The 144,179-nt window shown below is 43.4% G+C and overlaps 1 protein-coding gene across 2 annotated transcripts; it reads right to left on the bottom strand.

Annotated features, from left to right (window-relative positions):
• Positions 1-33,812: 33,812 nt before the first annotated feature.
• ZBTB38 (zinc finger and BTB domain containing 38) lies at positions 33,813-95,151 on the bottom strand. Of its 2 annotated transcripts, XM_044915370.1 has the most exons (4): positions 94,989-95,151; positions 79,531-79,633; positions 37,116-40,738; positions 33,813-35,633 (listed from the first exon to the last, which is right to left on the bottom strand). In XM_044915370.1, the coding sequence occupies exon 3, from the start codon at positions 40,736-40,738 to the stop codon at positions 37,154-37,156; it is 3,585 nt and encodes a 1,194-aa protein (XP_044771305.1). In that variant the 5' UTR covers positions 79,531-79,633; positions 94,989-95,151; the 3' UTR covers positions 33,813-35,633; positions 37,116-37,153. The 2 variants fall into 2 exon arrangements, with proteins under 2 accessions (XP_044771305.1, XP_021534412.1); XM_021678737.1 differs by lacking the exon at positions 33,813-35,633 and having other exon boundaries at positions 36,844-40,738.
• Between the last annotated feature and the right edge of the window lie 49,028 nt (positions 95,152-144,179).

A 144,179-nucleotide genomic window follows, 5' to 3' on the forward strand; every position in this document is an offset into this window, starting at 1 on the left:
CTGCAGGGGGTCTGATCTCTCATATTAGGGTGTGAGGAGGCACCTACAATACTGTCCTGTCACACCAGGGAAGTAAGAAGGGAGAGGCTAATGCTGCATGAGAAAGAAATGGGCCTTAAAGGGGACTGGCTCGGGAAGGCCTTCAGCTCTTGGAAAGGAGTGGTCCAGAGACCCTCTCTGACTTCCTGAAGGGAGGATAGTCTAGGACCATGAGGCACAAGGGATGATAAGTTGATGAGGTTGGAACCCCAAGAGTGGAACAGAAGGGCATCATAACTGCAGACAGCAAGGGAAGGATTCTCCCTCCAGGAAGGCCCTAGGTCCAGGGGACTCTCATCCCCAGGGCTCATGAAGCCTCAGAAGCTGAATGATGGGCTGTTCCTGGGGAAAGCAGAGTGATGGCCTGCCTAGTGTATGCCTCCCGGGGAGGTGGGGTGGGCAGGTGAGGCCTACAAAGGCACCAGGGAGGGAGAGTGAAGGTTAGATGGCCTGAAGGTGAAAGAGGTAAATTGGCCAAGCGCTCACTCTCTAGGAATGGAGGAGGAATGCTAACCCTATTCAATAAAAAAATACACTGAATCCCAATAACCACAAGTACCTACATGTAATTCGTCAAGCCCAAAAATGTATTTCTTTTTTTTTTTTTAAGATTTTATTTATTTATTTGTTAGAGAGAGAGAAAGAGCACAAGCAGAGGGAACAGCAGGCAGGGAGAGGGAGAAGCAGGCTTCCCGCTGAGCAAGGAGCCTGACGTCGGACTCGATACCAGGACACTGGGATCATGACCTGAGCCAAAGGCAGACACTTAACTGAGCCACTCAGGTGTCCCTAAAAATGTATTCTTTTAAAAAACTTTTTCTTTAAATATAATTTTAGGCTATATATACCCTTTTCCCAAGTCTCCAAATGTTAACATTTAAAAATATTTGCTCTTTTGCTTTGCCATCCCCCCCGCCATAGAGAATACATGGCCCCTCTACCCCTAAATACTTCAGTGTGTATTTCCCCAAAACAAGAGTTCTTTACAAGAACTAGCGCAGTTATCAAGCTTAGGAAATTAACACTGATACAATATGTTAGCTCATCTATATCCTTTATTCGAATTTCACCAGTTGTCCCAGTAATGATCTTTATTGCATTCAGTGGTTGTGTGCATTTATTTTCCTTTAATCTGGGACCCTTCTTCAGTTTTTCCTTGTCTTGCACAAGCTTGATATTTTTGAGCAGTGCAGGCCAGTTATATTGCAGAATGTCCCTCAATTTGTATCCTGCATTTTGGGCAGGAATAACTACATAAGCAAAGCTCAGGTTCTTCTCAGTACATCCTATTCCATTACTGGAGATAATTAACTTTGATCCCGTGGTTAGCATGGACAAATCTGTCAGATTTGTCCCCTGTAAAGTCACTGTGTTCCCATATCATTAACGAGCAGGGAGCCCGATGTGGGACTCAATCCCAGGACCCTGGGATCATGACCTGAGCTGAAGGCAGACGCTTAACCAGCTGAGCCAGCCAGGTGAACTTATTTTCCTCCCCACATCTGCTCCTCCTTCCACATTTCACCTGGATGGGTTGTACCGTCACTCGTGCTACCTGTCCGAGCCAACAACTGGCCAGTCATTACTCTTTCCTCTTCTTCCTTGTCTTTCATGTTCAATAACTAAATCCTGTAGATTCTGCACATTGAATGTCTTTCAAATTGATCTTCCTCCCCGTCTCCACTGCCACTCTCAGCTTCTCATCCTCTTTCCCTTGAGTTACTGAGATACACCTAAGTGGGCTGTCTACTTCCTGTCTATTCCTCTCCCCAGCACTCCCCACTTTGCCACCGGAGTTGTCTTTCAAGAATGCAAATCAGCATTTTCTTACCTAAAAAACCTTTAATGAAGAAGTTGCAGAATAGAAGTTTTCTGGCATTGATGGGGACCACATGAGATGTGTGCTATGATTCTGTGGGCAGCTTGACCTGCCATAACAAAATACCACAGGCTGGGTGGCTTAAACAACAGACACAGATTTTCTCACAGTTCTAGAGGCTACAAGTCCGAGATCAAGGTTCTGGTTGATTCAGTTTCTGGTAAGAGCTCTTTTCCTGGCTTTCAGATGGTTCTTCTCCCTATGTCCTCACATGGCCTCTCTTTGATGTGTTCATGTGGAGAGATGAACTCTCTGGTATTTCTTCTTATAAGGACACTATAATGATCAGGGCCCCATTCTTATGATCTCATTTAACCTTAATTATTTCCTTTAAGGCCCTGTCTCCATGTATAGCCACAATGGGGTGTGAGGGCTTCAACAAAAGAACTGGGGGTGGGAGGCACAGACATTCAGTCCATGACAAGCTCCCAGATCTCCCTTTCCCATCCCCATGGCACATGCTGCCAATCAACCACAGTGCTCTTTCCTACTGAATTTGAACAAGCCTCAGAACAATGTGTCTTTTGTGTGTGTGTGTGTGTGTGTGTGTGTGTCCAGCTTTCTCAAGGTCAAAGTCTCTCTGGAAACTGGGATGCATGCATGTGACACAGTTTCCCCCAGGGATTTACAGCCACGAGAGACTTAAATTCAGAGGAGAGAAAAAGGAAGAAGAAAAAGACATTGGCTGGTGAAGATGGCAAGGCACCGCAGAAAGACCTCAGGCAGTAGAGGTAAAGGTCCGGGCCACCATATCCTGTGTAAACTGCGGTGCCTGTGTGTTTTGACCAGATGTGCAACTTGGGTATTGTTCTTGGATGAAAAATGTTCCAACTTGAGTCTTTGAGCCTCCAAGAGATTCTAACTTACTCAGTACCTTTAATGCATTTCTTTCCTGCTTAAACTAGCTGGGATTCATTCTGTCATTTCAACAACAGATGCAGTGGATACATTCTTTCACTTTATGTGCTGATGTGCTGAGCTCTTTGTGGTTCCCTAAATGTGCCAGGTGGTTCTCTGCAGATCTGCAGTACTCCAACTTCTCCCTTTGTCTAAGGTTCCCTCTCCACCCTATACCCCATCAAACCAGTTAGGAGGCTTTGGGCTGCAAGTAACAGAAAAACTGTCAGAAAATGACTTAAACCATTACAGTTTATTTTGTCTATAAAAAAGAAGTTCTTATGGGTTTTAAAAAAATCAAACATAGAATTACTCTATGATCCAGCAATTCTGCTTCTAGATATGTACCCCAAAAGAACTGAAAGCAGGGTCTTGAAGAGATTTGTACACCCATGGTCATAGTAGCATTATTCACAATAGTTAAAATGTGGAAGAAATCCAAGTGTCTGTTACAGATGAATGGATAAGCAAAATGTGGTATATACATATAATGGAATATTATTCAGCCTTAAAAAGGAAGGTAATTCTTTTTTTTTATTTTTTAATTTTTACTTATTTTTATTTTTAAATTTTTTAAAAGATTTTATTTATTTATTTATTTTTTTATATTTTTTTAAAAGATTTTATTTATTTATTTGACAGAGAGAGACACAGCGAGAGAGGGAACACAGGCAGGGGGAGTGGGAGAGGGAGAAGCAGGCTTCCCGCCGAGCAGGGAGCCCAATGCGGGGCTCGATCCCAGGACCCTGGGATCATGACCTGAGCCGAAGGCAGACGCTTAACGAATGAGCCACCCAGGCGCCCCAAGATTTTATTTATTTATTTGACAGAGAGAGACACAGCAAGAGAGGGAACACAAGCAGGGAGAGTGGGAGAGGGAGAAGCAGGCTTCCCGCCAAGCAGGGAGCCCGATGCGGGGCTCAATCCCAGGACCCTGGGATCATGACCTGAGCCGAAGGCAGATGCTTAACGACTGAGCCACCCAGGTGCCCCTAATTCTCTTTTTTTTTAAAGATTTTATTTATTTATTTATTTATTTGAGAGACCGAGCGCATGAATAGGGGGAGGGGCAGGGGGATAGGGAGAGAGAGAGTATCTCAAGCTGTCTCCCTGCTGAGCATGGAGCCCAATGCAGGGCTCAATCTCATGACCCTGAGATCAGGACCTGAGCCAAAATCAAGAGTTGGACATTAACTGAGCCGTCCAGGCGCCCCACCCCCCCAAAAGGCAATCCTTTTTTTTTTTTTTAAAGATTTTATTTATTTATTTGAGAGAGAGAATGAGAGAGAGAGAGCATGAGAGGGGGGAGGGTCAGAGGGAGAAGCAGACTCCCTGCAGAGCAGGGACCCCGATGCGGGACTCGATCCTGGGACTCCAGGATCATGACCTGAGCCGAAGGCAGTCGCTTAACCAACTGAGCCACCCAGGCGCCCCCCAAAAGGCAATCCTGACACACGGTACACCATGGCTGAACCTTGAGGGTATTACACTATGTGAAATAAGCCAGTCACAAAATGATAAATACCATATGATTCTACTTTTATGAGGTGCCTAGAGAGTCTAAGATTCTCAGAGACTGGACAATATTTTATTTGTCTTCGGCTCTGTAGAGCACATAAAACACAGAACACAGAAGGCACTTACTGAATGTTTGATGAATGATGAATGAATGAATGAGCAAATGAATGAGATGGCCTATTCAGAGAAGTTGCTAATAAATGAGCTCAGAATTCTGAATCTAAAAGCCACAAGGGAAACCAGAGTAGACCACATAACCATACTGGGCTGAGCCTGGGCTTTGCAGAAAACTTAGGTGCAGAGAAAAGGCACCATCTCAGAAGTCAGATGAGGAAGGAGAAAGGGAAGGAGGCAGGGCCTGGGGTTTGCAATCCTCCCCCTGGGCTGGGGCTGTGTATGTCACAAACAGCTCATTTTTGGCAGAGATAGCCGGGAGAGCAGAAGTTCATGGGTCAGGAACTGTTGTCCAGTAGCGGGCTAGACTAAAACATCTTCATTTTTTTGTGGGTTATTGTAGAAGCAACAAAACTTTGATTTCAAAGTCACAAGTTGTTTTCATTTTTGCTATTACGATCTGATCTCCAGGCAGCCATATCAGCTTGTGGCTACACATAAAGTCCTATTAACGTCATTAACTCAAAGTTCTTGATCTTGCCTCCACCTTCCACTTGCCCAAGTAATTCCACTTCTCCCAAGTTATTTATTTCCAAGAGTACCCAAGGGGTCGGTTAGACTCACCATGGGTAGAGTGGAGGTTGCTGGGTTTGTTATGTTTTCCTTTCCTGCTCTATCTTCCCTCTGTCACTGTGTCTACCCAGGAAGTAGCTTGAGGGCCTTTCGCCACTTTACGGTGCCTGCTGTGCAATGTTAAGGCCCAAGCCAAGGACGTTGTCCTTCAGATCTCACGAAACGCTTCTGGTGTCAGCAAAGCAGGTAAGAACGGCCATCTCCCCAGCTAGGCCCCAAAGTAGCACCGCTTGGGCTCAGAATCTTTCATAAAATCAGTTCTTAGCTCTGGTTCTTATCACTTTCCGTTGGGCCTCCAGCTAGTCTAAGATGCCAGGTTGGAAACTGGAAGAGAGTTTTATATTATGGTTAACTCGACGGATACTCCCCAACTCCTTCTTCTTTGCTGCCCCCACTATGCCTTTCTGACCACCCTGGCAGCTAGGGTTGGTGACGGGATCCAAGGAGACATGAAAGGGTGTCCTCTTTGTGTTCCACAAGACTTTTGCTTTTCTTGGTAGAAGGATAAATGAGCCTGTTGCCACACCTTCTCCCTGTGGCTCTCTGCCTTCTTTTTCATTGAAAATGGATACAATGCCCGGAAATGCAACAGCTGTCTTGTGACTATGACAAAAAGACCAAGAGAATTCTTATCCCTGAAATCTTTGAGCCTCTGCACCAGCTTTGAACTGCATTCCTCCAGGCTTCTTGTGAAAGGAAAAAAAAAAAAAGAAGATGCCTATTTGTTGAAGGTACCATTTGTCAGTTAGTGAAGCCAAAAGCATGATCTTAGCTGTTACAAGTTTGACTTTTGCACATTATGTGCTGATAATATGAAACCATCTCTTATAGTCCAACTTATTCATTCATAAATCACCTGATGGACACTGCTCATCACTTGTTAGCCCTGTGTGCCATTTGCTGCTACTGGAGGAAGGGGTCAGGTCTCCACCAAAGTGGTGGGGGTATCTAAAGGCAGTTACTTTAGGTGGCATTTCTGCTAGGACCAGGCCTGGTGGCATTCTCCCTTTGGCACTGTGTCCTATCTCTGAGTTCTTTTTCTTTTTCCTTTTTTAAAAGACTTTATTTAGTTATTTAACAGAAAGAGGAGAGAGAGAACACAAGCAGGTGGAGTGGCAGGCAAAGGGAGAGGGAGAAGCAGGCCCCCGCAGAGCAGGGAGCCCGATGTGGGGCTCGATCCCAGGACCCTGGGATCATGACCTGAGCCGAAGGCAGACACTTAACCAACTGAGCCACCCAGGCACCCCTAATTTTATGTATTTTATATTGAGAATAAAAATATGTATTAAGGCTTTTCATGAATTTTCTAGAAACCTCCAAATATTCAACTTGATTTTTCCATAGGGTCTGGAATTCTTCAATAGGAATTCTCTTAACTTAAAGGTTTTTAGGAACCCAGAATCTATGATTTGGCTAATATTGCTGTATGTATTTAGTGCTGTTGAAGAATTAATATCATAAGCTTGAAAAAAAGTGTTTAAAATGAAAAAACAGAATTCGTATTTGGGAAGAGAGGATGTAGGTAAACAACTGCCCCTTCCTCCATTTTTCCATGTCAGGTTTTCTCACCTGCAGTACTATTGACATTTTGGCTGGGATCATTCTTTGCTGTTGGGAACTGTCCTATGCATCGTAGGATGTCTGGCATCATGTCTGGCCAACAGCATCCCCCAGTTGTGATCATCAAAACTGTCTCCAGACTTTGCTGAATGGTCTCTGAGAGGCATCATCAGCCCCAGTTGAGAACCCCTGCTCTACATGAATACACTGCCTGTAAAATGGCAGGCTCATGTATTTGTAAACCTGTCAAAACTGCCAGCCCTGGGGCGCCTGGGTGGCTCAGTCGTTAAGTGTCTGCCTTCAGCTTAGGTCATGATCCCAGGGTCCTGGGATCGAGCCCCACATCGGGCTCCCTGCTCAGCGGGAGACTGCTTCTCCCTCTCCCACTCCCCCTGCTTGGGTTCCTGCTCTCGCTATCTCTCTCTCTGTCAAATAAATAAATAAAATCTTTAAAAACAAAATGAAACAAAAAAACTGCCAGCCATGTGGATCAGACCCTGAGGGGGTGGGGTTCAAAAAAGCAAAGTCCTGAGACAAGTTCTACCTTTAATTTCAAGGAATATGAAGGAGATCCAAGGATGCAATCCAGAGCAGCTCTTGCCAAAATCCCTTTCCTCTTCTCTAATATCCAACCATTCCATTCCTCACCTTTTTTCTACCGAATAGTGAACTCTCCCATCCGCCCATCCTCTCCCTCATCTCCCTGTCCTACACGATGCCTCTGAACACATCCACGCTCCCTGCTCTCCATGGCCTCTTGCAAGAGGAGTTTGCTTTTTATTCTTTCTCCTTGTGATCTACCCATGTGGCTTATACCATTTCTATTCCCCCCTTCATCCCCCTGATTCTGCAGTGAAAGTCCCAAAGATCTGGTCTGGACCCTCCAAGCTCTTCTCCACAGTTGGGTGTGGGTGGATGGGAGGAACTGAGCAGCTAAGCAGCACCAAATTTAGCAACGGGAGGAGGCCGGGAAAAGCTGGCAACACTCATATGTGTGAAGGGTTGCAGATTTTTTTCACCCTCCTCACAAATGTGCAAAGAAGATGCAGCATTTTCATTTCTCTAAAATAGTTCTTGTCTTCCTTGTGAGCCTCCAACCACTGAAGAGAGAGGAAAATATTCTGGCACACAATTTAAATAGACATTTTAGGTAAATGGTCCTTCTCTTGAGGTAAAAACATGCTTAGTCTCTTAGGTATCTGCATCCTTCCTTTTTGTCTTTTCAAGATGGTGTCTGGATTTTTGGTGGAGCTGTGGCTAAAAGACCCTGCAGGGACAGAGAAAAGATAGGATCCTCAGGTCCATGAAGAATCTTCTACATCTTTGCTGATTTCTGCTGTGGGTGGGTGGTCTGGACACTCCCTGGGTTGTATCCAGCCCATTCCTGGAAGTTCTGTGAGCACCACTGAGGTTGTAACTACAGTCCCTATGGTCTGGTCTCTCCTGCCTTGGAAGGCCTGCTTGTGCTCCTGATGACTCAGCCTCTGCTCTGGCTGCTGCTGCAGACCCCACATCCTCCATCTGGCTCCTGCCTAGGGTGTCCACCCCCAGTCTTACTGCTGATTCACCTTTTCCTTGGCCTCTCTGTGGATGCCAGTTGGCTCTCAACTCAGTGACTTTCCAGGCCTCTTCGCTGGAGCAGATGGGAACTCGTTGGTCCCCTTTCTTCCATGCTGGTCCTGGAGACAGCCCGGGAAATTCTATTCTACTTCTCTCCCAGCCGGATCATGCTATGCTGTTGAGTTAAAACTTGAGGTAGCCACTCCCAGCGCGCCGCCAGCCAACCTGCGAAGCCAGGCCCTCCCAGAGTTCCAAAGATGAAGTCTTCAGAAACTCTCCACCTTTCCTCCACCTACTTCACAAACCTTGCTTTGGCTGGAATCAAGAGAAGGGAGATTAGGCTCACCTCTGAGGCCTCCGCTACCTCTGTCTCCCTTTTTTTCCTAGATAGTCCACTAGAACTGATAGGGTGGGCGTTCCTCTTTCTCTTCCTGTTTACTCCAGGACTTCCCTATGTAAAACTCTACGATCAAGTTGGCTTTTGATACATTAACAAGAGAGAGAAAAGAATCTAGAACATCTTTTCTCTTTACAAAGTCTAGCTTTTAAGATCATGAAAATTTCAAAAATCTTTTTTGGAAGCTGATACTTAACTTTCCCTTTCTTTTCCTTTCCATTCCTCCTGGAACAATCCTAAGCCTCCCTGAGGCAACTGGAAACCTCGGGAAGTATGGGGGCCGAGGGAGGTCTGCATAAGGAAATATAAGAGGAAGCGGCATATTTGGGTACTTCAAAAATCTGTTATCACCATTATATACATTGATAATTCTTCCTACCACGTCATGTTCTAATGTGGTCGTTCCACTGAGGCCTGCAAGGCTGAGACCGCAGCCCTGTGCATAGACGGCGTTTGTCCAGTGAATGGCCAGAAGAAGACGTAGGTCCTCAGACAGGAAACCAGAATTCTGAGGGCAAATCTTAACAGAGAGGAGAAAGGGCTCTTTGCTATCCTCGGTGTCTCTTGGCCTGAACTCACAGAGCCCTCAGGCCTAGGACAGTCCTCCCATTTTCTCTCAAATGGAGTCAGGCCAGGCCTTGCAAAGGGAGACTTCTTTGTAGGGCTGTGTTTCTCTGACTCTACAAGTCAAAAGATCCATGTAATAGAATGTTTTTAATGTGAGGACCAATGTAGGGTTATCGACTTTTTATTTTGCCAAGCAAAATGTTAGAAACAAGCCACTATTTATATCATCAATGTTTTGGTTTTTTTTTAAAAAAAGGACTTTTAACACCTAAAAAGTTGGTGATTTTGTTTTAAGGAAGGCATCATTTATTGACAAGAGAGAAAGCCACTTCAGTGGCCAGGAATGACATGAGGGAAAGGCATGGAACAGAGGCAGGAAAGAGAGATAGGCAACGTCTATTCCAGGGGTGGTGGTTATACTTCTTTGCCCACTGGATTTGCACGGGGGCCAGCGGGGAGCGGGACTGAAAGGAATTTAGAGCATGTCATGGAGATCCTTGAGTAATAGGGTGAGAAACTAGAATGTCAGCTTTGAGAGAGTTCGAGTTTCTGGCTGCTTCATGAGAAGAGAACTGCCATGAAGAAAAACCATATTTGGGAAATTGAAGTTATAGGTTATGGGCAGCCTCTGATGCAATTACTGCACTTTGAGGGAGAGGGGCTAGAGGAAGGAAAGGGATTTTGGAGAGAAAGGATGGAGGCCATCCATACTTTGGCTTCAGTGTAACATTTCATGGGAGCTGAATGGGGCACTTTTTCTCTGTTTGTTGGTTATTGTGTCTGTTGGTTACCATGGCAGGGGTGATTTTTAAGAGAGTCACAGATACCCCCAATAACTTAATAGATATGCACAGGGTAGGTTTTAACATTTTAGACAATTCCTGTCTTATTCTGTACAGAGCTTAGTTCCTATTGACGCACTCTTTCTGTCTTAATTCACCTTGTCCTAATGTCTGTATCTTTATATGGTTTGTATGTTTCCTTTGGCTCACTTACTATAGTAAGTAATTATTTCATTAATGTCAGCATTTCAGTAATGTTTGCTTCCTCCGCTAGACCGTAAGGTCCAAAAGAGAAGTGTCCTTCACTATTATATCTCCAGTACCAAGCCTGGGGCCCGATCTATGATAGGTACTCAGTAAATATTTACTGACGGAGTAAATGAATGAATGCGTAAATGAATTTACCTCTAGGAAGAATGATTAGAATCATCCTCATCAAGTACACTTTGCTAAGTGTCTCTTTGTGTGGGCTCCTGGGTTATGTTTTGTGACAGAGTGAGGTTCTCGAAGGCCACAAGCAAACACAGCCGAATACTGGATCCCGTGATCACTGCTCCAGGAAGTGGTCTCGGTGGTTGGGGCAGCCTCTCTCCCCAGCTCGCGGTCCTGAGCCAGGGTGCTAGCGCAGTGCCATCCGTTGGGTAAAACACAACATCCGGCTTTTTACCCAATGACATAGCTCTTTACAAGTGAACGTATGGTCGTCCTGGCTAACGTTTGCTGATCCGGGATCTTTTCCGGCCTTTTACAATGTTGCGCATTTTTAAATCTGGCGGCATTTCCAAGGCCAAACGTACTGTTTTCTTACCTTTTCTCTCTTAAATAGTAGCTGTGTTTAATGCCACTGTCTACACTTCAGATAAAGGAATCTTCTGTAATAAACTGTAGTCAGGGAATGGAACAATTAATAAAATTACCTTGTGTGCTACGCATGAGTCACTCGCAGACACAAATATTTGTGATAGAAAGTACATTCGACAGTGATGGTGTGGCAACGCTTTCATTGATAGAAGATTATTGGACAGAAACTTCAACAACATGCAGTTCGTCAGTCATTATTGTAAACATCTGCTATTATGCTGGAAAAGCATGAACATAATGGTTAACAGAATCTTGGCCAAAGATGTTACTAATTATGCTTCATAGGGACACATACTTTTAAACACTATATGTCAAATGTGTATGCACACCTTGGCCTATTTGTCCATTTTAGGAGAAAGGCTTATTGACTCAAATGATGTTGAGTACCTGTGGTCTCTTCTCAGTGGGTTATTATGCCAGTGTTAAAGTGGAATTGTTGGCTTGTGTAGCTCTACTTGTGGACAGATTCCCAAACTCTTTTTTAAAGTTCTGTGTTTTGGTATTTGATATTTTGTCTTTTCTTTCCTTTTCTGTCTCCTGGTTCCATAACAGAAATGGAACCTCTGTATGATCCTTTTATTTGAGAGATGGGAAAGGGAGCATGTTTTCTTCTTGTGTCTATATATGATGTACTGATATTTCTACTTTGTATGTGTGTGTGTGTGGCCTTGTTTGTAGTCTTTTCATCACATAGAAATTGTCCATATTTATGGATCCATCCTCAATCTTATCCTTTGTGATAATTGTTGTCATCATTTTGGGGCTGAAAATATCTTTTCTGTTTAAAGATCAGATACAGATGCACTTAGTTTTTATTTTGTTTGTCTAATTTTATTTTTTCCATTGTACTCTTTAATTCATTTGAAATTTACTTTAGCATATTGTTGGAACCAAACGTCACATTTCCCCCAGATAGGCAATAATCTCAACACCATTTGTTTTATAGACCATTTACTGTTCATTGGTTCGTGTTCCTTCTTTTGTTGTAAACTACATAATCTTATATGTAATTACCAATTTTATGACTTTCATTTCTGTTCCCTTTTTTACTTAAAAAATTTTTTTCTTAGAGAGAGAGCGCATACGCACAAACAGTCGGGAGGGGCAGAGAGAGAGGGAGAGAGAATGTTAAGCAGGCTCCACATTCAGGGCAGAGCCCAATGCAGGGCTTGATTTCACCATCCTGAAATCATGACCTGAGCGGAAACCAAGAGTGGGATGCTCAACCCACTGAGCCATCCAGGCACCCCACATTTCTGTTCCCTTAAGCAGCCTGTCAATTACTGTGCCAATACCACATATATTTGACCACAATAACTATTTAATAACTTTTAATATCTAAGTCTTCCTCATTACTATTCCCTTTGAAACTTTTCTTACCTATTCCTGTTTGTTTTTTCTTCCAGATGAACTGTTAGAATCATCTAGCCATTTCTCAAAATACAATGAATAGAATTTTGATTTACCTCCTTACATCTTTTTTTTTAAAAGATTTTATTTATTTATTTGACAGAGAGAGACACGGCGAGAGAGGGAACACAAGCAGGGGGAGAGGGAGAGGGAGAAGCAGGCTTCTCACTGAGCAGGGAGCCTGATGCGGGGCTCGATCCCAGGACCCTGGGATCATGACCTAAGCCGAAGGCAGCTGCTTAACTACTGAGCCACCCAGGCTCCCCTACCTCCTTACATCTTATTCAAGTCAGTATTTATTAAGAATTGATATAGAGGAGCTAATCAACGTTGACCAAATAATAATGGCAGTAACATTTAGAAGTCTCTATTTCCTTATATTGCAAAGCTTTTAAATGTTCTAAAGGGTATCTCCTATAATATTGTTCATCAAGAAGTTTCAAAATACTTGAAAACAAAACAATTAAGGCACATACTAGAGAAGGGAAAAAAATCTCTTCACTGTAAACCAGGATTGTTTACCAACAGGTTGGCTGATTATAAATAGGATTCAGTATCTCTAATTCAAATCAGAAAATTGAAAGTTACATAAGAGATTAAGGTAAAAATTGGGGAAAGGAACACATGGGCTTAGACAGTCGCATACTCTAAAAGGAGACTCAGAATATTAACGGTGCTGAGTTAGCATCTCAGTGGAGGGCATCCTGGGTCCTGGGTTCATCTTCTCACTTGAGATTGCAGCTCTGCAACTGGTTTGGATAAACTACCTTTGCAGGAAGATAGAGAAAAAAGTTTGGGCATGATAAAGTAAATCATTCCCACCAACAGTTCATACTATTAGACACTAGAGTTAAATATAAGTGGTTATATGGGGCACCTGGGTGGCTCAGTTGGTTAAGTGTCTGCCTTCAGCTAAGGTCATGATCTCGGGATCCTGGGATCAAGTCCTGCATCGGGCTCCCTGCTCAGCAAGGAGTCTGCTTCTCCCTCTCCCTCTGTGCTTGCCCTCTCTCTCTCAAATAAATAAATAAAATCTTAAAGAAAATATAAGTTGTATAATCGTTATAATCTGTTTGTTATTTATTCTATTGGATAATTAAGAGATTTTAATTAGAAACTAAGATAATACAATTAAGTTTGTAAACAGAATTTGAATGTTAAGTAAATTTAATTTACTACATCAATAAGTTTTATTTAATGTATTATTACTTTTTGGTGGATTTAGCAAGATTTTTTTCTAGCAAATATTTTTTATTTTTTAACTAACTTTTTATTTTTAACTAATTCTAATTCGTTAACAGTGTTACATTAGTTTCAGGTGAACAATATAGTGATTCAACACTTCCATACCTCATCCGTTGATCACAAGTGCACTGCCTAATCCCTATCACCTGTTTCACCCCTCCCCCACCCACCTCTCTCTGGTAACTATCAGTTTGTTCTCCATAATTAAGAGTCTGTTTCTTGATTTTTCTTTTTTCTCCCTTTGCTCATTTGTTTTGTTTCTTAAATTCCACACGTGAATGAAGTCATATGGTATTCGTCTTTCTCGGACTTATTTCACTTAGCATAATACTCTCTAGCTCCACCCATGTCATCGCAAATGGCAAGATTTCATTCTTTTTATGGCTGAATAATATTCCACTGTATATACCTAAAACATCATCTTTATCCAGTCATTAATTGATGGACACTTGGAATGCTTCCATATCTTGCTATTGTCAACCATGCTGCTATAAACAGGGCATTTGAATTAGTGTTTTTGTATTTTTTGGGTGAATGCCCAATAGTGCAATTGCATAAGGTAGTTCTATTTCTAACTTTTTAAGGAACCTCCCTTCTGTTGTCCAGAGTGGCTGTACCAGTTTGCATTCCCACCAACAGTTCATGAGAGTTCCTTTTTCTCCACAACCTCACCAACACCTGCCGTTTCTTGTGTTGTTGATGTTAGCCATTCTGATAGGTGTGAGGTGGTACCTCATTGTAGTTTTGATTTGCATTTCCCTGATGGTACGTGATGATGAACATCTCTTCATGTATCTGTTAGCCATCTGTATGTCTTCTTCAGAGAAATATCTGTTCATGTCTTCTGCCCATTTTTTTAATTGGATTATTTGTTTGGGGGTTATTGAGTTGTATAAGTTCTCTGTATTTTTTGGATACTAATCCTTTGTCTGATATGTCATTTGCAAATATCTTTTCCCATTCTGTAGGTTGCCTTTTAGTTTTGATGATTGTTTGGATTTAGCAAGATTTTGGTTGTTGAATTTTTTAAAAAGATTTATTTATTTATCTGAGAGAGAAGGAGTGTGCAGAGGGGAGGGGAAGAGGGAGAGGGAGAGAGAGAATCTTAAGCAGACGACGAGCTAGGCACAGAGCCTGATGTGGGGCTCCATCTCACAATCCTGAGATCAAGACCTGAGTCAAAACCAAGAGTCAGATTCTTAACCGACTGAGCCACCCAGGCGCCCCTTGTTTGTTAATTTATAACAGTTATATGGGATAATTGAAATGTCTGAGAGGATCTGACATGAAATTTGTAAATGTTTTAAATGTTTATGGGTATTTAGTTAAGTCAATTTATATAAATAGTTACTTGACAGAGGAACATAATCTTTTAAATTTATGTTAATGAACATTAGTTCAAAGATGGGAGAAAATAATTATTATTTTTATACTTTTGAACATATATATTTATGAATAAAACAACTGTGTTTATAGGTGACTTTATGCTTACATTTTTCTAACTTAAATGAACTGAATATTGATTTAGACACCTGTTAACATGTGTATTTCTTTCCGTGCTCCAAAATCTAGTTTGGACGTTAATATTCAATTGGTAGTGAGATACCCAACTCATCTAGGTTTTCTGGGGACTACGTTGGTTTCAAAACTGGGAAACTTGGCAAACTGGGGCAGTAAGTCACCGTTATTGGCAGACAATCCTCTGACCTTTGCAACAGCCCTGTGGTAACCTGGTGTGAAATCCGTGTGCAGGGTGATCATTCCCATTAACAGAGGCAGCAGCTGGGCTCAGAGAAGTTAACATGGCTTGGCCAAGGCCATAGTGTGGTTTCTCATTTCTTCACCTTTCTCACGTCCTTTTTCTACTTAATGTGATTGGTTGATTTATTTCTGAGGTCTTTCCTCCCTCCGAAGTAGAGAACTTGGTTTCTTCTTTCTAGAATAAATGAGATTTTCACCTGAAGGAGCCACAGTCTAGGATTAACTTCAGCAGTAATCCCTACAAATTCCTTTGTAGAGACATTCAGGGAGGTTGCCTTAGCCTTTGCAAGACGGGTAGAAATAAAGGTTACAAAGATTTTCAGGGTATGGGTTACTGTGCATTTTAAAAATAATTTTGCTGATTATTTAAAAACATATTACTACTTCTAATTAACTTCTTTATAACAGTTTTATTGAGATACAATTTGTACACCATACAATTCACTCAATGTGTGTCATTCAATGCTTTTTAGTATCACAGTTCTACAACCACCATGACCATCAATTTTATAACATTTTCCTTACTCCAAAAGGAAACCCCATACCTCTTAGGAGTCACTCTCCATTTCCCCCCAAGCAGCCCTAACCAATCGCTAATTTACTTTCTATCATTAAAGATTTGCCTACTCTGGACACTTTATATAAATGGCATCATGCATTATGTAATCTGTGTCTGGCTTCTTTCACCTGGCATGTTTTCAAGGTTCATCCATGTTGTAGCATGCATCATTACTTCATTCGTATGGCTGAATAATATTCTGCAGTGTGGTTACACCACATTTTATTTATCCTTTCATCAGTTGATGGTCGTTTGGGTTGTTTATACTTTTTGGCCATTATGAATTATGCAGCCATGAACACTGGTGTACAAGTCTGTGTGCAAGCACATACTTTCATTTCTCTTGAGTATATACCTAGGAGTGGAATTGCTGGGTCCTATAGTAATTGTATGTTTAATATTTTTTTAAAAGATTTTTTATTTTTTATTTGACAGAGAGAGAGCACAAGCAGGGGGAGCGGCAGGCAGAGGGAGAAAGAGAAGCAGGCTCCCTACATGGAGCTGGATGTGGGGCTCGATCCCAGGACCCTGGGATCATGACCCGAGCTAAAGGCAGACGCTTAACTGTCTGAGCCACCCAGGCGTCCCTCTATGTTTAATATTTTGAGGAACTGCCAGATTTTTTCCAAAAAAGTTGCACCATTTTACATTCCCACCAGCGGTGCATATTTCTGCACTGCTGAAATTGACTCCAATTTCTCTACATGCTCCCTAACCTTGTTATTATCTGTTTTTTGGATTTATAGCAATTCTAGTGGATGTGAAGCAGTATCTCATTGTGGTTTTGATTTGCATTTCCCTGATGACTAGTGGTGTTGAGCATGTTTTCATGGGCTTGTCAGCCATTTGTATCTTTTCTTTGGAAAAATGTCCGCATAGATCATTTGCCCATTTAAAAATTGGATTATATGTCTTTTTATTATTGAGTTGTAATTGCACTTTATATATTCTAGATATGTCGTATATCAGATGTATGATTTTTAAATATTTTGCACCCATTCTGAGGGTTTTCTTTTCATCTTCTTGGTAATGTCCTTTGAAGCACAGAAGTTTTTAATTTTGATGATGTCCAATCTATCTATTTTCTGTTGTTGCTTTTGCTTTTGGTGTCATATTTAAGATATATTTCACTTAAAGTTACCATATATAGTATGATATCATATATAGATCATATATAGTATGAAAATATTATTCATTATGTGATAAAATGAATATGTTATTTGCATATATATTTATATATTATGTATTTTATATTATAAAAATATTTTATGATTTTATAGTTCATAAGACATGTTATATTTTATATAATACATATATTTTGTATAGGTACACAATAATTGAAATATCTTGTTTATATGTACATACTTAGTGACTAGAAATCCAGAAACAAGGCATGACCTTAGACTCAAATGCCACTGAAGAAGAGAGACATTTTCTTTTCACTTAACTAGATTACTGTTTATTTTTTAAAAAGATTTTATTGATTTATTTGAGAGAGAGAGAATGAGAGAGAGGGGGGAGGGTCAGAGGGAGAAACAGACTCCCTGCCGAGCAGGGAGCCCGATGCGGGACTCGATCCAGGGACTCCAGGATCATGACCTGAGCCGAAGGCAGTCGCTTAACCAACTGAGCCACCCAGGTGCCCCTAGATTACTATTTATTATAAAAGGGTACAGTTAAGGAACAGCCAAATGGAAGAGATACTTAGGGCAAGGTTCAGAAAAAAGGGCATGAAGCTTGCATGTCCTCGTTGGGCACGCACCACTCTCCCTGCACGGCTACGTTTGCCAACCTGGAAGCCCTCCAAGTTCTGTGCTTTTGGGTATTTGTTTGTTTGTTAAAGAGGCAATTTCTATCTGGGCCAACTGCTTTAAAAGTCGGAGGAGGAGGGATGGGATTCAAGGGATGGATTTTATCCATGTGAATGGCAACACTGTTGTAACAAGAACATTCAATTTGGGAAACCTCTTGTGAGCATCTGTGATATGAAAATAATTTTCACCTGGAAGAGGGTTAGGCCCAGAAAGCACCATGAAGAAGTTTTCTGAAATTAAGGGGGGGGGGGGGAGAAATTCATAGCTTTACTCACAATTACCATAAAACAGATTTGGTGAATTCTTTAAAATCACAATCAGTAGAAATTTGTTTTTCTTAGGACTGGACACTAGATGTCTCAGTTACATTGGGTCTGCAATGAGAAAAGAGGAATTTATAAAAAAGATTGGCACAGAAATGTGAGCTATGTAATCTTGTATATGATGGAGCTTTTTATTGGGGACATTGGGATTTAATTTCAATTCAACTTTCTTTGAAACCAGGCTACAGATAGCTATTACCTTTGAGATTCTTAACTAAAGACTCATTAAAATATCGGTAATGTCCTGTAATTTCCTGGATGAGGAAATTAAAAGAAAGATATTTAGAGATTTGTTAAGAGACTTAGACGAAAGTGGAATGAGAATTCAGGGAAAAACCAGAAATTACCAGCTCCCTACATCGTCCTTAAGAAAGCAGTTATTTCTACTGAGTAATTTACAAGAAGATTTTTGTTAATAGGAAAAAAGAAAGTGTTCTAGATGAGCCAGATACATTTAATGGAAGTATAATATGGAGAGAGAAGCACTGGATTAGGAGACCAAAGATACGATTTTTTAATAGTGAAATCACTGGATTTTAGGTTCCAAGATGCCATTTCAATTCCTTCCATCGGGGCCTTGTTTTCCTCTAGCCTCTAGGGGGAGTTCAACACTCTTTTCCTGGAGGAAGAACTCAAGAACCAATGGAATTCTCAGGGCCAATATACAACAATTGTTTTTTGTAATGACGAGTAAAATAACCGTATATCCATTAAACTATAAAAATGTGGGGCGCCTGGGTGGCTCAGTCGGTTAAGCGGCTGCCTTCAGCTCAGTTCATGATCCCAGGGTCCTGGGAGGGAGCCCGGCATTGGGCTCCCTGCTCTGCGGGGAGTCTGCTTCTCCCTCTCCCTCTGCCTCCCTGCCGCTCCCCCTGCTTGTGCTCTCTCCCTCTATCTCTCTCTGTGTCAAATAAATAAATAAGATCTTTATAAAAAACCACTATGAAAATGTTTGTCTATGTGTCCCTGAAATGATCTTAAGTGCCTCTAGTAGAACACATATCATGTTCTCGGGGAAAGTATTGCAGGCAAACGTGGACAGAAGGAGAAAGGGTGAGGGAGACAGCAGAACACCAAAGAAGGTAGAAAAGAGGCCAAGAGAGCCCATGACAGTGATAATGATCCAGCATACACCAATGGGTCCCATGGGTTCCTCCCAAACCTGGGAGGGAGGGAAAAGAGGGGCACTGTGTGGACTCAGGGGGATCCCTGGGGGTGAATTAATCACAACAGGTACAACTCACTCTCTGGCCCTCTGGCCCTGCCACTTCCCTCCTACTCATGCACACACACCAATCCTGATCTCTCTCTCTCTCTCTCTCTCACACACACACACACACACACACACACACACACACACACACACACAGTACGTCCCAGGGTAGCCTTGGTCCTACCCGCATAACTGAAGAGAAAGGGTGGGAATAAAAGGCTAATTGTTAGTACATGAGCCTCTTAGGTGACATTTTTGGGACTTCCTGGGAAATCACCCCTTGCCCTCAACCTCTGGCCCTCCCAGGGTCATTGCCCACCCCCACATGCCTCCCTCACAGGGCCATTTATCCAGGCTCATGTGGGTGTGCTCTTGAGGTGGAGCTGGCAAGGGAAGTTGAAGGGTACTCAGTTCTGGTCCCAGACTGCTGAGTTTTACTAAGAAAAAACAAGTGATGTCTGTTCTGCTAGGCCACACAATGAGCTGCTTTCTCCGAGAGTCGTGACCTTTACCCAGGAAGAGGCCGACACACTTATCAAGTCTCTACATTTGCTGGAGAGAATCTGTGGTAAACAGAGCAAGAAGGCCTTCATTGTCACCAACGGCCTCTAGAAGCCACTAGGGCTTTTTATGCAGAGCCCTTGGTTGCCTGGTCAATGGCTATCATCCAATTTTACTGTGGAGGTAGATTATTTAAAGTTAAAAAATAATTTATTTCCTTGAATTTGGATTGGCCTGGATGATCGCCAATGACGGCCAATGGGGCCATGCTATAGAGAACGCGCTGGTTGCTCACTCGTAATTCATGTCTTCTCCTTCCATGATCAAAGAGCCCTGATTTTGGACAGTTAATTGGTGACCATGACTCAATCCCAGAGGATAACTGTTACTGCAACCATGCCTTTCCTGCTTGCCAGGGATTGGTCTGACTACCTGTGGATTTGGGCTGCTGAAAGGTAGGGAGAAAGTGCTACCCTGCTGCCCTTTCTTCTTGCTTTTGGACGTGTGAGGGCCTGCTGCTCTGGCCATCTTCTGTGAGCGTGGGTATTATAAACAGTTGACAGATGTGAATAAAGGCACAGGTCCTTGTTGATACAACTGAGCTTTGGAACTGCCTACTTTGGTCCAAAGCATCTTAACTGATACACATGCTTTTTCCCCAGCCGATCTAACACTATCAGGCATAAAACAAACCCTTCGGCAAACAATTTATAAATGCTCTGGTTTCCTTACGGCTTAAAGCAAGATGCTGACTCCAGAGGATTTCCAAGCAGTCTGATTGCGCGGTTACACTACAGTGAAACTGGAGATTGATTTGAACAATATGCATCAGGCTGGGTGGCCAGGGAATCCTCTTTCCTGTCAAGACAACAACCTGATTACCTGAGAACCAGCTTTCTTCTTTGTTCAGTTCTTTTTGTCTCCCTGAAGGATTTGGAATTGAGATCCATCCACTCGTCCACCCATCCAGCAAATATCTACTAACCCTCCGTCATGTGCTCACTTACCGCTGTGGTGGGAATGGCTTCCCTGATTCGCCTGAGCCAGGCGCCGTGCTCACCATGATGACTGCGGCCGTGCTGTGGGCCGTGGGCTCTTTGGTCAACAGCCTCCTGCTCCCAAAGCTGGGCGCTTCTGGAGGTAGTGTCAGAGGCAGTCCTGGGAAACAAAGATTTATCTGGGGCCAACCATGCAGAGCCACGGCATCAGGTGTGTGGAAAAAGACACGCCGCAACAGGAGGGATAGAGGCGCTATTCCATGACAACATCCAGAACGGGGTCATTGGCTTGGAAGAAATCTCTGAGAATTGCTGCCTCACTAACAGTCACCTAACAGATGAGGACACAGACACAAAGAGAACAGATCACTTGTTTTCCATATGCTAAATCCATCAAGGTGTACACTTAAGATTTGTGCACTGTACTGTGGGTATGTTTAACTTCAGTTAAAAAAAAAAAAATCCAAAAAGGAACAAAAGCAGAAATGACCCTGGAAAATTCTTTTTAAAGTTTATTTATTTAAGTAATCTCTGCACCGAAAGTGGGGCTCAAACTCATGACCCAGAGCAGCAACCTCTTCGGACGAAGCCAGTCAGCACCCGCACCCGCCCCGCCCCTAGATATTTTTACCATCACTTAAAGAAAGGAATAAAGGCAGAACTTTGAATGAAAGGAAAACCAGTGATACTTTACACATTTAAATTAGTAATTATGGGAACGATTCAATTAGTTTCTCATCTCTCTCCTACTAGAAGCTCTTCTAAATCTAGAGTTGAAGTTTTAACTTCAGTGTCAATGAGATCTTCTGAAAGTGTGTTGCTTTCTGTAGGTGATACACAGTAGGAATGCTGGTATCTCTGTGTTGATCTTAGAGTTCAGATTCATGCCTTGAAGTTGTTGGCTCCCACTCTGGGGTCAGGAATGGTCACAAAGATTCAGAATGGTCTGGATGTTTGTAAAGAACAAGCTTCAGAGGACTTTCTAAAACGTGTTATTTTAATTCAATTAATTAACATAATGTATTACTGGTTTCAGAGTTTTAGGCCTGTGATTCATCGGTCTTATATAACACCCAATGCTCATTACATCACATGCCCTCCTTAATGTCCATCACCCAGTTACCCCATCCCCTCGCCCCTCTCCCGCCCCCAGCAACCCTCAGTTTGTTTCTTAGGATTAAGAGTCTCTTACGGTTTGCCTCCGTCTCTGGTTTCGTCTTGTTGTTTTTTTCCTCTCTTCCCCTATGATCCTGTTTTGTTTCTTAAATTCCACCTATCAATGATATCATGATAATTGTCTTTCTCTGACTGACTTATTTCGCTTAGCATAATACCCTCTAGTTCCATCCATGTCACTGCAAATGGCAAGATTTCTTTCTCTCTCTTTTTTTGATGGCTTCATAGTATTTTGGGGGGACCTTTTGAGCTGGAACAGCTTGCCTTGGCCACTTGGGTTTATCTCAACCTCAATAGAAGGTCAAACTCAATACAAAGAATCCTAGAAGTATCAGATGTCAGCAGTGGCTCAGAGAACACTTACCTCATCTCTCCCACCCCAGGATGCACAGAAGCGCAGTTCCAATGAGCACAGGGGGAATTTGTTGGCTCCCGGAAAACCCAGGAGTAAAATTAACTTCAGGTATGGCTGGATTTGGGGCTCAAACAGTGCCATCAGCACTCAATTTCCCTCCACCTACCTCAAGGTTCTTCCACTGTATCAGTTATCAACTCAGGAGCTCCAAGATGGCTCCACAAAGCTCAGGTCTTCCCTCCTGCTAACAAGAAGGCAGTACAGGGATGCCTACGTGGCTCAGTCAGTTGAGTGTCTGCCTTTGGCCTGGGCCCTGGGATGGAGCCCTAGGTCAGGCTCCCTGCTTGGCGGAGAGTCCGCTTCTCTCTTCTTCTCCCTCTGCCCCTCCCCACCGCTCATTCTCTCTCTCTCTCTCAAATAAATAAATAAAATCTTAAAAAAAAAAAAAAAGGCAGTACTTCCCGCACTATCTTTTCAGCCCCAAGTCGAGCGGGCAGAACAAACCTCTCTTAGAGCATGCCCAGGAATCTTAAGTCTCATTGGCTCTGAGTGGGTCCCATGCACATTGCTGAGCCAATCACGGTGACTGCGGAAATGCAACTGATTGGCTTAGGCCTAGGTCACATGCTTCTTCCTCCGCGCTCTTCCCAGACCGGCGGTCAGCTTCCTTACCTTCGCGTGGGGTTCCCTGCTGCCACCGTGCCCCTGTACCTCCTTCCGGTTTTCCAGGACCGTCGCGTATCTGCTGCCCAGTGCTGTGAGGTGCAATCCCCTGGCTGCCTGGGTGGAGAACGGGCTACGCATCCCAGTGGCCTGAGAAGTTGGTATTCTCACTTGGCCTCTGAGTTTGGCAGCATCTTCGTATATGAGGTGGGCACTGTCATACGGCAATTCGATGGTTTTTAGGTGCCCTACTACTCTCTCCCCCATCCCACAGATGCAGTTTCTTCCCCTCCACCCTTAGTGGACAGATGCGCCCTCGTAGCATCTCTTGCCACTGCAGAACGCTGGCAAGTCGGTCCGAGGTATGCCGCTGTGGTCCACGGCAAGCTCTGGGCCCATAGGTGGCTCCTAAATGCCTCTCATTCTTTGCGGGCAGTCCACAGGCACCTTCTCCCCCCGCCTCCCCCCAACTGGCTTGCACTACTCCATGCCAGACCACAGCACCTGTCCCTACATTATAGGCGACTTTCCACGTGTGGTGGGGTCACCTCCCAGTAATCCAGGCAAGAAGCAGATATAACTAGTTTATGGAATGGGCTACACCTGGTCAGGTACAATCCAGGGTTGAAGCAGCACCTGATGTTCTGTGTCTCAGATTATTGCCTGTCTTATCCCGAGAATTCCCTTAATGTCAAACTAAAGACTCACAGGTTGGGGATGTGAGAGGGTAGGTACTACTGAGAAAAACTGTTGCTAGCATGCACACACTTTGTTACTGCAACACTGACGGTTATTTCCTTCAATAGGCTAAGCAGGGAGCAAATTAATGGACAGGAGCAAGAAGCGGGGTGGGCACAACATTATTGGGACAGCCTTCCTGCCTTGGCGGCTGCTAAATCCTAAGCTGGAGCGTCAGTGACCTCTGCTGGCAAGACTTTCCCTCCGGTCTGCACAAAGGTGGGAGTCCCTCCATGGTGGGGGTGCGAGTCTGGTTCAGTGTTCTTGAGAGAGAAGCCGGGAGATTGATGCTTATCGAGCAGAGGGAAGACTGGGTTTTCATGCTAAAACTTCTACTAGGGGGTTGGAGGTTACAGCAGGCGGCAATGTAGGCAGAGATCTTACCCTAGCCTCCAGCCGCTTGCTCTCAAACGCTGACAGCTTGTTTACATTACTCGCCTTCCACATATAAACAGGTTTTCTTTTTTTTTACACATATTTTTTCAAAAAGAATGCATTCAAAAACAAGTTTTGCATAAACAAGTTTATAATGTTTCTGAAGAACATGTTTGCAAATTGGCAGGGTGAGGGGAAAACACTGTCAAAGCAAGTTCACTTTTTAATGTGTAGTGTGTGTGTGTGTGTGTGTGTGTGTGTGGAGGGGGGTGAGACATCCTTTACAAATACCTACCCAAATCACACCCTTTACACTGCCACATGCCATGTCACCCACAAATCCATGTGAAATGTTGGTGTGGGACAAGGCCTAAGTCCTCCTCAAAGCCAGGCAGACCCTTTTACAACAGGTATATCTGTCATGGGAGATTTGGGACAGCAAGGTTGGAAGCCATCATGACAGGTCTCGAGGCTCCTGCTGGTGTGGTTACTGATGAAGCAGCTCTAGTCCCTGCAGGACCACATGGTGGGCACTTGAGGACCTCTCCCAGCCCACCCTGCCTCCTCTGAATGCCGGCTTTGCTCCCAGGGTGAAGCTTCTGCAGCCATCTCCTAACAGGGCTCGGTCCCTTAATCAGAGCTAATTAAATCCAGACTAAACTGACCAAGGGAACTGATGTCTTCAATGGGGGGTGGGGGGGGGGAAGGCAGGAATCAGATATCCTTTTCCAGAAATTGGCAATTAGCACCCAGGGATGGCAGGCAGTCGGCATCTGAGGGCCACTGCCCGTGAGGTCCTGTCGGGCGGGCCAGCATCGTGCACGGCAGCCAGGGAGAGGCAGAGAAGGCTGGGAGCACAGAGAGAACGAATAAAGGAGCAAGAAGGAGCATGAAGGGGACCTAGAGATGAGGTGAGGGGCTTCCTGGTTCCAACTGTCATCCACCCATTTTAGGTTCTTGTTTCCTTCCCACATCCCATTTTTGTCTAAGCGACAAAAGACCCTGAAGACAGAAGCACTTCTGCTTAGTTTTCATTTAATACAGAGCACAATGATTCTCATGACTTTTGCTTGAGAAAGCTCAGAATTTGAATTATGTTAGTCCAGACTACCAGGAACCTCAGAACGGAGCCCTGACATCCAGCTTTGCTTAAGGCCAACTGTTCTCTCCATGGCAGTCGAGAAGGTCCTGGCTCAGTTTCCTTGTTCTTGTGCTGAGATGTAGAAATACAGTAACTAGCACCAGGTCCCGTGTTTCCCACCCACCAGCCACCCCTAACCTGATCCGTCAGGTCTGAAGGTGGGGCTGAAGAAAGAGGGAGTGAGAGGAGATTTCTAAAAGAAATTCAAGTGCTTTCACCATCAAAATAGAAAAGGACTCAGCAGGAAACCCAGAGCTGTCCATCACACTTAGCAGGACAGATGGGGGTTGGTGGGGAAGCCTGGGACAGACCATCACTTATTCTCAAAGTGGACTCTATGAACGCTTCCGAGGGGGGAAGCTGGAAGCTCCCCAGGAGGTTCTTCAGAGAAATGAGAGTAGAGGGAGTTTCTGTGAAATAATTAAAGCCTTTTAGTAGGACTCTGGAGATTGGGCCCCATGGTTGTCCCCTCCATTCTCTCAACCCAGACTTGCACATCCTGGCCAGCTTCCTGTGTGGCCTAGATGTTTCCTCACTTCTCAGGCAGAGGCAGTAGAAAGCTGACAATCCCATTAGTTGTTTCAAACTAAAACTGGCCACTTAGTTCTACTTCTATTGTGGCTGCTGATGCCCCTTCCCGTCCTGGAGAACCTCTTCCCCATCAGGGTGACCAGTCATCCCGGTTTCCCCAAGACTGACCTGGTTTAAGCACTGAAAGTCGCACATCTTGGGAAAACCCTCCTTCCCAGATGCACTGTGATGGTTCGTGACCCTGGAATGGAGAATTACTACTCTCAGAAGATGACTCATGTTTGGGACTGCAGTGCTGATGCTGGAAGTGTAGCTAAATAAGAGGAGGAGCTTGCTGTCCGAGAGCAGACGTGGGATTGAAAAAGGGTGTTGCCAGAGAGCTGTGGGGGCACTGAGGCAAAGGCAAGCCGACGTCTGAGGGTCTGTCTCACAAAACACCTCCGGGAAGAAGCTTTAGAAGAGGCTTTGGAACCGCACATTGAGACCTGCTCATGACTGGATAGGGGTGGAGTTGGGGGTGGGGGGGAAGGGATGGACATTTCAATACTGCCAGGAACTGGAACTCAGACATAGTGTGATGAAAAGCCAGACACTCTGGGGAGTGGTGCCAGCCCCCCAAACTTTTACAGGGTTGAAGGCCAAGTGATGGAGGCTTATGCAGTTGACCCTTGAACAATGCAGGGATCGGGGTGCTGATTGCCCTGCAGGGTCAAAAATCTGTGTATAACTTTTGACTCCCCAGAAACTTAGCCCCTAATAGCCTACAGTTGACCAGAAGCCTGACTGACAACAGAAACAGCCAGTTAACATGTATGGTGTGTACGTATTATATACTGTATTCTTATAATAAAGTAAATGAGAAAAATGTTAAAACCATAAGAAAGAGAAAATATGTTCACAGTACTGTACTGTATTTATTTTTAAAAATCTGCGTATAAGTGGATCCACACAGTTCAAACTTATGCTGTTCAAGGGTCAACAGTAGTAGATCATATGTCTAAGCATTTAAAAGTTAGAAATCAGGTGAATAGCTCTTAAATTGAATATGCTCTCTTCTCTTTCTTTGGTAAACACACCTTCATAACCATCTGGGAAGCCAGGTTTGGATTTAGAATTCCCAGGCTCGGGTGTTCCAGATCGGAGGGAGAAGCACAAGAAGAGCTGGGCCCAGGTCCTCCCTTTGTGCCTTTTTACTCTCCACCCTGCTCCCTCCCCTATGCTGGGGGCCTCAGGCTCAGCACACACGGATCACAGACTCCGTCCCCATCGCCTGCAAACACCTGCCCCTTGCCCATCCCTGGGACCAAGGGGAGTGACACTGGCAGGGAAGAGGACTGAGCAGACCCTGCAAGTGGGGAGAGAATTCTCTGGGTGGTCCTGAGTATTCAGAGTGGCTCAGACTCTGGGTGGGCACCTTACTGTTGGCCCTGCAGACTCTGACCCCTGGGGCCGGAGCGGGGGAACCTCTGCAGGAGGGCCAGGGTGGGGCCTTCTTGCTTAGGTGTGGGGATGCTACTGGATGGTGAGGAGTTCCCGGTGGCTGGAATGTTGCCACAGTCAACATGAGCAATAGCGGAGGAGGCGGGTTCCCATCATGATGACGAAAATAGCGGCCCTGAATTTCTCTTTAGGAAGAGAAATGTCAGAAATGATGGGGTCTGACCTGGGAAATGGCCTGCTGCTCTTTCCACTAACCACATTTACCCACATAGTGAGCATGTTCCAGTCAATGGGTGGGACCTGGCCTTTTAGCCCAGTAAAACCAAGAAGCTAGAAATTAACAGTGCCTAAGCTTACAGTGTCTCTGGTCGTCAGATTTTGGGAGAGAAAAGGGCCACTTGGAGGTGAGTCAGCTTCTCTGTGGCCATACCCCATTGCTTCTGTGAAGTGAGTAAACTTTTTGAATTAGAGATGTCATTTCCTTTAGATGTCCTTCCTAATGGAAGATGTTCTTCCATTAGCGGGGCCATGATGTGTCAAAGTAAGCGATGACCCGGACTTTCAGGGCTATGGCATGATACAAGGGGCACAGAAGGAGCCTGAAGATCCTGTCTGAGGCCAGTCTATACCTCAGATTCTAACTCCCTGGTCCCAGTCATAGGCTCCCCCCCACATTTGACCATTTGGAGCAGCTGACTAGAAGTTTCAGATTTTGATTACTTACAAGGAAAAAAACCAATGCAACCCTTGCCTTGCCCTCCCCACCACCCCCCCGCCCCAACACTTACATTTCTATTCTTTCCTGATTGGGTAAAGGCAAGCAAAAGTATAAAGTCTTCCATTTGTCTCAGGCCACACAAGACCCTATTTTCACCCCCAACATAAAAAAAGCCTTGTTTAGATAGTTCTTGAAATTTGACTCAATATTTACCCTCCCCATTTATTTTCATTTAAAATATTTTTATTGACTTGTTTTTAAAGATCTTATTTATTTATTTGAGAGAGAGAGAAACAGCATGAGAGGGGAGAGGGTCAGAGGGAGAAGCGGGCCCCCCCTGAGCCAGGAGCCTGATGCAGGACTCGATCCCAGGACTCCAGGATCATGACCTGAGCCAAAGGCAGTCACTTAACCAAATGAGCCACCCAGGCGTCCTTCCATTTAAAATATTTTTAGAATTTCTTCCTCTCTCCCAGCTCCTTCACAGCTCGCTCCAGGAATGCTCTGGTTCTACCACGAATAATGCTGTGCTCCTAACCACCATGGCTTTGCAATGAGAGGGTGTGCTGTGCGACTGGGCTTCAGTCCCTTCTGCCTGTCTCAGCAGACTCGAACTCAGCTGCCTGGGATGAACTCTGCTTCTCCACATCCCAGCTGTCTGACCTTGGGTAAGTCATCTAGCTCCTCTGTGCCTGGGGTTTCTCATTGGGGATTATCTCTTGTAGAATAGCTTGTCCCTAAAGATGGCCACCATCTATCCCTTCCCTCCCCGGATGTGCCTGCTCCCCCCCCCCCCCCCCCCCCCCTTGAGAAGTGTAGTCCATTCCTCCACCCCGACTCTAAGCTGGGCTGGGGCTGCCTGGATGCCCCGTGTGGTCAAGGCTTCAGATGACGCCACCCGGCTACCACCTGTCTACACCGGCATGAGAGGCACGCTCAGCTGATCCCAGTCAGACCCCAAAACCATGTGAGATAATAATACTGGTACAGGGCTGTTTTGAGCCGCTGAGTTTTGTGGCACTGTACAGCACAAGATAACCACATTAAATGTTGATGGGGATGGTCATATCAGTGTCTATCTCATGGCACTGATAGGAGGATTAAATGAGGTAATATTCATTAGATGCTTAGAACAGTGCCTGGTAATACAGGCACCCCTTGGAGATAACGTGGGTTTGGTTCCAGACCACCACAATAGAATGAATAACACAATAAAACAAGGCAAATGAGTTCTTTGGTTTTTCAGTACATGTAAAAGTATGTTTACACTAGACTGGAGTCTACTAAGTGTGCAATAGCATTATGTCTAAAAAACCAATGTATATACCTTCCTTAAAAAATACTTCATCACCAAAAACATGCTGACCCTCATCTGAGCTTTCAGTGAGTTATAATCACTGATCACAGATTACTATAACAAATATAATAATGAGGAAGTTTAAAATATTGCAAGAATTACCAAAATGTGCCACAGAGATACCAATAGATTTGCTCAATGCAGGGTTGCCACAAACCTTCAATTTGTAAAAAAAAAAAAAAAAAAATGCAGTATCTGCAAAGCACAATAAAGTGAAGCACAATAACGTGAGGTCTACCTATGCTAACTGCCACATAAGAACACACCGTCCAAAACAATGACCCAGGGCATTCTGAGGGTATTTGAGTCTCAAGCTAATAAACACACTCATTTTGAGGAAAGCCCAACAGTTGTCCTTGTCCCAGTATCCCATCTTCCAGAATATCCCTTAGTCAATGTGGAGTCAGCGGGTGGTGGTAAAAAGCGTGTCCTGAAAACTGACCGGTGTTGGTCCAGTCTCTGAGCCCCTTGGCTTCTCCATGCTCTGTGTCCACAGCTTTTAGATGAAGAAGACAGTAATCACGGCCACCACAACACGACGATGGTGAGAGACAAATAGGAAAGTAGTTGTGGAAGAGCTTTGAAGGCCTCCTCCATTTGTGTGTGTCTATCAGACGCTGAAGTCCATATTTCCTTAAATTAAACCCAGGCTTTATAGTCCTTGGCTACAACCAAGTCTCTTGCTGATACCCTCAACTCCCTTGCCTCCTCGTCCTTTGTTCTACCCCATATGGTGGAATCCTGGTCTCCAAACCTTAGGTTCCACTTACTACCTTTCTCTTTCTTCTTTCCTTTTATAGCTAAGCAGCTGCTGCTTCTCCTCCTCCTCCTCCTCCTTTTTAAATTTATTTGAGAGACATAGAGAGCTCAAGCAGGGGAAGGGGCAGACCAGGAGGGAGAGGGAGAAGCAGGCCTCCCACTGAGTAAGGAGCCAGATGCAGGATTCAATCCCAGGACCCTGAGTGCAAGTCAGATGCTTAACTGACTAAGCCACCCAGGCGCCCCCTTCATAGCTAAGCTTCTTGAAACCAGAACCCTCGCTCACTGTCTCCCCCTCCACTCCTGCCTCTGATGCCCAGCTTCCACCAGCACCACCACACTGAAACTACTCCAAGATCCCCCAGGTGAGCACCAGAGCAGGCTCCTACTAGCTCTTGTGAACCGACTGATGTCTCTCTTCCCAACTCCACGTTCAGTGACATCATGGCGGGATGTCATGTGGGATGATGTAAAATCATCCGTGGCGGGAGTCTTTACACGACAGACATTGGCAAGCACTAGGAATCCGGCTTTCCCTCTCTCCAAGGTGATGGTCGTTAACCGTTTACCAGCACATCACTGCCAGTGACCTTCTAGTTGCTGGTGCAAAAGGGCACTTTCCAGATTTTCTTTAGTCGGCTTTATCTTCACTTGACACCATTGATCATTCTCTCCTTTCTGAGAGGTTCTCCATCTCTGGCCCCCTAGCTGCCACTCCCCCAATTTTCCTCCTATTTCTCCATCTCTTCTCCATGCCAGCCCCTTACAGGCTTTTATTTAATTCATCTTTCCAATATCTGTGTTCTCCGGGATTCTGTCTTCTTTTGCTATACAAGCTTGATAGGAGACATCTTACATTCCCATAGTTTCACAAATCTGAAACCAAAAGGTTATCCTTGGCCCCTCCCTAGCCTTCACTTCCCCATATCTATCTATCCAACGTGAAGTGCTGCTGATTTTATCTCCTAACTAGCTCTCAGTCTCTCCCCTCTTCTCTCATCTTCCCTGCCAATACATACTCCACTCCACTGTCCTCTCCAGTCTGGATCACTGCAGTAGCTTCCTACCTGCTCGATTTCCGTCCACTACTGTCCTCCACGTCGTTCTCTACATTTCAGCCACAGTGACTTTTCACAGGTACAAAACTGATTAAAATACTTCTTCTGGTCTCAACAATTCAACAGCTCTCTGTTGCTCTTAGTAGAAGATCCCAATCCTTAGCAGGACCTGGGGACCCTGCAGGGTCTGGCTTCCGGTCTCCAGTCTCATCTCAGACCCATCCCTCTTGCACTCTGGCCACCACTGGCTTCCAGTGCACTGTGTTCCCTCTAGAAGCAGACTTTTGTACATGCTGTTCCCTCTACCTGGAAATTCACTCCTCTTTCAATTCTTATTCCTCGTTCCGATCTCACTCAAAAGGTACTTCCTCAAGGAACTTCCTGACTAGCACCTCCTCTTTGTAGCACTTATGTAGATGTAAGTGTTTTGTGTGCCCCACTAGATCATAAGCTCCAGGGACAATCTGTTTTGCCTGCTCTTGTATTCCCAGCATCTAGCTCAAATAGGTTTTGAAGGAATGAAACATGCCTTTCAGCTTCATACCTGAAGTCAGTCCCCTCTTGCAAACTGCTGGTGACTCCATCCTTCCATTGCTCAGGCCCAAAACATGGAGTCCTCTTTGATGCCTCTGTTTTTCTCACCTCCTGGGACCTAAACCACCCGCAAATCCCATCAGATCTACCTTCAAAGTATATCCAATATGTCAGCAAGACAGCATGTGCCTCCTGATGGAAGAACATAACTTAGGAAGCTGTCTTGCTAAATTCCCAGGCCATGAGAAACTCTTCAGGACAAACAACGTAATGTCTTCAGAAATATATTGCAAGGGGGGAAACAAAGAGAGTCTCTTCACTGACCTGCAGTCTCCGCACTGCACTGCAGTGCGAGTCATCCTTTAAACACATTAGATCATGTCCTGTCTGTTGAAGCCCTTCCATGGCCTCTCATGTTGCTTCTAGGACCTAGCTCTGAACTTCCCTCCTAGCACTCAGCTGCTCCTCTGCCCCCCCCATCATCTGTCAGTGTCAGAAGTACAAATTCTCTGGCAAGGCCCATGAGGCCCTGGTGATGTGGCCTCTATGTGCGTCTCCTGGCTCACCACCCAAACCCCAGGTTTGCATAGCAATCTGCCCTCACCCATGCTCCTTTGTTTTAGCCACTCTACCTGGGCCTGCCCGCACTAGGAAGCTCCCAGCCTCCCTCAGCCCTAGCTCGGAGCCATCTCTCTCATAACCCAACACAATCCAATCTGCTTCCGAGCTCCCAGGAGCTCAGGGTTTTTTTTTGTCATCATGGCTTGCCTCATCAGTCTCCTTCCCCAGATCCAGCTCCTTGAAGGCTCAGGCTACCTCTTCTACCTCTATAGCCCTGGGCACAACACCCGAGACTCAAAATTAAACATATTTTGAATGAGTGAATGAAAATTCTACATAAATTAGCATTGTTACATCTTTTAAGTCTCTGTATACCAAAGTTTCCTGTAACAGGAATAACATCCTTACCCCTACCTATAATTACACAGAAGTCATAGCTTTTAAAATTGTTGGGGAAAAAAGTGCTCTTGACTTCTCAGCAAAACATTCTTTTTTTTTAAAAAAAGATTTTATTTGAGAGAGAGTGTGAGCATGAGCAGGGGGCGAGGCAGAGGCAGAGGGGGAAGGAGACTCCCCACTGAGCAGGGAGACCCTGATGACATGGGGCTCCATCCCAGGATCCTGAGATCATGACCTGAGCTGAAGTCAGATGCTTAACCGACTGAGCCACCCAGGCGCCCCTCAGCAAAAGATTCTAAATAAACAGAATTGAGGTCTTGGATGTCAAGAATGAAATAATAATTTAAAAAAATCTTTAAATGTGTAATCATACTTCTGTTATAACCAGTTCTTCCATTAGTTGTCTAAATTTGGAGAGTTTCATTTTAAAAATTGCACACCAAGCCAACTTGCCTGTCCACTGACCACCTTACTTGAAGAGTCAGCATCAAGGGGTGAATACTGGGGAGGGAGAGTGGGGACAAGGGGGGGTTCCTCTCTCCAGAAGGGAGATCAATAGCCCACCAGGATTTGGGGAAGAGGAAGGTGAAGAGTTCTCACATATGGAGGAAACTGCCTCTGCAAAGAGCACCTGATGGAGACAGAGGGCGTGGAACCAAATGAGTTGATGGGAGCCAATGAGAAAAGAGGAAGGTGAGCAACAGGAATAAGAAGACCCAAAGTAATTCATACAATACGTACAAATAGGACTGCCTTGCATGATTTGTTTTGATGATTTTAATCCAGTTACTTTCTCAACTGTTACAAATTTTTTCAATATTGAATCTGTTGTTTTGCTCGATCAAGGACGTTAGTTTCAACAGCCAGCAGTTATCAAAGTTTTGGTTTGGATCTGGTTTGGATTACCCTTCCAATACAAAATTGGTGCTACCGGCCAGCCACGAGGAGGACCGGAAGTCTGAGTTATTTTCCCTGTGTTGGTGATGGATTGCGCGGTGTGAGCCACTGGCACTCCCTTCCACGTGACCTACTGCGACCGACTGCATGCATCTGAAGGTAACGAGTCAAGGTTAGGGGTATGGTCTGTGATGATGGAACACAGTTTTTTCTTTGGGTGAGAAATTACTAGCTTAGAACAGCATTAAATGATAATTTTACTCCATATTCTTGGGGAAAAGTGCACAGGTTTTTAAAAAATGGTTTTATAGGGCAATATCCCAACATCGAGGAGAAAGCCAAACGCCCCAAGTGTTGAGGCGTGAGGACAAAAAGCAGGGGTGTGCCAGGGAGAGCTGAGGCCAGTACAGCCTCCTGAAAGTTGGCACAGGGGGCAGCCACTGTCCTAGAGCTGCCTGCCCTCCTCGCGCCCCTTTTCCTACTCTCCGCTCAGTTTCCAGGAAGCAGTTTCCTCTAAGGTGCTGAGAAGAAACGAAGACATGGGCTCTGAAGTCACGAAGCCCTGGGTTGGAATCCTGGCTCTGTCTGGCTGTGGGATCTTCTCAAAGTCGCTATAAAATGTGGATAGTGAGGATGACTTCCCAGGCTTGTCGGGAAAGACCCGAATGAAACGGCCCAGGGGAAGAACAGTGCCAAGCACCTGGTACCAAGTGGAATTTGTCTCCTGGGGCAGAGACACGTCCAGGGCTCTTGGATTCCACACGCCAAGGTCAGGCCTACCCAAAGCACCGAGTGATAAGAAGACTTCCAGCTCTCTTATTCTGCCCTTTTTTTTTTTTTTTTTAAATGTATATTCCGTTTGGGTCCTAAGCATGTAAGTAGGTATCATGGAATGCAAACAAGTAAGGAAACAGAAATATATTAAGTGAATGATATGTGAAACAAGGCTGTGACTCACAAAGAGGAAACTGCTGCTTGGCTGCACAAAAGAATTAACATTAAAACATTTAAGAGACTTAACATAGGAATAAGCTATTTTAATCAAGCAAAACCAAATTTGTATTCATTATTTCTAAAAATAAAATTAGACTTTTCCAACCCTTAACATCTGCATTTAATAATATCTTCTAACCAAAATACAGATGCTAAAACGGCGAATTACAATATATCTTGTACAGCATACAGTATGTTCACTGTTTACACCTACTTTAATTCTAGTTGGTCGTTATGTACTCAATGCATACTTAAACATCACTCATGATAAAGTTTTCACAATTAACAAAAAAAAATGTGACAAGGCTGTCTTAAAACGGCTCTGCTATAAATTGTATAGAATATACAGAATTACAAAGTCAAGTATTTTTTTATCAAAATATACACCCCTCCCTGAAACTAACACAAGCTATCAACATTTTAAACGAATAATACAATTATAGAAAATATTTGCAAAATTATTTTTTCATGTATAAATATTCTGCCATATTTACTTTGGTCTAGAATTATCAGCATACAAGTCCACTTAAAAAATTTCCACATGTAAGGGCTGGGAGACATCACTACATGTAATAATTTTATATTTAGAGTTACCCCAAATCAAAATGACTGAAATACACAGTAATTCTCTTTGATTAATAATCCTAATTGAGATAAAACAAATTAGTAGATCACAGAATTGCCTATTCATTATTCTAATTATCAATTCAGAAATGATTTTCATAAGCCCTTTGTGACTATCTCTTTGAACAAAACCCAAATGAATAATGCAGGTATACATATATACAATGTATTAAAATAAGGTTGAATTTGCTTGCATTTTCCCATTTTCCTCTATTACATAATACTGTATGTAAGTGAAAGCAGATGAACAAAAGATAAATGCAGATGCAGTACTGGGGTTACTTAACAGCAAAATACTACTATATAAAAAGGTCAGCTCTGATCATGTCCTTCTCTGGGTGTTTAAACGTTTTCTTGCCCACCCAAATCCACATTAAGTCTTCTTCGTGGAGATATCACAATACTTGGAGAGAGGAACTGGAGTCCTTTGAACTACTTCTTCATAATGGTGACCTTGCAACCTTGGATAACCTTGGGCTTCCATCTATCAAATCCCATGAACATGAATGGCTGTAGGTCACCCTTAAACCAGGTTCCGGATTCTGTTCACACTGCTGATCAAAGGGTAGGAATGTTTTCTCTCTCCCTCCTATCCTGGCAGTTTAAATATAAGAATGATGAGTTCCAGCTTCCCAGAACCTAGTCCACATGCCCTACAGGGCAACTGGACTTTGATGGCAATGCTGATGGTGTGGGTCAGCATAAAAGAAAATGAGAAAACTTAAGTGGGTTTTTAGCAAGGGAGCTAGATGTCTGCAAACATGAAGACAAGGCATCTGGCTTTGGGGATAGGTTTCTGAGTCATGTAAGTAAGTGATGGAATCTTACCACTCCACATTCTATCTCCCCACCCCACCCCAAAAAGCAAAGCTTCTGTTTGAGGCAAGGAAGGTCATCGCCTCCTCTTGCCGACTCAAGTCATTAATGGGTGAGGTGGGAGGTGTGTTTCTGATGTCCTTTTGTTTCATACTAGTTAGTGTACACTTGTGGGCTGCATAATCTCCAAGAAGGCTAATGATTATAGGGATTAGGCTTTCTGTCACTTTCAAGTGCCTGGGAATTCACCACCATACGCATTCTTTGCACTAAATCTCCTGGACACTCCTTCAGTGGAATGGGAGGTGTCAGGTTTTACGTAAACCCTTGGGACTGATTAAGTCTGTCTGAAATAGACCCCCATATCCATGGCCTTGTGATGGATGGAAGACTGCAGGGAGTTTCAGAAGAATTTGACCCTTCTTTATTTTCTGAGGTGAGGCCACTGCAAAGTAATATACAGCACAGGTAATCACAGAAAAGTTCTGGGAGGGCTCTCCCCCACAGATAAGGCATGATCTATGTTTTCTGTGACTGGAGTAGACCAGTTCTAGTAATAGCTCAGCCATAACTTCAAGGGAACGGCATTCCATTTAAAAGCATACAATATGCTCTTAAATCAGATTCAAGATGCTTTCTACCGATTTTTCCATCAGTCCTCATTATTTGCAGATCTATTGCTCATCATTATAATTCTCTACAGGGGACATGGACAGTTAAAAGTCATAGTGATTTATATATGTATTTTACAAGGTTTGTGTTGCAGAAAAGTAGTTCTAGATAATGAATGTCCTACTTAGGTTACTCAATTTCACACATATTTTCAGCTATAATATTAAATATTTCATATATATCCAAAATTTAAACAATTTTTAATAGCACAGAAGCTGGATGGGAAAAATGACTGTCATAGCTCATTTACCTTCTAACATATTTATGAAGATGATGTTTCCATGATATCTGACCCTCGTTTTCTCCAGTGGACTAAAGACAGCTCAGCAGCCAGTTCCTATCAGCACTTACTAGAAAGTTTTAAATTAGGCTAACATTAGCCTCCCCCCCCCACCCCCCCCACTGGCAGAAATACCACAGCTAAGAACTTCATAAACTTCCACAAGATACTTGGGATACTGGAGGATTTGGCTATTTTGTAATGAAGTTAATGCTAAAACCCAAAGTAGGTATTAGGATCCTTTTTTCTGGAATTTTCACAAATGAGATTTTCTTTTTTTACATTTCACTCCTTCATGACTGTTGCGTGAACAAAACTTTAAAAAAAAAAAAAACACAGAAGAAAACAGCTAACTAAAAAAACAAAAACAAAAAAAACCCCCAAACAACAAACCCACCAACTTATATTTTTGAAGACTTTTCTAAGTATCGCCACTCAAAGGACATTTTCAACAATGGTTTGTACGTTATCCTTTTGGTCACTGTCTTCTGAGTCATTGACATGTGGGTTCTCCAGGGGGTTTGAGTTCTCCTGGCACATGTCACCTTCTACTTTCTCCCGCTGACTTGGACTTTTGAATAAGTGTTTCTTCTGGTGCATTCCAAGGGCAGCAGCTGTTTTGCAAATTTTGGGGCACTGGAAGCAGGCATAGCCCTTCCCGTCATGCTCCCAAATGTGCCTCTGCTCGTGATTCCTTTTTGTGGAAAGGTACAAAAAGCTCTGAAAGCAGAACTGACAGTGGTAACGCTTTTCGCCTGTGTGGATCCTTTCGTGGATCTTGAGGGTCTCGTTCAGCGTGAATGCCTTGTTGCAGTACTGACAGATGAACTCCTTCACGCCCAGGTGGATGCGTTCGTGTTTCTGCAAGTTTCCCTGCACCGAAAAGCACCGCCCACAGGTCTTGCACTGGTACGGCTTCTCTCCGGTGTGACACCTCATGTGCATCTTGAGGGTGGACGGGCTCTGGAACTGCTTGGCACAGAACTCGCAGGCGTACGGCCTCGCAGTGAGATGCCGGTGGGGCCTCCCTTGATTCCCCGCCCCCGAGGCTTTGTCTCCATCACAGAGTTCACACTGCAGCTTGGGCATCTCCTTATTTTCTTCTTCCTCGAAGGCCTTCTCCTGGGGAGCCTTCCCCACGGCACAGTCCAGTTCTGCTGGGTATCTGCACTTACTGCTTGGGCTCCTGTTTTCATGCTCTTTCTTCCAGTTGGCCTTCCTCATTTTTCTCAGCTGTCTGGATTTCTTTTTGGGTTTGTAGTTGTAGTAAGGACGCCAGGGCTTGTCGGTGGAATCCTGGTCACTGGCATCGTCAAACATTTCGTTCATTTCCACACACTCGGACTGGCAGAGCCCGAGGGGGCTGGCTCTGTTGGTTTCCGGGTCACTCTCCTGTGGCAAAGCCTCCTCCTCCATCGGGTACTTGGGTCTTCTTCCTCTTTTATAGAACAGCTTAGATCCCAGGATGTGCCTTTTCACGATGGCTTCGTTTCCGATTTTCACCGTTATCTGGCACAGGGGCGCGACGTTGCTGTTTGTAGAGGTTCCAGGCAGAGCGGGCTTTGCAATGTAGGTTTCGATTTTACTGGTTTCTTTAACATTTGTGGTTTTGCTCAGTGACCCTCCAGGATCAGCCACGTACTTGGACTCGTCTGCTACCTCTGCCTTGTTACACAGCACGGTTTTCTTTTTCTCCTTGATGCTCTTAGGCCTGCTGACCACTCTGCTCACTTTATCAGGCTCAAGTCTGCTGTCGTCTTTCAGGGCCTGACTGACAGCTGGGTCTGAAGGGGCTCGGTGGTTGCTGCTGGCCACGGCGGCCACGGCCGTGCTGTGCATTATCACCGATGAGAACTGGCTACTGTGCACAATGACCGAGGGTGCTGAGCCACTGTAGCTGATCACAGAGGCTGCGTGCTCACTGCCGTTACTCAGAGATGAAACAGGTACATCCCCTCCCGGCAGGTCAGAGCTGCCGGCATTCTCCGTGGAAGAAACAGACACCTCGGCGGAATAAAAGTGATTGTCGAGGTCCACTTTCAACGTTTCCTCTCCCCATTTGGTCCCCTCTGCGTTCTGTACGTTGGCAGAAGTGGGTACCTCCTGACGTGCAGACGTTTCCAGGGGGATGGCGGGACTGTTGGTCAAGGTGTTTACGCGGTCCTGGAAATTCAGTGTTGGTAACTCAGAGCTGTGTGGATTCTGAATAACATAGGGGCCAGCTGCAGAGTCATTCATCTGACTGTTCTCTCGGGCATTTTCATAGGAAGAATTTCGGTAGCTTTTATAAGGAGCCCTCTTGCATTTCATAGGCAGTAGCCTGTAAAGTTTATATGGATAGACGCTAGGCTTCAGGCCTCCATTGGCTGTTTTTTTACTGATGGAAAGTCTATGATCTATGGCATGGAAAGACTTCTGATGGTTCTTGAGAATATAGTAGGTCATGAAAGTTTCAAGGCAGAAAATGCACTGATAGCGCCTTTCTCCTGTGTGCCAAATTTCATGTCTTGTCCTGTACTCGGCCAATGCAAATACTTTGTTGCAGTAATGGCAAGGATAGGTTCTTCTCCACGAGTGAACATTTGCATGCCTTCGGAGGCTGGACAAAGTTACATAACTCCGTTTGCATACAACACAACTGTAGAGCATCTGCCCGTTCACAAATTTAACCATGTGGTCCGTTTCTGGCAAGGTGCTTCCGGTACTGGAAAAGTCACCGATCCTGTTTTCAGACAACAGAGGTTCTGGACCCGTGAATGAGCTACCATTCTGTCCAATGGTAGGATAGTTTTCTAAAAAGCGCTGGTTTCCTCCAGGAACAGGCATGTGGCTGGACCGCATACAAATCTGCTCGTGCCGATCCAGCCTGTTCAGAGTGCTGAACTGCTTGTTGCAGTACTTGCACACCAAAGGCTCCTGGGTTGGCTTGTGAAGCTGCATGTGGGCACTGAGCAGGGCGCTACTGTCAAAGGATTTGGAACAACAGCTACAATTGTAAACGAGAGGCGGGACCTCTGCCGCCGGTGGCCCAGGAACATCCGAGGATTTATTTGCATCTTCCTTGGAAAAACGGACATCTCCTTCGTTGTTGGGAGATTTCGAACGAGGCAGGACTGCAGCCGGCTGTGGGCTTCTTTCTTGATGAACCTCTAAGCTGGTTACCGGAGGGAGTGGTATATTGTCTGTAGCTGAGTCAGAATCCGGGGGTATGGACACTGTCTTTGGCTTTCGGCATGTTTTCGGTTTTGCTGCAAGAGCCTCACAATTTTCTTTACCTGTCTTAGCAGGGGAGCTGCTGTCATGTTCACGGGCAGGCTGATTTCTGTAGGCCTCAGCCACGGAAGAAACGGCATACGAGTGCTCCGCTAGGGTGCGGACGGGCTCCGCCTCGTGACACACGTCGGCCCTCTCTAGGCAGAGGCTAGCGGTTCTCATGGAGTCAGAGACCTTTTTGAAACTTGCCCTCAAGTCCAGTGGAGAAAACATGTTATTACTATTTTCTGTCTCAATGATGGAAAATGCATTGGTGATCCTTGGCCCGTTGGTGATAGCAGGCTCTTCGTGCCTTTTTTCATTTTTTTCTTCTTTAACCACTCCCTTTTCGGTAATGCAGAATACATAGGGACCAGGGGAATTTGAGAAGTTGCGATCAGTAAGATCTTCCAAGAAGGATATTCCCAGCTTTTTTCCTGCAGCTGCAAGATCGGTGACTGTTTCCTGTCTCTTGACGACAACTGTGGAGCTGTAGATATAATTAAGGATTTCTGTAAACACTTCAGCTTTGAGATCATCCAGTTCCAGGACATGGCTGGAAATACAGATCGTATGGCTCCAAAAGATATTTTTGAAATAAAGGCTTGAAGCAGCTAGGACATTGCTGTGTGCTTTAAATTTGGTGTCTTCCACAATAATTGTGACATCACACAAAATGCCCCGAATGCGCTGCTCATTTAAGATGGAGAGCACTGTGTCACTGTGCAAGTCGTCCTTGAGGTCCCTGGAAAGGGACATGACTGTCATCTGAAACAAGAGGAGACAGATGATCAGAGACCCTGCCACAAGTAGTTTCCTTCTTAAGTAAGCTCTATGCCCAATGTGAGGCTCAAACTCACGACCCCTCAAGAGCTGCATGCCCTACCGACTGAGCCAGCCAGGCACCCCAACAAGTAGTTTCTTTATTTCTAGACAATTTTCAACACTTTTGAAACACTTTTTTTTTTTTGGTATGAAAATACAGGTTTTTATCTCATTCTGCTGTTACTTGCAAGACTTGGAGTCAACATTAGAAGCTAAATCTTGATCTCGCCCCAGCCTGTTTCTCATACCATCGCTAATAGTTGTTATAGTTGGAAATCCTCCCAGAACTCTTTCTCCAAAGCTGTAGCTATATATACACGTCCAAATTTGGGAGGAGGAGGGTTTCTCCCCACAAATGTTTAGGGTCTCTTCGTCACTCAAGACTGCTGCACTGAATTCCTAGAGCTGAGTAATGCTATGGTCCTGCTACAACCTCCTATTTTCACCGATAATCCTGATGATCTGATCCAAACATCATTTATGAAGCAGGAAGATGATTTTTTTTTTAAGTTTTCCCTAAGTAAGCAGTACCTGTATATAAAGGTACTGCCTGCTCAGAGAAGAACTGGAGAAGCCATTCCTAATTTGTGGCTCTGAAAGGTCCCTGGATGGGAAGCCTCAGTCTGCATGACCAAGTCTGACCACCAGGGGTGCCCTGCCTCTCTGCGCTACTGGCCCTTACTCTTCTTTCTCTGATTTCCGTTTCAGGATAGCCAAGGTAGATTAAGGGTTTTCAAAAACAACTCTGTGAGGTACTGAAGGCACACAAAAAAGAAACAACACACAAAACCAGGAAAGTATGCCTCTGAGTCTAGTGCTATCTCACTGTGGTTTTGATTTGCAGACATCTCTACAAGATCTTGATTTCAATTCCTTCGAATACATACCCAGAAGTGGGGTTGCTGGATCATACAGTAGTTCTATGGAGGAATCTCCATACTGTTTTCCATAGTGGGAATTTACATTCCCACCAAGAGTGCACAAGGGCTCCCTTTTCTCCAACCCTTCATCAACACTTGTTATCTCTTACCTTTTTGATTTTAGCCATTCTAACAGGTGTGAGGTGGTATCTCATTGTGGTTTTGATTTGCATTTCCCTGATGATGAGTGATGTTGAGCATCTTTTCATGTGTCTGTCGACCACCTGTATGTCTTCTTTGGAAAAATGTCTATTCAGGTCCTCTGCCCATTTGTTAATTGGATTATTTGTGGGTTTTGGGTGTTGAATTGTATAAATTCTTATATATTTTGGATATTAACCCCTTATTAGATATATCTTTTGCAAATATCTTCTCCCGTTTGGTAGGTTACCTTTTTGTTTTGCTGATGGTTTCCTTTGCTTTGTGAAAGCCTTTTATTTTGGTGAGTCCCAACAGTTGATTTTTGCTTTTGTTTCCCTTGCCTGAGACATATCTAGAAAAATGTTTCTATGGCTGATGGCAAAGAAATTACTGCTTGTGTTCTCTTCTAGGATTTTTATGGTGTCAGGTCTCACATTTAGGTCTTTAATCCATTTTGAGTTTATTTTTGTGTGTGGTGTAAAAAAGTGGTCCAGCTTCATTCTTTCACATGTAGCCAACCAGTTTTCCCAGCATCAGTAATTCCACTACTGGGTATTTACCCAAAGAAAATGAAAACACTAATTTGGAAAGTATATGCACCCCTATGTTTATGGCAGCATTATTTACAATAGCCAAGATATGGAAGCAGTCCACATGTCCACTGATAGATGAATGGATAAAGTAGATGTGATACACATACACACTGAAACACACACACAGGAATATTACTCAGCCATAAAAAAGAATGTTGCCATTGACCTAAAGGGTATGATGCTAAGTGAAATAAGTCAGAGAAAACAAATGCCATATGATTTTTACTCACATGTGGAATTTAAGAAATAAAACAAGTGAACAAAGGAAAAAAAAAAAAAGAGACAAAAAAACCAGACTCTTAAGTACAGAGAGCAAACTGATGGCTACCAGGGGGAGGTGGGTGGGAGGAGGGGTGAACTAGATAAAGGGGATCAAGCATACATTTATCGTGATGAGCACTGAGCAATGTACAGAACTGCTGAATCAGGGCGCCTGGGTGGCTCAGTCGTTAAGCGTCTGCCTTCGGCTCAGGTCATGGTCCCAGGGTCCTGGGATCAAGCCCTGCATCGGGCTCCCTGCTCAGTGGGAAGCCTGCTTCCCCTTCTCCCACTCCCCCTGCTTGTGTTCCCTCTCTCGCTGTGTCTCTCTCTCTGTCAAATAAATAAAATCTTTAAAAAAAAAAAAAGAACTGTTGAATCATTATATACCTGAAACTAATATAACACTATGTTAATTATATTTCAATAAAAAAATACTGAGTCTAGTCACAGATTCCTAAATTAGCACAATTTAAAGGCACAGTGGCTCTTGTTCTGGTTCAAGGATCTTATCTCTGTTCTTCCCAGAGCCTAATTCTTGTTATTCTTTCTATATATTTTATACCATAAGCCTGGGATGGCCAGAACCTACCAATTAATATTTTAATGAGGGATAGAATATTATATAAAAAATACATGGTCTGTAGGGATCTAAGACACAAAAATTAAAACTTAACCTTACTGCGTGCGATGTATTTTGTCCTCTTCCATTGTCTCTCATTTAAAAAATGTTAACAGCAACTCACTAAACTAATGTCACTGTACACTAACAGATCAGTCCTGCAGTTAAAACCAAAAACCTCCCTCTGGTCTAAAGGCCATACTGACTAGCTATTCATTCAGCCTCTCTCTCTTTAGATGTCCAGAAAGCAGCAGAGCTTGAAGATACTTCTTTAGCTCCCAGTGGCAAGGTCTTCCTAGCCCTGGAGTCCCATCTTTAACCCATGGCATTCATTCAGTTGTGGAGAGACCAGATGGCCACTTATGAATTTCTTTTTACCCTTTTCTAAAGCTATTATAAGTTGTGCCCATTATGTTATTTAGTGTTCTTTATACTTTAGGATCCATTTGATTCTTTGATCTCTTCTAGCCATAGGAAAATTACTACTAACAAATTCTTCTATTCCCAAGACAAGGAAGCTTAGAACTAACTCTCATCATCGCCTGTTGTAGCCATAGTTAGCCTGGGTTTCTGGTGTGACTATGGTTTCATTTTCTTTATTTAACCTTAGTTCTTCTACTCTTGTTTACCCTTCCTTTAAATTGTAATTGTTCTTGAATCTTTCCTAGAAGTGTGAGGGATTAAGTCTATGAATAAAAATGGAATTAAATGAACTGGAATCTACGGCTTCCTCTATGCCCCTGAAGGAGAGGGGGCCACCCTGAGCAGACAGCGGGACTCCATCCTTCACTGGTTATAGATCAATGACATATTTGGCTGATGCTTCTTTTGCCTCCCTTGGGGTCTCTGCCCTGGGCCCCTGTAGAATCTACTTTCTCTCCTGACTCATTTATTCTCATCCTGTTTGGCTTTTCTGAAGCCCATACATTATTCCAATTCTTTACCCAGCCTGACTGGGTAGTCTCAGATCTGGCAAAACATGTACTATGGTTTTAAACGGTGGTTTCCATCTTGGCTTAGTTCCATGCTGACACCTATTTTGTCCTTCCACCTCAAAATTACTGCTTCTTCTGAAACACCCCAGTTCACAGCACTGTGAAACTCCCACAGGCCCCACCTCCACATGGGGCATGCGGTATTTCCCATCAAGCTAATACTCTGAGGTGTTTGATGATAGGCCCCACCCACTTCTGTAGGATGGCATGATTCTTCACTTAGATTGCTCAGGTAGGATGGTTAGTAAAAGGCTAACTGTTAAAATCTAAGAATATCTTAATCATACAGGAGTTAGAATAACACATATAATAGGAAGTATCATTATATTTGTCATTAACACATCCTCCTAACTTTGGAATATCCAAGTATGACACTGTTCAAAAGGGGGACTATCTACCATCGTGTGGCAGGAATCCTTTTAAAATCATAGTGACTGTGCAGCACTTTGATTTGCCTTCTTGGCACATACATAAAAACTTCATTCTTGTGTCAATTTTACCCAGCACATACGTTAATACCTAACATGGTCAGACACAGGGCTCAGGGCTGGAGATACTGAAGCATGTGAGGCAAGTCTCTGTCCTCAAGGAGCTCAGAGTCTAGGAGAAGAAAGAGAACTGTCAACTAATAATTGGAATCCACGATGGTAGGCCTTATACTAAAGGTATGTACAAAGTGTTAAAGGATGAAATGCCAACTTATTATTTATAGGGGCCCTGGAAGGCTTGACATCAGTCAACTGGGGGGACACCTGGGTGGCTCAGCCGTTAAGCGACTGCCTTCGTTCGGCTCAGGTCATGATCCCAGGGTCCCGGGATCGAGTCCCGCATCGGGCTCCCTGCTCAGAGAGAAGCCTGCTTCTCCCTCTCCCCCTCCCCCTGCTCATGTTCCCTCTCTCGCTATCTGTCAAATAAATAAATAAAATCTTTAAAAAAAAAAAAAGTAAAACTGGGATGTGGGAAAGGCATTCTAAGCAGAAGGAACACCGTGGGCAAAGCAAACACAAAATGTTTTTTTTAAGCAGGCCCCACACCCAGTGTGGAGCCCAACACAGGGCTTAAACTCATGACCCTGAGATCAAGACCCGAGCTGAGATCAGGAGTCAGACACTTAAGCAACTGAGCCACTCAGGCGCCCCAAGTAGTTTTTATTAACCAGCTAGAACCAGGCCCGGGGCGGCTGACAATAAAACCCCATTGCCATAAAAGAAGTAAAAATTCTGCCTTCAAAGTTTTGTGGTGTAGCAAGGGAAGTAAGAAGTGTTTATGAAACGCTGCATAACAAAGACATGTGCAGGATGATCATGCAGGCAGGCAGGCTGGTCAGGAGAACACAGTGGGAGTTCTGGGGAGCAGCTGGGGAGTGGGAGCGAGGGAAGGCACAGGGAGTAGCTCAGCAAAGCTCTTTAGGAGGAAGCGCCGTCTACTGGATCTTGAGGGCAGAATTTAGCTCTGCAGATATAAACAAAGGGAGGAAAGAGAATTTCACTCACAAAGAGGCACAGAGTTTCATGCCCTCAAGAAGTTTAGAATCCAAGAGTCAATGTAAGAGTGTAAAACAACAAGCCCCAATCTGCACAAGCAGGCTAGAAAAGCAGTGAAAGTTGCTGAAGGTGCACCTTAACGTCTCTCAGACTCCAGCACCCACCTTTCGAGCTTACCAGTGCCTGCCACGTGGACTGCCCCCCCCCCCCCGCTGTAGTCACCTGATCACTTCAGAAGCTGCTATAACTATAAGCCACATCCTACATGTCCAAAGGGCAACACAGAAATGAGTCTGAAGTCTGTAGACCAGAGGACCACAGGCAAATCTGGTTCCCGCAGGTTTTGTCTGGCCAACCTGGTCTTTGGAACCATGTTTCTGAAAAACTGGGCTGATGTCAAAAAGAGTAAGATTTAACATAAAAATCAATATATCTTTTCTTGAACAATAAGAAGAGTGGGCAACAGTGGTTGCTGCCTGCCTGGCAAGAAGGACTGGGCACCTAGTAGCTGTGCCCCCTCATCACGGTCACCTATAGTCACACGCTGCTGGCCCAGGCACTTACCACCAAGTGGCTTTTCTCTGTCACATGACCAGCCTGGCCCCTTCAGCTGGCCTCCTTTGTTGCGACTGATAAGAACATTCCGTGAAATAACATTAGACCCACAGATCTTATCAGACATACTTAACTTTAAAGATATCTCCAAAATTAAAATTAAGACTTATAAATGAGCTTTTGTGTGTTGGCAGTCATCCTCAGCAAAAATAGTAGTCTTGACTTAAAAAAGTTAAAGTGACCTCCTCTACTCTATTTCTTTATAGAGAATAACTTAATACTGAAGCTTTAGGAGTTCCTGCCAATGGAAAGCCCACGGAAGACCTCAGAAAAATAAATATGAGACGGGAAGATGAGATTTAATTTATGTGTAACTTTCTAAAATGTTTTCTAAAAAGCAAGTTTCATGCAATAAATTCACTATTCTCAGTAATATTACCAAGATGGAATAGATAAACATGAAAAAGGCTAATAAAAATGTCACAGATGCAAAAATTTTGGTGGGCCTACATTTCTTTTAAAATAATTTGTAATTAGATAACGGTGGTCATCTGACTTATGTTACTATTTTCCTGAGTTTGTATTTAAGCTATAAATAGCCTTTAACATATACCTTCTAAATACATAAATATACATATGCATGTATTCATATGTATGTACAAATAAATGTGTGACTTTATTATAAATATATGAGCGTATGCTATATAAAAATGTTTACATAGTCATACACTTATTTATAAATATATATACATATATATATAAAAATATATGGTGAACACATAATTCAGCATCTAAAACAGGACACTTGAGAGAGAAAACAGATGCAACTAATAACTATGCCAGAGAAACAGGTATATATTGGTTCAGTACCTGGGGAAATAGGATGAATGGTCATCCTCTATTTATTTATATATATACACATATACATAAATATATATACACACATATATAAATTTTTTAAAAATTTTTATTTATTTATTTGACAGAGAGACAGCGAGAGAGGGAACACAAGCAGGGGGAGTGGGAGAGGGAGAAGCAGGCTTTCCGCTGAGCAGGGAGCCCAACATGGGGCTCGATCCCAGGACCCTAGGATCACGACGTGAGCCGAAGGCAGACGCTTAATGACTGAGCCACCCAGGTGCCCCTATATATATAAATCTGTATATATACATATACATATACAAAATATAAACCTCTATATAAATATAAAATTCCATATTATAGTTATAAGTACATATGTGTATATTTACGTAAAATGTACTTAAAAGTATATAAAATGCTTTTAAGAATTTTATAATTATATGATAAACATACTTTATAATTACACTTTACATAAATGCCATTGGGAAATTCTAGTTAATTCATATACTTAGGATCTTCTGCTGCTTTTGTCTCCTGCCATACCCCAACCTTCCCTAATAAATACACATATATTTAATGCAAAGGTGGGCACTTAAATAAAATACTTCTGATGATTAAATTACCTCTTCTTCAGCTTTTAGAATGAACTAGCTTTAAAAAAAATAAAATAGGGGTGCTTGGGTGGCGCAGTCGGTTAAGCGTCCAACTCTTGGTTCTGGCTCAGGTCCTGATCTCAGGGTTGTGAGATGAGCCCTGAGTCGGGCTCTGCGCTCAGTGAGGAGTCTGTTTGGGTTTCTCTCCCTCTTCGTCTGTCCCTCCACCCTGTGCTCTCTCTCTCTCTCTCTAAAATAAATAAATCTTTAAAAAATAAGTCTATGCTCATGGTAAAATATTCCAACAGTACAGAACTGTATAAAGGTGCAAAGCAGAAACCCCCTTCTCCATCCTAGCCTCCCTTCCCCCACACCAATGCGCCCATTAACACGCACAGCTCGCATACTCCCTAGCCACGGATACCTTTTTCCTAACTTCAGAAGATTTATAAATGACATCTGTATAAAAGCTCTAGGAGAAAAATTATTTCCTCTTGAGTTTCTCCTACCCTAGATTCTATCTCCTCTGCTTGGCAATTCCTTAAACTTACTCATCTCAGGTGACTGCCCATTTGGGCAGTGTCCATCCTCTAGAATTTCTAGATTTTGGCTCCTACCTTTATTATAATATGTGTTATAATATTTTTTTTTAAAGATTTTATTTATTTATTTGAGAGAGAGAGAATGAGAGACAGAGAGCACGAGAGGGAAGAGGGCAGAGGGAGAAGCAGACCCCCTGCTGAGCAGGGAGCCCGATGTGGGACTCGATCCCTGGACTCCAGGATCATGACCTGAGCTGAAGGCAGTCGCTTAACCAACTGAGCCACCCAGGCGCCCTATGTGTTATAATATTATGCAGTGTTATGCATTTGTTCATGTTTATATCCTTCCCTACTTGCTCCTTGAGTGCAGGGTCAATCTAACTCATCTTTGTTCTCCTGATACATATAGGGTATATAGCACACTGTTGATGACGTTGACAGTGAGCGAGAGGAACTGCCTCTTCAGACCCTGAGCAGCAAATGGCTTAAATTACACATTGTGCTTAGAAAAGTTCCTGATTTAAAGTTTTAAAAATGAGAACCAGATGAACCCAAATTCTACTTTACAGAGAGCAAAATTAACTCTTATTAGAAAAATAAAAATTAATTCCTGTCCATTTTTTCCCTAGTTTCCTTCTAATCTGGCAGTTCTCAAAGTGTTTCATGGACCTTGAGTCTCCCAAGACCCTTTCGTCAGGCTCGTGAGGGCAAAACTATTTTCATAGTAACACAAAGATGTCATTTGCCTTTCTTCCCCCACCATGTTAACATGTGCATGAACAGTACAAAAGCAATGATGGGTAAAAGAGCTGATGCTGTAGCAAACATCAAGCCAGTAATACCCAGATGAAAAAGTGAAAATTATTAATTTTATTAAATCTTTTGACTATTGAATATACACCTTTTCACCATTCTGTGTGATAAAATGGGAGGCAGACACAAAACACTTGCAGTGCATACTGAAAAAACCATGACTGCCTTAAGGAAAAGTGCTTGGGTGGTTCTTTGTGCTGTGAGCTGAATTAGCCAACTTTTTTTTCATGGAACACCGTTTTTACATGAAAAAACGACTGATAAATTATGGTTATTCAGATGTGGATATCTGGGCAAACATTTACTTTAAAATGAACTAAGTGTGCCTGTCATTTCTTTTTTTTTTTTAAAGATTTATTTTAGAGAGAGAGAAAGAGAGAGAGTGGAGGGAAGGACAGAGGGAGAGGGAGAGAGAGAATCTCAAGCAGACTCCCTAATGAGCGCGATCCCATGACCCTGAGATCATGACCTGAGCTGAAATCAAGAGTCTGGATGCTTAACCGACTGAGCCACCCAGGTGCCCCTCAAGGAAGTAGCCATTTTATTGCCAGTAATAATATTTGTCTTTCAGGAAAATTACAATATTGGAAAACTTGGTATTTAACATAAACTTTGGTATCCACCACCATGAGCTCTATGCTTCTCAATACATAATGATTTTTTTAATGAGGTTAGTGGTAATGTTAATGAATGTGATTTTTGGATACCATGCAATGAGTCTGGAAGACAGGCACAGTTCAGTGAACTAATATTTTCCAAATAACCAATGCATACTGTTACCAAAAAACCATGCACGGGCTAAAAGGTGAAAGAAACATCAGTAGATTTAAATGTGACAAAGTATGGAAAGTTCATTGTAATGGTTTCAAGTTCCATGTTGCGACTAATCTTTAAAAAACCACCTACCTGTCAAGTTTTGGTGTATTATCAAAGAATATCCACAATTAACTGAAAAAGCTATTAGAAAACTTCTCCCCTTTCCAACTACCTATTTGTATGAGGTGAGGTTTTCTTTACATACTTCAACTATAACAATATACTTGCCACTGAATTCAGAAGCTGAAATGAAAATCCAGCTGTCTTTCTATCAAGCTAAATGTTATATATTTGCCACTTTTCCCATTATATTTTTTGCCTTAGAAAACAGTTATTTTTAAAAATATGTTATTTTATCATGCAATTGGGTTTATTGTAGTCATTTTTCATGAGTTAATTGTTTTTTAAGTTCTCCTTTTAAATTCTGAATATGGCGGGGCGCCTGGGTGGCTCAGTCAGTTAAGCGTCTGCCTTCAGCTCAGGTCATGATATCAGGGTCCTGGGATCAAGCCCTGCATCGGGCTCCCTGCTCTGCAGGAAGCCTGCTTCTCCCTCTGCCCCTCCCCCTGCTCATGTTCCCTCTCTCACTGTCTCTCTCTGTCAATTAAATAAATAAAATCTTTAAAAAAAAAATAAAATAAATTCTGAATATGGCAAATATTGATAGATCTGTAACTCTGATAATCAGCAAAAGCTCTTTGGGTCCTCAACAATTTATAAGAGTGTAAGGGGGTCCTGGGAACAACAAGTTTGAGAAATGCTGTTCTAACCTATAAGAAAATGTTCAAAATGATTGTTAAAGATATAATTTAAAAATTATTTTACTCAAAATAAATCAGATATTGGCTTAAAAGAACTAGGGAAACAGTGGATGAAAATGTGGTAAAATACAAAGCAGAAATCCCCAGGAGGAGAGGCCAAGGGATGGAGAAACACAGACACGCCCACCGTCACACAGATACACGTTCTCTAGCTGTCTTTAACTGCCCAAGCTTGAAGTGGTTACTAACCGTCCCTGCAGTCTGAGCATGGCTGAAAAGCCAGGGGGACCAACAGTCCCTCCACACTCTCCGTACTCTGGTGAAAATTGTTCCTTGATTTGCAGGACCTCCGCCTCTCTTCTGTTTGAACAATCTAGCACTGCTTGCATTCCCGCCTTCCAAATCTCAAAGGTTAGCTTGGTCACAGTATTCTGTGTGCCCATATGATTCTATCCTTTCATCTATCAAATTAGCTCCCTCCCCATTAGATCCTGGAGACCGCTTTTAGGCACTGGTCTACTCGTTCTCCAACTAAACTTGGAAAAAGGGGAACAATTCTTACCAATGATCTGAGCAACTAACTCCCTGTATTTCCAGCTTAATTAAATCTTCCCTCCCAATCAGCCAAGACAACTTTACTGAAATACACAGAAGTCAAAAAACTTAAAGTGAGAGTTTCCATATAAACTTTAACTCTCACAGCGCAAAAAAAAAAATCTTGGAAAACCTCTTTATTAATCAACAACATACCTATCATGTAGAACTTTATAGGGCTTGCTAATAAAACTTGGTGTACTTTTATTAGTAAATCTTTAAGAGTCGATGGAGAGCAAAGTAACGCTACCCTGAGTAAGGCCACTCTCGTGGGCCAGACTGAGGCCCATTTTTCTAAATCTTCTGATCAGAGGCAGAGGCCAAGCGCCCTCTCGCAGCACACTGGCTACTCAATTCCTAACGTACATAACAACAAAACTGAATCAACAGAGCAGCTTTCGCTTCTCTCTACTGCACGTCTTCCTCTATAAAAAGAAACTTAGAAATAAAACCCAACTAAAAAAAGAACACACTATATTAGGATACTGACCTGGAATCCTGCAAAAGTCAAACGCACAGTCCATTTTGGGGCAGTGTGGGGCCCATATCGAGTGGAAGCTGCGAGTCCCCGCAGAAAGTGTGCTGACAAAGGACCCCGCTTCAGGGATCCCGCTCCCCCAGCCTGCACACATCTTTGCAGCACACTTTCTCATAGTCACGTTGGGGGACTACGTCAGACCTCCTCATATGACAAGGTGTCAGAAATACACGCATCGGATCTCAGAAACAGATTACAAAACAGAAGCCCTTTAGAGAATATGGCTGTGTCTAGGAAAAGGAAAATCCTCGATTCTCTTCTAAATGCAGTCCGAAAGGGGTAGAGAAGAGCTGCATTTATCAGACTCTAATGCAATTAAACTATCAGATTCAAGAAGGCATTGTAAGGCAAGGAAAGTTTGCTTTTTCAACTGGAATTAAAGCCGTTCAAAAGGCCGACATCAGAAAGCTGCTAGGGTGTATTTGACAGAGGGAGGTTGGCTTGAACAACCTTACCTGAATGTATTACTTTGAAAAGGTAAACATTTGGTCTCTAGACTTGTAGTTGCGTGCATATTGATTGTAAGAACAAGTATTATCAGATTCATGAGTGATGCAATGGGCTCGGTTAAATATTTCAGGCTGCTTGTTTGGAAAGATGAAAGGGGGAAAAGGTCCTTGGCTTCTCTTTTTCTTTTTCAAACACAACAGTATTTCAGGGTAGCCCATGTCCCTTGGGTTCATCTCAGGATTGAGCTTGCCCACATACCTACTTAAGAAACCCGGCCAACAGGCTTCAAGTGTTTCTCTCATAAGCCCTCCAGGGCTGTGTTCATTTCTCATCTCAGCCAAGCTCCACTGACACTCAGAGTCCCTGATGTGGAAGGCATTTTTTAATCTGAATGCTGGGGGGACTGAGTTACCAAAATGATCAGGGACAGGGTTCCTGTCCTCAGAAACGTCTCAGTTTGGGGTGAGCTTATCATCAAGAGCTGCTTTCAAAAACCAAATACCGTTTTCTTGTGAACCTAAAGGGCCGACTGATTTAATGGCCCTGTTCCTCTCAGTGGACTGCTTCGTCCTGGAAAGGGCAGAGGGAAGAACTGTCAGATATTCTGGCTACTGAACAAGAATGACCCTTCAGCTAGTCATAAGGGTGGGTCATCCTGAAACAGACCGAACACCAACTGCTGCTTGGGCATTATACTATCTAAACCCACCTCCCCATGGCACCTTCCCTCTCTAGCCCCTGCTCCCTGTGCACCCCAGCTTTCTGGGGACTGCCGCACGACAAGGAATCACAGTTTACACTGGTTCTTTCTGGATGAGCCAGAAACTGGGCAGGGAGGAGTGAGTGCCACAACACACACAATGCAAAGCTCAGCGCTTGGCACACAGTGGGGTTCAGTGAGTGCGGGCTGGAACCAGCTGGAGGACTGACCGTGTCCTGCTTCAGCTGGTGGCTTTGGAGAGAACTGCATTGTAGTCCATGCTTCATGCGGTACATGGGACGATCTTTTAAAAAACTCAAATGAGATCAAGCCAAGCCCTGCTTAAAACCCTTCAGTGGTTTTCCCCTGAAGTCAGCACAAAATCCAGACCCTTCACTGTGGCCTGTGAGGCCCGGTGTGGTCCACGGGTCCTGTCCACTCTCTCTCGACTTGCCTGCTGCCTTCCATCCCACTCTCTGTGCTCACTACATAGGCCTCCTTTTGCTTACTCCACCAGCCAAGTCTCTTCCAGCCCTGGGGTCTTTAAACACATTGAACCCAGAACTGCCCATGGCTGGCTCACTCTCATGCTTCGGGCCCGCTCAGACATCATCCTGGAGGGACCACCCTGTCTGTCTTTGATCCTGCTTTCACTCGCCCTCACCATGCCTGGTTTTCCTTCGTACACCTATCCGCAACCTGCCATTATCACGTGTGTCGGCCTACCTGTTCACTGTCCACTCTGCCCAATAGGAGGTAAGCTCCAGGAGGGAAAGGACCTCGTCCACCCTGTTCACTGCTACGTCTACAGGACGCAGCACACGGTGGGCACTCGGGAAATATCTGCTGAATGACCAGTGAAGTGGCTGTGCACAAAATACACAAATGAGGCTCACCCTGATTAAAAAAGAGCAACCTGCCCCTCTCCCCCGCGTTCCCTGTGCCCTGTACCCTGCTCTGCTTTTTTCTTTTCCATGGTACCCACAGCATTCCAATATACTACACAATTTACTCCTTTATTGCTTATGGTCCATCTGCCTACTAGAACTGAAGTCTCACAAGGGCAGTCATCTTTGATATTCTTCCCTGACGTATCTAAGGCACCCAGAACAGTGCCTGACACATAGTAGGTCCTCAGTATTCATTTACTAAATACACAATCCATCCTGTAAATAGATACATGTTTCTAAAGCAATATTAGATATGGGTAGGCACCATACATATCGCCATTACAATTTGCATCTATCTGTTTGAATTTCCCCAATCAATTTAGAATAAAATTGCTTTTATCTGATGCATTTCCGGATTTCCGGTTGTGAAGCACTTCACATATTAACTCTTTTAATCCCCTTCACCATCCTGTGCGGCAGGCACGTAAAATGGGGATATTACTATATACTCACAGGGTTAAGGGAATGAACAGAGTCTGTGCTGGGTATACAGAAGCTGATATTATTGGGTCCACAATATCGAGTGGAAACTGCGCCCAGACAAGTTAAGTGCTTGCTTGCAGGAGAGCTGTAATTGCTGAAGGTGGTGCAGGGCTCAGTCCCCACACTCTGCTGCCTCACGGGCATGTACACACACAGCAGGAGTGAAGACAGAGCAGGTGACCTGATCTAGCCACACAAAACTGCTCTGCACGGAGTGCAAACAGCAGGAACAGACCCAGGCTGAGATTCAAGAGCTAGAGCCACTGGGGGCAGCCAGCCTGGGTCACATGCCAAGAAGGAACTGAGAGATGCTGCCTGGCATGAAGCAGAATGTGTCAGAATGGTCCCCAGGAAGGGCCACTGAGGATGGGAGTTAAGGCAAGCAGACCCCTTGCCCCGGGCAGCTGTCCCCAGGGCAACCCGAGCATTGCTAGAGACTGAGCTCGGGCACTCTCTAGGTGCCACCTGAACACATACCACAGTCAGCCACAGTGTCTGCCCCCTGGCCCAGAACTGGCTAAACACCCGACACCAAGCCTTTACAGCCACGTTGCCAACTTAAAATTGTAGTATTAAAAAAAAGTTGATTTTTAAAAGTCTATTACCAATTCGATTCAGTCCAAGCACTCAGAAGACAAAGACCAAGGATTTGCACAGCGAGGATCTGTTAATCTCAAGTGTATGTATCAGGAAAAAGAGTTTTCATTCCCCTCCCCTCCCCACCAGTATTTAGATTTACCCTCTCATCATTGGACTGGGGATGATGCAGTCTTCAGGGGTCAGGAAACTCGCTGGAGCCCTGTCCATCAGGGTACAGCATGACAGCAATGAGTACGAAGCCTCGGGGGAACACTACAGAAAGAGAATCTCCAGGGGAGGGCCAACTTTGGGTGTGAGCTCTCTCCATGACAGATGGCAGAGTCTCCCCACAAACACAGAATGGAGACATGGCCAGTGATGCTCGTTAAAACCCTAAATCCAAATTCCAGTATCTTCACCAAGGCTCATAAAGTCCTCTGTGACTTAACTCCATTTCCTGCCACTCTAACCTGCATCAGCCTTCTTTCTGTTCCTTGAATATGCCTAGGATCTTCCTATCTCTGGGCCTCTGTACATGTTGCTCCTGCATCCTAGAATGCTCTTCTAGCCCAGGAGGCAGCCACCTCCATCCAACAATCCTCCCGCCCTCAATTAGGTTCATCTGTCATATATTCTCAGCATACTTTTCTTTCATAGTACTCAATACAATTGTAATTACGTATGGACAAATGGGAGCCTCTACCACAAGAGTATAAATTCTATAAGGGCTAAGACTGTTCACCAGGATCCCTAGCTCCCAGCACTCTACTTGGCATACAACAGGTCCTAATAAACCTTTATCAAATGAATGCAAAAACAAAAAGCACCCAAACACGAAGCCTTCTAAAGCCCACCAGGCACTGTTACCAAGCTTTCTGGATCCAGCATCCATGCAAACTGTCCTATTTGTCACCTATGGTAAAAGAGGGGAATGCTTTTGTTGAACATAAAGAAGTCAAGAGGCCGTTCTGCCATGGTATAAGGAAACACGCACACACACACACACAGACACACATAACCAAATCAACACTGCCAGCCTAAAGCTGAGCTAACTAGGACAAGTGAGGGCCATCTACTGCCCACAAAGTTGTCACTGCTCAAACAAGTTAAAACATTGAAACACAGCTTCAAAACACTGAAAAATGGCTTACTATTACTGCTTTGGCTCAAAGGAAGGAAAAGAGCAATACTTTAAGCTCTACTGATATGCTTTGCTGTTTAAGACAATAGGCCCAGGGGCGCCTGGGTGGCTCAGTCGGTTAAGCGGCTGCCTTCGGCTCAGGTCATGATCCCAGGGATCGAGCCCCGCATCAGGCTCCCTGCTCAGCAGGGAGCCTGCTTCTCCCTCTCCCACTCCCCCTACTTGTGTTCCCTCTCTCGCTGTCTTTCTGTCAAATAAATAAATAAAATCTTAAAAAAAGATAACAGGCCCAAAATGGAGTCACTTCTGCTAAGCCCCATGTCACCAAACTGAAACTTAATTTAGTTTGGCTCTTCCAGAAATTGAATCTTAAACCAGTCAATCAGGAATCAACTGATCAGCATTAAGTAAGTAATCTGCCCGATGACGCCCTGCTGTCCCATATAAGGAAAGTAACCTTGCAATAACCAATCTGCCTTTTTGCCCAGTAAAACTTCCTTATTCTGCTCCGGTCTGCCTATAAAATCTCTTGCCTTGCATAGCTCTTTGGTGCTCCTTTTTATCTGCTACATTGGATGCTGCCCAATTCACAAATCACTGAATAAAGTCAATAAAATCTTTAAAATGTACTAAGATGAATTTTGTTCTTAAATATTTTAAACTCCAGAGATTTGGACTTTGTCCCTTGAGTGCTTGGACTAAATTGGAAACAAACTTTTAAAATAACTTTTTAAAAAAATACTAAAACTTCAAAGTAATAAACATGTGGGTGTAGTAGAAAAAAAATTGTGCACACGCACTGGCCCATGACTTCTAACTATGCTACGAAGAAACAAATCACTGTTGCCTCCTGCCTGTGTTGGAGCCCCCCCCCCCCCCCCGCGCCCCATGGACAGCCTTCCTGAGGGCTACTTTAGTGTGACACCAACATCCCACCACAAATGCATCAATGTCCCCAACAAGACTTGCTCATCAGACAGGAGGAAACTCACGTCATATGCCAGCCACATCCATGTGCCCAGTACTGTTCTACACACTCTGTATACACCATTCCGATTAAGCTCACAGCAACCTGATTTTGCAAATGAGAAAACTGAGACGTGGAGAGGCTATGTAATTTGACTGGGGTCATTTAACTAGTGGGCAGCACAGCTGGGATTCAGACCCAGGCAGTATGACTCAAACACCAGACTCTCCATTTCAGGTTCAGGAGCGCCAAGAAGAACTCAGCTTTTCCACCTCTTTCTTGGTATCAAAGGCTCATATGCTCCCGACCCCAGCCTACTTACCAGTGTGGGAGTGCTTGGCAAATTGTCAGCTGGACCTGAGCAGAGCTGCCATTAGCAGGGGGACAGGTTATGCCCTGTGATGTGCTGTGATCACAGGAAGGGGAGACTGAGAGCCAGTTCATGCTCTGCTTGGCCAGGCGGGTGCACTGATGAGGGCTGCATCCTCCCGCCAGATGGAGGGGGCCGTTTCTTTAAAATGCGCAAAGATGCCATATGGGCCACCAGGTGGCCCTGTGGTGAATACTTTAGGGAAATTCAGAATTCTCCATAACACTCTACTTTTGTTTTCCCAAGAAAAATGTAAACTTCAAAATAATGTATGGTGCTCACAAATACTAATATTATTATTTTAAAGATTTTATTTTTAAGTAATGTCTACTACATCCAACATGGGGCTCAAACTTACAACCCCGAGATCGAGTTGCATAATCTACTGAATGAGCCAGCTAGGTGCCCCAATATTACTAGTTTTTGATCCATTTCTATTTCAAGGTAATACTTATCAAATGCCTACCACTCTCCGGTTACTGAGTGCAACACAGGGGCTACCATAAGACGTGGGGACTGAAAGGGCAAGCGAGTGGAGAGATTAAATAAAGCTCCTGAAGCAGGAGAACTGAGAGACCCCCAAAGCACTGTATTAGTCCATTCATGAAACAGAGCTCTACTAAAGGATCATTCAGGATAAGGCAGGCCACGTCCAGTCTGGGATAGTGGCTGAGAGCCTGAACTTTGGTGTCAGGTGGACCTGGCTTTGTCACGTTCTGGCTGTGACCTTGCGCATGTTTAAGCTCTTTGCACCTCAGCCTCTTCATCTGCAAAATGTAGCTAAAAATAGAATCTACCAGGCTTAACATGAGGATTAAATGATAATACCTATAAGGTGCTTGGCGTAGTATCTGGCACAAAGCTTACTAAAATTATTATTAATATTACTATCACCAATTAATAATTAGTTGTAAATGTCGGTAGGAACAAATATTGCCTTGGCCCCAGGCCCCAAATATAGGAAATGTGAAATTCCTCAATGGCAGGGACAAATGTTCTAGTTCACTGCGTGCCCAGAGGTCCCCCTACCCCTCCCAGTGCTTACTACCCCAGAGGGGCTCAGCAGTTATCATTCTTCCCCAATGCAAATGGCAGTTACATCTGAGCCTTAGCTCCTATGTGGGCATTTAGTTCCAAGTATCGCCTAAATTCTTTTTTTTTTAGTTGCATTGTTTGTTAGTAGTCTTCTTAGCAGGTGGGAAAAAAGGAAAAAATTCAAATAAAAATCATTCAACTTGGGGCGCCTGGGTGGCTCAGTCGGTTGAGTGTCTGCCTTCGGCTCAGGTCATGGTCCTGGGGTCCTGGGATCAAGTCCGCATCGAGCTCCCTGCTCCCCACCCCCCACCCCCACGCTCGTGCTCTCTCTCAAATAAATAAAATCTTTAAAAAAAAAAAATCATTCAACTTAGGTGTTTGTTAGCAATTCTGGTAAAAGGCTTGGTAGGAAGGAGACCAAAATAACGTTTAAGACATACACTAAATCATCCATAAATTTCCATGATGTGTACTTGTCCTCTTAAGTCAGATCACTCAAATTATGCTATATAAGGCAAAGCTAAGGTACTGTCAGTTTATTGGGTTACATGTTTTAGATAGCAAATTATTTTACCTTCATAAAAAAGCCTCTACTAGGGTGCCTGGGTGGCTCAGTCGGTTAAGGGTCCGACTCTTGATTTAGGCTCACGTCATGATCTCAGGGTCATGAGACAGAGCCTCGCATCAGCTGGGCGTGCAGCCTGCTTAAGATTCTCTCTCTCCTTCTCCCTCTGTCCCACTCCCCCTTCTCTAAAATAAATAAATAAGTGAACAGTAAACAAAATAAAGCCTCCGCTGTGCTCTGCTTCTTCACCTCTCCTGTAGACAGACTCCAGGCAGACCACGTTTGCTCCTTTCCCTGCATATCACGGGACTTTTAGAGGGCAACATCTTGGGACCTCCTCCTTCTTACTTTAAACTAGGAATCTAGTACCATGTCAGTTTGGTTATGGTTTATTTTAAAGAACACTTTGTTTTTTTTATTTTAGAATTTTTTTAGTTTATGTCTCAGTTTAATGGATTCATTAGATTGTGGTTTGTTCAGAAAAAAAAAAGTAAAAATTTGGGTTAATTTGGGGTTTAAGATGTTTATGTACTTTTTTGGGATTCCAGTTCAAGCTTCCACTGAAGTCCTTGAGGAAAATTTTTGACAACTGTCCGATGTGGTCAATAGTTCTAAGCCCTCCTTCTCTTGTACCATTGGGCTGTCCTTTTTCTGTCTGTACAGTTTTATCTTTAGACTCAGAGGGTAAAGCAGGGCCTCTGCTTACACACTCCTGGGTTTAAATTCCAGTTCTGCCACTTATTAGCTGTATGAATTCGGACGAGTTAATTAACACCTCCGGACCTGTTTTTTTTTTTTTTAAAGATTTATTTATCTAGCTGAGAGACTCCTCAAGCAGACCCCCCAACTGAGCATGGAGCCCAACAAAGAGCTCGATGGACCCCAAGATCATGACCTGAGCCAAAATCAAGAGTTGGACGCTTAACTGACTGTGCCACCCAGGCGCCCCCAAACCTGGATATAATAGTGCAACTTAGTTCTTAATAGGATTAGATGAGACAAATAGATAAAATGTAGTATCTCATTCTATTGCTCTTTTCACCCTAATTTTCCATGAAAATTCCAGAAAACAATACCTACAACTCTTTTCTTTAGCCCATCTCATTTTGATAATAGCAACCAAGTTACTGCTTGTTGGTTGAGAGGTTGTTGGAATCAGGGGCCATTTTGTACGTAGGGGTTTCTCTGAAGCTGAATGGAAAGACGGGTGGCCTGGAGAGTCTCAGGCTTCAAGGGCTTCCAGGGAGCGTGAGCAAGACTAGTTCTGACAGGCTGGGCAGCTGGGAGTCAGGCTGACCCCAAAAGAAAAGAAGTTAACTAAAAAATACTCATGGAAGGTAAGTGCAAAAACAAATATTTAGCAAAATAAGGGACTGTGGGTAATATAGTAAGAGCTCCTACATTAAGGTCTTGGGAGAATATGTTGACCTAAGGACAGTAATGCAATTGAAAGAACATTTACTTTAAAAGAATAAGTACATGCATCATGATGTTAATATTATGATACATAAAGCCAAATACAAAGTTAGTGACTGTTGTTTTGGGGGGAGGGGGGTCCTACAAGCCCATTAAAGATACCCTGCCGCCCGCACACAACCCTACTGCGAAGAATAAGCAGAGAAGAGGTCAGTGGCTTCTTTGGGTTCACACGTTGCTCCTTCCACTCTGGGTAAAGGCACTGAGCAAGACTGCCCTCGGACCGTCATCTGAGCCCAGATTAGATTATTACTCAGTTTCTTCACACACAGAAATGGCAAAAATGTCCAAGTGGCCAGGCTCATCAGTGTTTGTAGACAGAGTTAGGGAAGGCAAAGCATTTTACAACCTGAGTGCTCTGTTCTCTTCACAGCTTCATTCTGGTCCATCCTCACCTCACTGGGAAGGGGGCCTTGAAGCACAATAAAGAAGTCATGCCCTGAGTGGCAATCAGTAGCAGCAGGGAGGAGAGGATGCAGGCAGAGGGTATTCTACACCAGAAGAGCTGGGGCTGGATGCAGGATACAGGGGAAGGGAGGCCGTGGAGGAAGGAGCTTGGGGCTCCCTCCCAAGCAGGCCTCTGCACGGATGCCCTTCCTAGTGAACACAGCTCCTGGGAAGGTCGGGCTACTGTGTCACTGAGCCTGCACATGCTGCTCTTCCAGGTGTCATGGGCTTAACAACAGGGTTACGGTCATAAAAGCAAATTCCCTAAGGCAGTTCCTAGCTCCGAGATTAGGCAGTCCCTCTTAAAAAGAGCTTTGCCTTGGCCGCAGCTTTTTCAGGGTTGTTTTGAGGTTCTTTTATTTATTTATTTATTAAAGATTTTTTAAAAAGATTTTATTTATTTATTTGACAGAGAGAGACAGGGAGAGAGGGAACACAAGCAGAGGGAGTGGGAGAGGGAGAAGCAGGCCTCCCACAGAGCAGGGAGCCTGATGCGGGGCTCGATCCCAGGACTCTGGGACCACGACCTGAGCCGAAGGCAGACGCTTAAGGACTGAGCCACCCAGGCGCCCCTTGAGGTTCTTTTATACATTTGATGACCACAGCCCATCCCCAGTCCAGAGAGCTGTGTCCACAAGATGGTGCTGAGTCCACACCGAGAAATGCTCTTGTGTCCTGGGTGGTTGGTAATCCAGTCCCCCAAATCTTTCTCCAAATGGGCAGATGAGTAGGCCTTGCTCCAAAATAAATAGACATCGAGTGTTCTAGGTAACAAAAAGCAGAGAGAGTCTGCTTCTTAGAGGACGCTGCACTCTAACTCATTCTGAATTTGCCACAAATGGCTTGCGGAGAGTCCTCAGATCAGGGGTGGGGAGGGCTCCACCCAGTGCAGGCATTTCCTCCTCAGAGGAGCAGGCCTCACCGGTAGCAAAGAAGGGGCCCTCAGCTGTGACCTCTGCCTCACAACAGCCCTTTGAAGGTTTACTCCGCATGGCCCCCTCCCTGGGCTAAACATCTCAAGCCGCTTCTGCTATTTCACTGCAAAGAGGGTTTTATAGACAAAAGGAGCTTTAGTTTTGGTCCAAGGCTCTCGTTTTGGATGTGAGAAAACTGAGGCATGGAGAAGTCCAATGACTTGCCTAAGAGCTCATGGTTTGACCAAAACTGGTTTCTACACTTCTGGTTCCACATGCTTCACTATACCATGCTCAAAAGGCAGAGGCTGGGACCTGCTTACTAACAGCATGACCACAGAAAGGACTTGACCTCCTTGAGCCTCAGTCTCCTCATCTATAAAATGGAGTGAGTACTACACACCTCACAGGGTGTGGGAGGATTAAATGAGAGTAACTGAGCACTCGGCAAGTGCAAATAGTAAGCAAATAATAAGTGCTCGATAATTGATTTTATTTAGGATATACAGGTGTTTCTGTTTTTGGCACGGAGTTCTCCTTTCTTCCCTTGTTTTCTTCTTCCTCCTTGGCTTCCAAACTTCCAAGCCTGAATTTTTTTAACTGAAGCTCAAAAATTCACTCATTTATTCTGACTAAATTTAATCACGTTCATTTTGTTCATCATCCCCAGTGTGTTGGGATATTTTTAGAACGTCAATTCTGTCTTATAATAGATCTACCGGATTTTTTTTTACATGTTACACAGATCTGTGCTCCGGAAACTTATAGGTTAAGTTCAAGATGGCGACGTCTGTGACCAAAAGGCCCGACTGTTTTCTGTGCCCACCTCCAGAGAGTGGCAGAATGTGGTTATTCTTCTCACACACACACCACCACCCGCACCGATCATACTTCAAGATCAGGACTTGGAAAATATTTTTCAATCTATCAGAATAAAAAAGATAAAGTCTTGGTTTCATTTTTGAGGAGGAAGGAGGCTGAACCTACACGATGAGGAAGTGACCCTGTGAAGAACAGCTCTGGCTGTGTTAATGCAGTAATATGTTCAGAATCGTGACACTGAGACCTCAGGGTAAGCGAGCTCTTGCGCGGAGATCCAGAAAACTTCTGAGCTGCAGAAAAGAAAACTTTTACTTGAAAGAACAAGATGTCAAGCTCCGTGGAGTTGAACTGTGGTCCCCGGGCTGGCCTTTGGTTACAGGTGAACCAATGCAAAACCCTGACCAGTTACATTCTCTCGGCTCTCTTCTTTCAGTAAGCACAATAAGACTCTAATTTTCTAACCACTTCTCTCCATTCCCACATCCCCCCTAACTAGCTCATGCCATTTGTTTTTTTGAGGCTGAGCATCCTCGTACTCTGCTCCACTGGGAAATCAGACAACCTGCAAGTGTTTCAGGGCCCATATTCACTGACCCAGCAGAACACCACCCTTCCGCATCCTGACACTTCCCAAAGGCCAACCTTTCTGAACCCAAACACAGAACAAGGACAAGGACACACAGCCTTACTCCTGTTTAGTCCAGACCACTTACAAATCACTTTCAAACATACCATTTCATTTTCTTTCTCAGAACACCCCTGTCGGCTGTAAGATACTATTTCCATTTCAAAGATGAAGACATTGAGGCTCAGAAAAATTATGCCAAAATCATACCACCACATAACCTGTAATCATGTAATTGGCAAGGTTGGGTTTTCAACCCTGGTCTTGTGACTCTGGGTCACAAACTCCTTCTAGCATACTTAAAAGGAAGACTGTATTTATGTGATTCCAAACATTAGCAAATATAAACCACCACCTCATCTTTTGAGTGACATGTTTAGTGGCTGTGTTTGTTTGTTTTTTTTAAAGATTTTATTTATTTATTTGACATAAAGAGAGAGAGACAGCGAGAGAGGGAACACAAGCAGGGGGAGTGGGAGAGGGAGAAGCAGACTTCCCGCTGAGCAGGGAGCCCGATGCGGGGCTCGATCCCAGGACCCTGAGATCATGACCTGAGCCGAAGGCAGCCGCTTAACGACTGAGCCACCCAGGCGCCCCGGCTGTGTTTGTTTTATGCCAAATTCAGTGCCAAATGTGAATATGCCACTCAAAAGACTACTTATCAAGAGCGATTTTGACCAACAGAACCAGTTTCTCCTGACCAGCCTGTACATCATTAACACTGCTGGCCAGGTGATCACCCATGTATTCCACTGTGTTCTCTGCCATCTTGCATTACCCAATTACGAATCATTTTGTTTGCTTCATTCTGTAAAATGGGAATGAAGTCTGAGATGATTATTGGGTCAGTTAAATGAAGCAATGACTATGGAGACTGTGGCTAGTTAAGTATTCAACTAGTGGCCCTACATACAACCACCACGACTATTACAACTTAATTACATTCATTACAACCAAGTAGAGTTCTGTTTTCTTTACAAGTGTCTAATGAGAGTATAAGGTAGCATGGGCCCAATAATTCAGAGAAGCAGAAACACTATTTCATCCCCTTGGCCTTGTTTAATCTTTATTTCTTCCCTCACTGAGCAATCTCCTGGAGCCGACAGTCTAATGGAAGAGACAGACATGCAGACAAACAGCTCCTCTGTGATGATCAAAGTGCTCTAGCAAGTGTGCCCAGGACTCTGGAGGATGCAGCCTTAAACTGAGTTTGGGAAAGGAGAGTCAGGGAGAGAGAAGTGGAACCAAGTCTTGAAAGACAGGAAGCATTTCTTTGGAATCCGAGAGAGAAAACCCTCTATTCCAGGCAGAGGTCTAAGCAAAGGCAAGGCGGTGTGAGATTGAATGACACCTTGAGGGAATGGCAAAGGGGGGGGGGATGGGTGCTGCACAGGCTGTGGGGAGGGCCTCATGGAGAGAGAGAGATTAGCCGGGATCTAGTTGTCAAGAGTTTTGAATGTTACCAAGACTTTGGATTTTATCCTCTAGTCCAGAAGTTCTCAACCTTAGACTGCATACTGGAATCATCTATGGGAATTGGATAAAGAACCAACATTAGGCTCCAACCGGAGATTCTGATTTGTTTGGTCTTGGGTGAATACTGGGTATGGCGATTCAAAAAAAAAAAAAAAGATTTCTGGATGATTCTGAGCAGCCTGAACACCGGTGAGTCATTTAAAAGATTTTAAGCGGGAATCATTTGGCAAGTTTGCAGACAGATCATTCTGGGAACCATTTGGTGAGAAGGATGTCTGGAGGGAGTCTAGAAAGAAGGCAAGGAGAAGGTAGGGAATGAACACGGGAGAAAGATTTGAAAGCTATTTGGGTGGAAGAATCAACTCACTGGAAATCAGAGGAGAGAGAGAGAGGGAAGAATGAAGGCTGACACCCCAGTTCCAGTACCTTGATGTGCCACTGGCAGGTAGGGAACCGGATCAAAGAGCTGGTTTATGAGGAGGATAATGAAGTCTGTGCTCCCTGAGGAGCCTGTGGGAAATGCAGGTGGTGCCCTCAATCAACAGGCATCCAAAATAGAAAGGAAACTGGGCTGAAGATTCAGATGTGCACTGCACTGACACACCGGAGGTGGTCGAGAACACGAGCAGGGAAATGGTCCAAGGAAGGCAGAGTGGATGAACAGAAGGAGCTGGGGGAATACCACTACCAAGGGGTAACAGATGATCAGAATCACCTGGCGGCCCTTATTAAAAACTTTAGTTTTGGGGCACCTGGGTGGCTCAGATGGTTAAGCATATGCCTTCAACTCAGGTCATGATCCCAGAGTCCTGGGATCGAGCCCCGAATCGGGCTCTCTGCTCCATGGGGAGCCTGCTTCTCCCTCTCCCCCTTCCCCACCTGCTTGTGCTCTCTCACTCTCTCTGTCAAATAAATAAAATCTTAAAATAAAACAGCAACAACAGAAAACAACTTTAATTTGTGGATGCCACCCCACACCGACAGAATCAGAATGGTCAGGGGTCAAGCCCCAGAAATCGATATTTAACAAGTTCCCAGGCATTTCTGAATCAAGACTAGGACTGGGCACTGTTACCAGCTTCCTAATAATGCTGTAACAAGTTAGCACAAAGGTGGTGACTTAACAACAACAGAAATTTATTCTCTCACATTTCTGGAGGCTGGAAGTTTGCAATCAAGGTGTCGCTGAAGACTCTGGAGGACAATCTTTCCTTGCTTTTTCCAGCTTCTGGTGGTTCCAGGCAGTCTTTGGTTTGTGGTTTTGTCACTCTAATCTCTGCCTACGTCTTCACATGGCCTTCTCCTCCTTCTGTGCTGCTCCTCTGTGTATTTCTTATAAGGCCACTTGTCTTTGGATTTAGGGCCCACCCCACAATCTAGGATGAGCTCATCTCAAGATCCTTAACTAACTTACATCTGCAAAGATGCCAAATAAGGTCACATTCACAGCCATAGGGATATGAACGTATCTTTTGGGGCCACCATTCAACCTACCACAGACACCATGGCAACAACTCCTCTGGGTAAATGGGAGAGGGAACTGAGATCCAGAGTTCACAGCTAAGTTCCCTGACAGTGGCAGGAAGAGGAAGAAAAGAGGAAGAGAGAGAGCTGTTGCGGGACTAAGATCTATAGCTGCACCTCCAAGTCTTATGCTGCCCAAGGGACCCCAGGCCACTCAGTGTGCAGGACACAGGGACATCTGAAAGCACCATGCAGACTGGAAAAAATCACCCCAATCATAAATTAACAAAATGCTAGACCACGTTACACCCTCAAAACACAGGTGAAAGCTTTGAAAGGCTGAAAAGGCTTTCCATGAATTCACTTTCTGAACTAAATTAATTCGATAGGAAGTTAGGATTTCGTCTCTAAGATACTGTGGCCATTTTGTTCTCAGCACCCTAGTAGCTTCCAGTCCAGACACGTCACTGAAGCGGCACTGGTTGTTGGGACTGGTTATTTCTATCTTTCAGAATGTTTCCTTAGGAGCAGGCAAAACTCTCAGTCACCACCATTAAAGAAGGTTCAGTTATGCCTCCCTTCTCACGCCTACCAGAGTCCCCCAGTCCTTGCTGAGAGCCCATCACTCCCCATTGTCACACTGCTACGCGTTCCAGCACGGCAGTCCTACGTTATAAAGATGTGTGTTGCCTCTCTGACACACGAAGGTTTTCTGGCCTCTTACCACAGGAATCTCCCTTCTTGGCAACATGGTTTGCATGGCCATAAGGGCCGTGGGGGGTGGGGAGGGTGGAAAGGAACCAGGTGCTATGTTCAGGTTAAAGTCACAGCCAGGGAACACTAGCCTTCAGAATCAGATTCCTAGTGTGGTCAAAACCACCCCATCATATATTCCAACGGTAGAATGTAAAAGGCACATCTCCCAGCCCCTACCCGCTAAGACTGTCCCAAAGTATCTCCTAGCTAGCAAACCCATAGGGACCGGTCTCTCTGCAAGTCTCTCCCTGTGCTTCACCACGCCACCTAGAGCAGTGTTCCCCACGCATTAATGCGCACGAGTCAGCTGGGCATCTCGAGAAGCGCACTTTCTGACGCAGGGGGCCACTTACATGTGGTCCATCTTCGTTTACATCAGGTGGAGACAGCTGAGGTACACAGCTGAGTTGAAGGTTGAAGAAAACCAAGTCCCCTTACCGGCTGGTGAAATGATAATTGTTATGATGGTGAGGATGATGATGCCAATGACAATTAGAGCTAATATTTACTGGGCACTTTCTACATGCGAGGCCCTGTGCTAAAGCGCTTTATAGACATTATAACTCAGCTCCAAGAGAGCTAAGGAAAACAGGAGTGGTGAAAAGAGACTGAGAAAAAAGGCAAGGCATTATAAATTCCAGGACGTGCAAAAGGTCAATCAAGTGTCAACAGAGACAGAGGCCAATTCTCACACTGTCCCCGTCTGGGAATAGTTAGGAAGTGGCTAACTGCTTGGTATTTTGGAAAGCATCTTTGGGCCGAACCAGTCAACACCAGAGACTAGGTATATGGCAAAACACCTGCTGTCCTTCACTGTCACCCCATGGCCCGGTGCCAGCCAGGTTAGCCTCTGCAGTCTTGGCTCTGTTCCACTGCCTTGGGAGTAACATGCCTGAACAGGGAGCGGCTTCCTTTGGTGGGTTCTTCCTGTTCTATCCTGAGATGGGCACATGGCGCACTGAGCAGCTTAATCAAGGCTGCTGTGTCTGATGCCTCCCCAGATGTCCTCCAGATGTCCTTGGACATACATGCTGTGTTTTGCTGCTGATTCTACCGACAAATCGCTTGGTCTGTATGACACGGACACAGTTTATCTCTAAAGTGGTTCCCTTATTTGCTGTGACATGGAGAAGGTTCAATGGCCATGACTTTTCCTTGGGATGGGTCTTGGAGAACTTCAAGCCCAGTGCTCTGCAGGAAAAGACTGGGCAGGCTGCCACCGAGGAAATGCAGACTGGTGGGCTAAGTCAGATGGTGTGGCTCTCTAACTGGCATGCGGGTAGCCCAGAGGCTGGATTCAGCCTGCAGAGAGGTTTCATCTGGCTACAGTATTTCAAAAAAAATGTCACGCCACCATTTTGTCACCATTTTGCCATTCCACCTTCTTATACCCAGCCCACATTGAATGTTCATATTCTTTTCCTGCCCCTGTATGTATCTTTAGACCCTAATCTACAATAACGTAAGTATAAACCACTTCTAAGTTTTTTTCTGCCTACAAGGTTCCAGTCTCTGTACAGGGATTCACCGTCCTCCTAAAATTTATGTGGTGAGGTATCAATATTCAAGCTTCCGAAACTACTGAAGTACTCCATCTTAAAGACAGGTGGTGAGAAGCCATGACACGGAATATATTTGGGTCACAGAATATTTCTTCAGGACTCCTCCAGTTTGTTCACGCCCATGTGGAAAATTTCTTAATATATGAATCCTAGGGGGCAGAGTGGCAGAGAACAAACTCTTCACTTTGCTCCAAAAGTCACTTTAACCCTAAGGTCAGCTTGAGCTCCACAAAATCAGATTCATACTCTTGGAGGCACCCGGCTTTCCTTTTCAAAAGAGGCTCCGTACTCATCGTTAGCAGATGATGTAGTGCGGGCAGCAATAATTGTTGAGAATGCACAGACAGGCCTTTACCAGTGGCTCCTTACTGGGTCGGAGTATTCTGGACCATACCACGCTTCACTACTGCGTCACACAAATGACAATTCGAAAAACTAGACCACAGCAATGCAGCCAGGACAACCTAGCAGTCTGGGCTTCAGACAAAGGGATCAACACAATAAAGCATATCCCCCAAGAGCACAACTGTCTCCAGGGAATCTTTGCAAACTACTCAGTAGAACAATGGTGGTCAACCCGAGGAAGCAGATTCTGCTCCAGAGACCCCGGTGTGGGGGTGGGGATGCAGAGCTGATCGTTTTGGCCTGCGGCGCTGGTCCGGGGCCTCTGGAGAAAAGCTGCTGATGCTCTTGCCCCGTTCTGCCCCCACTTCCTCCCCACTGTCCGTAAACAGCCCAGGGTTCCCAGTGCTTTCCCCGCACCCGGTAAGGTGCCCATGCACAGAGAGCACGTTCACGGACCTGAGCTCTCATGTATTCGAGTCCACGGACGTACTTTCCTGGCACACACGTCTCCTCCTCCCGTGTTTTCCATCATTTCTCTTCCCCCTCCCATTTTTCCAGTTTGAAGGCCCCGCTGGCAACACTGCACTCTCTGGAGCGAGGCCAGGCATGGCAGCACAGCTCCCCGAGGCGGCACGGCATTGTGAAACGGTCACCTCCTCCTGGGGTCCAGGAGCCACAGGTGACTGGCAGAGTTGTCAGGCAAGCCCTTCGGTAGGCCGGACGCACAGCGAGAGGCACAGGAGCTTCCGCGCTGTGGAAATGCTGCAAAAACTCTGGCTGGTCACACAAATGGACACGCGGCGGTTTAGACAAAAGAAATCGCCTGGGGAAAACTGATGGGTGGAAAAGGCAGGAGGAGGAGGGAAGACTATGAAAGGAACGGAGTCCCGGGGAGCTTCTGCCAATTTCACTCCAAAAGACACTGCGTTGAAGCTGAAGGAAGGTTTCTGGCAGGAGTCAGGTATCCGAATAGTTCCCCTGCTCACCTGGTGGACCGAAAGTATCTTGGGGGGTGGGGGAGGGACAGGGAGCAATCACAGCAATAGATAAGCTGTCTCCACCAAAAAAAAATAGTGAAATCCCCCAAACAAACCCAAAGCCACTGCAGATAGAAACCCACAACAGGCTGTTTAAAACTTATGCTTTTAAATATACTGATCTAAAAAAAATCTGAAGAACAGGCTGTTCTGCAGAACAGCTCGAGTCTCTGCTTGTGCTTTCATTTTAGAAAACAAATGCTCAGAGACTCCACAGGGGGAGGAGCTTCTCACAGGGATTCAAACTCACAGAAAATGGCCACCGGGTTTAGAAGCCTGAACACAACAAACAGGACACTCCAGGGACCTTCTGGGAATACACAGCACTTACCTTTCATGACAGTAACTGTCTAGAGGCAGATACAACCTTTTATTCTGACCAGTAACATGAATCAAGGCCTCCAAAGGATTTGTTTGCTGAGCGCCACAATGACTAATCACCCGACTTTTTTTATCCTAAGCAAGGGAACCTCATGGGGCGAAGAAATAGGTCATTTTTAATGTAAGGTAGCGTCGAGGATCGGAGGGAAGACTCCCATCTAAACTTCATTAAAAAAAAAAAGTCCTCAAAAAGTATTTCCTAAAATAGAGACGCACAAATCACCTTATCAGAAACTTGTAACAATAAATAGAAAAGAAAGTCTTAAAATAGATGATTCAAAAGTGGCAAAAAGCTCGAGTGATTTCCTGAAAATGTCAAAACCAAAACCAAATATGAAGAATGTTAAATATACAACAAAACAGGGTACGAGACTCACTCTGCAGTGCACATTCATTTAGGAAAACATGTGTTTCCCAGGTAATCGACAGTGCTTCCGTGCACAAAGTCAACTTAGAGTGTGCAGTGGCTAAAGAAACTTCAGATTTGCTAGACCTCGACAGGACAAATTTTAAAGGTCGGGTTCTTTTTTAAACCCTATTGAGCACAGCACTCAGTGTAGGCCAGTTCTCTAACGTCTGAGTAAAATCCTCTTCGGGGCTTCATGTCTCTGACACTCACGGCTTTTTCCATCTATCCTTGTGTCTTCTGCTTCCTCAAGGGGGTCCTCCCGTGAAAGCAAAGGCGGAACTCCCGTTAGTCCAAGGGGAGGGCGGAACACACTGCAAAAGGTATGGTTCCGCAGCAGGCACCAGGAGGCAGGCATGACTTTGGCTCCCGGGAGACTGTCAGCTGCTTCCACCCACCAGCACAGAGACAGCGCCGCGCCCTTGAGGAGCCTTTCTCTCTGAGCTCGTGTCAGGGCCTTCAAGACCAGAATAAGCCGGTATAAGCAGGGAGGGACCAGAATGCTGAGTAGATGGGTTTTGTTTTGGTTTTGTAAAAGATATTTATTTATTTATTTATTTATTTATTTATTTATTTATTTAGAGCACGAGCAGGGGGAGGGGCAGAGGGAGAGAGAGCGTCCCAAGCACATTCCCCACCCAGGGCTCGATCCCACGACCCCGAGACCATGACCTGAGCCGAAATCAAGAGTCGGATGCCCCAACCGACTGAGCCACCCAGGCACCCCGCTGAGCAGATTTTTTAAAAAGGAAATCCTCTCTTTGGTCTAGAAGCAAATCAACCTTGTAACAGAGCTAATCAGAAATCTCTGTGCCTACATGAACATGCATACAAGTTTGGGGAGACTGCGATTCCAAATGTGGTGGGTCTCTCTTGCCTGGCGAGATAATAAATTCAGCTTTGTTTTTACTGAATTGGTGGTCTTATTAATTGTAATCAACTCTACAAATAATCAGAAGTTGTTCTAACACATGAACAGGAATAACACAAACAAAATGGGGCCTAGAAACAATATCCAACTCACAAAGCAGGAAGGAACTGACAGCTCATATCTACCTCACCTTGCACAAAGCCTGCCTTCATGGATTGCTGAAATAACCCCAGGATGTTCCTCCAGGATTTAAACGGCCACTGGATTTCTCATGAAAATGCAGCATGGGATGGAACACATGGCATAAAAGTGGCCAGCAGAACACACGCAGACCAGTGCGAGTTGGGTCTTCCTCTTCATATTCTTCAGAAAATAATTGATTCCTCTCAAAACTAAATTATTTTATAGCTCAGCAATTTGCATTGAAATAAGAGAGAAAAAAGTGCTTTAAAAAATAGGAAACCGCCTTCTGCCTCTCCCAGTTTAAAAAGACATTTTCTTGACTGCTTAATTATTTTTATATATTTTTTAAGATTTTATTTATTTATTTGACAGAGAGAGAGAGAGCGCACAAGCAGGGGGAGTGGCAGAGGGTGAAGGAGAAGCAGGCTCCCTGCTGGGCAGAGAGCCTGATGTGGGGCTCGATCCCAGAACCCTGGGGTCATGACCTGAGCCGAAGGTAGACGCTTAACAGTCTGAGCCACCCAGGTGCCCCTCTTGACTACTAAAATTGACAAGAATCCAAGTGGTGAACAGGATGGAAGTTTTGCATCATGGTGCCCAACTGCGTACTAGAAGCCCAACTGGCATTATGGTCCCCTCTCTCCAACAGAACAGCTTCAGCCCCTCTTTAAGCTTGCCTGCTGACTGCCATCTTTTGTTCTCCTGATCACCTGCCTTAAGACAGGGCCCACCTGCTTCTGCAGACAGTGTACTGGACTGGGCACTGGACACCGGGTTCTCTTCCCAGTTTGCTACTACCTGTGTGATCTTGAGTAAATCCTTCTGATGTCTCCTTATCTAGAATGTGAGGAGGTTGGACTAGTTTATTCCTAAGGTTCTTTCTAGCCACAAAATTTGAAAACCATGATTCCCTCCCTCCCATTTTATCATTTTTTGATTGATTCCCAGCCAGTCTCCGTCTTTTGGTAAGAATCCTAATTTTCTTCAAAACAAACCATCTCCCACCCTTAAATTCACACACTTTGCTCAAAAGTATATAAGGTAAAAGCAGAACCCAAAGCCTGGCTGGTACTAGTCTATCTATGAGAAGAGTCGGAGGGAACTCTGAAATCAGGACCCCCGGCAGACCTCAAACGTAGAGTTAACTCTCACCCCACTTTCCACCTGCTTGTCTCAGCACCTCTGCTTCTCTGCCGGAGAGGGAACAGAATTACTGCATCTCAGAGCTAGAAGAAACCTTGGTCATCATTGAGCCAAACCTTCTTTGGTTACAGATGAGGAAACCAAGCCAGCAAAGTTACAGGACTCTCCTTCCCAAGGTGCACAGTGGGTCACTGGGACAAGTCCCAGGCCTCCTGGCTGGTCTGGTCTCTCACACCCTGGTGTTTTGTATCTCCCCCAACCTCCCTCTGCAGGGCTCTGGGCTCTTTCCCTCTCCCCCACCGTAGCCTTCCTGAGGGCCTTAGAGGGTCATCAACAAACACTTGCTGAGCACCTCTGGGCAATCCCCCAAGGAACTATTCTAAACTTTCAACTGGCACAGTGATTCTGGGAACACTGAGCCCTGCATAGGGACAGTAAGAACTATAACAAGACACAAATCGATGGGTCTCATCAGTGTAGAAATCCACTGGTGTCTTCACTTTAAAAGGAAAGCCTGAAGTAGCACATGGACAGTAGGTAAGGACAGCTGGGGGAGATGAGGAGGCCCCACAAGTTGGGGGTCCTGATCTGGTACCTGGCACATAGCTAATATTTGTTGAATAATTTCAAGTTAGCTTCACCTGCTTCTTGTCAAAAATTCTGAGGTTACAGTAATATCAGGGACAAGGGTCTCTGAGTCTCTAAGCTAAAATCAGGAACAGTGATCTATTTCATATTCTCTCTCTGTAGCTGGGCAAACAACATGGGGTATGGAGAGAAGAGGCTGGACTTTGGAGTCAGACCCCAGGGTGTGAAAATCTCATCAGCTGCATTACTGAGCCTCTTCGCCTCAATTTCCACCACACCAGGTTATTCTGACGTTCTCATAAGATGGCTGAAATAATGCACATAAGGTATAGAACTCACTTCATGAAAATTGCTCCATCTTCTCCCCTTGGGCTCTATGGGAACAGACAGAAATTCGTATTTCTAGGAAGGCTCCAGGCTACTGGCATCCTCCAAAAGAAGCAAACCATCAACAGAATGCTAACAACATTATAAAAGGACTTGGTCTAATTTTAAAAAATTTATTCCTGTTATCTGATTTTTAAATTATGTGCAGGGAGTATAAAGCACAATTCAATAAGAACTAGTCAAATATGTTTTATATTTTCCTTACATAGCTTAAATATCAAGAATATACATATGTCTCAATCCTTTCTTGTGAATAAGCAAGGAAGAGAGCTAGCACTAGGAGGAAAAACAGGATCAATTATTTTCTCATCTATAAAATGAGGTTGGGACAGATGAGCAATGTGAACTGGCCTAAAAATTCTACGACTCCAAGATGCAGACAGGCACAGAAATGTAATCACGTAGCAGAGATGTTTACCAACCAGAGGACACTGAGTCATATAGAAAAATGTGTCAAAATATACTTTAATGGCATCACTGGGCAATGCTGCCGCCATTAAATATATTATTTGTCACAACAATTAAAGTTACATTGCTTTTGCAAACTCTGGGCACAGGGACAGGGTGTCACCATTTATCCTACAGGAAGAGAAGCTGATTTGGGGGCTGCACGTCACCCAGTACTGCTGTGGATGTGCTGCAGCCGGAGATGGTGAGGGGTGAGAATCCTGACATGCCTTGACTATCTGGGGCTGGGCTGTTTTTATCTTATTACAGATATAATCCACAAACGTTAATGATACAAATACAAAACACTGGGGCATAGACCTATGTCTGATAGAAACTGGATTTGCAGGGACACCTGGGTGGCTCAATCGGTTAAGTGTCTGCCTTCAGCTCAGGTCGTGATCCCAGGGTTCTGGGATCGAGTCCCGCATCCGGCTGCTTGCTCAGCGGGGAGCCTGCTTCTCCCTCTGCCTAGAGCTCCCCTACTTGTGTGTGCTTTCTCGCTCGCTCTCTCACAAATAAATAAAATCTCTAAAAAAAAAAAAAAAAAAAAAAAAAACTGGATTTGCAATCAGCATATCGAGGCCCAGGTCTTCCCCATCCTCTGCTTCCCAGAAACTGGCACTTGTTAATCCTCATCTTGCACTGCCTGTTTAAAATGAAGATTCCCAGGCCCTCCCCCAAATCCACATCCTCAGAATCTCTGGATTGTGGGCCTGGGAACCCACGTTTTAATATATTCCCCAGGTGGATTCTTATCCATATTAGTTGCCAATCAGTTGAATTATCACGGGATAGATTAGCTACAGCGGGAGGAATGCTCTTTCCATGATAAAATCAACACATTAAAATAAGTCATAAAGATAAGGCTTTGTGTATAGAGGCATATTACACAGAAATTTACATACCTATACAAGGTTGTAAGGGGAAGGGAATCAACATTTATTAACTTCCTACTATGGTACAGATCCTGACCAAATTACACATTTCTCAATCTTCAAAATAATCTTATTTGAGTTATAGATGGAAAAAGTTACACTTACAGAGAGAGTAACGTTTCTGAAGTCACAAGCCTGGAAAATGGCCCGGTGAGGTTGTGAAACTAGATTTATCTGACCCCAGTCTTCTCATTCCATTGTATTAAGCTCATATGCCCATGAAAACACACACACATATACACACACTCTTTCTCTTTCTCTCTCACACATACATACATCATACATTAGCCATGTAGTAAAAGGCAAAGGAATTAAATTACTTTTAGCAAACCTCTTGCATCTACAGAAATGTAGTTCTTAAAGAACTTATCCTATCAACAGATATTCTCTGGTCTGTCTGCTCACAACAGAATAAAGTGTACAAATGACTACTATCGAAACCGCATTTAAGAGCTGTATTTTTAGTAATCAGAAGTGTTTTGGGGGGGCGCCTGGGTGGCTCAGTCATTAAGTGTCTGCCTTCGGCTCAGGTCAAGATCCCAGGGTCCTGGGATCGAGCCCCGCATCGGGTTTCCTGCTCTGCAGAGAGCCTGCTTCTCCCTCTCCCACTCCCTCTGCTTGTGTTCGCTGTCAAATAAATAAATAAAATCTTAAAAAAAAAAAAGTGTTTTGGGGGGCTAGCTAGGATCAAATTTAACAGTGATTCTTGATTTGTGCAAACTACAAATTCTTGGAAATGAACCCATTTAATATTCATTCTGCAAGTCATATTACCTCAAAAACAAAAGTGCCAACAAACATGATCTAGCCCTTGTTGATCCAATGGCATCCTGAGCTCAGCACCACCCCCCCAACCGTCTGGCACTTCCAGCTCCCTCCACTGGGAAACCCCTTCTGCTGGCTGGTTGCTGGAGTCCTGTTCTCTTGCAGTTCTTCCTTTCTCCCTTGCCAGACTTCTCTCTGGGTCCTCCCTAGGTCCTTCCTTCTTTTCTCATAAGGCTCCATCCTCAACCTTTGCCTCCCTATATTCTCTCTCTAGAAAATCTTTTCTCCCACCTCTTGACTTTTTCTTATATCTAATGACTCCCAAGCTAGCTCTAGCTTTCCTCTGTGGCACAAAGCCCCCAGGGAGCTGTCACCACCTCCAACTCAGCACCTCTTAAATGCAGCTCCTTACCCACCTTTGAAGTTTCCCTCACGGGCAGCACTCTGGGCGAAACCTCAGCGGCAGCTTTAGTTACTCCTTCTTCACTGAGATGTCAGATGGTGTTCTTTCCTTTGCATCTGTTCCTTTCCCATTTCACGTCTTCCCCTCCCACACTCCCCCCTTTCCCTGATGGACTGTGGGAGCCTTCTAACTGGTCTCCCTGTCTCTGGTTTCTGCCCTGCCTTTCCTCCCTATCGCTCTCCCCATGAGCTACTCACAACAGCTTGCCCCTGATGCATAGCTGTGACACTCCCCTGTTCAAATATACTCAATAGATTCCTATTGGTTTAATACATTCATATTTCCCAGCTGGACATACAAGACCATTATTGTTTGCCACTGAACGTTCTCAGTTTTATTTCCCACTTGATGCCTGTATAGGCCAGTTCTAACTCAGTTGGACTCACTACCTTTCCCTGAATACGGTCCATGCTCTCTTGTTCTCCTATTCTTCCTATCTCAAATGCCTTCTCCTCATCTCTCTCTTTTAAAAGATTTATCTTTTTAAAAGATATTTTATTTATTTGAGACAGAGCACAAGTGCGTGCATGAGCAGGGATGGGGGGTTGGAGAGGAGGGGCAGAGGAAGAGGGAGAAGCAGACTCCCTGCTCACCAGGGAGCCAGATGCAGGGCTCGATCCCAGGACCCTGAGATCATGACCTGAGCAGAAGGCAGATGCTTAATCAACTAAGCCACTCAGGAGCCCCTATTTATTTCCTTTAAAGGCAGGGGGCAGAGGGAGAGGGAGAGAGAGAATCTCAAGTACACTCCCTGCTGAGCACAGAGCCCTATATGGGGCTTGATTTCATGACCCTGAGATCATGACCTGAGCCAAAATCAAGAGTTGGATGCTTAACTGATTGAGCCACCCAAGTGCCCCTTCTCCGCATCTCTTTTATGGAAACTCTACATCCTTCAAGGACTTGCTTAAATGCCTTTTCTCAAGAAAGAGTCCCTTGACTCCTAGAGGTAAAAGAGACCTCTTCCTTTTCGAATTACCAAACTGTCTTTTTAGCATTTACCACACGGTGTTCTGCATATGCTATTTCCTCATCTACATAACAGGGTCTGAGAGGGAAGGACCCAGATCTTTTTGCTACTGAATCCTCTGTTTTCTCTAGCACAGTGACGTACTCATGTAGGCACTCAATAAATATTTGTTGTATAACATTTATAGAACTCCTAGAAGTTTACAAAGCACATTCACATTCAACATCTCATTTGTTCTATTTGGAGTTAAGTTTATTACAAGCAGCATTCAAGACTTACAAACTGATTTCTGTTGCTTAATGCAATTATTGGAGCTCTCTAACTTTGTACTCTGTAAATTAAAGTATCTCTTAAATTGCTTTACCTTTGAACACTTCTAGTCCTGGGTAGCCTATGAAGCTAGAAGAGGAGAGCATTTCAAGTTAAAGAAAGCCCCCTTGCCAAACTGCTTTCCTCTGTGTCTATTGGTTAAGTGTACAAACAAAAGACCTCTATAAGCAGGTGACAGTAAATGGCAAAATCAAAATTTAAAAGAGAAGAATCCTTTCTTTTTTGGGGGGAAGGAGGGCCGAGGGAGAGAATCAAGCAGGCTCCACACCCAGTATGGAGCCCAATGGGGGGCTTGATCTCACAACCCTGAGATCAGGACCTAAGTGAAAATTAAGAGTTGGATGCTTAACCAACTGAGCCACCCAGGCGCCCCGAGAAGAAATTCCTTTCTTAAGATTTCAAGATTTTTAAAGATCTATATATCCTTTATGGGTCAATCTCGAACTTCCTTGGAGCTGATATTCTAGTATGTTAACAACAGCAAATCTCTAACAGTTGGACAAATAATTCCTTGCTAAGAGATTGAACATGATTAATACCATGATTGTAAAAATACGGTATGCTTGGTCTTGAATACCCAAGTGCCTTGTAGGAGTTTAATATACATTTGTTGAGTGAACAAATCAATGAATTAATTCAGAGAAGACCTTACTATTGTTTATAAGTTGAAAGTATCAGTTTTAGTAATCAGATGGAAGTATAGGTTAAATTTGAAAAAAATGAAAAAACTGCATCAAAAGGCAAGAACTGTGACATGTCAGCTACTCAGGTCTCTTCCTGTTAACAGATCCCACGCTGACTGCTGGAGAGGCAGGTGAAAGAGGGGTGAATGTCAGGCACTGCCCAACTGACTGCCTCTTTGGAGTTTAGGCTGCAGACTCCTCAAGGGCCAGCACTCTGCGTTGAACTTTGTGGTCCTAGCATTGTGCTTTGCATACGGAATGTGCACCACACATATAGTATGAGATATAAAGCCCTCCATGACCTGCATTTTCACACTTTATTCCTTCACATCTGTTCTTCTTTACCTTGTAGGGGTATTGTGAGGAGTTAAAAAAAAACAAAAACAAAAAAACCCCCAGCATTTTGCTGGGCTGTCAGTTCTTGTCTCCATAAACTGCAAGCATCCTGGGGGTGAGCTCTTCACATGTATACTCTCAGGGCCTAGCATGGTGCTCTCCCTCCGGCAGCCCCTGAGCTGGCTACATGACTGAGCAATGGAGATCCAAGGGTCATCCTGCCTTGGCCCCAGCCCACTGGGTTACCCCGAAGAGCCATTTAAACTCTCTGGGCCTCAATGATGTCTGTGGTCCCTTCCAGTCTGGACAAGCTAGAGATCTATGAAGAGATTTAAAGAAGGTCCCACGACAGTCACTGGCAGAACTGGAATGAGAGGCCAGTTGTCCTGAAGCCCTGTTTCACTTAGTCCCCCCTACATCACAGGAGCCTCCTGTCTCCTTAATATCAGTTCACTTAAATGTCATTGTCACTCTGTAATCCCCCAATCTGGTGGATCGCTGGCACAAATCATATGACCCTTGGGAGTCCTTCAGTCCCTCAGAAAAACCCTTTTTTATTTCATACAGACTCAGGAGAAACACAAATTCAGTTACCTCAGTTAGAACACACCAGCACTAACAGTTAGTTTCTTGTGCTTTGGAAGGAATCACTTGGAAATTCTTGGTTCTGAGTCCTCCATCTCCTCCACATCAAGACCTAAAAAAGAAAGAAAGAAGGGAAGAAATAGCACAGTGTCCCATGACTGGCTGCCAGGATTTGATGTTTCAGCAACAACAGTAATTACAATTACCATGTGTCTTGAACACCTACTCTAAGTCAAGCACTGAGCAAAATACTGACATATGTGACCTCATATAGTCTTCATAATACCCCTCCCTCCGATGTAGGAGACATTCCCCACTTTATAGCTACAGAAAAAGAGGCTCTGAAAGGTCACGGAATCTATTCAAGGTCACACAGGTAGTTTATGTAAGATCTGAGACTTAAACCCAGGTTCAGTTGACTCCAAAGCTTGGGTTATTAACCTGTAAACAAGTGTTTTAAAAACTTTGTGGCAGTGACCTACCGTTTTAAAAAAATTACATTATATAAACCCCAAAGTCTCAAAACAACAACAATGCACTCTGATATTTTCTATTCTCTTCTTTTCTATATTGGATTACGTATTTTATATCTTTTTTTAAAATTCCTGTAGTAACCCACTAAACTGATTCCACAATCTTCTAATGGGTCCCTACTCTTGTTGGAAAAACACTATACTTACATACGGTACCTCACCAGAAGTTTCTCTGAAACCACGGACTAAATTCTCCTATGCTTTTTAGCCATGCGAACCTAACGGGAGTAGCTGAGCTTCGTAATTGGGAGAAAAGTCTTTTAACCTTTAAAATATGTATAAGGCACCATAACATATATCATCTATAATGGATCCTTAAAAGGAATATTCAATTAGGGCCACAGCCCAGAATGGAATTAGTCACTTACCTACAGCAGAGCAGGACTTAATAACTGGAATCGCGGACACACTAAAATCTCGGGTGATTTATTATACACCCTGCAAAGCAGCAGCTTACAGCGGGCAGTTGTGTTGTACCAACAGAACAGACCTAACTACTTGCAGAAGTAAGAGGCTGAGATTGCAAACCCCTGGGGGCAGGGCCCTGCCTTTGCACGTCCCATTCAATTCCAGGGGCTTGGTGTTGAACCAAGAAAATCATCAGGTTCCCACCGGGTCGGGACTGGGGTCCCAGTCGCAGGCCGGAGCCAGGGGAGTTGTGACTGTCAGCACAGTTCCTGAGCCTGCTGGACCTGAGCCCTAAGGTCCCCAGCCCTTGGGTGCGCATTTCTCCCCCCGCCCCCCGCCCTCTTGCACAGTCGCGCAGTTGGGCCACGAGATGCGGCGCCACCTGCCCGGGTCAGCAGTTGGCCCCCTTCTCCCCCCTGAGGCGCAGGCCCCCGGCTCCTGGCACCTGCGGCCGCTGGGTCCCTGCAGCAGCTCGGCTTTCCAGCGTTCGCGGAGCTCACAGCCCTGCGCCAGCCTTTGCCAGCCAGGTTTCGGGGCTCCTTCCTGGGGAGAGGAGGGGGTCAGGCTGCTCGCGCCCGGGGCCCCGCGCCCGCAGGCCGCACCTCGCCCACCCAGCCCCGCACACAGACCCTGCGAATGGCACTTACAGGGCTCGACTGCTCCAGCGCCAGCGCGTTCCCCCGGGGGTCCATGTCTCTTCCGGACCCGCGAGTCCGGCCGCTGCGCCACACAGCACCGCCCAGAAAATGGACGCCGGCGGCTCGGCTCTGCCGGCCCGGCCCGCCCCCGGCGCGGGGTAGAGGACGCGGCGGGTCTGGGAAGAGGTCGGCCCGACCCTCAGCCCGTGGGCCCCGGCGCCCGGGGAACCGCCGCGCGGAGGACGAGGCCTCGGGAGGGCGGCGGCGGGACCGGGGGCGGGGGACGCACGACGGCCGCGCGAGGCCCAGACCGTACCTGGTGCGACGGCGGGGTGGGGGCTGGGGGTAGGAACCTACGACGGCCCCGCGGGGGCCCCAGACTCCACCAGAGGGGCAGTGGCCTGCGCCTCCTTCCCGAGGGAGAACACGGCTAGGAACCTGGCCCAAGGACAACCCAGTTTGGGGGGCCAGCGGCCACTCTCACCATCAGAACAAGGCCTGGGGCGGCAGAAGGGCCCCTGGGTTCCAGATCCAGATCTCAAGAGGGCATCCAAGCCCTGCACATTTCAGAGAGGCAGGATTCGGAGAAAGTCAAGTGCAGTTTTAATGTAATCAAATTATCAGGAATAGTGTGTCACCTGTGCTTTCCCATGGCTGTCAGGGGAGGCCTAGATCGATTTTCCCAACGTGGTATAAAAAAAACATTTCACGCAAAAGACCCAGTCCTCTTCCTCAAATAAAGGGCGCTGACTGCCCGCTAGGATCTTTCTTCCAATATTCAGGGACTGCTCATTGAAAAAGTATTTACTTACTCCACAAGGTTGCCTTGTGGAGCTATCAGCCTCCTGCATTAACGTGCAGGTTTTGTTTGCTTGTTTTTTTGTTTGTTTGTTTGTTTTTAAACAAAACCACCCATATTCCCTGCATTTTGGTAGTATGAGTCTGATGTAAAATTTTCTTGAGCAAAGATTTACTCCCAGGTTACAACTTAAAAGGATAAAAAGCCTGTTATTCTGCTTTTAGTTTGGAATACAATGTTTCCAATTCTGCATCTCCGTTCCTGACCATATTTTAACAACCCTATCATCTTGAAACTAAAGTAGATTACAATATTAAATACACAGCTAGCAAAACATTTTAAATAATCAAGGAAAAATATATTGACTTAAAGTCAAATTAAAGAATTATGTAATTTAAAAATAAAGGCAGGGTTTTAAAGGCTGGCAGTTTGGGCAGCATGCACACACATGTACACTAGCAGTCCCAACCTTCTCGAAGACAAGCACTCTCTAGTCTTTCTCAGTAGGCCACATGTTTAGAAAGCTCTATTCCACTAAATTGTGTTTATTAACTAATGATTCATCTTCCCAATTAAAAAACAACCTGCAATGTTTTTGTGTAAATAACCGCCAATCAGAGCTTCTACAAAACCTGAGCCAATTCATTGTCAATCGTAGATTCCAACCTAAAGAAATTTGTGGTCTGATTGCAAGTTTATGTGTTTTCGTTGAGGCTTTTGGAAACTGTGAAAACCATTTGGAGACCTCCAAGAAAACTGAGGCACACAAATTAGGAACCACGGGTTGGAAAGTGCCAGTATGAGGCATGACTCTGTGCTTCCCTAAGATTGGAAGGCGGGAAGTGGTCAAGCAAGGGAGTTTGGCGTTTGGATTCTGCCTGGCTGGGTTTAAGCCCAGCTTTGTCACTTACAGAGTCACTCGCTGTGTAATTTTAGGCAAGTTACTTAACCTCCCTGAGCCTCAGCTTCCTCATCCATAAAATGAGGCTTATTTTAATATTATACTTACCTTGTAGAGCTTCTTAATAACTTAATGGGATAATACATGCAAAGTATCTACAAAAGTGCCTGGCCCATAGTAAGCGTTCTATAAGTGTAAACTGTTGTGGCTACTAGTGGAAGGCAATTATTCAGAGCTCTAAGGTCCTACCATCCAAGCAGTAAGAATCATAGCTATGAACGTAAAGCAACCTTTATACCCTAGAAATTTTCCATGCGTAAGCTGCCAGGGTCACATGGTGAGTGACATAAAGGGATTTAAACACAGGTCTGTCTCCACAGTCCACTTTCTGTGCTGCTAACATGTTCCAGGTGGTACCTTGATTAGACGCTGTCAACAGCTTGTTAGGGGTGAAATCGGCTCTGGCTTCCCTAAGAGGCTTAGCAAGTGAATGGCTCCTTACATCCACTTGGGAATTCACAAACAGTGGCATTTCTTTCCCATTAGAGCCAAATGTTTCTCCAGAAGCGTGTAGATTTCCCCAAATTGTATTAATAACTGAAATATCATGGCAACAGTTTTAAACACCACAGACGAAAACTTACATAATCAGCCTGTCCTTCAAAATTTTCCACCCTTCCTCATAACCAGTCTCAGATTCTCTCTTAATCATGCTTCTGAGTACGGGAAACTATCTGGAAATTTCCAGGAACATCCCAACGTGTCATAATTTTATGCTTTTATGTAAAGATTTATTCTTTCCAAAACGTTGTTTTTCTCTATTTTTATACCTTTCAGTTCAATACATTTGCAAATCGGAAAAAAAAAATGCTACAACTTTCGAGATCCTTTCTTCTGAAATATCTTCCAGTTCTTCCACATCTCCACAGTGTGGCTCCTGGTCCTTTCCTAGTGGCCTTTCCCAGGAGGTTTTCTACCCTCATTTCCTTTAATCCCCACTTGATTTCTGCTAGGCTACAGCTACATGTTTGCACTTTCTGATTTAGGGCTGTTGGTCAATGTAACATTTCCTGTCAGCCCCCCCTTTTTAAGGTTTCAATATTATCATAATGTATAAAAAGACTAAAGTCTGTCTCTTTTTAAAACCCATTTCCTTCCTTAGTTTCCCACCATGGGTTAGGAGTCCAGAACTCGTTCGGTCTCCCATGTTTGCAGCACTCTTGTTAATTTGTTGCTTTACTTCTCTCTGTCCCTTATCCTGGGGACTCACCAAATTTGTATCCCTTGGCCTCCCTTTATGTGGCTGCTTATCTCTTTCCCTTCTAGCATTTAAGAAAGTCTGTCTGGGGGCGCCTGGGTGGCTCAGTTGGTTAAGCGACTGCCTTCGGCTCAGGTCATGATCCTGGAGTCCCGGGATCGAGTCCCGCATCGGGCTCCCTGCTCAGCGGGGGGTCTGCTTCTCCCTCTGGCCCTCTTCCCTCTTGTGCTGTCTCTCATTCTCTCTCTCAAATAAATAAATAAATAAATAAAGAAAGAAAGAAATAAAGAAAGTCTGTCTGAACTGTAGTCGTCTCTACTCTCCACCACATTCCTGAAAAGTCCTCTTGTGACGGTGCATTGAGAGGTCTACCAAAGCCCCTGAAGAGGCAGTGTTTCCAACAGGGGCTCTAAGGCTCCTGGGAGCCAGGCAGGAAGTAGTGTGAACTGGGGTCTGCAGGATAATTCGTGTGCCACCTAAGTGAGGAACAGGCGTGGTCACTACCCAGCCCCAGAGCAACCCGTGCCGGGTCGGGGTGGGGGGTGGGGGCAGATCTACAGAATTTTCAAATGAAGCCAAAATCGGCATTTTTATGTAAAGTCTATGAAATGTTGACTACTTACACAAACGAAACAAACAAAGGCATCTGAATCTGATCAAGTCTCTAGCTGTAACTACCGATTTACAGGAAATTTCTGAGACAGAAGAACATGTAAAACAGCACCAAGGAGTATAATCAATCAGACTTCAGATTGTAGGAAACTCTACAGGTCAAACAGTTTCTTCAACAAATTTTTTATAGCAACAGCAAGGATGAAAGAAAGAGGGAAGGAAGCCAATAAATTAAATGACATTTAAGGGAATATCAATTGTACTGTAAGGACCTTATTCGGAATCGTGCTTTGAATAAGTAAATTGGTTTTTATTTAAATGACATAATTGGACAGATTAGGCCAAATTAGGAGAAATGCTGACTATGATATTTGATGTTATTAAAGAATTATTATTTGTTGGTAATGATAATGATACTGTGGTTATTTTTCTTAGAAAATCACATTTTTAAAAGGTTTTATTTATTTATTTGACAGAGAGAGACACAGCGAGAGAGGAAACACAAGCAGGGGGAGTGGGAGAGGGAGAAGCAGGCTTCCCGCTGAGCAGGGAGCCCCATGCGGGGCTCCATCCCAGGACCCTGGGGTCATGACCTGAGCCGAAGGCAGACGCTTAACAACTGAGCCACCCAGGTGCCCGAAAATCACATTTTTTAAATGTATTTTTTTAGTAACTCACATTTTAAAAACGTTTTCTTTAGAAATATTTCAAACTTATAGAATTTCAAGAATAGTACCAAAAAACGCCTACGTATATTCTACTCATCTCTACCTACCTACCTACTTATTTTTTCCTGAACTATTTGCAAGTTGCAGACATCATTCTCTTTTACCCCTAAATACTTCAGCATTTATTTGCTAAGTAAAAGGGCTTTCTCTTCATATCCTTGTCTTTTAGAGAATCACACTAAAATACTTAGAGATAAAATGATATATCTGGGATTTACTTCAAAATAATACAGGAGAGGATTTACATAAAACAAGGTTGGCCAGCCATTGAGAATTAGAGAAGTTGGGTGATGGCTACATGGGGGTTCATTAAACTAGCCTTTCCATATTTTGTACAGGTTCAAGATTTTCATAATAAAGTTTTAAAAGATTATGTAATGAAAGGCTTTAAAATGATATGCTATTAAGTGAATAAGAGGAAGATACAAAATTGTCTACAAAATATCTCAAGGGGCGCCTGGGTGGTTCAGTCGTTAAGCGTCTGCCTTCAGCTCAGCTCATGATCCCAGGGTCCTGGGATCTAGCCCCACATTGGGCTCCATGCTCAGTGGGGAACCTGCTTCTCCTTCTCTCTCTGCCCCTCCCCCCTGCTTGTGTTCACTCTTTCTCTCTCTCTTTCTGTCAAGTAAATAAATACAATCTTTAAAAAAAAATACATTATCTCAAGTATTTAAAAAATCACCATGATAGATAAAAGATTGAAAGAATACATGCCCAAATAGTAACATTCCAAATTATTTCACAGTAGCTATATCTTACTTTTATAATTAGTTATAAGTATAATGAGAAGAATTAGAATAATTAGAAGCACTTAGAAAATTAGAAAAAAAAACATTGTAACAGATTCAATTAAAATTATCGTTAACAAATAAAACACATATGTGGTCTGGACTGACCAATGGGCCCCGGTTTACTGATTTTGGCTTAGAAAATGGGTCCACAGACTATGGCCTGTGGATCAAATTTGGCCCACCACCTATTTTTGTATAGCCTGCAAGCTGAGAATGGTTCTTACAATTTTAAATGATCAGAAAAAAAAAAAATTGAAAGGAGAGTAATATTTCATGATGTGAAAATTACATGAAACTCAACTTTCAGTGTCCACAAATAAGTTTGTATTAGGACATAGCCACCATCATTCATTTCTGTATCTATGATAGTGCAGTGCATACATTATTATTGTTATATTGAATATTACATATTAAATTTTAAATTTTGTCAATAAAAAGCTTATGGAAATTTGTTTTCTCAGTTATTATATAAATATCTATATAGTATCCCCAATTGTGCCTCAATCCACAAAACCTAAAATATTTACTATCTGACTCTTTACAGAAAAAGTATGCAAACTCCTGGTGGAGGACCGGGCGTCCCCTGTGACCTAAAAGCAGCTTTTTGTAGAAACTGCACTGGACTAGGATGGCCTCTTAATGCTCCTAGTGACCTGGAGAAGTCATAACTTCTTTGTGCCACAGTTCCCTTAATGACAAAATAAAGTGTGTCTAAGGTCCACATGGCAAATGAAGTCTGTGATTCACATTTCTGTGAGAGCTCAACAAGCAGTACAGGGGTGATGACAACACTAAGGGCTGGCGTGGTCCTCCTGAAGATCAAGGAATTCTTTTTTTTTTTAAAAGATTTTATTTATTTATTTGTGAGAGAGAGAGAACACAAGCAGGGGGAGCGGCAGGCAGAGGCAGAGGGAGAAGCAGACTCCCCACTGAGCAGGGAGCCCGATACAGGACTCGATCCCAGGAGCCTGGGATCATGACCTGAGTCGAAGGCAGACGCTTAACCGACTGAGTCCCCCAGGTGCCCAATCAAGGAATTCAATGAGAATAACCTTTGGCACTCTGAGCAGAGTCTGGATAGGCTGGTGAAGAGCAAGGAAGAGGCCTCGGGAGCTCCAAAAGCAGAGCAGCACGCCTGCTGTGGGCAATATGACTTTGGGAGAGAATTCCTTAAATCTGCAGCTTAAATCAGGTATTTGGGGGCTTATTTCTAGTCTTTGCTGTGTAGAAGACCACAGCACATGTAAAAAGTCTGCTCATTTAATTGAAAGTTTAATGCAGATCTAGCAGAGCGATGGGTGGGGGGATGAGGGGCTCTCTGGCATCCTCAGATATAGAATAGGAGCCTTGGGATGGGGACTTCATAAGATTCTGGGATAAATTACCCTCAAAGATGTCAGTCTGTAGGCTCTTTGTAACAGCCAACATGGGACAATGAAGCAGCAAGACCAACATCACCACCGAAGCCAGACAGAACATCATGGCACCAGTCCCTATGCAGCAGGCCTGCGGTCTGCATTCTAGGGGCTTTCCCAAGACTTCTTTTCCTAGTTGCACCCCCTCCCCACCCTTTCTCCCTTGTACCCTGCACCCCCTTCCCTTCAGGGTATGCACAGCAGCATCTCCTTTTGTTCACCAGCGGCCTCCTGACTGCTCCCTTTGTTTCCTCTTATTTTCTGCGCCCCCCCCGCCCCCCCTCCACAGCCCTCTCCGTCTGCGGTCACCTCCGTCTCCCCATTTCGCCTCCTAGATGACCACCCCCTTCTCTTCCACATCATGTCCTCAATAGCCTGCAGTTTCTAGAAAATCCTTCAGTGATGTAGCCCCTCTCTTTCCCTACTAAAGGTTCCCCTCTTCCCTTCCATAGCTCAAGAAACGAGGGAGGGGGGAGAATTACAAGGGCACTGCCCTCCTGGGATTTAACCACATTCTCAGCTGGTGGCTTTTGTTTTCTCGGCTCACTGGCTTGTAAGGCCCTCAGGGCAGGCACTCCGCGTCACGCTCAGCGCTGGGGAAGATGGGCAGGACTGTTGGGCCTTAATTAGAGCAAGGCCTCAGACAGGGTAGAAGATTTTAGCAGGCAAAATGAAAAAGGAATTTCAAAATGTCCATTTGGCAGCAATGACCACAGGGGAAGGAAGAGGTTTATTGTATTATATAAAGAAAATCACGAAAGCTCTCACAGCTTTTCACGAACACAGAAATAATATTTACACTGGCTTTTTAAAAACAAAACAGAACCGGAAAACAAACTCCCTCTGCAGGCCAAATGTAGTGAGTGTAGACCCAAGTGCTAGTCTTGAACCCTGAGCAGGGATAGCTGCAGAAGCAAGGAAAGAATTAAGGGAAAAGATGCAAAATGAGTTACCAGATCAAAAGAACAATTTTCTGGTCAACGAGACTTTGAGGCCACAGCAGAGCCACACTGGGATCACCTAACAGAGACATGAGCTTTGGCAACTAGTCTTTGATATACCCGCTACCCACCAAGCCTTCTGCAGGACAGCCAGCAGGGAGACCCCCACTATCAGCCAGGGAAGGTAAAAAGGCAGAAGCATCTTGCCTGCATCACAAATTCAAATTTTTATATTCAAGGGCTTCTCAACTTAACATCTGCTCATGAATGCAAAAGGGTGTCAGCTGTTAGTGAAGTCACCTGGCAAATGTAGGCAGACCAGCTTGGAGGAGGACAGCCAGACATACGGTGGCTTATTAGGAGCCAAGACATCTTGGGAAGGTGATGAGGATGAGACATGGAGTCCCAGGAAGAACCACCCTTGCCATCAAGTGAAATGGCCCCAAACTGAAGGCCGGCCTCCAAGGGAACAGTGTAAAAGGCCCCTAAGAGAACAGCATGCCATTCATTTCTGTCTGGAACAGAGAGGACACACAACTGTGCCTGTCCATACAATGTCTTGCCTTGTGTAGGAACCTGGATGGAAGTTTCATTGGGTGTTTCATGTCATATTCCATTTCGCCTGGGTTGGAGTGCTACCTGCTATCTACTCAACAAGCGATGGTCAAAGAAGTGAACTGAATTATTGACGCCCACTCCTCCACTGGTGGGCAAGACTGCTACAAAGGGCGAGAACATGTTTCATGCAGGGGAATGGTTCATAAGTCAGTCAAAACCAAAGTGTGAGGAGTCAGCCAGGCCACCTCTAACTTGTGATAAGCAAAACCCACTAAATTACGAATTTTATTTATTTATTTATTTATTTATTTATTTATTTATTTATGAGCACAAGATGGGGGAGAGGGAGAAGCAGACTCCCCACTGAGCAGGGAGCCCGATGTGGGACTCGATCCCAGGACCCTGGGATCATGACCTGAGCCGAAGGCAGACGCTTAACCGACTGAGCCACCCAGGTGCCCCTAAATTATGAATTGGTTTTAGAAGATGCTTCTGACACATTCTGAAGCCTTCATAGGGTTTTATCGTTTCTTTCTTTTTTTAAAAAAAGATTTATTTATTTATCTGAGAGAGAGTGAGTGAGTGAGTGAAGCGGGAAAGGGGCAAAGGCAGAGGGACAGGGAGTCTTAAGCAGACTACGCACTGAGGGGCCCGACGCAGGGGCCAGTCTCAGGACCCTGAGATCACGACCTGAGCGGAATCTAAGTTGGACATTTAACCGACTACACCACCCAGGCGCCCCAAGGGTCTTATAGTCTCTAACTTATATAGCAAACCTATCATATCCCTTTGTTCTCAGAGCTTTATCAGCAGACTAACCTAAAAAGCATAAAAGCGATCTGGTTCTTAAAAAGAATTTCTTTGGTATTATTTGCTCAAATCGAGAAATACCACTCCAAGTAGTAAGGTCTTTAGAAAGCCACTGTCAGGCAAAGAGATCTGTTGCCAATTCATTGGCAAGGTGGGACAGACCCTTCCACCATTTGCTTTTGGAAAAAAATAAAGGAAATGGTCATGTCAATGTGTTGTCGTGAATTTACTTGCTGGAGTTCTTACAAAAAAGAACTCTCTGAGAATCCTTTCTTCTGTGGATTTCTGGGGCTAGCGCTAAATCTATGCCAGCATTTCATCAGCACCACTGCACCTTCTTTTTTTTTTTTTTAAGATTTTATTTATTTATTTTAGAGACAGAGCACAAGAGGGGGGAGCGGGAGCGGGAGAAGCAGGCTCCCAAGGAGCAGGGAGCCCGATGCGGGACTCGATCCCGGGACTCCAGGATCATGACCTGAGCCGAAGGCAGTTGCTTAACCAACTGAGCCACCCAGGCGCCCCACCACTGCACCTTCTTAGGTGGTTTCAGGGTGGGACTGGGTTGAAGGCAGTAACATCACTGGCACTGCGTCCTGGCAATTTGACCAAAGCCAGCCATGGGCCTGGCCCACCCTTCTCACTGCAGGGGAAGCTGACCTAGGAAAGGCTTAACCTGCCAAGTCATCAGACCTGGCTCTGTTATAGTGGCAGTTACACAAAGAAAGGTGTTTGCAGTCTGAGCACGTGCACTCCTCTGCCTCGTGATGATCCCCTCAGAACTCCACCTGGCTGGGTCCATCTTACCATGCAGGTCTCTGCTTTTAAATGCCACCTCCTCAGGAAGGCCAATCATTCTACGGTGGCTTTCCTCCTCCCAACATATCGTTCTTGCCTTTTAAATTTTTATTTTAATTTTCTTCTTTGCACTTGTCTCCCTTAACTGTTTACACATTTATTTTTGAGTTCCCCCATCCCCGCCACTCCGCTACACTAGAGACAGGTCTCTAAGAAGCAGGCCCTGATCTCTCTTGCCCATTACTTTATTTCAGCCTTTGGAATATGCCTGGCATATAGTAGGTGCTCAATAAATGTGTCAAATATTTAATTACCAACAAAGCTGTTAAGAACCGCATTTCCCCTGGAAGGGAGCTGTTAGAATGAACCACATGGTTCCAGGAACTCAAAGGCTTAGCAGGATTTGGTATTAAAGATAAAGGAGCTAGATCTTTTTTTTTTAATTTTATTTTATTATGTTATGTTAATCACCATACATTACATCATTAGTTTCTGATGTAGTGTTCCATGATTCATTGTTTGCATATAACACCCAGTGAGGAGCTAGATCTTTTTATTGATCCTTCTTCCCCTACCAACCAGCTCTAAAACAGGGTCTGGCTGCCAGTCTCTCTATGGGGGATCCACGGAAATGAATGAAGTAGATCAATGTAACTCTAGTGGCAAGAGATGCTATATTGGTATTCTTACTGAGTTAAGGCTCAGAAAAACATTTCCTATTCTCCAAAGAAAAAGAGTTGAGAATTGTAGACTATAAATCATTCAGGTAGGAAACCAGAGATTTGCTCATTTTGTTTTGGTGAGAACAAAGCAGTTGTTTGCACATTCTTTCTGTCGCACCTGCTCTGGCCTGCCCAGTATAAGCACCTTAGCCAAAAAGTGTAAATGGGTTAAGCACAGCCTTTTAAACAATGAGAAGGGGTAGGTGCCATCTCTGCGATCATCGGGAAGTGTTTTTAGCTAGACTAGGACATCCAATAATAATTGCAAATGGGTACGTTTAGAAAAGCCTTGTGCCTTGTAAATATTTCTGTGAAATATGAAGGCAAAGCATTAAGGCGAAACACAACAAAGTAATAAATAATAATCATTCTTCCATTCTGTGGTCTATTTATTAGAATGACAACGGTACAATATACTTCCCAACGGTCTAATTTGGCTTTCAACCTCCTTGAATTGTGTTTAAAATTCTTTTAGGCAAGACCAAGAGCACCATAAATGAATAATGCCACACACACAAAAAAATCATTAGGTATGAAAATCTACGAGATGACGCAACCATGCTTGAGTTAACAATAAAAGGATCAACATTTTATAAAGAAGAAATACACTGTTCAATCTATCGGGCGTTCATTTTTGTGGTAAAACAATCGCATTGTATCCATCTAATCTTGTGATTAAGATTCAAATAGGTTCAAAATGATTGATTTGTACCGGCCTATCAAAACAGAAGACACTGTAGTTGTAATCTTTCTGAATAGCAATAGTGTCTTAATCACAAATGCCTGGCTCATTATTTGCTCAAGAGTGAATGACAATTAGCTTGATCCTCCTGCAACTGTTAATGCTACTGTTACTGAAATAAACAGGCAAGACTGAATCAGGTTTCCGACATTCCCCTTCAGTTTACGATCTTCTGATTGATGTTACATTCAAAATGTACTTAGTCATTTTTAGTCACAAACAAGAAGGAAAATGGCCCCCCGAACAGCCCCCCCCCCCCAAAAAAAAGAAGAAGAAGAAAAGAAAAGGTGTTGCAGGAGGGATATTTCATGGCAAGCCCAAAGAACGAAATCACTATGGAATGAATCATGTTCTGATATCATTGAGCCAGAGAAAGACTCCAAGCAAAATATTCAAGTTGGCCTCAAAACAACACAACAACAACAGCAGCAACAAACCTTTAGCCCATAAGAGGTTTGACTTTACACACGGTACTTTGGAACATTAGACCAACTGCTAGAATAAAGCAGCTATTTACACAGATGGTTCTGAGTCTCGATGTTCTTCACATCGGAGCAAACCTCATAGAGGTTTCAGGTTTGCCAGTATCTTCCTCCGAGCACATCTACAAAGACGTTCCCACAAAGGCTCCATGTGCACTTCTCATTGGGGGGGGTGGGCTTGGGTTTGGGTCCTTCTCTACCGAGAGCTCTGAGGTTACCAATGGAGGGATCAGGGAAAACAAGAGCACAAGCATTTTCTGATTCTCAGAATTTCTGAGATGCCTTTTGTTTCAGGGGCGCTGGTGAACCAGTGATAATGAAACTACACCTCTGTACACAAACCTTGACCAGCATTCTGGGGCATGTTACAAAGAAAACCTTAATTTTGAAAGTACTGAGCACAAATGAGGAAGAAAAAAGCTCTCCCTGTGCAAGCTTTCTCTATAAGTGTAGAAATATGGCTTAATTTTTAAGTCTTGAAGACCGCATTTAAAAACGTCTAAAACCAGTCCAGACTCTATATGAGAGGAAAAAGAACTGTACAATTTTCATTAACCATTTGTTTCTTTTTTTAAGACAATCTTTTGCATATCTGTTATTGCATTTTTAAAGAAGATTTGGTTACCAAGGAAACAGGTTCTGGCCCAGTGTTAATTTGAAACTAAAATATATTTCGGAAGTTAAGCTCAAAGGAAAGAGCCCATGAAATTATTTTGAAAAGTGCCAGACTTTGGTACTTACAGAACCACAGCTGTATGATCTGCAATGAACCATTCTAGGGACTCTTTTTCATTCAGTGAAGCTCTTTTTCTTCTAACAGGGCCATCTACATTTAATACTCCCCCCTTCAAAAATTGTAACTCCTCATCTCTCCGGATAATAGATATACAAATAGCATATTTATTCTTCTATATTATCTAAAATTGATTTTGGAAGCATGTAAGTTTTTATTTCAATCTTTCATATAACACGTTTAAAGACCGCTTCTTAAAATTTAAATATTTTAAATGTTTCTTATTAAGCTTGTTTGCGCTCTTTGAAATTATCTCAAGAAACCCATTTATTTTTAGTTTCAAGCTAAAATGGAGCTGAATCAACAGACTTTTCAAAAAATTCTTTTGTTGTCTAATGGCGCCACACCTATCATATATATGATTTTTTAAAAAGGAATCATCTCACTATTATAGCAGAATCATTTTGTGAGTTTATCAAAGCTATATATTTATATAGTATCTGAATAGGAAAGCCTATCCAATTTAATGCCCTCCCTCCAAAAAATTACAGCTGTCTTATTTAATGTTTGTTCCAAAAGTCATATTTTAATCCATCTAAAATTCTTGCTGCATGGCTCAAAAAAATCTATAAAACATGCAAATTTCGACCTACCTGTATGTATCACTTAATGCAGTGCTAGCATGACAAGACACTCAGCCATTTTTATGTAAAGCGATGGAGACCAACTGATTTCTCCGTCTTCTTGCTCACAAGTTTTAGATGCAATTGTCACACACACACAAAATCATACGCAGAACAGCTTGAATGTACTGTGATCACGAGAACTGAATTTATCAACAGGAAAACAGGATTGAAAAAAAGAAGTTTCTCATCCAAGGTTTCTCTGAGGCTGCAGCCAAGGAGGTGGTGTGTTGAATTTTTTTTCCCTTCCTCCTCTGAGAGTTCAAAGCCCGGAGCTGACCACTGCAAAGGCCACTGTCACATTTGCTGAAAATCAAACCACTGATACCAGCACTGAAAATACAAATTTGAGAACCGAGTTGTTTGCACACCATGGAGTGCATAAGAGTTAAAAATAGATTCCACCTTGCCTCCTACCTGCATAATAAATATGTAAGTTTCAAGTGTTTAATTTGATATTCACATTAATTAACAATACAACATACATTATTTAAAAGACAGCAAATGCAAGAAGAAAGGAGAGACACCATCTGGTAGCAGAGTTTTGTTGTTGTTTTTGTTTTTAGGGGTTTTTTTTTTTTTGGCTTTGTTAAAAAAAAAAAAAGGTAAAATCCTATTTTGAACGTGATGAAAAGCAAACATCCAGAGGCAAATGAATCGGAACTGAAAGGTGATGTTGAAATATCTAAGGCTGTAATGAGGCAAAAACAAGTCTTCGCTACCAGATGATATGGCATACCGAGCATTTACATACTCACATCTGAAATACTAGGCAACGTGTAATGAATTCTATACACAGCATGCACACACAGCAAAAGCACGGCTAATCCTGCCTGCCATCTTAGGCTCGCAGAAGCAAGATACGCACTGCATGCAGCACACGAGCACTGGGGAAGGAGGAGGCAAGGGACAGCTCACCTTAAATGCAGTATCTGATTAATGTTGTAAGTGACATTGCATATCAGCCTCAGAGTCTTGGTTCAACTGGGTAGGAGGGAACAAAGAAAAATGTCATCAACTGGTGATGCAAGATGAGCCCAATCACTAAACACTGTTTAGCAAACTCCAAATTCTGCAACCAGACAGTAGAAGGCATTTCATACACTTAAGCAGAGCTGCTGCACAATGAATGTGTCCTTTTGCTTCTGAGAATCAAACAGTCCTTTTGCTAATGAAGAAAATAAGCTGGAATGAATACTGTCATATCTTCTTGAAGAAAGCTTTCAATACAGTATGTATCTGGTTTGGGATGCATTTTGTAGACGATTAATTTCATAGAATTGCTAACAACAACAACAAAAAAACAAAAAACAGCTATTGTAAAGTAAAAAATAATATTATATAGGGTATAGCTTTTCTAGATTATTTTTCAGATCCTAAATGATGCCGGCAGGCTTGTAGAAGAATGCATGATCGGGCTGTCTGTATCCGTGCTATCACCTCTAACCACAAGCCGTGTAAATGTATCCTGCTAAATGTATCTGCAGTACAGAATGGCAGATACCTTCTCAGTTGCAATTGTATTAAAATGTGAATGAATTTGCTTAAACTTAGAAGCAAATAAAATCAGTACAGAAAAATAAATTTATGCTGAATTCCTTTGGATGTATAGCTGACCATCGTGAACGATAAAAGCTATCCTTAGGATACTGACCTAAATAATGTTAAGACTTGCAGCAGCATACTTACCGCGCTTGCTCAGAACATAGAACATGCAAAATGATTTTTCTCCTCCCTCCCTCTCCAAAAGCTATATTGTAAAGTAACAAGGCATTAACAGGAATATCAAAAGGCTGTATGTATATACATAGTACATACTGTAAGAGAAGAACTGGTGTGTGCTGAAATGCAATGTTTCTTTGTTTTACTTTGAGGCTTATCTTAGCTATGCTTGCACGATGACATTGACATCATGGAGGTCAGGGCTGACACTGGGGTGCCATCCGTTTTATGAGTGAAATGTTTTCCGAAAATTAAATCTCATCTACTCAAACACCAAATTTCATGTCTTCTTCAATACCACCTCCCTACCCCCGCTGCTTAAGATTGATGAGATCTAGTTTGGCTCTGTGTAATAAATTGGAATTGCCTTCTGTAGAGAGTCCAATACATAATTGTAGGAATTAATTTTTTTAAACAAAAAAACCTTCAAGAATTCTTATGCATCCCCTTTCAATCCTTCCTATCAATACACACACACACACAATTGAAGCTCAAATTGCAATGAAATGTTTAACACGTGGAACAAAAAATGTGGAAAGAGCTGCTTATTCAGGATTTTGAAGAAATGCCTAATAAGCAAATACTGTTTTGCTACAAAACCAGTGTCACCATGTCCCCGAAGAGAGGAAAACAGCATAGCTTGCTAGAAAAATTTCCTCCAGAAACTGCCGGCAGGTAAAAAACAGAAAAGCATTTCATTTACCATGCTGTATAAAACAAGAAGTCTTTTATTTTTAAGGAAATAGAGCAGATTCTTTTCCACTTTCTTCAGCTACAAAGAAACCATACCCACCCCCACCCTTAGATCCTGGATGTAAGCCAACATTTTTATAAAATGCTATGAGCCTGATTTTGAATATATATTTACATTTTTCTTCTTACCTCTCCAAAGTCTTTAATTGCCTTGTTGTATCACTGAATATACGAATGTTAATTAATTTTAACACGTGCAAAAATGAATTAATATTTTCTGGGGTTGCTAGTTTCCCAGCGCCTCCATCTTCCATAAGGACTGGCTAAAAATAGTCAGGTTAGCAAAAATATTCAATTTCCCCAGAATTTTTTTAAAGGAGAAAATGTATTCGAACATCTTAACTTAGGTACTAGGTTTCACAACCAGATCTTTTGTTTCTAGCTTTCATTCTATCTCCTTCCCCAAAATCCAAGTGATTTTCAGCTCAATGTGTGGGAAGCACCAGCCCACCTCTATCCCATATACTTAGTCTCTGGGTTGGGTTGTCCAGATGGGCAGTCATACCTGAACCACACCGAATCCTCTTCTCTCTTTGAAGCACATCTCTCCCCCACAACTACTTCAGAAATAAACGTGGCTCTAACGGAAACAGTAGCTCCTGGTCTAACACCAATGGTGGAACCATCTTCCCCACCCCCACAACATTGCTCTACGAGCTCTGGTTAGCACTGACAGCGACAGAAAATTAGAATGGAGTGTCCTTAGGCTAATTCCTCCTTTTTACCATGGGGGTCAAAAATTAGAGAGACTATCAGGCTGAGTTACAAGGTACCAATTTAATACACGGTCATCTATAGAGAAGGGTCCTTAGGGTAGGGTCAGAGGAGGTTGAAGTGAACACCCAGGCATTTGAGGCTATTAGTGTCTGTTCAGATATTCCCCACTAACAACATCTGACAATCATGTGAAGATACTCACAAATTACTATCATGTAGGCTAAATAGACACGATGTGGAATCAACACTGACCACGTAGAACTAAGTCGCTGCCTCCTCTGCCTGGGATAATAAATGACAGTGAAAAGGACAGTAATCCATATCAGATACTCATGAGATGAGTGAATAGTGTTATGTCCTCACAGGGACAGGGTGGTGAATGTGGTCATGTCCCCTACTGATATTCTTAAACCTGGTGCCAAGGCAAGCGGTTTCCAAACCTCGCAGTGGGTTCTCTGTCCACCCTCTGTCAAAATGAGCCTAAAAGCCATGTATCGGTTTATTTTGTGATGTTCTAAAAGTGCTCAATGAGCAAACTTGGCCCGTTTACCAAACCTGCTTGTGTTAAATTTAAACGGCAGTTGAAAGCATTCAGATAGATGAGCTTGTTTAGGCAGACATTCTCGACTAGTAAATCCTGTTTTGCCCTTAAAAAAAACAAAACAAAAACAAAAAACCATGCTCATGCCTGAATTACTTAGGCTTTGTCATGATTACAAGTGGCAAGGGTATGCATTTGCTTATGATTTTTAAAAATTGCATGCTACTCATCAACCTCCTCAGGGCATATACACAAACATTAATTTAAAAGACAAATCCCTTTTTCATGATAAAAATTGTAACCTGTTTCTGCCACTTTGAGGAGTCAAGTATAAGGAAACCTAAATAATCTGACAGGAGCAGGCTAGAGAAGGACAGAGGCAGCAATGAGGGGTGTGTCTTTCACTTTGATTAACACTCTTCCTTGCTCACAGTCTTGTTGCTCTGCAGTCTGAGCTCATTTTATTTTCAGTCCTGTGGGTTAAAGTTAAATTGCATGGCTTATGCAAGGTACATAATTCAAGTATGAACAAAGCTTGACTCTGTATGTTTAAAAAAAGAGTAAAGTCAGGGCACTGAGTCCCAGAGGAATCGTTGGTTTATAAACATTTGGACTGGTTTGCACATTTCTTTACTCCATTCACTGCATTAAAAATTACAGCTCGTTTCCATTTACACCTAATATGGACATTCAACAGTTGTGGGTAAATTTGTTATCAGGTTAGGCCATTCTAATCTAAATTTTTACAAATGAAATGTTCGGCAAATATAACGTTTTTGTTTAAATTCTTAGAATTGAGATGTTTGGAAAATTTTACGTGGTTATTACATCTGTCTATAATGAATGTAGTTAGCCCTGGAAATGACGTGGTGACTTAATTTATCAATGACTAAAAATGACTTTGGATGATATTTTAACTTAAATTTTTTGGAAAGTCCAATGCTATTTTGAACATCTACATCTTGCCTAGAGAGCTAGGCAGGAACTTCCGCTTTCTACCTTGGTCAGAGCTAAGGCTATAATAGTAACCATTTATTGAGACCCTACTACATACTCAATATTTTGGCTGTTATATTATTTAATTCTAACCCAATAATCCTTCAAGGTGAGCATTAGTTATCGTCAACTTTGGGTGAGGAACTAATTGGTATTTCTCATCACATAGTATATAGCAGAGTTAGGATTCAAACCTAAGTCTGACCAATGCCAAAGTCTAGATCTTTCCACCGATCCTCAGAGGATAAAACCTCCTCCATCCACATTCTGCCCTGATGTAGGAATCTTCTTCTTGTGCAGAAGCCCTGGTAGAAGGGATCCCCACTCCCCAAGTTAGCTAGGACTAACTTGGTTCACATGAACCAGCCTTAACCTCCCAGGCCCTGGGCATTGTGGGTACCTAGGATGCCACCAACTGGAGACAGGCTGGCCCAGCAGGTGGAAAAGATAAAAGAGGAGGAATCCATTAGACCACGTTGAAAAGTTAAGAGTAGAAAGCAGATTAATAACTTGGATCAGAGATTTGTTGTAATTTGGAAATGTTGTATGAGGTGAAAAAAGTGGAAAACTTACATTTCCATCTGAGCAAAATGGAAAAGCTTACATTCCACCAGGTGTCTTTTCCTGTTACAGGTGAGGAAGCTGAGGCTGAGAGGGATCTGGTCATTTGCCCAAGATCACACATTTAATAAGTGAGTTTGCCCATTTGCTGTATTAAAATGTATATCTTGTTCCCTTTTATACCTAACATACTCAGAATTTGTGAGTAAATTTTATCAGGTTGTTAGACTATTCTAATCTAAAATTTTTTTTAAAATTTATTTATTTGACAGAGAGAGACACAGTGAAAGAGGGAACACAAGCAGGGGGAGAGGGAGAGGGAGAAGCAGACTCCCAGCTGAGCAGGGAGCCCGATGCGGGGCTCGATCCCAGGACCCTGGGATCATGACCTGAGCCGAAGGCAGACGCTTAACGACTGAGCCACCCAGGCGCCCCGACTATTCTAATCTAAATTATCAGTTAAAGAAAAATCAGTGTAACAATCAAGACTGACCTGGTTTCCATTCACAAATAACATTTTTGTCCTGAACAGATAAACTAAGTTGGTATTATAGTTCCTTCCCCAACATATATTAAAAACCGACTTTTTAAAAGCCTAACTTCCGAGTAAGACATTTTTCCTCACCCGTGGTTAATTTTTCAAATGTACCATTTTAGTGATTAACTCTCTCTGTTAGCATCTTACATTTTGCCCCCAAGATCCCTTCCAGCTCTGCACAGTTTGTGATTCTAAAAAATCCAGCCTAGCTTGCTTTTTAGGTCGGTTAGGCCAAGAGCTGGACTCCAAGTCTCCTGCCTCCTGGTTATGTGGCCAGCTGACTATCTTGCTCATTGGCAGTAATTTTATATGCCAACCAGATGGCTCTCAAACGGGGCTTTCTAATCAGCTCCACTCTGCCTGGGAATACGAGAGGAGGATTATGTTCCTCGGTACTCAGGAGGCAGTAGAGTGAATGGTTGATGGATGGACAGGACTGAGGAATCTGAACTCCGGGAAGCCTCTAATTCTTAGACACGAGCTGTCTCACTCCTATCCATTAGCATCTGTGTAAGAATGGGAAAGGACTATATATTTGATGGCAAGGACGAGGCAGCAAACCTTGGGGACCACACTGAGGTTACCCTCCAGGAAAGAGCTGGAGGAAGAAGGGAAATGTGCACCATGTGCTTTTCAACAGAGAAAAGATGGTAAGTGACTTAGGGCTGCCAAGGAGACTCTGGTGGACCACGTCTGCTCCACTGTAACCCAACTCAGACTCTCCTGTGAGAATATCCTCAACAGGTCTCACCACCATTTCGGTATCACTACTTCGACTTTAGCAACAGAATCGTTCCTGCTTTTATTTCTCAGTGCATTTGTAATATGGCACTAATAAAGCCCTCGTGAGCATTCCTGCATCAAGAGCATTCCTGCATCCCTAGTCACACATTCATTTGTGGCCACAACTGCTTGCCGCTTCCCAAGTGGAGAGCAAATAGAACAAGGTTTTACTAGATCCTGCATTTGCAAAACACATATTCAGCAACATGGTGGAGTTTCTTCTTTCTAGAGAGATTGGCAAGTAGGGTGAAGGGGTGGGGTGGGGATGTAAATCAAAGTGGAGGAGAAAGAACTCTTACAGATTGGTAAAAGCTACCCTATGTGAGAGAACATAATCCTCTCCTGATAGTCTTTCATCCTGGGCAACAAATACTCCAAGACTCAACCTGGGAACAAAGTCATTGGCTTTCTCTTCTCTCAGATAAATGACACAGCTCTAGAGAGGCCATAACAGTGCACCTCATCTCACCAGAGCAGCTTAACAAACCTCAGTGAATCTTCACTTCCTTTGGACTGAAGATAAAAGCAGAATAAGTTTTTGTTGTATTGAATTATCTACCTTTATTCATGTCTCTGGCTTGCTTCCTGCCAGATCTGTGTATCTCCCCCGGCACCTAGAGCATCATCTGGTGCCATGGAGAGGGCTCATGTGGGTCTGCTTTTCACTGACCAACACCAAACTGGGAGTCCGTTCTCTGCACTCCCCACTACCAGTGGAATCTTTAGCTTTGTCTCATGAAGCCACTTCCTAAAATAGGAGAACTTGCTCCATGAACTAAGGAGTGGAACTGGGGACTGAAAATACCTATGGAAGTCTTTCAAGTACTTAATCATTTGTTTACCAAGGGCGGCCACAAGTTCTCTGGCAAGTGTATCACAGGCTTTATTTAAATCTGTCCCTCCTACAACAGGGAAAGGGGAGACAGAAATACGAGTGGTCTGACAGCAACACCACTGCCTCCAGAATGGGCCTCAACATTTCCTTGGCCCTTGGTGTCAGCGTACGTTTCATAGAACTATAGGATGGGGAGGCACTTTGCAGGATGCCATCAACCCTTTCTTGAAGGTGAAGAAAATCAGGTTCAAAGACAGTATTATATCTGAAGACCTCGAGCAACCAGGATAAAAGCACTATTAATTTCTAGTGTTCTGCTCTTCGTAATGCAATAGACTGGCTCAATTAATAAAAAAAATTCCAAGCTTTCATGTAAGTAGGTATTTAATAAATGGTTATAGAATAAGTGAATTAATGAATAGATTCCAGTAACAGGGCTCATAACTTGCTTCTCAATTCCTCTCAGAAGAAAATGTTACAGTATACTTGTTTAAATTTTTTAAGCTCAAGTAAGTATAATTTTAAGCAAAATAGTAAATATTGGCCAAAATATCACCCAAGACCAAGTGTCACTTGAGAAGTATCAGAGAAGGAGGCTTGATTGCTATTTAAGTCAATCAGATTAAGTTTAGCTAGCTGAAGTCGCTAGCTTTATCCTACTTGGTTTGCAAAAAGAAATCTCATGAGTTAGCATGAACAGCTAAAAATAAGTTGCAGGTTTCATTTTCCATTGTTCAGTATGGTTTTGAAACCAAAAGGTGCGAAGCTAGGAGATTCATCAACGCCTACTGAAAATCAACAGTTCAAACTGTCACCTTTCTAGCACACTGTCCTGATCTATAGACCCCCCACCAGGCCCAAGAACGGTGCACCTATGTCCTTTCTCACTGCGGGCCCTTGAGATGAATCCCTGCAATAACACATGGCAGGAAGTTGGGGGCTGAGGCCAGTCCTGAGGGACAGTGTCTTATGTGTGAGTGTCTTGTCATATCCGGACAGGATGCCACGTAATTGGCCCCATACGCTCAGCTTCCATCTTCGGTGATGCTGGGGACCCCTCCGTAAAGCAAGGGAGTAAATAATGCTAGAATTTCATGAAGACGGGGCCCTCAAGGTAGTGAGCACAGCGAGGACCCCTTGACGTAGCACATGGCCTTGTGCAATTCCATACTGCAAACCCAGGCGGCTCACCATAAGTTTAATTTCAAAACTGTCCTTTCCCATGCCCAAATTGGCAAAAAGGTGTTCGACAGAAGCGTAAATGCTTCAGAGGGAAGGCAGCAGTCTCCCGCTGTAGTATTCAGCTGTGGTACAAGGCTCGGGAGAGCAGTGCGGCTGTAAGCAAGCCCTCAGCTGAATGAGATTGAAAGGGGGCAAGGAAGGGTTAATCTCCTTCCATTAGAGGAGGGGCCATTTGGCGAAGGTGAAGAGAATAATCTGTATGAAGAGCAGAGAAGACAAAGAGCCATTCCAGAAAAGGAATCACTGTGCAGGGGCAAGAAGGATGATTTGTCCTAGATTTTCACCGTGAGACCATTTCTTAGATCTCTGAGTCTTTACCTCGCTTTGAAGTTACAAGTCTCAGGGAGGGGAAAGGGGGCATATTCACACTCAGTGCTGGAATACTTGAGCTTTGATTCCATCTGAGATGGGCTGTCTCTGAAAAGCAGAGGTCGAGGTCGTAGAAGCCTACTCATAAATTAGAAAGTGGCAAAATAAACAATAGGAGTTCCTCATAAAAGAGAGGCCAGCCGCTGAATCCCCCTTTCTTGAGGTAGAGAACAGCCCCCTCTTTTATTAAACTTGAAGTTTTTAGAACTTGCTTTTAATGACATTTTTGGAAATAGTTTAGGAGTCACAAAAAGTTGCAAAAATAGGACAGTAACTATATAACTTCATCCAGCTTCCCTCAATGAGAGTATCTTACACCAGTGCAGCACCTTGTCTAAAGCAAGAAACTGACATTGGTGCAATATTATTAATTCAGGTGTGGCCCTCATTTGGGTTTCACCAGTTTTTACCTGCTGCGTGTGTGTGTGTGTGTGCACGCGCAGTTCTATGAAATCTTATCACATATATAGACTGGAGTAGCCATCATCACAACCAAGATAGAGAACTATTCCATCACCACAAAGAAATCCAATGCTAACCCTCTTAGAGTCACACCTCCCTCCAGCACTAACCTCTGGTATTGATGTAGTCTCAATCACTATAATTTTGTCTCTTTGAGAATATTATAAATGGAATCATACAGTATGTAAGCCTTTGAGATTGGCTTTCTTTCACCCAGCATAATACCTTTAGATCCATTCAAGGTATATGTAAAGAGTGTGTGGCTTTCTATTGCTGAATAGAATTTCATGGTATGGATGTACCACGGTTTTGTTATCCATTCTCCCCTTGAGGGATGTCTCGCTGGTTTCCTCGTTTAAGCTATTAGAAATAAAACTGCTATGAATATTGATATACGGCCTTTTGTGTGAGCATAAGTTTTCATTTCTCGTGTAAACACCCAGGAGTAGGTCTGTATGGTAAATGTATGTTTAACTTCACAAGAAACTGTCAAACTCTTTTCCAGAGTGGCTGCACCATTTATGTTCCCACCAGCAGTGCATAAGCAATCCAATTGTTCCATATCTTTGCCAGCGTATGGGAACATCAGTATTTGTCATTTGAGCCATTCTGATAGATGTGTAGGGATTCCTTTTGCTGGTCCAGTCAAGATGGCAGTCAAGTGGGGGGGGGCGGCTTCAGATATCTCTCACTGTTCCAGCTTTCTTAATACTTGTCTACACAGCAGTTTGAGCTGTCTGGCATTTCAATGGTGGAAAATGGGGCTCTTCATACTCGGTGAGTCTTTAGGTTTGTCCAGTTGCTCCTGACTGCAATAGTGGGACATCACTATCTGGGGACGCTGGGCTTCTTTGAGGCAGTACCTCTTGGCCCGACAGGCAGACTTGGTACCAGTGTCACTCTCTCAGGAGGTGATATGAAAGCCATGATAAGACTGCAATGGAGCAGAGACAGAATTTGCCTGGGCCAGGGTTGTTCAGCAGCTTTGGACAGAGACTGTGTGAATGCTTTTTATTCCTAAAGTTAGCTACTCATTAGCAAGGTGTGTGGGGAGTGCACATGGAGTCAGCATAGAGGGGGAAGAATGGGATCACCAGTGGCACTTGTCAGATCACAGGCCCCACTGACCACTTTCTGCCCCTGGACTCCCTACTCTGTTTATCATCTAGGATTCACCAGCAGCATGTGGACACCTTGTCTGGGTGTCACAGAACTCCAACATTTACCTCCTGGGGGTTAGATCTGGAGGCACTGCTGTCACCACCACATGGACCCTCTTGGCCTAGGGATCCAGGTCTTGTCAGTAATTAGAACTCTATCTAAGTATCAGGAGGTGCCTCAGCCAAGGAAATTGTAAAGGATCCCAGGGAGATGGGCTTTGCATAGAGTCAACATCATAGCAATGACTTGAACTGCCCCAGCCATGTCTGGGAAGCCACCCTCCATCTGTTATACCCCTGATTGAAGGGACGTTGTGGACCTTCCCAGAATCCATACTCATCCTGACCCTGGCTCTATGAGTTTGGACCAGAAGGCCAAAAATCAGGAGAGCAGTGATCCTATGTGGGGACAGCCAAGAGATAATGAAGACTCTGCACAGAAGCAGTGAAGCTTGAGGATCACAGGCAAATTTCCTGGCACCTAAGCATGTATAATGGGTGCAGCAGACGTGTTCCTTCAGGTTCTGACTCTTGCCCTTCACCTGGTGCAGTCACAGGAGAAAGATGTGGGCTTGGGCAGGGAGGAACCTAAATGGTGACTTATAGAACCTGAACATGAACCAGGGATCATCAGGAGCTGAGAAGTTTGTGAAGGTTGAACTTGAAAGCAAATGATATGAGAGAGGCCCTCTAGAAGCTGGGATAGAATGAGGAAGGGCAGCCATATGCCATCCAGTGACCAATAGGTATAGTCTGATTGGCTTGAGCAGAGTAATGCAGACAAGATGGAAGGTTATACTTCCTCTTAGGTTATACTTAAAAGAAAATTATATTTGGTTGTTGTTTGTTCACTATGTTCTCTGTTGTAACAGAATTTTCCCAATTTCCCAATTTCAGGGGCCTCTTCTCTGATCCATTGCCTCTCCTTCGGCCAGGTGCTCCTACTTACCTGCTGTCAGAAGGCAGCCCAGTGCACAGCACCTCTCAGATTTAAAGAGGCAGGTGCAGCTAGGGGCAGGTACCTCCCCAGACTATGAAGTTATGTAGAATCCATCCTAGAGGCTGAATCATTCAGCTCCCCGCTAGCTCTGACTTTGTCTTTTTTTCAGCTCATGCCTAAATCTGATCACAATATGAGTCTCTGCTCTCTTGCCTTCTGACTCAGGACCTCACCTCCTACTCTGCTCTTGTGCATGGACCTGCCTGGCTGCCCCAAGTCCTCCTCAGTCCAGCTTCAGTGTTACCACCTCAGGGCTTAGGGCACACAGTGATCTGGCTTCATTAGGTGACCAAGGTGGACACGTGGGCCCCTCCTGGGGTCTGGGCTGCCCACACATGTCCTGAGATATGGCCCTGCTTATGAGAAGGCAGATAAAAGTTTCCTGGCTGAGGCAGAGTCTCACCTGAGGAGTCTGTCTTCTCGTTGGTGCCTTGTCTCTGCTACTGAAAGGTTGGGTGGATCTGGGTCCTCTGTCTACTGAAATTCTAGTTTTACTTCTGCCACTAAATCTCTGGGTAACCACCTGGAAGTAAATGAACCATTCTGGGTCTCAGTTATCTCATATTTACAGTAAGGTTTCCTGATTCCTTAGCTGACAATCTTTCAACTATACCATACCACGATTAAGGAAAAATCTAAAATTCAGAGACCAAGAAAGAGCCTTTAAGTTAAATTCTAGTTTAGATATACTATCTCAGGGTTCCCTGTTTGCTGAAATGAATGTTTATTGAATTGAATGCAGCATATCAACAGTTCTCAGGCTTTAATGTGCATAAGGATTAGGAGGGTATATTAAAAAGCATATTCTTAGGCTCCCTCCTCAGAGCTTCTGATGCCACTGGGGCCTAGGCGCACGCGTTTTAACATGAGAAACTGAAGGGGATTTAGGTTTTGAAATAGACACTGGTGTCTTTCTGGAGGCTAATTTACCAATGTGCATTAGGAACTTTAAAAACAGGTTATTTGACCTACTGATTCAAGTCTAGGAATCTTCCCTAAGATGTCCACAAAGATTTACCTATAAGAATGTTTACAGATTGGTAAGAGCAGAGCACTGCAATCAAAATGCCCATCAAAAAAAGAAAAAAAAAAAGATTGGATAAATTAAGACATATCAGTGCAATGGAAACACAACACAATCTAATTTTCAGGGGTGCCTGGGTGGCTCAGTGGGTTAAGCGTCTGCCTTCGGCTCAGGTCATGATCCCAGGGTCCTGGGATCGAGCCCGCATCAGGCTCCCTGCTCAGCGGGAAGCCGGCTTCTCCCTCTCCCACTTCCCCTGCTTGTGTTCCCTCTCTCGCTGTGTCTCTCTCTGTCAAATAAATAAATAAATAAAATCTTTAAAAAAACAAAAACAAAATCAAATTTTCATAGGCCATTTAGTGACTTGGAAAAATGTTTACAACATCATCGTAAGTGGGATGAGAAAAAGCATATAAAATACCATGTCAAATAATTTGTGTGTGTATATATATATATATATATGAAAAATTGGAAAGAAATGCATCAAAATGTTAATACAGAATTGTCACTTGGTTGTTGGATTATTGGAGACTGTTGTTTTCTCCTTGATATTTTTCTGTATTTTCCAGATTTTGTACAGTAGCTAGTTATGACTCTTTACATTTGAAAAACAATGATAAATATTTTAAAAGAAACAAAAAGGAATTTGCCTCATGTAGAGTGAAAATGGAGGGAAGAGAGGTGTCTTAGGAGGCCAGGCCAGCTGTGGCCTGGCTGCTCTAGTATGATTCAGACTCACCCTGCTGTCTGGGGTGAATTTCAAGCTATATTCTCTTTTGTGAAATACCTTGGTATAGTTGATGCCAAGGAATTTGGGTCAATGAGAAAGTCCTTTCACTAGATACTACTTTCCCACTACATTCAAAGATAACAGACTACAGGATCTGGGACACGGAGGGGAGCTCACAGTTTAAATGATGCCTTCTTTACTGCTCTTGGGTCGTTGACTCTGTGTATAATCCCCCGCCCCATAACACCAAGCAGACAGCTGCACTCAGTATTAGAGTTTTTTGGACAGGCGATGGACTCCACTCTCATTTGGGAGACACTGCCCAAGCACAGTGCTTCTGTGGAGTGGTTTCAAAGCCTCCTTTGGCCAATGCACTGGGAGCCCCCTACAATGCCAGGAAACACTGTTGTTGCTTTTGGTTTTTTTGTTTTGTTTTGTTTTGTTTTGTTCTGGCAGAGAGATGGCTCAAATTCATCCTCTCTCACAGATTTCAGTGACACCCCCCCTACCCCCAGGTCAAACCTCTCTCAGAATAAGATTAGAAGCCTCTCAGTTAGGCCTCTGGCCTACAGTCAAACCTTTCCAAATGACCTTGAAAATTTTACACCATATGCTGTGCCTAGTTAGGGAGTGGTACTAAGGATCTCAGATGAAAGTCAATTTAGAAAGACAAAAAATAATTGGGGCACCCGGGGTGGCTCAGTAGGTTAAGTGGCTGCCTTCAGCTCAGGTCATGATCCCAGGGTCTTGGGATCGAGTCCAAGTTAGGTTCCCCGGAGTCAGGCTCCCTGCTTGGCAGGGCACCTGCTTCTCCCTCTCTCCTGCTGTGCTCTCCCCCACTTGTGTTCTCTCTCTCTCTCAAATAAATAAATAAAATCTTTAAAAAAAAAGAGAGAGACAAAAAATCTAAAATGATGAGACTTACAATATTAATACCACTATCAAAAGCTAAAACACCGATGCTGACCCTAATTATAATTATTTTCATCAACACCTTGACTTGCCAAACATTGTCCTAAGTTGCCTAAACCATTTCACATTTATTACTTTATTTATCCTGACAGAATCTTAGTTTTACATCCTTTAAAAATACCATTTTGGAGGCAGGAGGAAGCTTTCAAGTTCTGATGAAAAGCAGAGGCTTCTTGAGTTAAAACAAAACTGTGAAGTCTTCAAGTGTGGTGTTTTCCAACTTCGTTCTTGACAAGAAATCAGGGGATTTCAGCACGAGAAATTACAAAGCCCTATTACCATGAATTCTTCGCTTTGGTGAATATGATGTGGCCTTATTGCAAAACCCTCTAAAGGGAGTGAAAGAACATTCATAAATGCTGACCCAGAGTAAGAAGGGGGCTTGTACTTCTGTGCTGTGAAAACAATAAAACCCCTGGGATTAAAAATAAGCAATGGGTCTAGGCATTGCCTATGTCAGCCTGCTGTGCTCAGTTCACGTCTGCACATCACAGATCCACAGGCCCAGGCTAAACTCTTGAGGTGACCTAAGCTCCAAAAAAACTATGGTGCCCCACATTTTAACTATACCCCTCACAGGGAATTAAAAATTTTTTAAATAATAAAATATAAGACTAAAGTTAAGGAAGCTCAAGAAAAGTCAAATTGTTCCCATGATGTCTACTTTGACACTTGATTGAAAATGTTGAAGATGAAAATATTTACAAAGTGTATACTTGTTACCCCTGCCTTATTGGTGCGTCTGGGAGATCACCCAGTATGCTGTACCAAGGCTGTGGAGGAATCTTGCTGACAGTATTGAAATTCTGATTTGGCGATTCCACAATGTAGCTAGACATCAGAAATCAGGAGGTTGACCCCAGCCTACTGCCTCCACACACATACTCATATGGGTCAATTCCTACATACTTAGTGCTTCGAGGAGTCATTATCACATGGCAGTTTAAATTAACAAACTGTGACTACCAAGTCTCCCAAGTGAATGGACCCCGACACCTTTCCTCCTCGACTGTGGCCTTTGGCTTTGCCTTTCCTGGCAGACGCTGTTAGACTGGGACTTTGGGCAACAGATCGTCCCCACTTGGCTCTAGCTTTTGAAAACTAGCACTTGTTGTCAACTTACTCCTTTGGCTGCACCATCCTAAGCAGGCTCTGCATTTCCCCCGTTCAACTTGGTCCTCTCTTTAGCTTCCTCTATGAGCTCTCGGTTCTCTAGACACTTCCAGGACCAACCAAGGCACAGCCAATGAACTGTTCGAGATTAAAGCATTTTTGCAATCAATCAACTTATTCTATTCCACTGCTCCTTAGACCACTCCTGATGTGAGGGCCCTGGGCAGAGGCAAGGCAGCAGTAATAGGAGACCAGGCCAGGCACCAGGCTCCATGAGAGCCCGAGAGGCTGTGTCAAATTGGCCAGTAGCTGGTCTTTCCACACAATGGACAATGTGTGTTCTCCAGGGTGTGGGTGCCAGAAATGTCAAGTCCAGGGGCAAAATTCAGTTAGAAACCAGAGCGTCTAGCCAGATATCGACAACAAGACTAGAGAACTAGCTCAAAGACTGTAGTCCATTTTTAATATACGTGCTGCTGAAGCAAGCACATGTAGTTCATTTTTGTTGGAGGTCTTTATGATGCTTTAGGGGTATCATAAGGCACCCACCATATGGTTTCTGATATTTACCAGCAGGGGAATTCTGCGCTAAGACCAACAATGGCGAAAAGGCTATATAAAATATAAAATTAGTTCAGAGTTCTCCAAACAGGGGTTATGGCCTTACCACTCATTATTTCAGTGTATGTTTTGAAACTTTTCCTGAAAAGAAAAACCTAGAATTATGTATCAAATCCTTAGGGTTGCACTAATCTCTCCAGCCTGAGCCTTTTTAATCTACTTTTAAATGTTTCTCTAATAACTTGGTTTGAAGATCCCATCTTAGTCAGGGATTCCACCCCCGCTCCAACACACACAAGATTAAAAAGTGGGCAAGATCTGGAGTAGATCAGGCAGGGCAGCTTCTGAAAGCTCCCAGGAGCAGACAAAACCATGAGCTAAAGAAACCATGAGCTTCCCAATAGGCTCAGGGCTCAAAGTTGGCGGGGGGGACAGAATTCTGTTGGACAATTCCCATTAGCTTAACTAGACCTAACACCAGGAAACAAAGCCAAAATGGTCCTAGACTAAGAGGACCCTAGAGGGGAAAATAAGGGGAAGAATGTTCTTCCTTGTGTACTGGTCACTGGCAGCATGGTAGTGCTCATATAAAGGCTCAGGGTTAGAAAGAACAGAAGCATCTTGAAAAATTTCACCCTCTGCTCCTTGCCGATATGGCCAGATGTTACTTAAGAGAGTCAGTCAGAGAATACTAAATACCCCAGGGAATACTAACTTTTTGCTTCTCCCACGGATTCATTCCGCCCTCTTATCCTTGAGCATCTCTAAGTTCTTTATTATGCTCTGCCAGAGAGGACTACCTCATACCCAGAAACTCCCCAGAGCCATCACTGGGAAGTGGCTGCCTCCCCAGGGACTACATTTCCCAGACCCCTTTGCAGTTAGACATGGTAATGTGACTGAGTTTTAGTCAAGCAACTGTGAATAGAAGTGTTGTACATCCCTTCCAGGCATGGCCTGCGAAAATCTTCCATGTGCACTTTTTCACACTCTTTTTCTCTTCCACTGGGGAGTGGAGACAGTCCAGGTGACCTTGAAAACCACATGCTACAGGTGGAGACTCTGTCAATCTGTAGCTCTGAATGAATGTGGGAGAGTTGCCCCACTACACCCTGTTACATGAGCAAGAAATACACTTTTATTGTGTTTGAGCCATTATACATTTTTCAGTCCATTACAGCAATTAGCTTATCCTAACTCTTACACTTCCTTTTGGATACAGCTGTTTTTCTTGTGTGCGGAAGTTCCCATGCCTTCTCCCCTCCTTAAATTTTACTATAAACCAAGAGAATAGAATTAGTAAACTCAAATTTAAGCAGCCATTAGGGGCAAATGACACTCACCAGATTAGTGGTCACAGCATTCAGATCTTAAATCCAGAAGAGCAGAAACTTAGCAGAGTCTCACTTCAAGACAACCTGGTATATTAAAATAGAACAAAAATAAATGTAAGATGTACAAAGCAAATACATTAGAATTACAAAACAAATATATGGTTACTTTCTAAAGGGTGTTGTCAGATCACGATGGAATTTGCCACTGTTTCCCAGCAAATGACAAACTTCCCTATTGCCTTTAAAATAAGATTTATTTTTTTAATACATCCCCCTCCAATCATTATAAAATAGAATTTATAAAGAACAATTCTACTCTGCTAAGTAAGCTATACAAAGACTAGGTGCTGACTCAGGGGATGACACTGGAGGCTAGGAACACTGGGTATGAGTTCTCTGCCGATGGACTCTGAAGTTCTTATGTACACATTTAAACTTTTCTCTCAGGAACTTAATTTTCCTGGTTAGGAACTTTCAGAGCTTGTAAAATTCTAGGCTATGCAAAGACTTAAGTTTTTTAGGTGATGTTAAAACAGACATCAGAGATACATTATATCCGTCTTTGTGTTTAGTATCATTCCAGATGCAATGGCACGAGTAGGAATTAAAATAAGCTCTCTATAAACATGGTGATGAAACAATGGAGGTGCGCGCACCAGAACAATCAGAGGCAACCAGAAACACGCTCTGTAAAGGGCGGCAGGTTGTGAATGTTTTCTTACCAGAGCTGCCATCTTTTACCAGGTTAAGTGCAAAAATACTATTTGACGGCATAGGACACATATTTGCCTAGAACAGGGTTTCTTTTTGTGTCTGATTACTCGGTTTAAGATCCAGGAAGCAAACAGTTCAGAACTCTGAACAAACATTCTGGCAGTCCAAACAGAGCACTAGGGCGGGAGGAGGAAGAGGAAACAAAACAAGAGGGTTGACCGGGAAAGGCATGACTTGGGCCATTTTCCCCAGGGTTTCAGCCTATACATATGTGTATACACACACACACACACACACACACACACACACACACACATAGATTTTTTTTTTTTGAGAGGAAATGCACTCTTTTCTGGTCCTGCGAGAAGAGAGAGATCAGATAAAATCCCTTTGGTGCTGTCTTTGGAAGGTCCCCCAAATGCATCCCCACTCCCGCCCGCTGGGCTGGGGCCTGCCAAGCCACAGGTGTCAGGAAACAAGATGGCGCCCCACAGTGTAGGGCGCTGAGTGAGGGGGGCCAGGGGTGGGCCTTCACTTACTCGGAGACGCTGGCTCCTCTGAAACCCAGACGCTGCCAACTCCCTGGGCTCAGGAGTTATAACCGCTTTCTTGCTCTGGGTTCTTCACTTCTTGTTGAGATCAGCTCCACATATTTTTCTGATGATGTCATCCATTCTGACTTCCTACATTTTCAAAGTTGATCTACAAGCAAAACCTTCCATGAGGCTTAAAAAAAAAAATGAAGAAGAAAAGAAAGGTGTGCTGTGAGGAGATGGAGAGGAGGAGGAGAGAGGCAGTTGCCTCCTTATTTTGAGATTTGCTGCAGCTGCGAGTGCCACTCCCCAGCCAGTTTCCTGGCTGCAGGGGGAGGCCAGTGGCCGGGCGTGGGTGACGTCAGGGCCAGGCCTGAGTCATCGCCAGTGGCCTGGCTGCCCTGCCACTCGGAAGGGGACAAAAGGAACCTTTGATGTCCAGAGGCCCTCCTCTCAGCACACTCGCCTGTACGGAGCAGCAAGCCAGGAGAACATTCCTGCTGTCTCCCCACCCCCAGCCGCCCTTCCTACTTCCGGAACAGTCCCAGGCAGATTCAGCTAGGCCTCCCCAAGGGACGTCACCCTCCTGCATGGCAGAGGCCTGGCCACTCTCTGTCAAAGGGAGAAGCAGAAGAGGGTGTTTCTCTGGGGATTTCTCACCTCTCCCTCTGGCATCCCCCTTTTTCCTTGTGGTGCTGCCTTAACCAGGGAGTAGAGGTGGTATTAAAAGTCATGTGGAAAGGCGGAAGGTGCTCTCGTCACATTCCCAGGTCAGTGCCCAGCGGTCAGTGCCTTTGTGCGATGGCCCTGGGCCTCAGCTCCTTGCTCTCTGGGTGCCCGTGTGAGCCTGCACCACCTGGATTTAAGAGGGCACTATTCTTTAAGAGGGGTATTTATATCCCCATGCTGGCATGGGACTCAGTAAATGCGTGATGAATGAATGTATTTCGATATGTTTAGATGATAATTCTAAAATAAAATAGTAGAAAACATATACTGAATACTTGCAGTGAATGTTTGAGCCTCTGTGCTAAGGGCTTTGTAAAGATTATTTCATTTATCGTTATTATCATGACAAAGCTATGAGGTTAGGTACTACTATTATTCCCAATTCTATAGATGAGAAAATGTATGCTCAGAGAGATGAAGACACTTCTCTAAAGTCTCACCCCTGGTTAATGGCAGAGCCTGGATCATTTGATCTCAAATCCTGTGTTCTGAACCACCATGGTGAGTGGCTGAGGTGAATGTGTGAATAATGACCAAGGGCAGCCTGGTTCAGGTGAGCAGAGATACGGGTAATGATGGGGCTTGAAACCAATTGCGCAAGGAAGGAATGGAGCAATTAGGAATGATCTGCCTAGAGTAGGGGGCCTCATGTCCTCCTCATGGGTCAACACAAGGTCTGAGTCTTGGTGGGACACCCAGAGTGGTCAGGAGGGCATGTTCATTGTCAGGTCCAAGTGGGGATGAGAAGCTGGGATGGGAAGACAAAGCCAGGGGGGTCTGGTGGTGTGTGGTGGATGCAGGATGTGAGTGAACAGTGGACAGAGTACCTCAGAGGGGGCAAGGCCCAGACTTGTCTTTGTTGCCCCCTGGACTCATGGGCATACATGGGGTGGGCGTGGTCAGTGCAGCTAAAGGCCCAAGTCTGGGACAGGCAAGAAGACTACAGAGAAGAAAGACTAGATAGCTCTCAAAGACTCCAAGAGCTAACTCCAAGAAGGAGTTAGAACAATGGTGTATTTCAAGTACAAGGAGGACCTGGAGGTGACAGGAACAGCGCCTGGACCTGCCCGCGGCAGTCACTGCCCTGAGCACTGCCCTATCAGGCATCAGCAGCCTTTCCGGGACAGAGTGAGAGTCTTGTCAGTGGCTGTGTTCAAGCTAAGATGAGGAGGGCTGGCAAGAGCAGAACATCTGCTTCTGGGGATATCTGGGCCCGGGATAGAGATGACCTTGGAGGTATCTTCTCCTTCTGGGGTTTATGATTTCGTGGTTTGTACTTTTCCATGATTCTCCTAGAATAAATGTCTCATTCTGAGAGGAAGACAAACGCCAGGAATTTCCAGTCCCTTTGCGGAAGTAGGGAGGGAGTCGTCGCTGGCCTCCTCAATAATGCCACTCCACAGCTTTCCTTCCACTGTGGTCATGAGACCCCTCTCCTGGGCTCAGGAGATCAATGCCTCTGATAGCTAGGGACATGGTGTAGTTACCTTGTTCCTGGGAGCTCTGCCAGTTGCCACTCTGAGGAATTACACTTGCGCTGTGGGGGTCTGACTCCCCAGGCAGGTGGAATTAGCAAAGGTGAATTTCAGAAGAGAGAGAGCCACATGCTTTTAATTAAGGGAGCAGCAACAACTGATCAGGGTCACTGTCAACGTCCACACACAGCCTGACCTTGAGCTGAGGAAAGTGCTCTAAGTTCCAGGCATTTTTGGCAGAAGGCTTGTTTATTCTTTCCTTGTCTCTCTGCAGAAAATGCCTCTGGGCACCTCCCCACTCTGCGTCCCAAAGGCTTGGTGGCCTTGCTTGCTTCACGTACACAGGTAGTTATTTCTCTAATAAGATGAAGACAGGCTGATTATTTTTTCAGTCTACATTGTGGGGCCAGGATAATGTGAAGAGGAAAGGAAAGAAGGAGAAATGATGAGTAAGCTTAAGAGAGATGCAGAGCCTTGTACTGTGTGTTCTGAGGTTGCTTCTAATAGGATAAAATCAGAATTGGGCTAAACAATCTACAGGGGGACACAGAAAAGTAAATACAGTGACACCCCCTAAACTCTACCCCATCTGGAGAATCCTTTGTTACAACAAATGCAGTTATATACTCGTAATTAAAAAATAAATTAATTAAACCTTTATGGGTTCAAGGAATTCCTTGGAAGACTGGTCTATACTTGCTGCCTCTAATTTCTCTCATCTCATTCACTTTTTAGAAACAATTTATTAATGGGGCACCTGGGTGGCTCAGTCAGTTAAGCGTCTCCCTTCGGCTCAGGTCGTGATCCCAGGGTCCTGGGATCGAGCCCTGCATCAGGCTCCCTGCTCCACGGGAAGCCTGCTTCTCCCTCTCCCTCTGCTCCTCTCCCTGCTTGTGCTCTCTCTCTCTCTCTGTCAAATGAATAAATAAAATCTTAAAAAAAAAGAAAGAAACACAATTTATTAAGATATAATTTACATACCATAAGGTTAACCCACTTAAAGTGTACAAGTCAATGGATTTTAGTATATTTACAGAATTGTGTGACCTGTAACCCAATTTTATTTTATTTTTTTAAAGATTGTTTATTTATTTATTTATTTTAAGATTTTATTTATTTATTTGACAGAGAGAGACACAGCGAGAGAGGGAACACAAGCAGGGAGAGTGGGAGAGGAGAAGCAGGCTTCCTGCGGAGCAGGGAGCCCAATGCGGGGCTCGATCCCAGGACCCTGGGATCATGACCTGAGCTGAAGGCAGACGCTTAATGACTGAACCACCCAGGCGCCCCTGTAATCCAATTTTAGAAGCTTTCTATTACCCCAAAAAGAAACTACGTGCCCATTAGTAGTCACTCCTCACTTGTGCACCGCCCCTCCCCCCAGTGCTAGGCAAACATTAATCTTCTGGCCATTTCATATAAATGGGATCACATGATACATGGCCTTCGTGTCTGACTTCTTTCACTTAGCGCAATATTTTCAAAGTTCATCCATGTTGTAGAATCAATCCGTACTTCATTCTTTTTAAGTTTATTTATTTTATTATTTTTAATTTTTTTTAGTAAGCTCTATGCCCAGCATGAGGCTTGAGCCCACAATCCTGAGATCAAGAGTCACATGCTCTACCAACTGAGCCAGCCAGATGCCCCTGTACTTCATTCCTTTTTATGCCCAAATAATATTCCATTGTGTGGTTGTACCACATTTTGTTTATCCATACATCAGTTGATGAACATTTGAGCTGTCTCCATTTTTGACTGTTTAAGTTATGTTGCCATGAACATTCAAGTACATGTTTTTGTGTGGACGTATGTTTTCGTGTCTCTTGGGTAGCTACCAAGGAGTGGAACTGCTGGGTTGGGTCATAAGGTGACTCTATGTTTAACATTTTAATGTATGTGCTGCCGAAGCAAGCACTCTATGTTTACCATTTTGAGGAGCTGTCAAACTATTTTCCAAAGTGCACCATTTTACATTCCCACCAGCGACGTGTGAGAGTTCTGATTTCTCCACATCCTTACAACACTCTTCTTGTCTATCTTTTTGATTCTAGCCGTCCAAGTGGGTGCGATGTGGTATCTCGTTTTGCTTTTGATTTTCATCCCCCTAGTGACTAATGATGTTGAGCATCTTTTCATGAGTTACTGGTCATTTGTATATCTTCTTTGGAGAACTCTTTGTTCAAATCCTTTGTCCATTTTTAAATTGGATTATTTGTCTTTATTGTTGAGTATAGATCTACATACAAATCCCTTATCAGATATATGTTTTACAAATATTATTGCCTTGTCTGTGGGTTGTCATTTCATTTTCTTTATGATATTCTTTGAAGGAGAAAGGTTTTTAATGTTGATGAAGTCCAATTTATCAATCTTCTCTTACCTCACTGTGCTTTTGGTATCATATCTGAGAAACTATTGTCTAACCCAAGGACATAAAGATTTATACCTGAGTTTTCTTCTAATAGATTTATAGTTCCAGTTCTGACATTTAGGTCTATGATCCACTTTAATTTTTTTTTATAAGATTTTTATTTATTTATTTGAGAGAGAGAGAGAGAGAACAGAGGGAGAGTAGGAGGGAGAAGCAGACTGCTGCTGAGCAGGAAGCCCGATGCGGGGCTCAATCCCAGGGCCCTGCGATCACGACCCGAGCCGAAGGCAGTCTCTCAACAGACTGAGCCACCCAGGCGCCCCCACTTTAATTTTTATGGTGTAAGGTAGGGATCCACAGTCACTCTTTTCATGTGGATACCCAGGACCATTTGTTGAAAAGACTATTCTCACAAGAACTCTGAATACCTAAAACTATTCTAAAATAAAAAGCTTATTTTTAAAAATAGTCCATTATTTCCCCCATTGAATTGTCTTGGCCCCTTTGTCAAAAATCAACTGACTATAAATATTAGTTTATTTCTGGACTTTTAGTTCTATTCCATGGATCTAGATGGCTGTTCTTATGCCAGCACCACACTGTTGTGATTACTACAGCTTTAACCTCATGCTTTTTCAAATTTGTTTTGGCCATTCTGGATCCCTTGCATTCTTTTTTTTTTTTTAAAAGATTTTATTTATTTGAGGGGTGCCTGGTTGGCTCAGTTGGTTGGGCATCTGCCTTCGGCTCCGGTCATGATCTCAGGGTCCTGGGATCGAGCCCTGCATTGGGTTCCCTGCTCAGCGGGGAGTCTGCTTCTCCCTCTCCCTCTGCCCCTTCCCCCATCTCCCTCTGCCCCTTCCCCACTGCCCCCTTCACCCCACTCATGCTCTCTCTCTCTCTCCCTCAAATAAATAAATAAACTCTTTAAAAAAATAAAGATTTTATTTATTTGAGAGAGAGAGAGAGAGCATGAGCCAGGGGGCAGAGGGAGAGGGAGAAGCAGGTTCCCCACCGAGCAGGGAGTCCGACTTGGGGTTTGATCCCAGGACCCTGGGATCATGACCTGAGCCACCTAACCACCCCTGGATCCCTTGCATTTCTATTTGATTTCTAGGGTTATCTTCTCAATTATGCAAAAAATTCCAGCTTGGATTTTGACAGAGATTGTATTCTACCTCTAGACCAGTTTGGGGAGTATCCCCATTTTAACAATATTAAATCTTCTGATCCATGAACCTGGGAAGCCTTTCCATATATTTACATCTTTAATTTCTTTCAACAATGTTTTATCACTTTTGGCATATAAGTCTTACATTCCTTTTGTTAAATCTTATCCTAAATATTTTATTCTTAATTGATATTACTTATATTGGAAATAATCTTTACTCATGGACTTGTTAGGAGCTTATACTTTGGAGGCTGAAAGACCTAAGTTTCAGTCCTGGCTCCGCTATTTATTAGCTGTATGACTTTAAGATTACTTAGCCTGTATCAACCTCGGTTTTTTTTTTTTTTTAATTTGAAAAAAAAGTTAATAATACCACTGGCTGGGTTTGTTATGCAAATTAAATAAGATAATGCTTATGTAACCCTATTGAGACCATGACCTGTATGCGCCAGTCTCAGGGTGATGTTACAATCTAAGAAACCCCGTCCAGTCACCAAAAAGTAATTTCAAATTAACTCATATTCAATACTTGCATTTCTCAAGCACCATACAGAGCTCCTGGCAATCCTTCTTTTCTTTTATTTATTTACTTTTGATGTAGTGTTCCGTGATTCATTGTTTGTGTATAACACCCAGTGCTCCATTCATTCTTTTTTTTTTTTTTTAGATTTTATTTATTTATTTGAGAGAGAGAGAATGAAAGAGAGCATGAGAGGGAGGAAGGTCAGAGGGAGAAGCAGACTCCCCGCCGAGCAGGGAGCCCGATGCGGGACTCGATCCCGGGACTCCAGGATCATGACCTGAGCCGAAGGCAGTCGCTTAACCAACTGAGCCCCCCAGGCGCCCCCCAGTGCTCCATTCAATACGTGCCCTCCTTAATACCCATCACCAGGCTAACCCATCCCCCCACCCCCTCCCCTCTAGAACCCTCAGTTTGTTTCTGAGAGTCCATAGTCTCTCATGGTTCGTCTCCCCCTCCGATTCCCCCCCTTCATTTTTCCCTTCCTACTATCTTCTTCTTCTTCTTTTTTTTTTTTTTACATATAATGTATTATTTGTTTCAGAGGTACAGGTCTGTGATTCATCAGTCTTACACAATTCACAGTGTTCACCATAGCACATACCCTCCCCAATGTCTATCACCCAGCCACCCCATCCCTCCCACCCCTCACCACTCCAGCAACCCTCAGTTTGTTTCCTGAGATTAAGAATTCCTCATATCAGTGAGATCATATGATACATGTCTTTCTCTGATTGACTTATTTCGCTTAGCATAATACCCTCCAGTTCCGTCCATGTTGTTGCAAATGGCAAGATTTCGTTGTGTTTTTTTATGGCTGCATAATATTCCATTGTGTATATATATATATATATATATATATATATAACTCCACGGTGACTGGTATATATATATATATATATATATATATATATATATACCACATCTTCTTTATCCATTCATCTGTTGAAGGACATCTTGGCTCTTTCCATAGTTTGGCTATTGTGGACATTGCTGCTATAAACACTGGGGTGCACATACCCCTTTGGATCACTACATTTATATCTTTGGGGTAAATACCCAGTAGGGTAGCTCTATTTTCAACTTTTTGAGGAACCTCCATACCGTTTTCCAGAGTGGCTGCACCAGCTTGCATTCCCACCAACAGTGTAGGAGGGTTCCCCTTTCTCCGCATCCTTGCCAACATCTGTCATTTCCTGACTTGTTAATTTTAGCCATTCTGACTGGTGTGAGGTGGTATCTCATTGAGGTTTTGATTTGGATTTCCCTGATGCCGAGCGATGTTGAGCACTTTTTCATGTGTCTGTTGGCCATTTGGATGTCTTCTTTGGGAAAATGTCTGTTCATGTCTTCCTGGCAATCCTTCTTAACATCCTTTTTCCTGACCTATCCAAACCCCTTATCCCCCATAGATTTCTCCTCCCCTTCTTTCTCCCAAGCTCCCTAGAAAGCTTTTTCTCCCATCCTAACCAATCTGATTCTTCTACTTCTGTCCCGTTCTTCTGATAGGTGAGAGGAAGAAACTGGACAGGCAAAGCCAGAATTCTTTTTAGTGTACAGGAAGAAAAGAAAACCAGGGAGTTGTCAAACTGCATTTATACCACCATTCACATAAAATGCTTAGTACAATGTCTGATATATAATAAAGGCTCAATAAACACTAAGATTTTATTTTTAATTGTTTTTAAGGATTTTATTTATTTATTTGAGAGAGAGAGTGAACGAGCAAGAGAGAACACAAGTTGGGGGGAGGAGCAGAGGGAGAGGGAGAAGCAGACTCGCCACTGAACAGGGAGCCTGACACGGGCCTCAATCCTAGGACCGCAGGATCAGGACCAGAGCCAAAGGCAGACGCTTACCAACTGAGCCACCCAGGAGCCCCTGGGTTTTTATTTTTGTTATGGTGGTGGCTACATTATGCCCATGTATACTTTATGTTAATGGAGTGAGGTTTAGATCATGACCTCTGAGAATCCAGCTGGGAGGCTATTGCTCAGTGGTCCATCCTCACTCATTTAGATGAATTTGGGATTACTGCTTTTCTTTCTTCTTCCTGAATCATTCCTCAAAGAATCAGCCCTGAGAAAACTATAAAAAATTTATCATTGAGGCTCCCTGCATAATGTTTGGAGGTCATATCTCCTGTTTCCTCAGCCCAGCACTAGGACTCTATCCTCCCATACAAACCTCTAGAACAGTGTTTTTAAAACTGCAGGTCAGTACCCACAGTTATTGGGTCAGAAGTAGCATTAGTTTCAAGTGACAAAATAAAACAGAACAGAAAAATTCAAGTACAAGACTTTTGTTTCAGTTTTATGTGTGTGAGCTGGGTCTCTCTGTGAAACATACTGTGGTTCAGAGTTTAAAAAAAAGTTTAAAAAATAGTGTTGGAGTAGATCTTTCACTTTCATTAAGGTGTTTAAGCAACTCATAAGAGCATAAAGTAACACCCCTCCAAGTGGTCTCTCCATTTTGATGGGGATCAAAACCTTAAGACGAAGGTCCACCTATAATGAAGGATTTGGGGGCATTGAGGCCTTTTTCTATAATTGTTAACACTTGGTGGAGGATTATTTCTGTTACCTCCATGGAGCTACCTCTGCCCCATTCCCCCACACACTGCCCCCCATGCTACCTCTTAGTCATCACCTCCTCTCGCTCTTCTAATACCTGCAAATCCACACCCTTAACTTGTACAGGGTTTTCTCTTTTTCAAAACTCTTTCGCATATGCCATCTCCTTTGATTCTCACAGCTATCCCATGAAGTTGACAGGTCAGATCCAAACCCTTGCTTGACCATTTAACTCCACGTGTGACCTTAACCTCTCAGCTTATCTCCTCAGCTGCTATATGTAACCAGAAAGGTTAAGAGACTTGGCCAACATCACACAGCCTGGAAGTGGCAGGACCAGGAAGAGAACTAAATCTTTCCCCTCCTAGCCTGGTTGTCCCATGGGCTCTCCTCGTGGAGATACATAACTTCTTTTTAGTAATATTATTCACCTGACTGCCTTATGAAGAATGTTTGAAAAGCAAAGAACACACTGCTCTCTTCCACCATATCTAAAAACACTGATTTTTATGGCACAAAGCACAAGATAAACAGCTCTACATGCCTCGTAGATAAGGGCTATCACTCTCAACATCAAAGACTATTAAAGGCTGGGCCCTCTGAATCAGAGACAACAAAGTCCACAAGGAGAGGAAAACAAAGTTCCCCAAGTGCTCTGTTTTCCCTTTAGTGTTGGAGAGTGTCCCCTCTAGTGGCTCTGGAGGAAAACAGCTTCTGGAAAACATTGGTAGATTCAAAGTTGATGAAATCAGACAATGTTAGAGCTTCAACGGAGCTTAGGGAACATTTGGTTCAAGGCGTGTCCCATCGCTAATGAGAAATTGGGAGCTAGGGCAGTGGTTCTCAACCAGGGGTGATTCTGCCCCCAGGCAACCTTTGACAACTGTGGACATTTCTGGCTATCATTTGACTGGGGGTGGGGGATGCTACTATCATCAGTAGGTAAAAACCACGGATGCTGCTAAACATCCTACAATACACAGGACAACCCCTCACAACTGAGGACAAGGCCTCAAATGGACAGACCAGCTGGAGGGCTGTTACTGTTATGCTCTTATGAATTATTTAAACACCTTAATTATCTGGCCCCAAATGTCAATAGTGCTAAGGTGGATTGGAGAAATGGTGTGTGATCTACCCAAGAACTTGCAGCTTTCCTCCTCCCCCCCCAGCTTTATTGAGATGTAACTGACATACAACCAAGGACTTGCAGCTTATTCATAGCTTTTGATGGCTCGGGCTATGTGATCTCTTTCTTTTCATTTCTTTTGGAATGCTTTTATTAGAATTGTGAAAAAGTCAAAAGTAATACATACTCATAATTAAAAGCAATATAATAAAAGACTTAAAAGATCTTCCATCACTCCTTCCCATAATCAATGTTAACAGCCTTGGTAGTTTATTAGGTAGGACTATATTAAAATCCAAATTTGGATCATTTTTGACTTATCATTTCCTATGGTTAGTTATACTTAAGATGTTCATCCACTTCTCCACGCACACACTAAGACAAGCAACAATCAACAGAGGTTTCTTTTGACTTTGCTTATTATACAAAAGTTGGACTAACACATATTACTTTATAACTCGCTTTTTTATTTAATAAATTGTGAATATCTCTTCAGATCCAATAAAGAATCTCCTGTATGTTTATAAAAGATTGAAATGATCAGTACTGTGGGCTCCAAGGAGCTAATATGGCCTTTGAAGGACATTAAATGACACTGAATCATGTAGTATGTGTCTTTAATATCTATCTGACACTTGATATTTCACTCTTTTGTAGAGAGCTGGGCTCAAGATTAGAATCTTTGGTAGGCCATGCTATCCAACTAGGAATGAATAACATCCTTTTGTTGTCCTTGTATTTATTCTTACAGATACTTTCTAGGCATAGCAAATAATACTGGTTTTCTGTTGACTGTGGTGCTACGAAACTTCATTTTAGAACAAATATACATGTACTAATTGATTTTATGTGTCAACTTGACTAGATCATGGGGTACCTGGATTTTTGGCTAGGCATTATTTCTGGGTGTATCTGTGAGAATGTTTCTGGATGAGACTAGCATTTGAATCTGTAGACTGAGTAAAGCAGATGGCCCTCCCCAGTGTGGGTGAGCCTCATACAATCTGTTGAGGGCTTAGATAGAACAAAAAGGTGGAGGCAGGGGTCATTTGGCTTCACTCTGCCTGACTGATGAGCTGGGTCACTAGCATTCTCCTGCCCTGAGACTGAGACTTACACTGTGGTCTCTCCTTGTTCTCAGGACTACACCACAGGCTCTCCTGGGTCTACAGCTTGCAGATGACAGAGCAGGTGACTGCACAGCCTCTACGGTCATGTATGCCAATTCCTCATAATAAATATTCTCTCTCTCTGTATATATCCTATTAATTTATGTATATGTATGTATCCTATTAATGTATATATAATGTAAATATGTATCCTAGTAATTCTGTTTTCTTGTAGAACCCTGGAGCCAACTCAAATAAAAATGTTTAATGGTATAAGATTGGTAGAAGTTTGGGTAAGAGTGATCTAACTCCTTCTTGGTATGGCCAATCATATGTTGTTCAATCATTCCCTTTCATTCCCTTCTGATGGACAAAGTTTTTTCCAGATGTGTGTTTGTTCTGTCATTAGAGCATGTTCTAATAAATACCCTTATTCTTATCCTTTCATACTTTTATTTCTATGAAATAAATTGTCCAAGGTGAAATTATCATTTCAATTTTTATTTTAAATTTTAATAGATATTTTCAAATCTTTTTCAAAAAAACTGAAGCAAGTCATATTCCAACCATTGATATCTGAGACTAAACATTCTCCCACATCTTTGTCATCAGTGGATATTTTCCCTTTTTTTTTATTTTTTACATTTTACTAATCTGATGGGTAAAAATTATTATTTCACTTTTGCTTTTTTTTTTTTTTTGGAAGAGCAGTATATTATATGTCATATCATTTATTTTTTGCTTAGTTTTTATTTAAATTCCAGTAAGTTAACATACAGTGTAATATTGGTTTCAGGTGTACAATTTAGTGATTCAACACATATACAACACCCCGTGCTCAACACATCACTTTTGCTTTAATTTGCATTTCCCTGACTTTAAGAATAGTGGTTAAGAGCATAAATGAATGAATTGTATGGTGTGTGAATTATATCCCAATAAAACTGTTATTAAGTATTTAATTATAAGTAGTAACATATTTTAAATAATCAGCAAAATGATTTTAAAAATGCACAGTAAACCCATGCTCTGAACATCTTCATAAACTTTATTTCTACCCATCTTGCAAAGGCTAAGGCAACCTCCCTGAATGTCTCTACAAAGGAATTTGTAGGGATTACTGCTGAAGTTAATCCTAGACTGTGGCTCCTTCAGGTGAAAATAAAACTCATTTATTCTAGAAAGAAGAAACCAAGTTCTCTACTTCGGAGGGAGGAAAGACCTCAGAAATAAATCAACCAATCACATTAAGTAGAAAAAGGACATGAGAAAGGTGAAGAAATGAGAAACCACACTATGGCCTTGGCCAAGCCATGTTAACTTCTCTGAGCCCAGCTGCTGCCTCTGTTAATGGGAATGATCACCCTGCACACGGATTTCACACCAGGTTACCACAGGGCTGTTGCAAAGGTCAGAGGACTGTCTGCCAATAACGGTGACTTACTGCCCCAGTTTGCCAAGTTTCCCAGTTTTGAAACCAACGTAGTCCCCAGAAAACCTAGATGAGTTGGGTATCTCACTACCAATTGAATATTAACGTCCAAACTAGATTTTGGAGCATGGAAAGAAATACACATGTTAACATGTATCTGAATCAATATTCAGTTCATTTAAGTTTAAGTTAGAAAAATGTAAGCTTAGGGGCGCCTGGGTGGCTCAGTTGGTTAAGCGACTGCCTTCGGCTCAGGTCATGATCCTGGAGTCCCGGGATCAAGTCCCGCATCGGGCTCCCTGCTCGGCAGGGAGTCTGCTTCTCCCTCTGACCCTCCTCCCTCTCATGCTCTCTGTCTCTCATTCTGTCTCAAATAAATAAATAAAATCTTTAAAAAAAAAAGAAAAATGTAAGCTTAAAGTCACCTATAAACACAGTTTTTCTATTCATAAATACATATGTTCAAAAGTATAAAAATAAGAATTATTTTCTCTCATCCTTGAACTAATGTTCCATTAACTTATAAATTTAAAAGATTATATTCCTCTAACAAATAACTATCTATATAAATAGAACTAAGTAAATACCCTTAAACATTTAAAACAACATTTACAAAATTTAATGTCAAATCCTCTCAGGCATTTCAGTTACCTCATAAAACAGTTATAAATTTAATAAACAAAATCTTGCTAAATCCAAAAAATCAAAAAAATAAAAGGTAAAGGGCAAATATCCAAAATATATAAAGTACTTATACAACTCAACACCCCAAAAACAAATAATTCAATTTAAAAATGGGTAGAAGACCTGAACAGACATTTCTCTAAAGACATACAGATGGCCAACAGACACATGAAAAGATATTCATCATCACTTAACCATCAAGGAAATGCAAATCAAAACTACAATGAGATATCACCTCACACCTGTCAGAATGGCTAAAATCAACAACACAAAAAACAAGTGTTGGCAGGGATATGGAGGAAAAGGAACCTCAAGCACTGTTGGTGGGAATGCAAACTGGTGCATTCAGTATGGAGTCTCCTCCAAAAGTTAAAGATAGAACTACCTATGAACCAGCAATTGCACTACTGGGTATTTACTGAAAGTATACAAAACACTAATTCAATGGGATATATGAACCCCTATGTTTATAGCAGCATTATTTACAATAGCGAAGACATGGAAGCATTCCACGTGTCCATCAATTGATGACTGGATAAAGATGATGTAGTAGATATATACAATGGAATATTATTCAGCATAAAAAAGAATGAAATCTTGCCATTTGCAACAACATGGATGGAGCTAGAGAGTATAATGCCAAGCGAAATAAGTCTGCCAGAGAAAGACAAACACCATATGATTTCACTCAAATGTGGAATTTAAGAAACAAAATACATAAGCAAAGGGGAAAAGAGAGGGAGAGAGAGAGAGACAAACCAAAAAAGCACTCTTACTTATAGAAAACAAACTGATGGTTACCAGAAGATAGGGAGGTAGGGGGTGGGTGAAATAGGTGATGGGAATTAAGGAGTACCCTTGTTGTGATGAGCGCTGGATGATGTATGGAATTGTTGAATCACTATATTGTACACCTGAAACTAATATTACTTTAACTGGAATTAAAATAAAAACTTTAATTTTTTTTTTTTTAAATAACACAGACACACACACAAAGATACTATGTCCCTATTATTTAGGCTTTATGGTTCAGTGTTTTCTTACTTGCAGCCAAAATCTTGCTTATTGAGCATTCATATGACCCCGTAACAGCTACTTACAGTTATGGTCTCCTAATAGCTCTCCCAGCCTCCTTCCACCATCCTGTATCCAGAACATTCTTCCTAAAGAGCCACTTTGATTAGAGAATTCTGTCACTCAAGCCATTAGTGGTAACATTACACCAAACTAAAGAAGCTAGTCACAAAAGACCACATATTACATGACTCCATTTATATGAAATGTCCAGAACAGGGAAATCTATAAGGACAAGAAAAGAGATTAGTGGCTTTAGGCTTGGGACAAAGATGGGTGAGGGGGTGACAGATAAAGGTTTCTTCTTGAAGAGCCCAGATGTCCACTGACAGATGAATAGGTAAAGAAGATGTGGTATATATAGATGGAATACTACCCAGCCATCAAAAAAAAAAAAAAGAAAAAAAGAAAAAAGAAATCTGACCATTTGCAACGACATGGATGGAACTAGAGGGGATTATACTAAGCGAAATAAGTCAGTCAGAGAAAGACAAATACCATATGATTTCATTCATATGTGGAATTTAAGAAACAAAACAGATGAACATAGGGGAAGGGAGGGAAAAAATAAAATAAGACAAAAGCAGAGGGGAAGACAAACCATAAGAGACTCTTAACTATAGGAAGCAAACCGAGGATTGCTAGAGGGGAGGTGGGGGGGTATGGGGTAACTGGGTGATGGGCATTAAGGAGGGCATGTGATGTAATGAGCACTGGGTGTTATATGCAACTGATGAATCACTAAACTCTACCTCTGAAACTAATAATACACTATATGTTAATTAACTGAATTTAAATAAAATTTTAAAAAAAGGTTTCTTTTCGAGGTGATGATCATGTTCTAAAATTGACTGTAGTGATGGTTGCACCTATCTGTGAAATTACTAAAAACCATTGAATTGTGCACTTTAAATAGGTGAAGTGTGTGGTATATGAATTATACCTCAATAAAATTGCTAAAAGAATACAGCCTTCAGGGGCGCCTGGGTGGTTCAGTTGGTTAAGCTCCCACCTCTTGGTTTTGGCTCAGATCATGATCTCATGGGTCATGAGATGGAGCCCTGCGTAGGGCTCCCAGCCCAGGAGGGAGTCTGCTTGAAAGAGTCTCTCCCTCTGCCCCTCCCCCAGGCATTTGTGCACAAGTCCCCCTGCCCCTTCCCAAATGAATAAATAAATCTTTAAAAAAAATACAGCCTTCAGTGGTGATTCCATTACCTAGAAAATAAAGCACAGAGCACCTGGGTGGCTCAGTCAGTTAAGCATCTGACCTTGGCCCAGGTCTTGAACTCAGGGTCCTGGAATCAAGCCCTACATAGGCTCCCTGCTTGGTGGGGATTCTGCTTGTCTCTCTCTCTCTGCCCTCTGCCCCCTCCCCCTGTCAAGCTCTCTCTCGCAAATAAATAAATAAAATCTAAAAAAGAAGAAGAAAAGAAAGCACAAATTCATTACCTTGGCATTCAAGACTTTCTATCCTCCAGCCTCAAACTACCATCTAATTTAACCCCTGGCTACTTCTCTATATAGGAGCCAATCAGACAGCTCATGAGTGGTTCCAGAAACACAACCTGTGCTTCCCTGTTTCTCTGCCCTTGCTCCTGTGTTCCCTTGGCCTAGAATGACTTCTTCTACCATCTTGGTCTCTCAAAATTTAACCTGCCTTCAAGGCCCAATTCAAATGTTCTCCCCAGTCTTCCCAAGCAGAAGCATATCTTGCTCCTCTGAATTCATAGAATTCAATATATCTCCTGTGGTATTTGCCTTGTCCTCTTTTACAGGCTTGTGTTCACACCACCTCATTGGCTATATTAGCTGCAGTTTCCAAATCAAAAGTTGGATGGTAACTATGTGTCAGTAAGCAAGAATTTTGCAAATATGGACTCCTTTAGAAATTACAGATTATATGGTTGCCATAAGAGTTTTCCCACTAAAATGGATGGTCTTTTCCTCCTTCACAGAGTTTTTATCACTGTCTCTCAGGTGGATGAAAGAACTTAGCCTCCCTCTCTCTCCCGGATGCACAGAAAATGCAGTTAGGTGGTTTTAATGAATGGTCTTATCCCTGCATTATATGCAAAATAAGTAAAAGCTAGACTGATGATATATAAACATTTTTAAAGGCTATAAAAGTACCAGAAGAAAATATAAGAGAATATTTTTATAATCTTGTGATAGAGCAGACTTTCCTCAATACCAAAACGCCATCGAGAAAATCAATAATGAAATTCCCTACATAAAAATCCAAGCCTTTCGTATGGCAAAAGATACCATAAACAAAGTTAAAGGACAAATAACAGACTTTGAGAAAATATTTTTAAGAGATGTAATAATTAAAGGATGAGTATCAGCACGAACTGAACAAACAATACATTAGAAAAAGGCCAAAGCATATGAACAAGTAATATGTAGAGAAAAGGCTGAAACGACAGCATATGAAAGATGTTCAATATCATTAGCATCAGGGAAATGTAGAATAATATACAACGAGGGTCATTTGCCTCTCAGATGGGCAAACATGGAAAAGATTGAGACAATCCATAATTGTCAATTGAAAAGATCAAACATGCATAGCAGTGTTGCACACATACCACAATGTACATGATTTTGAAAGAGCAATTTGGTAGGCTCTAATTATTTTCTGCAACAAACAGGTATTACATTCATAATTCTCAAGTGAACTTGTAAAAATCCATTCTTGATGAGTAATGACGGAAATCTCAAATTCTTGCTTTCCCAGTTTCCCCATTCTAGGAGGCTTATACAGAACACACTTTTAAAGATCATTTTTGGGTTGACTTCAATACTAAATAAGGAAGCCTGGCAGTGCTGATCCTCTTTAAAAACCCTACTTTCTTTAAGTGAGAATTTATTTTTAAAATTCTCCATATTTGCCTGCACTGATATTAGCCCTGTTACCTGGCTACTTCTTAACATGGTGCATGACCGACTGGCTGACTCTGGGTGGAGTGGTGGGGGCCTACTTTGCCCTGATTTCCCCTCCCTGGCTTCCCTTGATCAACACTCAGTTGTATACATGCTTTTTGCTTTCCTGCTGTTTGATTAAGCTTTGATAAATGGTTGGGTCTTGGTATAAAGTTTTATCAGTCTTTATAGTCATCCAAATACCCAGACTTCTCCGGAGCCTGGCATATTCCCTCATCTCACTGTCATTCCTAAACAGGGCCATAACAGTCCTATGATGCCTTTGCATGAGTTAGGAAAATGTGTCCCCTCAGGTGCAGCTCCACGCCAGGCTGCATGGCTCTACGAGGGGAGTGCACGCAGGTGTCCTTCGGGCCCGCCAGTCTCCTGGGCCACTGTACTAGCCATCCTGCTCCTCACACCAGTCCTCGTCCAACTGCTGCACAGGAAATCTTTACAAACTGCCATTTCCTCATTTCAAATGGTCAGAGGACACGAGGCACCTGCTACAGTTAATGCTGCAGACACACGGCTCAGGTTTCTTTCCCTGGCTTCTCCTCCTAAGCTGCCCTTTGAGATTTCATCAGGTGTCCAAATCTCCTTTGTTAATGCTTTTAGCCACCCCCCTCCCCACTACCACACACACCCTACAGGCTCCCTGTTCACCCAGGAAACAGAGAATGATGGAGAAGTTAATTGCTGTCTTATCCTTTTTACTGCTGTGGCCTTATCAGCAAAAAAGAATGATAAGGTGATTTTCTTCTTGGCCTTGAGTTTTAAGTTCTGAGCTTCCCTTCCTCAGAGGAAAAGAAACAGCCCTTTGTGTTTCACAGTCTAAAACAGAGACGTTTCTAGGCCCCAGGATAAAGCCTTTTCACTCAGATCTTTGTTTGGAAGCCAGACTTAAGAATTATTCAGGATCAAAGGAGGGAAGTGTGGCCCAGCTCCACTCAGGGTGGCTCCCCAGGAAGGGGAAGTGTGTGCATGCATGTGTGGGTGTGCCTGTGTAGGGGTGGTGAGTACAGGTTTCCAGGGTGGCAGGGGTCTGTGTCCCACCACCCCTGCAGGAACTCAGATGGGAGGCTACTTGAAAGCCTATGGAGGTTGGACACTACCCACTCCTGCTTTGAGAGCCTGGGTGGGGGCCTCCATGGGTAACTTGTAGCCATTGGAGAAAGACACAGCACCAAGAAGCCTCTCCATGGTCTTCCAGGCATCCTCCCAGACTAGCACACGGGGTAGCAGAAGGAACAGTGGAAACCAAGGCACCCACCATGGTCTACAAATCAGGATACCCCCACTTCCCTGGGCCTATGAAAGCCTGGGGGACAGAAACAGAGTTCCAGTGATTATGATATTGGACTCTTCCCCAACTGTAGAGAGCGAGGAACTTGAAGCCAAGTTTAATTTGATTTTAGAGAAATATAGAAATGTGGCATTCCTTGCAGCTGAGTATTATGCAGCAATTCTTACTATTGCCAACATTTTCTTCTATACTGTAATCTATGGAATTCCCCCTTGGTAAGAGAAGGGCTCCTGCATTTTGAGCAGAGTTTCCTTAACTCTTTCCTTTCACCATAATCTTTACCTATTAGGAATTCTCTCTTGTCTAAACAAAATGTATAGTTTAATTCATAACATTCATTTATTAATTTAGTGGAAACATGAGTTCTTAGGATCTTCTCAAGTGCTCTACTCCCCACTTAAAAAAAGATAGAGACAGGATCTTCAAGGAGAATCATGAAAATGAGGCCTGGAATTGGGGCCCACCAGCCTAGACCTGGATCTTGATTACTCTAAAATTCTGGTGCCCAAGAGGAATCCATGGAACAACTGGGTGAACAGCAAGGAGACAAATGAATTTAGTTCCTCTGACTCAGAGTTTTAAAGTAACACCCGCTGTGCAAAAAGGCAATGTGTGTTTGGCACTCTGGAAATACAGAGAAGTAAGAGATGTAGGTCCTTCCAAGAGGATGGCACCAGCTCACTGGAGAGATAAGACTATGGGCCATGAAATATACAATGAGCTGGGTAGATAGGACATGCGGAGCCCAGAGAGACAGAAGGACTGATGAGTCAGGGAAGTCTCCCTGGAGGAGGGACACTGGGAGGAAACCTTGCCCATCCAATTCCCTGATTTCAGCTGTCTGGAAGAGGAAGGTGGAAGGGAAGGAGAAGAAGGTTCCAGAGCCTTGACAAAGGGACAGAGGTAGGAATGGTCAATGCCTGGTTGTGAGGTCAGTGAAGTATGCTGGGGGTATTGGGGAATACATGGAGCTATAGCTGGGGAGTGGGACCAGCTTGTGGATGGTTTTCAGTGCTGGGGAGAAGAGTTCAGACATGAGGCAGCTGGGTTTCCAGCCCAGAAATTACACGATGAGAACAGGGCTTACAGAGGATGAGCAGGCAGCTCCCATGGGAGATACCAAGAATTAGAGACTCTTTGGGTTAGTAATGATTTCTTTGTAATAATGCTTATAGTATTAAAAAAAAAGTTGACTTTGAGATGCAAGCATTGTGTGTTGTGCATAATGCTTCCGAAGGGTTTACACTTTGATACGACTTAATCTGCACTATTAGTAAGGGGGTGAAGGGATTATTGACTTATGAAATCAACGATCAGGAGGGTCTCGGGTGAAGAAATTTGGGATCTAGCATAAGACTAGATGCTCAAGTGCTGACTTCATAAGGTGGTTATGAGAAACTGCAGAAGTTGGCTGAGGACCATGTTCTGCAAGAGCACACTTGCAGGAGGAAGGACTGGAGTATCCCTAGAGACAAATGCTGGAGTGCAGGATAGCTGGCAGGAAACTGTCCCAGATGATGGTGAGTCACATGACACCTGGGAGCAACCTCACTGCACTCACTGCCTGATTTTGTCATATTCATTCATTCCTTCACTTATTCACTCAAATTCTTTCATTCATTCAGGTATTTATATCTGCTACGGCACTATGGATGGTGCAGACTTCAACAATGCATGACATGATCTCTATAATCCATTGGGAGAGAAAAACATGCACATGAATGATGGCAGTTCAGAGCTGTTGTTCTCTCCCTCCCCCCACCTTTTTTCCTCTCCAACATCCCCTCCCTCTGGAAAACTAAAGTATCTGTTGTATTGGTAGCTGACTGGCTCTCAATTTTCCTCCATGAGTTTCAATGTTAACTTTTGCTTTTTGTTTAATAGCAAGAGTGAAGACATTCATCAAGAAGTTTCTAGAATTCTTTAATTTCCCCTTCTTGCTAAGGGGTGTGAATTGGAGGAAGTCTCTTTGATTTGTCTGAGCTGAGGTAATGGATACAAATGGAACAGGCTGGAGAAAAGGAGTCACCCTTAGGGGAAAGGAACCAGGCTTCCTGAAAGGAGGGAGGATTAGAGTTGGGTTGAGGGGTGAGAGATTGCTTTAGAGAAAATGAGAAGGGGAGGGAGGCTGGAGGAACAGAGATAGTGAAGACAGAGATTGGTAGGGACAAAAGAGAGAGAGGGTCTGTCTGAGCCTCCGTGTGCGCAGAGGGATATGGGAGAAAGGGACTGTTGCCCATCTGGAGGAAGTTTTGCTGTGTGTTATGCAGTGAAACGCCTTGACCATGGCCTGTACTAGGCTACTTTTCAAGGCTTTTGGGTGGGGTGGAGATATTAGTAGTGCAAACTGGAGGTAAGACTGAAGGCAGCTTACTCTTATTTGGGGGTGTTCCTGCTACCTTCAATTTTGCAGTCAGGTTTCCTCAGACTTCTCTGTCTTTGCATATTTGATAGCTAAGCTCATTGGCCTGTGAGCCTATAATGGCTATAGATAGGATTTTTATGGCTGCTGCATGGCCTTACAATCTTCTCTAATCTCCCTCACGCACGTATACTATCGATTCCACCATTTTCTTGGCTGCTCCTTTGGCCCCGTCTAGCTAGCCCTCCTTTGATGGAATGCTTCTTCCATTCTTGCCTTCTTCCACATCTCTCTTTAAACTTAAACTCTTCCACTGACCATCTCCTCATCTATATATCTTCACTTTAAATATATTCTGAATTGTAGGATTCTATGAAATTTTGATTCTGAGAGTTCAAATTATCACCTGGTTCATTCATAGTCTATACACACCTTAAGGACAGAAATATATATATATTTGTATCCCCCCAAAAGAGGCACGGTGCTGGGATTATATTTCCTCAAGATAACCACACAGCTCTCTCCCTCATTTCATTCAGGTCTTGCATAGAATAGCAACACTCTGCTCACTCCTAGCTCCCTTTCCTGCTTTATTTTTCTTTATCACCTGATGTATTATATATTTATTTATTAAATTGCTGAATATCTGTCTGCTCTCCTAGAATGTAAGCTCTATGAAAGCAAGGACCTTGCCTGCATTTCCAGGCCTGAAACTGTGCCTTGCATAAATACTCGTTTGGTAAATGGATTCCAGATAGATATCAGGTACTCAGGCAATGTGGAGCTGAATTACAGAATCAGAAGTGCATATCTAAATATAACCTCATAAAACAAGGGTTTAACTTTGTTTGGATTGAAATTTTGAGCAACCGGAGGTTCAAAAAGTATCTTTATTTTCTCTTCCATGGGAATTTAAAAAAAAAACCTCAAAAAACATAAGCTTAACTCATATAAGTTAACTCATATAATCATTAGATGGAGAAGATTATATTTAATATTTTCAATTTATAATATTGAATCTAAGAGAAGCAAAAAGGAAAAAATTGATAATATACATTTTGATATACTAAGGAGAAGTAATATAATTTTTTTGTAAGGCAATTTTTGTTATGTGGTGCTGGACTTGGGCTACATATTTAAATTGGCATTTGAAAGGAATGTATGTCATATGCCTTTTTAAAAATATTGTGAATTGTATATTAGAAGAATTCATGAAACATGTAAGCAAAGGCTTTCCACTTATAAAGTATAAAGCAAGCAACTGGTTAATTGACTCCCAAGTCAAATAATGGTAAGGCTACCTCTCCAGGAGCCCTCAGTATCCCCTCTCTGAGTCCTAAGCACAGCCTCCCCCACTTGGAGGTAACACAACCCTGACTTGTATGATCATCTTTCACCTGCTTTTAAAAATAATTTTGCAACCCATGTTTATAATTTTTAAAGCTTTGTCAAAATAATCATGCACATTTTTAAGAAAAAATAAATAAAAGTGATGGTTTCCTGTTTTCCCCAGTACCACTCTGCAGAAGCAACCATTTCTCATCTTTCATGATAATTTTTTTTTTAAAGATTTTATTTATTTATTTGACAGAGAGATAGAGAGAGAACACAAGTAGGCAGAGAAACAGGCAGAGGGAGAGGGAGAAGCAGGCTCCCCGCAGAGCAGGGAGCCCGATGCGGAACTCGATCCCAGGACCCCGGGATCACGACCTGAGCCGAAGGCAGCCGCTTAACCGACTGAGCCACCCAGGTGCCCCCATGACATTTCTTCTGGTAGGTATCTTCATATCTTTGAACAATATGCTCATATTGTGATTGCATGATGTATTCATCTTTTAAAAAAGATTTGTGTGTGTGTATATATAGAGAGAGAGAGAAAGAGAGAGAGCATGTGAGTGAGGGGAGGGGCAGAGGGAAGGAATCTTTTTTTTTTTTTTAAAGAGTTTATTTATTTATTTGACAGAGAGAGAGACAGCGAGAGCAGGAACACAAGCAGGGGGAGTGGGAGAGGGAGAAGCAGGCTTCCTGCCAATCAGGGAGCCCGATGTGGGACTCGATCCCAGGACCCTGGGATCATGACCTGAGCCAAAGGCAGATGCTTAATTGACTGAGCCACCCAGGTGCTCCTTACAAATGTATTTTTAATTTCCAGAGGCTATTCATACTTCTCTGATCATTCCTCTTTCATTGCATCCTGTTCTCTTATGATGCAGTATCTTCTCAAATACCTCTGAGAATACTAATTGGGGGTTTCTTTCTTCCCTTCTGTTTCCTATTTTTACTCTTCCCTCTGATCTTTTTTTTTTTTTTTAAGATTTTACTTATCTATTTGACAGAGAGAGAGCACAAGCAGGGAGAGCAGCAGAGGGAGAGGGAGAAGCAGGCTCCCCACCGGGCAGAGAGCCTAATGTGGGGCTTGACCCCAGGACCCTGGGATCACGACCTGAGCCAAGGCTGCCGCTCAACCGACTGAACATCCAGGCGCTCCTCTGGTCATTCTTGTGTTTATTTGTATCTATCTTTCATGTTGTGACCTTTCTTCAAATATCTGATCATCCTCAGTCGTCTTTACTTCAGAATGAGGCAATAAGATATTTCTCGATACTTTTTTTTTTTTTTTCACCTAAATGGGGCCTATTAATTGAGTCTTCACTTGTGGTGATCTAGCTTTGCCAGCTGCTTGCTGTGTGATCTTAGGCAAGTTATCTCACCACTCTGTGCTTCAGTTTCTTCCTAGAGTTGTTGTGAGCATTAAATAAATTAACATATGATATAGTCATTATAGTGTTATATAACTATTTGCTACTTGTATAACTTTTACTATGATTACTTGGCAGAAACCCAGCTATTTGGCTAGGGAACTCCTAAATACCAACATGTCAGGGAACTTATCTGTGGGGCCATTACATTTTGTAGAGAAGAGAATATCGTTGTTGTTTTTTATTAGGAGCGGGGGGCAATGCAGTGGGGGAGAAACTATCTGGCTAGGGGGGTGAGAGGCCAACTGCTCCTTCATATTATTTTATCCATCACCACAATTTCAGCCCATCACTCACTCATTTGAGTTGCTTAGTGCCCCAAGTTCTTCTCTGCAAAAGATTTCCTTCTTGGTTCTATCCTTCTCCAACCTCCCACCCATGCAGTATGAGTTTAGCTTCCTCTGTTCTCTTTCTTTTTTTCTTATTTATTTATTTGAGATAGCGAGCGAGAGAGAGAGAGCACACATGAGCGGGGGAGAGGGGAAGAGGGAGAAGGAGAAGTATGCTCTCCGCTGAGCAGGGAGCCCATGTTGGACTCTATCCCAGGACCCTGGGATCATGACCCGAGCCGAAGGCAGACACTTAACTGACTGAGCCACCCAGGCACCCCACTCTGTTCTCTTTCTTCTGCCACCACTCTTCCATCCACTGTTTACACTCCAGAAAAATCTTTGAAATCTGTTATCTGCTGAGAGTCCCTCTGCCATTACTGGGTATTTATCACTTTTTAAATACCTTTATTTTCATTTTGGTGGGATCTTGGTGACCATAAAATCAAGCGTGCCTAATCTGCCATCTTTAAATCAGACATTCATAAATTCTCTTGACAGATACAGTGCCAGGTTCCATGTTTAAATCCTGGCTCTTTTATGCACTTTCTTGCACTTGTAGGGTCATTTAAGCTTGGGTGAGATGAGGAAGGAAGGGAAGAAAGGAAGTGGTAGTGTAGCCAAAGTGACTTGATTTAGTTGAGTCCCTTAGAAGATAGTCTGCTAATGCATTCCTCTCCTGGAATGATCCGGTTGATCTGAATTTGCAGTCAGCAGGAGAGAGGGTTTTAGGCAAAGTTTCAGGAAAGATATATGAGTAATAATAAAAATAAATCACTTAAAGAGTGAGATATAAATTGCTTCTAAGTTCCAAAGTTATTATGAGCATTTCTTTTACTGTAACTACTACCAGATCATTCCTTCATGATGCTATTGCTGGAAATCAGTATGTATATTAGCTTAAGAAGATTTGGGGCTATTTCTGCAAAATGCAGTAGTAATTCTATTATGAATAACATAATAATGGCATATGATTCACTATTTTCATTACATTTATGTAGATATTGAGTAAACTTAGGCCACCGCTTTGAAGCTCAAGTTGGTGGAATTCACAATCATGTGTGAAATCTAAGCATCTTAAAATTTTACTTTTAAGCAATAATAACTTCAATAGGTTATGAACTACCCTTCAAACAAATAATTAAAGAAATAATAGATTGGTAACCACAACCCTAATTAAGGAATTTACTAATAGCTAATCCATGTTAAAGGAAAATGTGTTTTAACCATGACATATGTTATTAGTTAGGGTCTAACCAGAACAACAGAAACCACTATACAGATTTATAACAGAGGAAGCTTAATGCAGAGAACTCATTATACAAGTTAATGGATGACCCTGAGAAGTTTAAGTTAGTGACGGTGGGAAGTCACTCACAACCCTGAGCTGGAGGGATAATCAGAGGGATGGTATAACCAGAGCCCAGGGGTTGGGATCACCAACAGCAGCTGGAACCACAGCAGGCCCTTCTGGCAGGGGCTGGAGCCTTGCTACAGCTACTGTCAGAGATACCACCCAAGGGCAGGAGGCTTAGGGAAAAACACCCTGGTCTTTCCCTTCTTTCCACCCCAGTGCTTCTCACTGGCTGAGCCCAGCTGGAACCCAAGTGACCAGGCAGTCTGGGAAACCTGTCTACAATGGGGTCAGTCCCCTGAGGCGTGGAGCAGAGCAGATGAAGGTGAGGCATGGGTCTGAAAGCAAACGGATGCATGACCTATACAACATATACATAGTATTATAGACCATATAGACATTCCTTAGTTTAAACATATGACAAGTACTAGTGTACACTATATGTATGTATAACTCTAGTTACATCTGTGCTCAGATTAAATTGGAACCATAGTCTTGGCCAGTTGAGCTAGGAGTATCTTAATGGGATTAAAATCAGGTTCCAATGAGCCACAAACAATTACAGACATAGCTATCAATTAAATGAGGCTTCTTGGGGGCACCTGGCTCACTCAGTTAGTAGAGCATGTGATTCTTGATCTTGGGGTTGTGAGTTCGAGCCCCATCTTGGGTGGAGAGATTACTTAAAAAAAAAAAAGAAAGAGTAAATGATGCTTTTTATTTTTTAAATTAGGAAACATATCAACCACCCACCTTTGGACATGCAAACCATTTCCCTCCTTTCATTTTACATCTAATACTAACGCTAGGAGCATATAGTCTGAGATGCACTGCAGTTCCCACGATGGCACGAATGATGTGCGACCTGCCCATGCAGAACTCACAGGATGTGTGGGGTTTTTTTTAAACCAAGGACACACCTACATTTAAGATTCTTTGGTAAATTTCACGAGACTATCAAAGAATAATACTCTGAAACGTAGGCTTCACAAATAGTGAAGAGCAGTTCTTTGATTCTTCCTTCATAAAAGCTAGTCATGGAAGGGCTGCACTGGCTGTTTTCCCACACCAATTTCCTCCTGGCAGATGACAGAATAAAACATTCACAGGAGACAGTGCCTTCTTTGAGAGACTCAAATCCACAGGGTATGTGGAGAAGGCGGTTTGGGTCTTGGTCTCCTTCCGATGTGAGCATTAAGCTATAAAGAAAACTCGGAGGCTTTGAGAGATGCCTTGGGCCTGTACCGATGCCTGGCTCCGTGGACTGGGCTGGGCTGAGCCCGGCTGGGCACTGACTCACTTGCCATTTACCCTGAGTGTCAGTGTCTCTCCCTAACCCTCCTCTGCTCCCTCCACCAGAATGTAAGCCAAGAGGAAGTGAAAACATTAAGAAGCTACAGACTGTGCTGCCTTTTCCATTCTTACCTTTTGTGGCCACAGAAGAATGGCTTGGACGAACAAAAGGGAACTGCACAATGAGTTCTAAATAATTATAATAAAAATGGGTAGAAGGGAGAAGCGGAGAAAAAGCAGAATAAAGGGGGAGGAGCGAATGAAGGCCCTTCCCCAGTCAATGGAAGCATTTATTCAATGCTGATCCCCTCACCCCCACGGTAGCCTCAAGGTTATTCACAAAGTCTCCTGGTAACTGGTTATCAGTCCTGGCTAATTACTGGGGGCATTAAAAGAGTTGGATCCCCAGGCCAGCTAAATCAGATTCTCTAGGGTGAGACCCAGGTGTAAGGATTTTTAAGATCTCTGTGATTCCAATGTGCAGCCAGGATGGAGAACCTCAGAGGCGTGCCCCATCTCAGGCATAACATGGCCGAAGGTGAACAGCGGGAGTTTTGGAGGTGACTGGAGAGGAATCGCAGTCACCATTTAGAGCAGTGGCTCCCAGTTGGGGGCTGTTCCAGGGAATCTTCTCACTGAGCAGCTCAGTAATCCAGCAACTGCCGCTCCCAGCCCCTCCTGAGGACTGACATTGCCTTCTACTCACATGCTCTGAGCAGAAGTTCCCAGTGGGGGTGATCTTGTCTCCTGGGTGGCCTTTGGGAACTCCATGGGGGTGTTTTCAGATGCCACACTGATGAATAGGTTAGGGCCTGGGCGGAAAGGGAGCTGTTAGAATGGGTGAGGGAGGCATGGGGAAGGAAACTAACATTGAAAGCCTCCTGTGTGGTAGGCACTCTGATGGGCCCTTGTGAGAGATGCGAGCCTCCTCCCCCCACTGCCTTCCTACTTCTCCACCCCCAACACATGCATGTGCACACGCTCACCCACGCACTATAGCCTTATGCAGCTTTTCTGAGTTTAGGGAGAAGAAATGTGCCAATGCAAGGAAGCTAAGAGATGGAACCCAGGGATGACATGGGAGAATACTCTCCTTGCCTAATAAGGCCTGAATAATGAGCTCACACAAAATAGGGTCAAAGTTGAGTTAACAGAAGCACTATGAATCTTGAATGCGGACAGATGGGGTTGGGAAAAGAAAAACCTATCCTCACAGAGCGAGGTCTGCTTGCCTTTAGATATTTTAGGACAGAAAGTGCGACAGCCTGAGCAGAACCCCACCATTTAACGCTCATCTCCCTGTGCCCTGTGTGGGGCAGAGTTCACCTTTCCCAGCACAACGAGCCCAATACCAGCTGTCCAGGCCCATGAGTTCATCTGCAAGCGCTGTGGCCATTCCACACATTGTCCCAAGGACTGACCCTGGTCAACCCTGACCATCCCTTCCAAAGCCTTTTTTTTCTTAAATGTTGTATCATCCCAGGAACACTGCATCTTTTTTTCCCACAGAAACCACCAGAACTTCTTCCCAGGCCAGACCTCTATCCAGAATGGGTGCCTCATCTTTTCAACCCACCTGAACACAGTCTAACCCAGCTTCCTTCTTTTGCCCACCCCCCAGCCTCACCTCCTACAATCTGGATATTGTGCCCACTTCTCACAGCTATTTTTCCAGGGGTCACCAGGGCTCTCCTAACTGCCTATTCTGGCGGCCTCTTTTCAGGTTTTTGTTTGTTTGGTGAATAAATTTTAGATTTTCTGAAGTTTTCAAGCAGACAGAGAAGTAGGATTATATAATGAATACATACACCCATTTCTTTGATTTAGCCATTATCAACATTTTGCCATAACTGTTTCCTTTTGTTTAATTATTATACAATAAATTACAGATATTCTGACATTTCACCCTAAAATAATTCAGTATGCATTTCTAAAACATAAGAACATTTTCCCACATGCCCATAGGATCCTATCACACCTAATAAAATAAAGAATAGTTCTGTAATATGCATTTTCCACATTCCAATTTCCTCACCTGTTCTAGAAATGTCTTAACAGCTAGTGCGTGCAGACCAAGTTGCAATCATGAATGTCCACTGTGTATGGCAGTTGTGTCTTGGTTTTCACCAGTGACCTACCTCACTGTAGCATTTGCTTCCACTAAGCAGTTCCTTCTTGGAGGTCCTCCTTGGGTTTTAATAACGTCAACTCTCTCTTCATTGCCTACTCTTGACCATCTGTTTTTATCACAGACCCTTCCTTTGCCACTTTTCTTTTCAGTATTGGTGCTTCACAGAACTCTGTCCTTGGCTGTCCATTCTCACCTTAAACTTACTTCCCAGGCAATTCTTCTGAACCATATTCCACTGTATGGCTACACCACATTTTGTTTACTCATTTACCAATTTATGGACATTTGGGTTGTTTCTATTTTTTGGCTATTATGTTTGTTTTTTTTTTTTTTTTTTTTAAAGATTTTATTTATTTGAGAGAGAGAGAATGAGAGACAGCATGAGAGGGAAGAGGGCAGAGGGAGAAGCAGACCCCTTGCTGAGCAGGGAGCCCGATGCGGGACTCGATCCCGGGACTCCAGGATCATGACCTGAGCCGAAGGCAGTCGCTTAACTGACTGAGCCACCCAGGCGCCCCTATTTTTTGGCTATTATGAATAATGCTGCTGTGAATAGCATTTGTATATGATCATTTGTATTTGTACACAAGTTTTTGTGTGGACAAATGTTTTAATTTCTCTTGGGAATATACCTGGGTGTGAGATTACTGGGTCATATGGTAATCTTATGTTTAACAGTTTGAGAAGCTGCCAAATGTTTTCCAAAGTGCCTTTACTGTTTTACAATCCCGCTAGCAACATACAAGGGTTCCAGTTTCTCTACATCCTTGTCAACACTTGTTATTGTCTGTCTTTTTTTAAAGATTTTATTTATTTATTTATTTATTTGAGAGCAAGCGAGCAAGAGAGAGAGAGAGAGCACGAGTGGTGGGGAGGGGTAAAGGGAGAGGGAGAAGCAGACTCCCTGCTGAGCAGAGAGCCCGAAGCGGGGCTCCATCCTATGGCTTGATCCCAGGACCCTGAGATCACGAGCTGAAGGCAGACGCTCAACCCACTGAGCAACCCAGACACCCCTATTGTCTGTCTTTTTGATTATAGTCATCCTAGAAGGTGTGAGGTGATAGCTCATTGTGGCTTCAATTTGCATTTCCCTAATGATTAGCAATTTGAGCATCTTTTAATGGGCTTATCAGTCACTTGTACATTTTTTTTTTTTTTGAGAAATGTCTATTGAGATTTTTTGCCAATTTTTAAATTGGGTTATTTGTGTTTTTATTATTGAGTTGTAGGAGTTTTTATATATTTTAGAAACAAGTCCCTTAGCAGAGATATGATTTGCAAACATTCTACAGGTTGTCCTAGGATGCTTTTTATAAAAATCTCACAGGAGTGGAGTATGCATGTATGTATGTATGTGTGTGTGTGTTTCTTGAGGTTTAGGACAGTACTTAGTCTCCAGCACAGTACGTATTCAATAAATACTTATTCAATTCAGTTGAATTCTTCATAGGTTTTTCTGGCAAAGTCTTTGACCATCTATTTTACTCTCCACTCAACTTCAACTTTCTTTCTTAGAGTGTAAGAAAACGCAAATAAAAATGAAGAATATGCACAATTTGGACTGGATATATGTATTTTTTAAAAAATCTAAAATGTAAGTGGTTTTTAAACAATAGATTTTAACAAATCACTTAATCTCTCTGTTTCCTCAGCTGCAAATTGGATGATTACATGATCATCGTGATGCTTGCTTCTACTCTAACATTGAATATGTTTAATAATAATAAACCAAGACCATTCCTGGTGGCATGCTGGGCTCAGAGCAAGTCACTTGGAATAATCACCGTGTCTATCTTGCTCTCTGCTTTATTACAAGCACAGAGCACTGTGATCTACACATAGCAGGTAATAAATTGAGTGAATAATCCCCAGTAAGCCCATACCTCTCCAAATACATTGGTGACTCTAGCCTGGACTCTTTTCCTGATGGATCCCTTTGCTGGTTCAATACTTCCATCTGCAGGGCTAACAGGTATCACAATTGTAATGTGTCAGAAATAGAACTTGTGATTCTCCACACCTCCTTAACTTGCTCTCTGACTCTCACCCAACAACAGGCTTTTTTTTTTGTCTTTTAAGTAGGCTACACGCCCAGCATGAAGTGCGGGGCTTGAACTCAAGACCCTGAGATCAAGACCTGAGCTGAGATTAAGAGTTGGATGCTTAACAGACTGACCCACCCAGGCGCCCCACTGGGCTTTCTAATTTCAGTAAATGGCAACAAAGAGATGCTCAGGCAAAACTATTAGTAGTCATTCTTAACTGCTCATCTTCTTCCTTAAAAGTTATTCAAGGGGCACCTGGGTGGCTCAGATGGTTAAGCGTCTGCGTTCGGCTCAGGTCATGATCCCAGGGTCCTGAGATCTGGGATTGAGCCCAGCATTTAGCCCCAAATTGGGCTCCCTGCTCAGCAGGGAGCCTGCTTTTTCCTCTCCCTCTGCTGCTCCCTCTGTTTGTGCTCTCTCGCTCTGTCAAATAAATAAATAAAAAATTTTTTAAATAAAAGTTACTCAATTTGTTAAAAAGCCTTATCAGTTCTACCTTCAAAACATATTCCAAATCCAATAGCTTCTTACCCTCTCCACAGCTTACCACTCTGACCCGAACCACTATCTTCTCTCCCCTGGATTCCTACAGCAGCCTCCTAATTGATGTCCCTGAATCTACTCTACCCAGCCTACACTGTTTTCTTCACACAAGGGGGCCAGGATGATTATCTAAAAACT

The sequence above is a fragment of the Neomonachus schauinslandi genome, chromosome 1, assembly GCF_002201575.2.
Source record: "Neomonachus schauinslandi chromosome 1, ASM220157v2, whole genome shotgun sequence".
In the NCBI taxonomy this organism is placed as follows: Eukaryota; Metazoa; Chordata; class Mammalia; order Carnivora; family Phocidae; genus Neomonachus; species Neomonachus schauinslandi.

Coding starts and splice junctions, on each gene's coding strand:
- ZBTB38 (XM_044915370.1), bottom strand. CDS start 40,738: ATGACAGTCATGTCCCTTTCCAGGGACCTCAAGGACGACTTGCACAGT.